Raw genomic sequence first — 143,870 nt, 5'->3', positions numbered from 1 at the left:
TACATCGAAGATCCTACGGTAGATGGCTAACTCGTCAGGGCTGTTGAAAGAAATCACAAACCGACGACAGTGCAGAATGGAAGAAATACTCGTTTGTCACCTACATTCGTTCGTCACTTGCCACATTACGTACGTAACCACCTTCCCTATACTTGGTGCACACCAGAAAGGAGAAACCTGACCATCCTCCGTCGCGCCACTTCCATGGTTGCATGCATACTACCAAACAACGCAAGCATGAAACTTTTATTCCATTCATGCCTCCATGACGTCCTCGCTTAATTATTGGAAGCAAAGTGCTGGTAGCGCCTCAACTCACCTAAACGGGCCGGGAGAGTCTGACTCAACGCAGCATTACCTTTCACCACCTGCTCGTCGTCAAGCACCAAACTTAGGATCGTTTAGGCTTGGCTAAACGCGAACTTTATCCCGGAAAACATGTACTCTGAACATAAAGGCCGGCGAACGCGCGGGTGGAATCCCTCATCAAAGCTTACGTCAATATCACTGGCGTTACCTTTGTTGACGCAGCTGAATATCAAGACAGACGCCACTTCGCAGCAGCTACCACTAAAAGCGGCTGGCTCGAACACACTACCAGCATCGTAACCCAAGCGTCGAGACAGTCGATAATGTGGTCATCGCCCTGGTCTTCCTGGACGAAGATTGCCGCACAATCTTGGGTGACTGCCACACGGCGATCAGCAGTTATATCACATATGACATTGCACAGCGAGCCTAACGTATCCCTTGCTCGCAGGATACGTAATGGGTACAAAGCACATACTCACCAGAAAACCAAATCACGCACGTTTGGATTCGAGCACAAGACGGCGACCTACACGCGATCGCACACTACACAGTACGAGGCCTAGTCAACAAGGATGGAGGCGACGCTAGTTTAACCACTGAACGTTCGCAAACGCCTCACGATCTAAAAGCATTTCATTTCCAAAAAAGTGCCTCGTACAATCTTCACCACTAGCTCAACACAGCACGGGTGACCACACTCCACCTGTTATAGACAAACATATGCCCGCCACTGTAATGTTACTACGCAATATAACCGGGAATTGATCCTAATCACACTTGTAAAAACATGTAAGACCCAGGTAGCTTCACTCCTGCATATACTAGGGAAATTAAACCCCAATACCCGTCCATAAAAACCAAAACCCTATATCACCTAGATGACACCACTCTGCGCGGCTTCCACCTGGAAGACCAATGTCGACCTTCCCAGCAAGCCCGGAGGTGGTGTAGAGTCATTACCACCTCGTGAACCCGTGGCAAGCCTAGGCTTGGCCCATTAAACTACTTACTTTATTAGAAGTTCATTCCTCGTTCTTAATCTGCGCGAGAGCTAGATACGAAGTGTACTATTTGAGTTTGTGTGAGGAAGCTGCTTTTTTCGTGCCGAGCAATGGCTGCAGAGAACATAACGCAGAGGTTCGACTAAGGACGTAAAAGAGGTGGGCTTCTGGCGATTGGGATGAAACTACTCTTGAAACTCTATAATGGCCACCTGTAACATCTTCTGAACGATGTCACGATATCTATTTTCCTTACTGATTGCTATGATCCGACTGGATGCTGTCTATAGCTGCATCACTTCACAGCGATGCCAGTAAGCGGTCGAAATTGAGATGGTGCTGTGCACCTCTTCTGCTAGTGTATCTGTTCACTTTGTTCCGATGATGACGACAAAGGACGCGCTTAAAAACGAAGAAGCATGGTGTTTCGTTCGTTCCAAGGGACCTGTCTCAAGGTGTGATAAAATTAACGCCTTCAGGAATGCCAAGCATTCCAGCCAAAACAGTGCCATTGTAAAGAGGGTTGTTGGGGGTGGGGCAATTAAAATCCCCCGCTCCTGCTTCTGAAAGTTTTGCCTTTGGATGTTGGAGAACACACCCTCCTGCCTGAAGAAAATTCAAGCAACTCCTGATCTAAAACACTAGAACATGTTCGAATACCGTCAACGCGTGAACGAGATGAACCAGTGTGTAGAAGCTTGAAGCATTGGGAGCGTTTAATTCTGTCTATTTTGATAATCATGTAAGTTATAAATGACCTGTTGCATGCATCATCTTTGTTTCCAGCATAGAAAACTTCAAATCAATAGTAGTAATATTACGCGCTAAGTGTGGGCAGTTTGGCTTACCTCCCTGCTTGCTTAGTGGCGTGAGTGAAGAAATCAGTGCACTCACAAGTGCCCACGAATACATGACCAGTTCCTTGATGAAAACTGGCGGCTGCCGGATGGCTGATGCATCTGCTGCGCATAAGGTAGTGTACTTCAGAACCTGAAATTGAGGTCATATATAGCGAGGAGCAGCCTGTCACGAACACCTCTACGGTATGGAAGCATTATGAGAGAGGCGTGCCTGAAAACAATGAAGGACGACTTGTGTGTCATTCATGATGTCGTGACAAATGTTAGGAGAATGGACGTTGAAACATCAGACACGTGTATCTGGGTATTTCATTTATGACAGTGCAGCGTATGAGCAGTAGACGGCTTTACAATATACAGGTGCAGACACGCATGTTTTTTTATTATTTTAATAATAACAGCGATGAATATTAGCAGCGATGATAACGGTAAAAACTTTGCTACAGACTTCGTTTAGATTTATCAACACAAAAAATTGTCCTCCCATCAAGGCAATATTTCTGGAGATTGAAAGGAACCTAATGACAACTTCAAATACTAGATAAGTTGAATCACTGTGGACTTGTATTAACGCGATAGCGCTAGAAAGCTCGTGTTGCAGAAATTCTGCCGTCCACGTCGGCACCATTGATTGTGAGCGAAAAATCGTCCATCGGTGAAAAGGCGAAAAAGATTAAAATAAAATAAATGATAAAATTTTCTGTCCCATATAGGATTGAACCAGGGCCATTGGCTTTGCAAGCAGGTGTCCTATCACAAAGCGACGATGTTACTTGCAGCTGCTCCAAGAAAGAAACACTACATAAATGCCATGTAGTGAAAAGAGTCTACTTAACGCATTTTGTTCAACAGGTGTCACGACGAAAACAAGCCCATCCGGTAATTTGTAGACGCATTTGGGAGGCCATCAAACTACGTCGAAAAAGGCCGAGAGAGTGCAGCCATCACCGCTAGAAACACAGAGGAACTTTCAAACAGCTCTAAATATGGACAACTATGTCCACTTAGTGGGAAACATATCATGCCTTTCCAGAGGCGTTGATAAAAAAAAGCATCAGCAAACGCTAGGTAATGTGCTGCCATCTGTAAGGCATTGTGAGACTCTTTGTGGCCTGCTAGATGGCGAGCGCGCGGCGTGTATGTGTGTGTGTGTGTGTGTGTGTGTGTGTGTGTGTGTGTGTGTGTGTGTGTGTGTGTGTGTGTGTGTGTGTGTGTGTGTGAAAACATATGAATAGGTATGCACTTAGTGGTTGAAGGGCGCACTAGAGGTGGGATTTCGCTAGTGCGTTCAACTCTTAAAGGTTAAAGGTGAAGCTTAAGGGTCCCCCAATTTTTTTCAACGAGTCCGCAGTCGGCACTGTTTCATATTTGTCGCACAATCTGGAAATGAAATTGTGAAATGTTGATAAGATGGAGAATTATGTGGCGTGTTGTTGGATCAAACATCACTTCAATGAAGCAGCGGGCACTTGGTACTACGACTTAGTTTCTCAAAACACCTACCCAATAAATAGGAGACGATAAGATCTAATCTCATCACCACCTCTGTTTTTTTCTCGCATCTTCAATGCTTGTCCTAGCAAGAATGTGTTAGTGACAAAGCACGCAGTTGGGATCCTTTAAAATTATTCCTGGAACATTTCCTGTTTTAATGCAGAGGAGCTTGGGGTAGTTATTTGTGACGATTGCTAGAAGGCAAAACTGGCCAGAGCATCAATGGCGTACTGTTTTGAGTGGCGATGCACTCAGTGTGTGCGGTATACAAGCACACCAACTGATAGAAATTCGCCAAAGTGGTTTTGATTCATAGTAGAAGGCTTTTGAGATATGTTTCGGACAGGCAAGCCAGCATATATGATGGAGTGGTTACGTAATATGCTGCCCGACTCAGGGACTCTTTTGAATGTCGGATCGAACATTGAGAGACAGTACAGACATATGGTCCGCTTAGAGAGCTTCTGACAAGTGAGCATTTCATTTCATTTCATTTATTTACTTTCAGGGCCCGAGGGCATTACAGAAAGGAGTGGGGTTTCACAACTAAAACGCGCAACAATACATTCAAAGCACTTCTTGGTGGGTGATGACCTTGAAGTTATTTACATCTATGATGGAGGCGATGGCGGCGGGAAGGTGGTTCCGGTCCCTGCTTGTTCGTGGAATGAAAGAGTCATAATAAAGATTAGTTCGACTAGATGGCACACCAACTTTTAAACCATGATCCAAACGGGATGAAATGTAGGAGGGGTTTGTGAAAAGCTGTTCTTTTAAAATGGGGTTGTGATGAAATATTTTGTGAAAAAGTGAAAGCCGAGAACATTTACGACGCAACGACAGATCAGGCAAGTTTAGCGACATCTTCATTGCAGTTACGCTAGAATGGCGGGAGTGGTTAGAAAATACAAAACGAGCTGCGCGGTTTTGAATCAATTCGAGGGCGAGGATTAGAGTATGTTTGGAAGGATCCCAGATGGCGCATGCGTATTCTAATTTTGGACGTACTAGCGTTTTGTAAAGAGTTAGTTTTAGTGATGAAGGTGCAGATGAAAATTACGACGTAAATATCCGAGCATGCGGTTAGAGTTGTTAGTTACATAGTCAACATGCATCTGCCAAGACAGATTATTTGTGATATGAAGACCGAGGTATTTATATGAATCGAAGTGCGACAAAGAAGCGGCATGAAGACTATACGTGCACGTGTTAGCAGTATTATCACGACGCGAAATTCGCATGTATTTGCATTTGGACACGTTAAGACGCATGAGCCATTTATTGCACCACTCGGATAGGTTGTTAAGATCGGTTTGAAGTTTCAAGGTGTCAGCTGGGGTAGAAATTTTCAGATACAATACACAATCATCAGCAAAGAGTTTAATGGTTGAAAAAGTGATGCAGGTGGGAAGATCGTTAATGTAAATAAGAAAGAGCAACGGCCCCAGTACTGATCCTTGAGGTACGCCAGACGTTACAGCACAAGAGGGGGATAAACAGTCATTAGCGGTTACGTACTGGGTTCGGTTAGAAAGAAAGTCTTTAATCCAAGAGAGAACATTAGGGTCAATGTTGAGTTTGGTAAGCTTCAGAATTAGTAAGTCGTGAGATACAGTGTCAAATGCTTTCGCAAAATCAAGAAAAATGCAGTCAGTATCGAAACCTTGATCAGCGTTAACAAACAGGTCGTTAGTAAAGGACAAAAGCTGGGTGTCGCATGACACCATCTTCCTGAAGCCGTGTTGACAGTTGTTGAAAAGGGAATTTTCTTCGAGAAAACTAACTAAATGTGAATATATTATGTGCTCTAACATTTTACATGGTATGCTTGTTAGTGAAATGGGACGGTAGTTCTCCGGTGAATTAGTGTTACCTGATTTGTGAACCGGAACCACCTTGCCCTTTTTCCAGTCGCCAGGTAGGGATGAACACTGCAAAGACTGATGAAAAATCTTCGAAAGAATTAGTGATGAGTACAACTCTGTACATTTCAATATTTTGGAATTTATGGCATCAGGACCCGCAGAAGAAGACATATTCAAGTTGTTGATCAGTTTTCTAACTCCTACCCAATCTATTACAATATAGTCCATAGGAAAAAAAATTATGGCTAGGGGCTGTTGGAACAGAAGACGAAAAACTGCGCAGAAAAACTGAACAAAATGCATCGTTTAAAAGCTTGCAACATTCATTATTTGGAACAGGTTCGCCACAGTGTGTTAATTGCACTATCTTGTTTTTGTTACCGTTCACAAGAGACCAAAATTTTCGTGGATTGTTTTGTAGATAAGAGGGAAGAGTAACGTTAAAGTAAGCATTTTTTGCATTAGCAACTTCATGGAGGTATTCGGCGTTAGCGTTTTGGTACTCGGACCAACGGCTGAGTCTGTCTACTCTCTTGGCAGAGCGAAACAGTCGCTTCTTTTTGTTGCGTAAGCGTCGAAGTGTAGCATTGAACCATGGCGAACGGGGATTAGTGCGGACATTTCTTTGTGGAACGTAACGGTCAGCTAAATATAAAAGTTTATTTCTAAAAATAGACCAGTTTTCTTCTATTGATCGTTCTTCAAAGTTCGCCATGAATTCATCGACAAATTGCTCCATTTCTTCTGTTATTGACCTGATGTCTGCTCTAGAGTAATCCCGGATGGTTTTAACACTTTTGTTAGAAGAAACACGTGCCTTTAGATTAAAGTGTAACATGGAATGATCACTTATTCATTGAAGGTAACTAAGGGAAGTAACTAAGTCTGGCTTGTTTGTTAGGATCAAGTCTAAGGTGTTGGAACAAGTAGCTGTAGTGCGTGTGGGTTTGTGTACGAGTTGGGTTAGATTGAAGTGAGAACATACGTTTATGAATTCAACACACTCAGACGAATTTTGAGTAAGGGTTACAATATCGCTTTGCCACTTTATGTTTGGTAGAATGAAGTCTCCCAAAAGAAATAAGGGCAAATTCTGGTAACTAATAACGACACTGTTTAAAACATCATGTAGTTCGTCAGAAAACGATGGCGAGGCGGTGGGCGACCGGTAACATGCACAGAGAATGAAATCTTGGCTTGGCAGACAGATTCGTACACAGATAAGTTCTAGGCCGGAAGATACATTAACCACATAAGATTTCAGAGCACTGCTGACACCAATCAATACACCTCCCCCAGAACGTACGTCACGGTCGTAACGATAAATGTTGTACGATTTTTCGCATTCAAATATTTCACTGTTCTTTATTTTGGCTGACAGCCAAGTCTCTGTACAAACAATAATATTTGCTGAACATAAATCAATTGTAGAAGATAACTGCACCCGCTTGTTCATCATGCTCCGTGTATTTGTGAAAAGTACAGACACGTGCTCGACATGTGGCTGCGATGAAGATAGCTATGGATGGGGACTGGCGCGGGGAGTATGCACTGACGCGGTACCGCTCGATGCATGCGACACTTGGTTAGGAGTGACGTCACAAACCTCATCGGTCGCAGCGCAGTATACGTACGTTTTCTTGTTCATTACAAGTTTGCTGTTATGCAGTGAAAAACGCTGACCGCTTGCATTGCCAAATTCAATTAGCTTCTTGCGCGACTGCCGAGTGGTTCGGCAAAAGTCCTCCCCCACTGACACGCCTGAGCTTTTAAGTTTGGCTTTTCGTGAAAGGATGCGGTCCCTCACTTTGGAAGAAGAAAACTTGATGATGATGGGTCGCATTTTTGTGGCTGAAAAAGCGCCCAACCTATGTGCTCTCGAGATACTACCAGAAAGTTCAGAACTTTGCATTTCAAGCTGAGAGGCTAGGTTACACACGTGTGCTTCAGATTGCTCCCATGTCTCCGTTTCATTGTCAGCTATTCCATAAAAGATAAGGTTGTCACTTCTGGACCGGTCTTCAAGCTCGTCCATCCTTGACTTCAATTCCGCATTTTCGCTTTGGACAGCGGCAGAAACAATGTTTGTTATGTCAGCGGCACATGGTCCGCGGTCAAGGGTATCGACAACTGACTCAAGAGCGTCCATCCTAGTTGCTAACTCGGAGACCGTTCGTGTCAAATTTTCTTGATTCTTTTTAAGGTCAGCAAATTGCTGCAAAACATCAGCGTGACGCGACTCCAGTTTGGCGGAAAGATTGGCGATAGCTGCTAGGACTTCCGAATTAGGCCCCGGATTCGTCTCCACATCGCCGCAAAGCAGCAACTGTTTTGATACAAGAACGCATTCACAAAACATCTCGCAAAGGACACTTGGGCACGGAAAGAGCAGCAGGCAAACGTTACTAGAACGTTTACAGTACAATGACGGAATTTCACTAACCTGCACAACAAAAAGCAGCGGCTTGGTCAGTGACGAACACATGCCTGCCGCTCCCTCGTGCTCACTAAAGGCTGGCGTACGATGCCCGTCCTTGAAGTAGTCGGTGTCTAGTGTTGACCATGTCGATGACGCTTGCTTGTCAAGAAAGGGCTTGAAGGTGGTCTCAAGATCCGGTTGGTGACGAAAGCATGGCTCGTCGATAATCGGCACCGGAGGCACCAGCTGAACTTGCAGGACTGGAACAGTCGATGCGTCATGCTGTGGTAGAAGCCATGCGCCAACCAGGAAAGACTGCACAACAAAAAGCAGCGGCTTGGTCAGTGACGAACACATGCCTGCCGCTCCCTCGTGCTCACTAAAGGCTGGCGTACGATGCCCGTCCTTTAAGTAGTCGGTGTCTAGTGTTGACCATGTCGATGACGCTTGCTTGTCAAGAAAGGGCTTGAAGGTGGTTTCAAGATCCGGTTGGTGACGAAAGCAGGGCTCGTCGATAATCGGCGCCGGAGGCACCAGCTGAACTTGCAGGACTGGAACAGTCGATGCGTCATGCTGTGGTAGAAGCCATGCGCCAACCAGGAAAGACTGCACAACAAAAAGCAGTGGCTTGGTCAGTGACGAACATATGCCTGCCGCTCCCTCGTGCTCACGAGGGAGCGGCAGGCATGTGTTAGCATACTGTTATCAGTTGGCACCAGAGCCCGTCGGTTGGTCTACCTGAAAGCAAGGAGAGCAAAATAGCTTGACGACGTCTTTGAATGAACTGATCCATTCTAGGAAACGCATAGGCGCAGGGATCAGTCAAGATTGAAAAAAAAGTGATCGCGGCCAGCAAAAAGTTCTGTGCTTACCGGAAAAATGCCTGGAAACCCAAGTAATGCATTACGGCCGACAGGAAGCAGCACTGGCACCGTGCGAATAGACTTGGTGCGAGACAGCGAGTTCACAGAGTGAAATGAACCTCGTTTATCTGATCTATCGCTTAATTTGGAGGCTGCGTGAAGCCAAGATTGATACTGAGGCTGCTTACAACAGCGGCAGAGCTATTGCTGTTTGCATGAAGAACCCTGTACGACCTGGTGAATTATCAACGGAGTACGAGGGTCAAGCGATCCAAAACTTTCAGGAGCAGACTTGAACGCTGAAAAACCTCAAAACCTCGAAGGAAAGCAAAAGTGGACGGGAACACCAGAGAATTTGTTGCCCCACCCCAAGCTGAAGCAGAAGCACGACCACTTCAGCCCGATGACAAGGATAACCAGGTGCGGTCTTTCAGTGGTTCAAGGGAACAAGTCAGAAAGGCGATGTTGGTTGTTCAATAATGGTCGTCCTACAGTCCCGGAAAAGGGGTTGTGCAGGTGATATTGCAACAAGTGGCGACAATCGCCCGCGACTCATACGATGGCAAAGTCGGTCACCCAGGCGTTACACTACGATGGTCATAAGCTGGCGAAGGGCCCGCAGTTTTATCGCTATTGCCACGATGCCTCATTGCTGTCAAAGGTGGGGCAATGGACAGTACCCGAGACGCCTCCTTCAACACTGTTGATTGGAATGGCAGGCAAAAAGAAAAGTGGAGGAATAAAAACAGCAGATTTCGCGGTATACGGGAGCAGACAACGCAAGTGGCGGCAAGTCACGGCATAACGCTTTGGTACTTCGCTCGAGGCGTTTCCATTCCCGTTTGCTTTCGCAAACAGCGAATCCTTAGCAGCCGTATTAAATTCTTGGCGAAAATGACAACGGAGGTGAAATGCACGTCGACCGAAACTGCATGCATGTGGCAGGTGCTGCTTCGCTCACTAGATGATGAAAGCTTAATTATGACCTTCGAGGAAACGCGACTGTCAACTCGGCGGCACCTTTGAGCAGACAACCACAGCAATCGATACTGTCACTGGCGCTGCAGAGTTGCCATCACTGAGTGATGCGTTAATTGTTATGCTATGCTATTATTGACCAATACTCCTAGATGGCTGATTACTCTGATGACGTGGACGTACCATAGCCAAGGTATGTGTGAACTGGTAGTGTGATTTCCATAGAAGCCCATAGATCCAGTAGTCGGCAGCTCGTTGCCACCATCGCCATCTACGCGAGGAGAGGACAACTAAGAGCAAACAAAACGTAAAAAAATAAAATAACACGTGACAACCCGAAGCGATAGCGACGTCGTAAGTATGCCGTGCATGTTGCGAAATTGAAAATTTTCTTAATTGCTGATCTTTTACGCGTCATTTTTATTGCGCCATTGTATTGCGCCTTGTGGCTCACTAATTGCAAGCGCCCCGCCGCGGTGGTCTAGTGGCTAAGGTACTCGGCTGCTGACCCACAGGTCGCGGGTTCGATTCCCGGCTGCGGCGGCTGCATTTCCGATGGAGGCGGAAATGTTGTAGGCCCGTGTACTCAGATTTGGGTGTACGTTAAAGAACCCCAGGTGGTCTAAATTTCCGGAGCCCTCCACTACGGCGTCTCTCATAATCAAATGGTGGTTTTGGGACGTTAAACCCCACAAATCAATCAAATCACTAATTGCAAGCGGCAGATAAAAAAAACACAAAAAATAAGATTGAGGAAGTTGAGTCGTTCTAGGGGCCAAATGACATACTTACATTATGCACAGAAAATCTTCGCAGATGCAATTGTGAGACAACTGTTCACGAGCACATAAGCATATTAGTTCGAAAAAATCAAGTTGCACAATTGTCAAAAACCACTGCAGCAAGCACACCAGATTTGAAAATATAGCTTTGGCAACCGAAGAGTACAGCGTCTTGATGCTTAGTGTGTTGCGTTCACCGTCACAAAAGGTGAGGACGAGGGCACGCCGGAGGTGCGTAAGCAAGAGCAGTCGGCAGTCACAGGAGCGGCTATCTTTCCATTCTGTGAGCTAGTTCAGCTGGTTCAGCTCTGAAGTGTCACACCAGTCACAGCGCACGAGAAAATAAGTAAACCACCTAATTAAGGTACGCATGAAACCGCCATGCAACAGTGAGCGATGCCTCGATGGCTCGGTAATGCGCGGAACCGAAAAACACGCCGGACAAAACGCGAGGTCTGATAGCAAATTGCCTGGATACGCCGCCCCAACCCTCCCCCTTTATAGCACTCGATAAAGCATTGAGGCCATGAATTGATTGATATCGATTGATATGTGGGGTTTAACGTCCCAAAACCACCACATGATAATGGGAGGCACCGTAGTGGAGGGCTCCGGAAATTCTGACCACCTGGGGTTCTTTAGCGTGTGCCCAAATCTGAGCACACGGGCCTACATCATTTCCGCCCCCATCGAAAATGCAGCCGCCGCCGCCGGGATCAGATCCAGTGACCTGCGGGTCACTTAAGACAATGAACCATTCACATGTAGAGTAAGTTTATAGTTAGCTTTGACTTGTATAAAATATTGATATTTGAAAAAAAATTTGAGTTTAGTTTTGGTTGCTTGTCCCTTCCTCACCCAGCCTCACTTCAATCGTCGGCAGGCGTTGATGCTTGCGTCAATAGGTGTCCCACACTTTTCGTTCCATGTTTCGCGACACACGTAATTTGACCATGCCATAGCCTTGGCCACTGGTCAAGCATGAAAAGCATGAAAAGCATTGGCGCCGGAAGAGGCGTGATTCCGCGGTTGGTCCCCTGTGCGAGCGGCAGGGCAGATTCGTCCAAATCAACTTTTCTTGCCACTAGACGCACCTCCACGAGTTTCGCGTTCAAGGAGCCTATAGAAGCCGCAGAAAGCAGGGTAATTGTCCAGCGCATTCAATGGTAATACATATATATCATGCGCTGAAGAAATGAACATGGGCCGGGCATGTAACGCGTCGGCAGGATAACCGCTGGTCATTAAGAATAACCACAACTGCATTCCCAGATAAGGCAAGCGGGTTCGGAGGAGACAGAAAGTCAAGTGGGCAGGTGAGATTTGGAAGTTTTCGAGTATAAAGTGGCCGCAGCAAACACGGGACTGAGTTGACTGGCGGAACATGGGGCAGGCCTTCGTTCTGTGGTGGACGTAGTCAGGCTGATGATGATGATCATATGCTGAAAATCCGCATGTTTGTATTGCAACTATAAGCTTGTAAACAGAATTTTACACATGATGTTCTTCTTGGAAAGGAATAACGGCAGGTGCTTCGACTATGTGCAAATTATCGGCGCGTGCTCAAATATATTCGCGTACACAAACTTATACCGTACATGTAAATGCTCTTCCTCAAATACACGTCAGCACAGACTCTCTCACACGACCAGTCATTCTCTCTCTCTCTCACTCACTCACTAACTCACTCACTTTCCCAGAACCCAAACGGACTCATTCACTTATTCACAATACAGCACTTGCCCGATACCCACTAGTAACACATAATGGCACCTATATTCAATAACGCCATTCTCAACCAGTCCAGATATGTGACATCCATTTTAATCTGTAAAGACGAAGGAAACTGGTCTTCAATTATCCCGTCCCAGATGCACCGCTTCTTTTTAGTCACGCAGCGTGTCGCAGAGGTGGCTGATGCATATCAATGCACCTTTTATGCGGTCTGTAAAACAGTGGCAGCGATTCGATACTGAATAAATGACTTTTTGAGAGCCACCCACATCATCGGCGCCGTGGCTTAGTTGGTTAAAGCGCCTGTCTAGTAAACAGGAGATCGTGAGTTCGAATCTCACCGGTGCCTCTGTCTGATTATTTTTTTATAGATGCGTAGGTTGTTAGAACTAACCATAGCTTTTGTTTTATGTATCTTGTATGTATGCGTGAGTGATGGTTGTGCCATGCCAATATTATTCACTTATGTTTATTGTCACGGCGAGTACAAATCAAGAAAAAAAAAACACGGGCACATTCCAGTTACTACCAAAATGAATGCTATGCCAAGCATGCATGTGGAGGACGTATGTTGAATAGTCACATATATTTAGTAGCCTTACGACGCCAACAGCGTATCGATATTACCAACATCAGAAGCGGTAAAGTGATATGGAGTACTTGTACTTGCAAGGATGGTAGCCTTGATAAGTGCTTAGTAGACCCATTTCAGCGGATGGCGTTTATAGGTATTTTATTGACATAAATCTGGCGTGACGCCTGTATTTTAGGAGTACATATGTAACGTTTACAAAACAAATTGTCAGCACCGCCACACCATTTGCCGTTTCACCAACATTACGCCTGAATTGGGCCTTTTTCCAAAGCAGTTGCGAGACCTCGCGTGGCTCTGTTGTAGAATACTTGATGGATACGCAGAATACTTGGATTTAATTCGTGCATGATGTTATCCGGATATTTATTGTTTTTATTTGTTCGGTCGACGCTGTCGGTTTACGTTTCTCAAAATTCATCGATATGTGGAATTGAACGTCCCGACACCACCATATGATTATGAGAGACGCCACGGTGGAAGGCTCCGGAAATTTCGACCACCTGGAGTTCTTTAGCGGGCACCCAAATCTGAGCACACAGGCCTACAGCATTTTCGCCTCCATCGGAAATGCAGCCGCTGCAGCCGGGATTCGATCCCGCGACCTGCGGGTCAGCAGTCGAGTACCATAGCCACTAGACCGTCGCGGTGGGGCGTTGTTCCTCATATGTGTAGTGCCCTTAGTCGTTTCATGTAACAAAAAAAAAAAAAACAAACTGACACCCGTACAAGTGGTCAAGTCGGATAATTTTTAATATAAAAAACAGATCACGCGTGAGTTCATTGAAGGTACTCATCTATTGCCCGTAAGGCTCGCTTCTGCAGTGTGACCAGATGATTTGCGTGTAGAGGTCCGCTATATGAGAACATGAAATCATATCACTTGTCGTGGCTGTTTAAGTCATAAAGAAACTCTTACGCGCTATTCACGCTCGTTTGAAACTTAGCAATTGTAATGTGAGCGGTGGTTTAATTGTGCGCTGAATGCGAAAGTGCGATCGATTGGGCTTAACATCGTGGTTGGCCAATGAAGCGAGTGCAATTGTTACCGAAAAAAAAAACAAGTATTCGCAAATAAAGGGCCATTTCCGGGACGAAGGTGATGGCAGGAAAGCTGGTGTATCTGCTGTTTACGCAGCGGCGTACTTCGGAATACGAAATTGACGTCGTTTATGCTGCATGCAGCAGCCAGTTACTAACACCTCCTTTCGATGCAAATTGCAGAGGGAAGTATTGCCGCAAAACAATGAGCGACGAGTTGTGTGCTTCGCATGAACTCTTGATTGATGTTAGGAGCAAAGACTTCAAACATCAGCCGTGTATTTTGAGGCATTTTTAAATGCAAACGTTGAATAAGAACAGTGAACATTTAGTAATGGCTTGTTGAGTGTTCGTCTTTACAACAACAACAACAACAACAACAACAACAACAACAACAACAACAACAACAACAACAACAACAACAACAACAACAACAACAACAACAACAACAACAACAACAACAACAACAACAACAACAACAACAACAACAACAACATAATAATAATAATAATAATAATAATAATAATAATAATAATAATAATAATAATAATAATAATAATAATAATAATAATAATAATAATAATAAGCCCTGCTGTGGTGGTCTAGTGGCTAAGGTACTCGGCTGCTGACCCGCAGGTCGCGGGATGGAATCCCAGCTGCGGCGGCGGCTGCATTTCCGATGGAGGCGGAAATGTTGTCGGCCCGTGTGCTCAGATTTGGGCGCACGTTAAAGAACACCAGATGGTCGAAATTTCCGGAGCCCTCTACGACGGCGTCTCTCATAATTATATGGTGGTTTTGGCACGTTAAACCCCACAAACCAATAATAATAATAATAATAATAATAATAATAATAATAATAATAATAATAATAATAATAATAATAATAATAATAATAATAATAATAATAATAATAATAATAATAATAATAATAATATTCATAACAAAGAAAAAGACTCCGCTGGAGATTTCGTTCAAATTAGAAACATTACCATTCAGCGGGGACATTATTTTCGAAGAACGGAGGGAATGGGATGGCAGCTTCAAGGAATAGTGTGATGAGTCCACAGTTTGCTCACGTGCGTGGGAACCGAAATTTTGCTACGATAACTGCAACGCAGCAATCAGGGCCAAGCTATGAGATGGAAAATTCATCGAAGAAGACCATGGGCAGTCGGCGCCGTGGCTTAGTTGGTTAAAGCGCCTGTCTAGTAAACAGGAGATCGTGAGTTCGAATCTCGCCTGTGCCTTCTTTTTTTTCGTTAGAGCTTTTTTGTTATTGCGCAGTGACTGAATTACGCCAAGGGTATATTGTTTTATTACACAGAATACCTCGACGGTATCAAGCACCACGTACTTATCCGGTTTCCCGGGCACTTTGTACAGCTCAAGGGCGCTCCGCTCACCCTACCTCAACGAGTTTGCCCTTGCAGGCGACTGCGCGCGCCAACCGGCCGCACCGGTTCCAGGCAACGGCTTGGTGGCGGAGAATAGGGATGCGCCTGGCACGTACAACAAAATTACGAAATATTATCACCTGGAACGAGGAGTGTACCGACTCCTTACTCTCAAGCTTGAAAAGCTTCAGGCTTTCCTGGCTATCTTTGACTATTGCAAATGGATACGTTCCCCAATCTGGTCTCCCTGCCCGCCATTTATCCCAATGTGTTCCCAATGACGCTTGCTCTGCATGCGGGGATGTACCCACCCTTCCACACATGCTCTGGGAGTGGGAGGCAGTGCAAAATAACCACTATTCTACTTCGGCCAGGGGGGAGGTGGCCCTCCGCAGCTCTCTCCTGTCAGACCAACTCTGATGGGCCGTCCAGCAGGCACGCATAGCTGCTGGCAGGCCTGGCCTGATGATCCCGACGTGGGAATATTCCACTGCACGATAACGTGCGTCTTTCCGGACCCAAATAACGTTTTGCACTTGTGGCTCAGACAAGGTACAGAAGTACATCGTGTGAATGCTCTGGACTGTTAAATATTGATAAAAACCGAAGTACTGCAAGAAATGCGGAACTTATGCAAGTGAGGCTTCAAAGTATTCATTTGATACTTAGTATAATGTTCTGCAAATTTAGGCTGAATAGCTTGAGGATAGGTACTTCATGATTACGTTTGGTGATTATTTGAATATTTTAACATATTCATAGCGAATGGAAGTAGGCATATTAAGGGAGTAATGGCGTCACCCAATAGAAGCGACATGGGCACCTGTGTTCGCAGGGCTGTTGCTCTCTCGCTCTACAATCAATAACCAGCTGACCCCCCCAAAAATTGATGATACCTACGTAACAGTTATAGCGTCGAAATAAAGGACATTTTGAGAAAAGTCGATAAAGCATACAGTAAACGAGATTCGTGTTACAGAAGAGGGTGAACGTACATTTTGAATTATAGTATACCTTCGGAACAGTGCATTGGGTGATCTAACTTCCTCTGGTTTGGTTGTGGTGGTTGTTAAGTGGTCACTTCACTGCAAAACCTGAGGTTGGGGTGAGCATCCCAGTTGCAACGTCAGAATTTCAAACTTCACAGAATGCAAAAAAAAAAGCATCCACGTAGTCTGGAGTAAAAATTTCTCGCACTTAGTAGACTATGATGCATTTCATAGTTAGATGGTGCTATAGCTAGATGGCGAATGTGAAAGGGCAGAATTTTCTGAACGTTTTTTTTTTTTCATGAGCACATTAGGTCATACCTCACACTATTAAAGTGGCATGAGACTGAAAAAACGAGGCTTGAGACTGAATGGTCGTGACAGATCAGAAATTAGTTGGGAAAGTTTGAGAGTGAGGGGGGAAATGCCTGTTAGTGCTACATTTGACACAGTTTGTCTAGGGCGTCCAGTGTTAAAACATATAAATGACGTGCTCGAAGTTCAATTGTTTCTACCGCAGCCAGAGGTGATAAACGCAAACTTACACGCACGCTACTTCTCGACAAACAAGAGTGGCAAGTACGTCCACATCGTCCGGATCATTCACGCACATCGAAATGTATTATCACTCTAAACCTACAGGGTACATGCAAGTGCTTTTACTAAAATGCACAGCAGCACACACTATGGCACACAATAAATCATTCGCTCGCTCGCTCCTTCCGTCTCTCCTCCTTTGAAAATTCACTCACTCGCTCATTCTCAAGCCAGCACGCAGTTAATCGACGCTAGCGACGCTAAGACCTATATTCTGTCACGCGATTCTGAACAGGCCCACACACGTGATAGCCATTTTTACCCATGCGTAATGACGCAAAAAACTGTTTTTCAATGAGTCCCGCAAGTACGAATCGTGCTCTGTGTTATTGGGCAAGTTGTGCTCTAAGATGGAACGGGTTGATGCATATTGATGCGTCTTGTAGGTGACCTGTATTCCAGTGGCATCGATTGAATACTGAATAAATGGAGTTTTCAGACCAGCGTGATATCGTCGGCGCCGTGGCTTAGTTGGTTAAAGCGCCTGTCTAGTAAACAGGAGATCGTGAGTTCGAATCTCACCGGTGCCTCTGTCCAATTTTTTTTAAACATCGTCAGTCCTAGCAGGTGAATTTTTTATGCATAGTTTGTTATGGCCTCTGTGTGATGGTTGTGCCAGTCAGGGTTAGGAGTTAATAGTCCTCTGTTCAATTTTTTAAACATTGTTAGTCCTAGCAGGTGAATTTTTTGTACATAGTTTGTTATGGCCTCTGTGTGATGGTTGTGCCAGTCAGGATTAGGAGTTAATAGAGAGTATCTTAGTAACCAGTGACTAGCTGGTGTCATTGCCGTGATAAGCAACTCAAGGGTCGATTTATAGCTCATGAGTCACTGAACTAGACACGGATGCCAAGAAAGCTGGCCTGAAAATTAATATGGAAAAAACTAGAGTAATATGCAACAGCCTTATAAGAAAACAGCGCTTCGCGATAGGTGGACAGACGCTGGCAGTTTTGTAAGAATATGTCTTATAGGCGGGTAGTAACTGAGGAGCCGTACCATGAGAGGGAAATAACTAGAAGAATAGGAATGGAATGAATTACATTCGGCAAGCATTCTCAAGTCATAAATGATAATCTGCCACTAACCCTCAAGAGGGAAGTATACAACAGCTACATCTTGCCAATACTTACCTACGGAGCTGAAACCTGGAGGCCTACGAAGAGGGTTCAGCATAAATTGAGAACGATGAAGAGACTGATAAAAACAATGCTCCTTTAGAAAAGGCACATGCAGGTACAGTACTCGCGAATTCAAAGAGGCCAATTCATGGCTAATTAACGCACATAATATTCTATCCAAGATTTTCAGTATTGGTCGTATCAGTGGAATTACCATCTTTACTAGAGGTCATGTCAGTGTAATATTGACTTCAGATCACAGGAAAAAATTTCTGCAAGAACCAGATTCTTTGTGAGATGACATAATCATCTCGAGCTATGGGGCATACAAGTTGTATTGAAAACAATTCATGACAAATTCGAATTTGTGAGTAGTATACTTTACTCATATCTCTTGAATAAAGTTTTTTCCAGCTAGTAAAACACGCCTACACAACATAAAAAACGTATGTTCCGAAAAACAGAAAAAAATAAATGTGGTGCTTGCTAATTATTATCTTGATTATTATGAATATTTGAATTGTTTTGCCAATAAACATCACCACAATAATTGTGACAGACTTAATGAGAAACCAAGTACACGGAATTATATATTAATTTTTCTTATTGGATTTGGTCGAAAAATTGATATGTTGCTTTCAAGAGACATGTGCAGCGTGAGCCACTGACAAGTTTGAGCATTGTTGTCTCAGCTGGTTTTCGATCAAAAAGCCGCCACTTCTGCGCTGAACATGTAGCACAATCACAATGTGAGTTGGAAGAGTGACGTTTCAATGTATTTCTAAAAACATTTTTGTGTAACCACTTCAACCACACATGCAGAGTACCCGCTATGCTATCAGTCATCGTAGTTTTGTGTAGCACAAAGTAATTACCTACGCCATCCTGCTTCATTTTTTGGGAAAGCGGGGTAACCGACACACACTTGCAAGGAATTTCGTTACATTCTTTTGATACTGTGGCAGGCGACAATTAAGAATTATGTCTGAAGCTTTAGTAATTGGTTGAAGCATTCTATGACCCTCTCGTTGCGGGATTCGTATAGTGTGACGCCTGGTTGTTATAAAACACTTTATTAGATAAATTAGCTCAATTCCTCTGTCGAAATCAAGCCTGCCTAGGTTCAGTCTGGAACCGAGTTTCAGGCACAGGCTTGGCTCGGTTGTAGAACTCTGAACTGGAATGCAGGCGACCCGGCATTGAATCACATCAGGTTCTTGGTGTTTTTAACACTTTTTTTTTATTTCGCGTGATAGTGCTTACGGACACCAGCGGCTGCGGCAGCGGCGATGGACAACTACGGCGCACGAGAAATTTGCTTTTATTCCATAACAGCTTTAGCTGTAAAAAGACATAAACTGCTGCTTACAATGCAACAAAACGCGGAAAGGTATTGCATAGGAAAATTCTTTATCTTAGTTCAGCTTCAAGTTACCATATGGCCTATTGATTATAATACCCGATCGCGCTCCACATTTATTTTTGTGGAAACAATTTGGGCAAGTTCAAGAGAAGCGCTTCCCCCAGAATAGAGAGGAATAATTTTTCTTGAATTCAGCTTTGTAATGATGAAATCAAACCTTTCAAAATGCTTCAAAACTTCAAACTTTCAAAACCTTTCAAACCTTTCAAAGACAGACCCACGAATCCATCTAATATTCACTTCTGTAGCTTTATTCCTGGAAGCATGCTTGATTACTTTCTAGGGCACTTATTCCAGGGATAGCAGATACCACTTTCCATGGCGTATCCCTCTATACAGATGCAGTTGCCTACGTTGCAGGATGGGACGCATTTCTTCCTGGGGCCTAGACGACAAAGACGCTCGCAGCCGGATTAACACAGCTGGAATGTCGAATTGGCAGGGCATATCGGAAGGCACTCGTTGATTCTTACACACGCACCACTGGCAAGCCTGCAAATGAAATCCGAGAATTACGATCTGTAAAATAACACAAAGGAACGGCATCATTCGCACGAACGTGCCAGCAACCCTTACAGACCATATTCATGGCGTGCTGAAAACTTACTTAAGCATCACGTCATCTTTATTTACCTAGTAAGGATCCCAGGAACGACGTATCCAATCACTATTACTATTTATGCCGTTTAATAATACTTTAAGATACTGTTTTTGAGCAAAAGCTTGCGTTACTTGCTAACTTTTTGCTAGAAAGTTTTTTTTTGCCTTGTATCATTGAATCTCATTACGCTGTCGCCTTTTCTACTTTGTCGTCAGTACACACATTCACAATATCAAACATTGACAGTTTGGCAATAGTACACAACTGGTAGTGCGCGCATGAATGGACGAATTCGCGCTGTAAATGCAGCAACCTGAGCTCTCTTTGGAATCACAGGTAAGCCATTTATAAGAGGTGAAACTCAAGTCAGCATGAGACAACGCATAACGCCTCTAGAAAGCATGCATGGAGGGAGGTGCATGAATGGCGCTGGCTACTGGCAGTCGCAACCAATGGAACTAACTACAACAAAAAAAAAAGGCGGGCAAGATAGGTTATCACTGTGGCATGCAGCCGTGCGGAAGTGAAACCGGTGACCGGTTTACATCGGCAGAAGAAACGACGGTGGTTTCTTTCTTGCCCACCAGATCGTGCAAATACAGTTGCTCCATGGAAATTCGATATTATATGGTCGCTGCCACTGGCACAACTTCCATTGCACAAAACTTTGCTTTTGGCCATTTGGTTCAGGTTTTGACTTATGAAGGGCAGCGCTGAATTTGGAGGATGCTCGAGCTTCCCCATCAAGAGTAGAGCGCGATAAAATAATTAGTACGTGTTCACATTACCTGGCTCGCATCACGTTATTCTCTTTTCGGTACACACCTCAACCGTGCTGCAAGGAAAGGAATGTTCATGCGGTATGTAAAGTCACCCTTTCAGGCTTTACCAGAATATGCCTGCTGCAAGCACGTTTCCATAGCGACCACTGCAACACAATTATCCCTTCTTAGAGTTGGCGATGTGCCCACAGGACGTCCGTAGAGGCACCACGCTCACCTGTGCACCTTCGAACGTTGTTAATACTGTTGTAGGTAACGTTATTTAGCTCCAAACGTGTGCTTGGCGATAGATGGGCACCTGCACACACCACTGTTAGCGCACTTTCCTTGATTAAGCAATATGATCGCATGCTTCTCCTCTGTGATATTGCACGGGATAATACCCATACTCGCACTGCAGAACGTTCGCATGGTGCTTTTTCGAAGCAAAATTGGGCATGGGCTTGGATCTGCAAGCTACCTTCTTACAACGCAGACGCGCGGGGTTCAATTCTTAGTCACATCGTCGGTTTGGAATTTCTTCGCTTGCATCTATATCAAAAATTCACTCAGGGAAAACTCCAAATCTTCACTTGCAACCGATGACAGCGACGCCACCAATAAAATTTATGCTAAAAACTCTCGAGCATTAACGCGGTACAAAACACAAAGTAGTCACAGGTACACTCCGCCTGCGCGTCCCACATCTATTCTTTTTGTCTGTGCCCCTTTATCCCTTCCCCAGTGCAGGGTAGCAAACCGGATGTGCGTCTGGTTAACCTCCCTGCCTTTCCTTGCATCTTTATCTCTCTCTCTCTCTCTCTTCTTGCGCCCACCTTCAAAGTGAGTTCTAACTGCTAAACATTTGCAATAAGCTTGAGGTATACAACTTTCGGCGCACACCTTGAAAACCCGGGAGGGCAGTCGCAGCCGGGTCGGCAATCCTTTCCGCACTTCGTGGCCGCCGGTCTGCTGCATTGGTAAGCGCAGACGCAGAAGTCGTTGTAGTCCTCAAACTGCTTTTTCTTGCACAATTTACACTCGTTCTCACGAATGCAGCGACCCCAAGCGTTTCGCACGTAACCGTCGGCACAGACGCACGTTCTCTTCTTCCGGAGATGTTGCGGATGCACCAGCTCGGGCTTGCAGAACACGGGCTCTAACTGTGCCTTCTGCACCGGTGTTTCTCTGTCGGAGCACACTCCCAGAACGTCTGCGATGCAGTTAAGTTATTTCGCTTGTTTTGGTTCGGTTTGAGAAGATATCGTGAAAATATTGCACTATGTACAGTGGCTCCAAAATTATAATGGAGCAAGTAAGTTGAGGCCAAACTGGGCAAAACTAAAATCCCTGGATGAAAAAGTCGTCATGACAACAGTCTCGGTTCCCCGCTCACCTCGCACTACTGGGATTGTATTGCGTCATTGTTTGATCCTTTCTAACGTAACTGATATTTACTATCGCACTAAACTAAACTTTCTATTGTGCATATCTTGAAAATAAGCATGATTAAAACCGAATCAGTATTAGAACGTTACGTGCATTGCTTCAAAGGCTAATGCACTACATGATTGACAGCGTATAACACAGTTCATACTTGTAAACAGTAACCTTATTGTCCTTGTAAAGATGCGTTTCATCGTTAAGTATTGCAGGAAAAGTTTGTGACTTGTAACATTTTTATCGTACTGCATTTGTTTGTTATACAAATCTCAGACACCTTTTTAATTCTACTGTATTGTATTACATCCTACTACAATCCCGTTATTTTGTTAAGGACGCTTGAGAAAGTGTTTTTGCAAACGAAGGTGTGTTTTCGTATACAGTGCACGTCTTGCGTAAAATAAACTTTCAAACTTTCAAACTTTTGAGACATGCGCATGTTTAAGCTTTGCAATAAACTTCGCATTTCGTGTCCTGCGTGTAATCTTAAAAGAAGCTCCAGCAACCACGAGGCTTCTCAAAGAATCCAGCATGGTCTACGTGGAGCAATGATAGCAGTTCCTGCGGGTGAAACACTTCTACATGAAAATCAGGCAATAAAAGAATGCGTCAATTTGCAATGTCTTGCGTCTTTTTAGAGGGGAAGTTAGGGGTATGAGTAGTATGCATGCAGTAGTGTGGCACACGAAATGCAATACGCTAGGTATACGCGCTAACGTAGGGCATTTGCAGTCTTGAAGAATGCAAGAACACATATCGAATTGCCAAAACATCTCCAGCAACTGTCCGGATTCACAATTTTTGCCCTAAATAATTGATAATTCTGTTCTCGTTATCGAGAAATAAGGCATTATCCGGTAGAAAGCTGCTGTTTTTAATTAGCATGTACTTCGTGAAAGAACCGAACAAGCATAATTGCAAAGGATAACTGTCTGCAAAATGCGTTTTTACAAGGATTGAAAAGGCTAGTTGAGTTTATGCTTTCGGTTCGACATACGGCAGCTGCATTGCTTTATCGAATGAATCGGGTAGTATCCTGCGTCAATTCATGAGGGAATATTAATTACCCAATACGGAGTCTTGGTCCACGTTTTCGTAGTAGTCAGGTGGCAATGCTGCAGAGACTGACACAGAAAACAACGAAATTGCGTACCGAAAAGGTGGAGACATCTTTTTTTAAAACTTTGTTAGAGCTACACACAAATGATTTTATAGGTCACTTTATATATGCTATATGGTTAGATTTCAATGAAAATGATCCATTCATTCATAGGCAGTGCATTGAATGGTATTCTTGCACTTGAATGCATACTTAAATATGCATCGTGAACATTCTTACAGCGCTACACCAGAAAAAATACAGGACAGGGAAGGAGTAGAACAGAAAGAAAAGACGGCGCTGTTCTACTCCTTCCCTGTCCTGTATTTTTTCTGGTGTTGCACTGTAAGAAAGTTCCCGATGGATCCTAACCAACTGGCCCGACTTACTGTCTTACTTAAATATGCATTCAAATGCAAGAATACCACTTCAGTGTGACATTTGATTGGTGCTGTATACAAACAGTGAAAACAACTGACTACGAAGTGAAGCACACACTGCAAACTCACAGATAATAAAACATAAGTAAATGAACCGCCGTACAGAGTGTGTGGTCTTAACCCTAAACTTCGTGTCATGGTGTTTTAGGAGTAAATGATGCATATATGTACTTCATTTCAAACTTGATGTGTCGAATCATCTGCAGCTAGTCAATAATGTTTCTTTATATTATTAGCACTACGCGCACGTGTATCGAAGAGTTCGATTGCTAGAGCGCCTAATTTTCGCATAGGATGACTATTTTGTGACGCTTGGTCACGAAATATAAACTAGATGATGATTTCACGCAGGAAGGCCACATATTGTTGATCTGCGCAAAACTGGCTGCTTTGTGATCTCTTTGACCGATTGCAAATGTTAGGCTGCCTCCATGCCCACTTTGAGAGTCCCTTATATTTCTATTTTGACTCTTTTATTCGCAGATACAATACCAATCAAGCATAAATACGTTAATTGTTCCTGCACATGCCAGTCGGGACGTGCGCGTACCGCACATGTTGTCTCCCAGGGAGATGACTGTTCAATAACTAAGCGTTGTATGTATGGCGCAGTGGCATGAAAGTCACACTATACGCAGGCAAGTGCTTGGCTTGCATGATTATGATGCTGCCTGTCGTGTATACTTAGGTTTAGCGCTAGCTCCCTTGTGTGAACATTGCAACAAAGGGCTTGCAATAGGATGGAGCAGGAATGACTATCTTCAGCCAACTGTCACCACTTGAAGCTCGATTAAGCTTAGAACTGTTGTAGTAATGGCGTTTCGTCAAATGACAAGAATTCTACGTCTACATTTACACTGCTGACTAAGCTGGCTAGAATTTTGCAAAGTTACTCTCACAAGAACGCTTCAAATTCAGGATAGGCAACAAATATCATGCTGAAGTTACAATAGTTTATTTATTTGAAACCTGATTTTTGCTTATAACAATCTTAGAAGAAAGTCGTTGTTTTTTTTACTTAAGCTTATTAGACTTGATATAGGTTATTGCATAATAAAAGGATGTATTAACAATATCGCTTCTGCGCTATTTATCTATAACCTTGCCACTAAGGCTAAATAACGAGGCTTTTTTGGCACTTTACCTTGTTTTGCAGTTCTTCTTACAGTCCACCCAGCGGCAACATTGGTCCAGCTAGAATCTATCCACTATGGCAAATACACGCAGTCAAGGACACCAGAAGAGAATGTTCCCGATAAAAAAAAAGTGAAATATGTACCTCAGAAATGCTAATGAACAGCACACTGGTAGTCACAAGTGAAACGATGAAACCGCGAATCGTGAACGTCATGCTCCTCATGCGTGGCTTCGAAAGCTGTGTATGCCGCACATTTGTTACTATATTGTAGTTGCTAATGTTAAAACAGTGGAAGATGAGCTATTCACTGGCTTTACACATCTTTCAATCCTTCATATATAGCTGTGTGTCTGGCTATAAATATCCACTTTTGCACAGTGCAAGCTTAAAGCGACTTCGCCCAGCTGAGCTATAAAAACCATATATTTTGAACATTCAGTATTTTCGCAATCTATAGAAAGTGTTTCTGATTGTGCTTTATTTGTATTCAAATAGTACATGTGTTTAAACAATACGCTTGATTTTGCTTTTGAGTATTGACGCAGCTGTAAGTAATGAAAGCTTCAGGTTGGGTTTTATATTGTCATAATAATATAACAGCCCTTTCATGCCAATTGATTCAAACAGTACGCTTGTCGAAACTCACTTTCTAGAAAAAATATGGGGAAAAACACGTGGAAGCGTTAATTGTAGAATTTTTCTCAAAATATTTTGAGCACCTAAACAGTTTATGCGCATATGAGGAACATTTGAAATTACCGAAATGGTGGCAGAGCAGTATGAAAAGAAAATTTCTTACAAATTGCTATTTCGGGCATTTTTGTACACCTGCCTTTTTGCGTTTTTCCAGCTTCCTTAATTTTTAAGAAAGAAATCGTTTTGATAGGTTTGTATATTTCAATACTTAGCGCCTAGTGAAAGTCGGTGAATTGTAATAATTTCTGGAATTTTACTACAAGATACAATGATTATAAAGTGCCAATATTAGTTTTCTGAATTTTCTTTACAAAACATACAATTTTCAAATATTTTCGTTTTGGTTGTGTGCAGTCCACAGGCTCTACAATAAAGTCTTCAACTTCGCAAACACGTTATTTTGGCCTAGGTTGATCCGTCAGTAGCACCTTGAGGTGGACCAAAAAAAAAATCAGCTGAAAAATGCATGCCATTGAGGATCATGAATAATTCTTTCATAGAAATTTTGATGAAAGTGGTTTTAGTTTAAGTGGAGAAATATGTTTAAGGGTTAGAGCCACCATCGCAATAATTTGCTATGGGTGCAATAAATACGAAATGACCTTGCTGCATAAAAAAGAGTGGTGTTGTAGTTGCATTACAGGGTTTTGTGTTCCTTTTTCTTAAAACTTTGTTTTGTATACGACGCATATATGGGATAATAAAAAGAGATGAACATATAACAACAAGATCGGCTTAGAAGCCTGTTCAACTACGTTCTCCAAAATTATTCGCGTTACTCATTGCATACGTATTTCTTGAGAGTAATCTACATAAGTGCGTCCGGTTTCAAACCTTAAAATTAATAGTTGCTGAAGTCTTGAAACCTGCGTTTGCAGGCATCAAAATATCCATTTTTTTACAAATTAGTCTTTATGCTAATATATTTTTCTTCATGTATTGGCGAATTGTGTGCAAGAATACCCAGTGAAATAATATTCGCGAACAAAGTGAGTTAAATTGAAATTTTATTCACGCTCTGATAGCAATGGCATTTGGAGCATTTGCAATGCCTGTCAGCAGCTCTACAAACGTCACCAGCAATCGAATCCGTATAGCCTCCCTCGATTGTCTTATGCATGTATGTGTAAAGTCCAAGAAAAAAAGGAGGAACCGTTCACTGTCATAGTACCGTATTATAATATTAGGTGCTCTCACTTAAACCAGCCAGCTCGTACTCTACGCTCCTAACTCTATGATAACCTCCCGACAGTAGCTGTCGCATTTTTGTGTTCTGTGAATTGACACGTCCTGAGCTTGTTGTGTCGTCGTATATACCCGAAGGGAGAGCACTACGCCTTGCAATATAAGCCCGTAGCAAGGCATTACGCCTAAGAGCACTTAGGTGAGCACTGTTATAATTCACGCTGAAATTTATGGGTGTAATGCGTGGAAGAAACTCGGGCCTGGCATTAGAGTGCCCTAAAGGATCCCGGATACGTGGAAGAACTAGGAAGGGCCGAAGACTTGTCCTTCCATATTCTGTCAAAGCAACCAAGTTTCTTTCCCCTCGGTTCAATGGGTGCTGTTCTGTGTAATAGTCACGACGTCCGGGCACTCGTTCAATTCTTGGAAGAAATTGAAATCCATCGCCTGCAGGGCTTGCGGTAGGACTTCGAGAATGATCTGTGACATATATTCGGGCACTGCCTACGCCATATCCCAGGGCTTCGTTTACCCTTGAGGAAATATCTGCATTGACCCTGGCCCCATGTCGACGATACGGCGTGCGAAATAATGGTTGCTTATCTGATAGACGCAATTCTAGGCCACCAGGGTGACCATTTTCTGTACCAGCTAGTGGTAAACCTGTATTCGAGTACTCCATGAACACGTTACTATCGCGAGCTCCTACACCAAGAGGTAGGGTAACATATCCTGCTCTTCGACCAAAACTATTCTCTTGAAATTCTTGGGCACCACGAGTGGTTGCTCTCGGAGAAGGAAATGTGAAAGGAGGTCGGCCGTATCGGAGCGTAACATCAAATGGTGTATGTTGCCTAGGCATTTCTACGCCGGCCCGGCCATATCCTAGCAAGTTATGTGAAGTTGTACTAAAGGAGCCTATACCAAAGTCGTCGTTTTTATACCCTTCGGTTTCATATAATAGACTTCCCTCTGGCTGTGGTCTTGCGCCAAGTGGTGAACTTGTACCTCTCACCAACCCTTCAATTTCCTTAGTACCGCTGCTGATTATACTTTCTCCTGGTTTTACCTTGTCGGGACCACTTATACTTTCTTCTGTTTGAATCCTAATCGGGACGTCAAGCCTCCCAGAAACACCCGACTCCAGGCCACCAGTGCCCGGCACGACGGCCGCCGTTCCTCTGCCCGGTGCTGGTATGACTGGTCGTAATTCTCCTACACCCGACCGGTCCCCTGCGGCGGCAAGGGGAGATGCACCCAAGCCTCCTACACTTACATCACGCTCTTCGAACGCTGCAGCAGCAGATGGCTCAGTATTTCTTGCATCTTCATCGTTATTCAGTTGGCTGCCTAATTCACGTGCACTAGCACTCGATGTCAGCATTGTGAAACCAGATTCGTCGAACTTTCCAGGAAGCGAAGGCATGGCTTTGTCTAATCTTCCGCTATTATTTTCCTCCATTTCTGTGTCACTGGGTGAAGATTGGCCAGACATGCCCGTATCTGTATCCCCACTATATTGGCTTGTTTGCAATGGTTGGTCATCGGGCCTCCTTGGAAATTCGCCTTCACTTTCTTGTGAATGCGGCTGCCTTCTTATGTCTTCAGAGAGGGCTGCGTCTGGGCGTGCACTAAGAGGTGGTTCTGTAACTTCCCCGCTTTGATCCAAACCAGAAATACCATGTTCTGAAGCATCACGTCGTTGACTTAATCCTGGCTGCCAATCAGGGCCTTCTTCTGGACTACCACGTTGGAAAGTGTCGAATCCGATGTTTGCCTCTGGACGCATTGCTGGCTCTCCCAGAAGTCGGTTAGGACTTAAAGATGACAATGTTTCCCTTTCGTTTTCAACGCCAAGCTCATCAGATAAATTAGAAACACGAAGTGGCTCACTTTCCACGTTTTCATCTGTGCTGGTACTGCCACTTATTGACACGTTCTGTGAGGACGGAACAAAAGGTTGCAGTACGACATCGGCCTCACCCCGTCTTTCAAAACCGTGTGGCTGGAGGTTACCTTCGGGTGATCGCGTGTGCGTGTTCTGGCCTGACTCATCAAGGGAAGCTGCATCACCGAAGTCCGTACTCAGGCGTGTGCCCGTACGAAAATTTCTTTCGATGGCTGATGGCTGCATGCGTTCCCGTAAGAAATTTAAGGCTTCACCAGCCAGCCCTCCGTTGAAAGGAGAGGGACCAGGTACTTCGTCTTCACTGAGAATAGCTTCGTTTGGCATCCAGCTCGGATCTTCATTTTCTAAGTTACCACCAAGGCGTTCAGCGCCGGGAAACGAAGCGTGGTCGCTGAGACCTCTTGAGCCACCGAGCGAAGGCGTGCCTTCTGGGTTTCTTCCCACACCACTAAATCGATTGATGTCGCCTGCACTACGATTGAACTGTTCGGTTTCTATCGACGTAAAAGAGAGTGGTGGAGGAGCGAACAAGCTACAGTGTGACTCTTGCACGCAAACCTTTTGGCGATTTCTAATGAAGTAGGCGTAGCCTTGGTCACAAACGCATCCTCCCGTGTCGCAACGGTGAACGCACTTTTTGGGATGCTTTTCGCTACATTTAGGCTCGCAGCTTGACACGCACGGCTTGAAGGTTGAATGAATTGGACACTTCGGCAGGCAACTGTCGGCTTTGACACACTTGTGGTGACGTTTTGGGTGTCTGCAGAGAACAAGAACAGCAGAAAAAGTTTTGGTTCTAACCTTGTACTTCATAAGAAAAACACATAACAATCGCGTAAGAGCAAATTCATTGAACTACATCAAATGGGGTTGAGTTCCTAGTGTCTCTGGCAGGGCTCATTACAGAGAAAGCTATTAAAATAAAAAAAATACAGATGGTAACTTGTGCACACCAGTTTGACACAAGCGTACCGACGCTTAAGTCGGGAAAATTCTGTAACGCCTTCTACAGAACAGGAGAAATCACAAGTATTTATGAATTGAAAGCAGTGCTTTTTCATAGACCAAATACTTGATTCAATTCGAGTGTCCTAGTATTTCAGAACACTAAGTAATTGATATTTCTATATTTCAAAATGCAAACTAAGCCTGAACCACGTCGATGTCGCAACAGGTGAGCCATTTTAACTAAAAGTGCTGGACCGAACTCACAGAAGACTTTGTTGGTAAATGCTTTATGTAGTTGACCAGACACTTTTAGTAATAATATAGCAGTAATGAGAATTAGCTTGATGTTTTTTTACACAGTAGAGTGCTGTGTTTAGGAAAGTACAGAGCCCTAGCATGTAATGAATTACGTTATTATTGCGTATAAATTGGCAGTTAAAGGATGACTAAAACCCTTCTTAGAATGCCACGTCTCTTTCAATGTGTGCTTGCAAACGTTTGGAAGATGCTGTTCAGTTGAATCAAATGTTTCTGCTCATGAGTGTTTAGTGGCGAAAAGACGAAAAATCACTGTGCAGCACGCACAAATGTTAGTGAGCTAATGTACAGCAGAAGCACAATAACATATACTTACACTGCAGGGCGTATCTAGCTTTGTTCTGGGTGATGTTTGACGTCATCAGGTAAAACAGAAATCTGATGTCAGGCAAGATGGATGTACTCGATACCGAAATAATTTTCTCGTTGAGATTCCGGAGATAGACGTCTGACTGCCATAATATGAACATTGGTAAGAATACGCCTGCTTAATTGATTGATTTATATGTGGGGTTTAACGTCCCAAAACCACCTTATGATTATGAGAGACGCCGTAGTGAAGGGCTCCGGAAATTTTGACCACCTGGGGTTCTTTAACGTGCACCCAAATCTGAGTACACGAGCTTACAACATTTCCACCTCCATCGGAAATTGAGCCGCCACAGCCGGGATTCGATCCCGCGACCTGCGGAGAATACGCCTGCTAACAAGGAAAATGTTTACACTATAATTCCGCAATATAGACGATCACAGAACAGTTTGTTATTTTGTAAGCCGCTACATAGATAATAGGACGCTTCTAAATTCACAGTATGTTCATTAATTACATTCACATATGGTAAAATGTTATCTTTGTTTTATAAACAAGTAACGCAAAAGCAAGACGTGTGGTCTTTATTTGATTGTAGTTGGAATACATCACAGTTCAGGAGCGGGCATTTTGTGACGTTGGAATAAGACGAGTGTTCGGCTGGGCGTTCTTTCACGGATATTATGGTATGCAGTGCATGTGACCTTGCTATTCGATCACCATTGACCAGAAAATATACACACGTGTCGGAGCCGTTGCCAATTAGGACTACCAAGTGCAGCAGAGCAACGTCTACAGAGCAAGGTCCGAAGGTGTGGTACGCTAGAAATTTGAGTGAGCATGTGAATTGACTCCGTAATAAGCTAAAAACGAAAAGGATCACAAACAGCAACGAATACCAGAACCCTTTCCGTTTCAAATCAAGTTCGGTGTGTACAACAGGTCCCGATTTTTTCCTTAGTCGAACTGAGCGTCAGTTTTGTAGAAAACACCATGCTTTCAGACATTTCTTACTGGTTGATATGAAATACCTATACCTCGTGATTTCAATACACAAATGCATTGGGTTGTGTCTCCGTGTCATGTGTGTGATGTAGCAGTAAGTCTAGCGTATCTATATAATGGGGGTGAGCTTTCATTGCTAAGAAAGCCACCTTTCAGTCAGCCCACCACGGTGGTCTAGTGGCTATGGTGCTCTACTGCGGACCCGAAGGCCGCAGGACCAAATACTGGCGGCGATGATGAATGCTTATTTATGAATGCGAAACGCTGGAGGCCGATGTACTTACATACAGGTGCACGTTAAAGAATAACAGGCGCCGAAAAATTCCTGGAGCCATTCACCACCACACGCCTCATAGTCATATCGTAGTTTTAAGGATTAAAATTTTATCATTTATTATTTTCCTTAGTGTACAACCATGGTGCCTCATCTGCGCTAAATACGTATTTTTTTCTCGTGGCTTGTATTGTTAAGCAATAGCCAGGTAGGAAAGAAAACTACTACAAGAAATGCCAAAGGAATAGTTTGAAATGGAGCTTACACCACATAGCCAGGGATGCATTCGCATCCCGATGAGCACTTCTTTTGGCAGTCTGTGAGCACCGGCTGACCGCACGTTGTCGGACAAGCCGAGGCACAACGGTGCCAGTCCTTGTGGAGGCGTAGCTTGCAGCGCCAACAGTCTTTCTTGGAAATGCACTCTCCCCAGGAGTTCCTCACGAAACCCCGCTTACAGACGCAGTTTCGTAGCTTGTCCTTCTCCCAGGACGGTGTGAAGCGAGCCTTGCAGAAGCGATCTTTCCGGGGTTTTCCGACAACTGGTTGTTCCAAGCTGCTGCATCCTTCAGGCCCACAGTCTGCACATGGTGGAATTTGGTAAAACACTGCAGTTTTCTTGAAAGGAAGGCGCGAAGACTGCGACTGAAACAGACTAAAATCTTATGCGCAGTAAGCGTGGTAGGTAACTACTGCAGCGTTCCATCTGGATAAAAAAAAAAGAGAACAGAACGGTGTATTGAAACACAACCGCGTCATCCAGCGAAGTACCTTTCGTGTTGTAACCAGTCTATTGCGAACTGAGTGTTGGATTAAGCACAAATGTTTGCGCAATGGTATCAATCCTTAGCTGTTGCCTGAAAAGAGAGCGTGCGTCCCACCACGCCCAGCTCAGCTAAGTGTGGAGCAACACCCACCACCTGATAAGCTTTTAGTGTCATCAACAACGGCCGGCACGTCTCCATCTCACTCAGTAAGGTTTTGTCGCTTGTGCTCACGTGCTTTCACCCGCAAATAAAAAGCACAGTCTCAAGGGAATAAGTGCCCCGCTGCGATAGTCTAGTGGCTAAAGTACTCGGCTGCTGACCCGCAGGTCGCTGGATCGAATCTCGGCGGCGGCGGCTTAGTCGTAGGCCCGTGTGCTCAGATTTGGGCGCACGTTAAAGAACCCCAGGTTGTTGAAATTTCCGGAGCCCGTCACTACGGCGTCTCTCATAATCAAATCATGGTTTTGGGACGCTAGACCCCATGTATCAATCAATCACAAAGAGAAAGTAACAACGCGTGCACAGCAATAATCGTAGATAAGCAACGAACAAGCGTCTCTTTGAAATGTGGGCTTCTGGACGAGCCAACAGCAAGATCGGCTGCTTTCCGCTAATCCACCGGCTACCCCGCCTTTGAAAAATGAAATGTGTTTGACTGTATCACTGTTGGTGTGCTCGTGAATAACAGGACCACCTGTTTCGATTTCGCCGCTCTAGCCAATGTTCACTTGTGCTAACCTTTTTAGATGCGAAGAGTCTTACGGCTTAGTTCAAACCGGTGTGCGGCGTGAACACCATTACTGCGCAAACGTGTCCCTCTTCCTCACTGCACTGTCCCTCACTGCACTGTCGAGTTCTTATGTAGTGTCTCTCGAAATAGGAACTTTAACTCTCGCTGCATCAACAGCACAAACCGAAGCTGACTAACTCCACGTGTAGTTTGGGAATAGCGGGGGTGTTTTGTCGCAAAAGGGTTTCAATGCCATTGTTTACTCTTCAAAAAAAGGAAAGAAATCATTTGACTCATTTCTCGTGTTAATGATTTGCCCTGCAGGTGATTCGCTTAAAATAGGTTCGTCAGCTCTGTTCAGTGGTCATTTTAGTCTTTTCGGAGAGTAAAAAAAAATTTAGCATGCCCCTTTAAAGGAAATCACACACACTGTAAGCAAAAGTTAGCTGAGATGGGAGTTTCTCCAGCGCATAAGCCCACAAAACTCCCCTGCCCCAATTATTTACTCCCTGGTAGGGTGTGAACTCGGCGGATGTCATCGTAAAACGCCCCCTCATTAATCACAGAGTTTATGAACGACATGACCTTGTTAAACTCCCCAGGGAGTTTCAGGTCACGTGTTACAAACTCCCTATAGGAGCTTTAAAAACCCTCTTTGGGCGTGACGTGTGTCTGTGTGCGTGTGTTTGTGTGTGTGTATGTGTGTGTACGGGCATATGTTTGCACGTCGGTGTGAAACACATGTGCTTTGTGTGGCTAACCGTGTAAGCATTTGTCAACAGGCAACGATATTATAAGTGCACCGAAGAATAGCAACGACTGGTTGGTATTTACTGGGAACATTTCAATATATTTCGCACCGTTAAACCACGCTGCACATCGGTCTGATTCCTCAACGAAACGTCGTGAATGCCACGCTTCAAAGGGCCGAGTAACAAAAAACTTCGAAGAACAAATTAATGGTAGCAAAAGTAAGCTGTTACGATCGTCAGCAGCTGCTCCTCGAGTTTCACCATCAGAAACTTCAAAGTGGTCTGAAGTAGGCTTCGCTCGACTACGGCAGGCTGGCCGGCAACCGGTCTGAGAGTTGCGCTGGCGACGCGCTCGCCCCGTCTCCGCCGATAGTAGCTTCTCGGAGTGTCACCGGTATTTCACCGGCTGCAACATCTAAGCGGTAGGAAGGCCTCGCTATGGCGTCGGTATCAAGCCGGCATCGTATCGAGCTCGCACTGCGCACCGGCCGCCGTGGCGAGCTCTGCGAGCTATACATGCAATGCGTGCGAGCAACGGGAACAGCGTCTGCGAACCGTCTCATTCGTTTAAGTCTATCGCTCCGTAGCTTAAACTGCGTGGATAGCGGATACCTATTTCTGTGCATGGGAAAAACGAGACGTAAACTGCACATCAGCAAGCATTTTGTGATCGCCAGCTCTCATTCATCGAATCACCGTGCCGTACTCGTGAGTGAGGCCTAGTCGTCGAACGCGGTAGCGGCGGTCTACCTCGGTTCATCGCTGGAGCTGCTAAATGTGCCTCGTTAATGTGTTCATTCAAGGCCGCGCGCACTTTGTGTATGATTCCGTGCATTTTACGGGTCCACAAACAGTACTGCTAATGCAAATTCAGCCCGTACGACAGAGCGTCAACTGATGAAACTTTTTTGCTATAGTAAAAAAAATAATAAATATTAGGCAGGCTTAGGATGAAAGGCATGTGTGTTGAAGTGCTTACATCAGACCACCGCAAGTTCATACTTACGCCGTGCGTATTGATTGCCTAATTAATAGCGAAAAAAGGCTTTCACCAGGGCTACATGGGAGGTAAAAATGTGGTGCATATATATACCCGGTGACTATATGGTAGGTATGTACTGCGTGTGGCAAGCTGTGGTGAGTGCGAGTGTTGTGATATAACGTGAACGTTGTGATAATGTTTGTGTTCTGTAATCATTGTTGTGCGCATTAAATGTTATGTAATTAAAGTTACGCTTGCGCATGGTACGGCTGCTGACGTAATTTTTTTTCTTTGTCGATGCAAAAAATTTACTCCCATACTGACCTGAAAAAGTTCCCCAATGGATGTAAATAAAAACTCCCCTGGCACCATGCAAAAACCCCCTACTGATGGGGAGTAAATTTTTTACTCCCTGCGGACGGTTTTTTAAAACTCCCATCTGGGCGTGCGCTAGAGGACAAGGTCATTTACTCCCATCTCGGCTTATTTCTGTTTACAGTGCACGTGGCAACTTAGAACTCCATCAAAGGAGTAACATATCCTAATTTTTGATAGTGTATAGCTCGCAATATAGCGCAAATAAAATCAAGCTATCACTTCTTGTTAACGTCTTGCTCAGAACATTTTCACTTATCCGTCTCGCGCGAAATCATCATCAGCAAGTATCAAATTCGGCCGCTTTCAGGCCTCATCGTTCTTCCCTTCGTTTGCAGGAAAACAAGTTTTAAGCACCCTTATGTTTACGTCAACAAAATCAACTTCCCTGAATTACCACGTCACATTGTAACGTTGAACAATATTTGGGGTATTGTAGCCAACACTTGAAGTACCGAAGTCTTTGAGAAGCTACCGGGAACGCCTCTGTTGAACACTAGGGCTGAATACTTTTCTGTTTATTGCAAGTCATTCTCATCCTTAATCCGGCTGCGTCGTTCTGGATATTGTGTAACACTGTCCATAGTAATTTTCTAGCTTTATTCAAGCGACAGGTCGTCATTCTTACTTCAGGCTGATGTATTACCATCCCCATTGTATGTTCTTCCATGCCCTTTTGATTTTGTACAGCCAAGACATTTAAAATGTATGGGATAAATGTTGCCTTGTTTTCTTTTTAATCTGCATGAACCACTCATTGTGATACTATAAAAAATATGTAGGTCTCCTGCAATTTTGTGGTATGTACTGGGCTTGTGAGGTAGGTATATGAATAAGTAAAATAAATAAATAAACATTCGCTAACTGTGACACCTCCTATTTCGAGTTATGAGGGCAGCTTCATGTTGGGGAAAGCCCAGTGGGTTTGAAGTTCCCGGCTTCCACAAGTTATCGAACACTCCTTCACTCTTAACTTCTGTGAAGTAGCACAACATTCTTTACGCCGTTAGTCGTCTTTCTGCGGACAATAGAAGTACCCGCTACATGCCTCTAAGGCGTCATGTGCACCTAGTTAGTGATACATGCGGCTGATGACTATAAAGTATCATGGCTGAGTGGATTGCAGTGGCTGGGGAACAATAATTCACACGCTCGTCGACCCGTTGTTTCATTAGCTTAGTGTGATGACGGGATATTTTACGCTTCTGCCACGAAATATTACAGAGGTTAACGAGATTCCTTGTTAGATGTGACGCCTGTACAGGGTCTTCTTGCTCGTGGGTTTCAAGCATTAGTATAGCTATGTGGTGGAGTACTCGGTTGCAACACAGCGAGCCCAGATGAAAAACACACATGATCTTTGGTATTTCTTTCTATATAGTTCTGTTTTGTCATGTCTTTCGGATAGGAACGAGTGCCAAAAGGCTGCGTTCTGAAAAGCGAAACCTTGTGACCGAAGTATAGCCTTTCAAAAACGACGTAGTTTAAGCGTTATTTATGGGAACCACAAGAAACTCTCATCCACAGTCAGTGCTTGTTCGGTTTCATACCCTATTGTTACGCCGCAATCCGCAGCTATCTAGTAACCCATTCAAGCAACTTCTTTACGTTCCCCCGCCGCGATGGTCTTGTGCCTAAGGTACTCGGCTGCTGACCCTCATGTCCTAGGATCGAATCCAGGCTGCAGCGGCTGCATTTCTGATGGAGGTGGAAATGCTGTAGGCCTGTGTGTTCAGATTTGGGCGCACGTAACCCCATGTGGTCAAAATTTCCGGAGCCCTCCACTACGGCGTCTCTCATAATCATGGTGGTGAGAAGTTAAACCCCACAAATCAATCAATCAATGAACTTCTTTACGTTAATAAGCAAGCAATGTCTAGCTTTGAAAAAAACAAACAAAAAGAAATATACTTGCTTGTGCAGTTGCGGCTTCCGTCTATCAAACCAAGGCAACTAGTGGCAAGCAATATGACGATGTAGTGCATCGCGTTTTACTACATACAGCAGAATAAAGTGCATGCTCACTTAGCTGTCACGGATGAGAAAAAGCGGCCACGTGTCAACAGCGCGCGTCAGTAAGCCCATTGTTTGAAGAACGATGGGTCAGTTGTGTCCTTGCCTTGCCCGCGGTGTCCGTATTTTGCATGGCTTTACGCAAACTAAGTGTAATAATAGGTAGGCGCTTTCTACGTTAAACTGGAGGACATCAAGGAAGTTGGATGCCTATTCTTCCAGCACTGTGTAGTTTTGTTATTGGCCACATTTGTGAAGGAAAGCGTATGGAAAATACAGTAAACGTCATATTCAACAGCTTCAGAGAGGTACAGTTGCACAGGATACAAGTGTGCCATGATGGATGTGGCCTTCAAACTTGTCTTTTTTTTTACCGGGGAATACTACAGGCAAGAAAACGCATGTGATGGTCTGGGAATCAAGAAAGATGCGTCGGCGCTTGTGATTCACCTTAGATATTACTTTAAGACAGCAACTATCTGGATGGCAGCCGGGACATTCTGCATGAAGAGGGGCACTCGAAACACGTAATAAGAACAAGCGTGATTTGCCATCTTCAATTTATTTCGAGTAATCAAAGCATGGCAACCTGAGGTACGTTCTCGTGAAAAGTGCATCCACGATACCCACAGGAACCAAAATGCAAGTGCGAGTTTAGAGTGACCTAAAAACCCAGTGCAGCAGGCAGCGCAGTGCTAAGCCACGTAAACCACGCCTACAAATTCTGCATATACACGCGTATGGTTGCGCGATCGTGGCGCTTGGGGTCGTATCATTACGAGACCTTCCGAAGAACTCGTGATTAAGTTGCCATTGTCCGATAATTGTTACAGCTTTGAAAGCTAATAATTTGGCAAATACTACGTTTATTCATAATTACTCTGGTGAAATCTACGAGTTAAATTATAGCGACAGGCTTGCCTTATGGTCAATGTGATTTTCTGCGCGTTGTTACGAAAGACGGTGACGCCAACACGGCCCCGAAGGCGCCACTGCTTCGAACTCCGCCGGGAAGGTCACCAGACGTTTGGTAGCGTAGGTTTCTCAGCTCGCGACTGCTTCTGCGCGGAGCTGATAGACGAGCGGACGAGACGATGGTGAGTTAAACTAGGTTGATGTACAGCATATATACAGAGGCGTTACAAATTCGGCACTGGGGCCGACAGCTTAAAGACCCGAAGAGCCGAGCTCTCCTCTCTAACACATAGGTCCATTGCTCGCGACGCGCCGCAGGGCTTGCAGCATGAAAGGGCTTGGAGCATGAAGCACGGTTTGGAGCATGAAAGAATTGCTGCAACAAGTGAAGCACCAAAGAAAGTTGTATTCGTGCGTCGTAGGCGTAACACTCGTATGTGCGTTTTTCTTGCGCAGGCCTACACTTTAAGGCAAAAGGGTGTTAAGAAGGGTCTGTGGTTCGTCTTCTTGGGGACTAATGGGGCTGCCACGACCAATAATCCCTTTAAGGACTAACGGCACTGTGTCTAACAGTTAGTCCCCACAGATGAGCTCTAGGGACTAACATTTAGACCTCACATTTACATCTTAGTGAGTAACGGTTATTCCCACAATTCATCCAAAGGACTAACATTTAGTGCTCACATTTTCATCTGGCAGAGCGAATAATAATGCCCAAATTTACACCTTACCGGGCTACCGTTAGTCTTCACAGTTGCACCTTGCCGGACGAATGGTTGATCCACTCAAATACTCCAATCAGATGAACTTTTTGTCCCCAGTTCAAACATTGTTTTTTGTTTATTTTATGCCAGGCCTAATACCCTTTTCGCCTGTTTTTCTGCGCAGTGAGCAACAAATTGCGCAGAAAAGAACACGCGAAAAAGTAGCTAGCCACCTATGTGTAACTGCTTTCGCAGTCACGGCAACAATGAACGACAAAAGTGAGACATCGAAATCTTTTATTTTTCTACATACACATAAAGTTTCTCCATTCTTTTAAGTCAATTCATTGTGAAGTGTACAAGTCCAGTCTCGTTGTCAAATCTTGTTCACTCCTTGGGGAGCTTCTCCGACGGAAGCGATAGATGACAGGCATTGCAGACGCCAGCGCACGCAGCCTTCTGCCGGTTGTGTTTCCAAGGCTGCACGTACAATAATATAGTAAAAATAGTTAAACACACGTGACAGAAGATGAAGATGTACGCGTATGACAAGTACATGCACGTTAATATAAAAGCAAGCGTTAAAATATGACACACAAATAACTTTACCTTCACATCTCGCACAGTCTATCTGAAGCTGCTCCGACGAGAGATGAATGACAGGCATCGCATACGCCAGCGCATACAGTCTTCAGCACGGTGTGTGCCCACGGCTGCACAAGAAGTATGTAAAATAGTGAGACAGGATAAATACAAATGCATATGAGAAATACGTGCTAGGTGAAATGAAAACATACGTGAGATATGACATGCTAATAATTTCACCGTGATTTCACACATCGTCAAGGACTCATTTCGATCCCTGTAGCACAACAGCTTAGGAGCGGCGCCACAACCACAACTCCGCGAGCCACCGTGCCGCTAACAAGTCGGTGAGTCCTAAGCGGCGTCGTTCAGCTCGAGCAAGTGAACGCGAGACTAAACACGGCGCTGCACGCGGAGTGTCTGCCGCCAGCGAACATCGAGCAGGAGAGTGCGTGTACGCTTGGCCACCGCCACGAGCAGCGCCGAGCTAGTTTGGAGCTAGCGCCAAAGAAATTGACAGTAATGCGGCCCTTGTCCACAAACTCGAGCGAGTGCAGCGCGCAAACGCGAGTCCACCGCCGCGGCCAGCGGACGGCGCCGAGCTACTTGCGACCGACTGACGGGAAAGACAACTGTAATGGCGATCAATTTTCAGTGAGTTTCGACGCTAGCGAAAGCCCCGCACGCAAGCCCGTGCTGGTGCACTTACAGCGTGCGACATACTACAACCAAGTTTTTTACGAGAACCCGCAACGTGTTTTCAACAACTCCCAACGCAGCGACGAGGTCTCAGCCCAATATCGTCAGCCCGGAGCTCATCGCGGCGGCGAAGACAGGCGAACACTGGATGAGCGAGCGTACGGGAAGCCGACGGCAATGGCGGCCGATTTCTAGGTGGTCGCATAGCACAGACGAAGTGCAGACGCCGAAGCTGACTTTTGCGATGCATTTCGTGCGTGCAATATACAACACGACCGAGCCCGTTGCCGGCAGGCGCGATCCGTATCGCACACTCGACATGTAGAGTAGATTAAAGAATGATAACCTACTTGCCTTAGAATCGAGCACTGTTTTCTGCACTGAGTCGGACTGAATCCGCTAGGCCTGTTGTCTTCTCGGCCGCCATATTGGTCTTCCCAACTGTTGCTGTCGTGTGTTGGTCGTGACTATCTTGAAGCCAGAGATATACAGTGCGGCGTGGTGACGTGTCGAGACTTGCTACCGACTTCATGGGTGCCAGGGCCACTTGCACGTCGATGTCCCGTGCTTTGTGATCTCGTGTTCGACATTGCTTCAATATCGCCGTCTTGGTGCTTTATTCGACCACCACTCGTGCACGCTCTTCTTTTGATGTTGCACACTTTTTAAAGGCACTCACTTCACTGGCGCACTGCGCTCACCACACTCTAGTATTATAGTAACTTCAGTACTTCTTAATATGGAACATCATCTGATCCCAATTAGCAATTTCTGTTATCACGCGCCACACTAGGTGAGTCCTAAATGCCACCCACATATGTACCCAAGATTAAAATATTGCATTTGATTATGGGAACACAGGTGAAACAGGCGAGAGCAATAGTCTATCTAATGACATTTATGTTTGTATTTGATGCCAGAAGTGTGTTTTGTCAATACTGCAAAAACAATATAGTTGTTTTAAGAGACGTACGGTGTATTTGAAACGTGGTATTCTGCAGGTGGTAAGTGTGTCCGAGATGAAAGCTCATTACCATCGTGGTAGATAAATGCGGTGCTGAAGTGAGTTACTGTAACCATTCTTCTGTGCACTTTTTTTTACAAGTTCGAGCAACAGCTTCGGGTATTGCCAGAGTCCACAATCTCTCGCAACACAATTCGCGTCTACGCAGCTCTGTGCGCAATGTTTTTTTTTTTGTTAACGAAACATTGCGAAGAGACTTCTCTTCGAACACAAAGAAGAAATTTTTTTTAGAAACCTGCAAAAGTCATTTTGGTTATCTGGCTTCACTCATGGGTAGCGAAAAGTCTACGGTTAGCTTTTTTTCATTGCTGATAATCACCAGTAATCCAAAACATTCCATACTGTCACAAGTGGTCAGCATTGTTGTTTCAGGTGTCATTGAAAAAAAAGCGAAAAACACAAGTTCAACAGCCCTGCCACTTTGCATTGATTGCTTCAGTATCTTGTCTTTCATTGAATGCATAAGGCAGTGGTAAAAGTAAAATTCACTTCCTTGCAGTTCACCTTTGATTCCCGGAAGAATTATCAATGTGTCAGTCTTTAATGAAAGTTCCTTGATTAGTAAGTGTTTGCCAGTTATGGGTGCACTCGGCTTTAAACCAGTTCTTGCACATTTATAAGCACAGTGCCAAACAACATACCAAGTGATGACCCGTATCTGCTCTAGGATACGCGTAGTAAAGTTACATAGGCAAACCTCAGATTGCCTATGTAACTGTGTGTATTCTTCGAATGTCCTATTAAAATTATGAGGGGTGACATTCAAGTGCGAAGCGTTTCTCAGTGAACATCCGTGACATTAAGCTTATCTATCTATCTATCTATCTATCTATCTATCTATCTATCTATCTATCTATCTATCTATCTATCTATCTATCTATCTATCTATCTATCTATCTATCTATCTATCTATCTATCTATCTATCTATCTATCTATCTATCTATCTATCTATCTATCTATCTATCTATCTATCTATCTATCTATCTATCTATCTATCTATCTATCTATCTATCTATCTATCTATCTATCTATCTATCTATCTATCTATCTATCTATCTATCTATCTATCTATCTATCTATCTATCTATCTATCTATCTATCTATCTATCTATCTATCTATCTATCTATCTATCTATCTATCTATCTATCTATCTATCTATCTATCTATCTATCTATCCGTCAACGACTTTTAGCCCTCCTGACTGTTTCGATAAAGGTATTAATATCGAAATTGGTGTGGCATAAGATGACTCTATTATGAACATAAGTGACTTGTCATAACATTAAAATCATGACTGTATGTCAGGACCGTCATGATTTACATTCATGGTTTTGCTGTTCACATGGCAAAGTGCGAAACTGGTTTGGTATGACATGACTGCATGGCGAACATGAGTGAGAGATCCTAACGTGCCAATCCCAATAAGTATGTAACGTTGCGCTGATTCTAAAGTGACATATCAATCTTTCTCATTCGTGCTTCGCATATCAACGATTCACACTGTACATGGGATCTGCCAATTTTTATTAGTGATTTTGCAATTCTAGAGCTCACGATTTCTAAGGTCTGTTTGGATAACAGAAAAAGTGATTTACTGCCTTATAAAAGAGAGATGTTTTCTTACAATGTCACACTCACCCAGTGTAACTTATTGGTTTGCATCGAAGGAGCAAATGGAGCCGTCGGACAAATAAAATGACATGCGGCAAGAAGAAATGGTGACAAATTTCTTAAGAAAGAGATTTTATTTGCTTTTCTTAAAATGGCGGTCATGAGACGTACTCGATTCACTTCTGTTGCGAGCTTTGTCAGTAGTTCTTCTTGTGAGTAGTTCTATGAACCACACTTAAGCATTGTACAGCGAAGCGCTCAATCCTGGACCACTGAATACATGTGAGCACACAAATGCAATAAATGCAGTAATGTTCCCATACTATCGTTACTATATCTCTTGAAACAGTCGGTCGGACTGCAAACATCAGTCGCTTTGCGAAACCTATGATACCACATCATTTGGTATCGTCTCTACGTCAACTTGCTGAGAAGACAAACGCGATACCCGTTTCGAAAATCCGTGAAATGGTAGTTTACCCAGTGGTAACAAAGAAAGGTGCTTCATAAATTACAGTAGCGAACGAGGGCACTCCATAAGGGTGAATTTCGCAACCAATCCAACCGTATTCGACTGTACCGCCACGTATTACCGGAAGGGTAATACATAAAACCTACTGCATCGCAACCTCTCAGTAAATCGAACTCTCTAGCTGGTGGGTACCTTTCGTAATCATTCTTACTATACGCTGCTCTGACCCTAGATGGAGTTGCCCATAGGTAAGCTCGAAAACCAGTCCAGCTACTTCCTGTGGGGTTCCCGAATGAAGCAGACGATGGATAATGCATTTTAACTCCGCCGCCATGTCGTATGTTACCTCGTGTAGGTGAGGTAATGAAAGTGGGTGGTGACGTCGGGTTATATCCTGTAGGAGCATCATTATATGTAACCGTGACACGAGGTGTTTCGTACAGGGGCGATAAACTCGGGGAGTTTGTTTCAAAGTATTCTCTGTAAGACGGGGGCTTATTTTCGCTGTTCGCAACAGCAACGCTATCGTCAGAGTATCTTCTAGCGCTGGACAACCTGGGACTTCTCTGTTTGTGCCAGCGCTTGCCTACTCCCAGGTGCACATCACTGACGAGTGACGTTTCTCCACTTTCGTGAAGCCTGTGCCGGGGCCGGAATACTTCGGCCAAGTCGAGGATCTGGGCGCACTTCTCCCGTCGCACACATCTCTTCACTCCACCTCGCATGTATTCGGCGTACCCCCTGTCGCAAACGCAAGATGGCGTGCCGCAGCTGGTGATGCACTTTAGAGGCGGAGAATGGCCGCACTTTGGTTCGCAGGTGGACACGCACTCCTGCATCGACGAGTGAGGTGGACACTTTGTGGGACACTTCTCAGCCCTAATGCACATCCTCACAAAGGTCGGATGCCTGCACAGAAAAAAAAACAACGAGTTTCACCAACACCGGTTAGACAAACGGAACCTTCTTGGATGACAAGAAGTGCCAGAAGATTCAGCAAAATGATACAAAGAAACTATTGTATTAATAATTGGAGGGTTTTGGAGACCAAAACAATGATATGATTGTGGGGGACGCTGCAGTAGAGGGTTTCGGAAATTTCAATAATCAGGTGTTCTTAACGCAAGCTCACGGGCGTCTAGCATTTCACTTATATTCAAAAGCAGCCATCGTGGCCGCGAATACATTCCATGAACTTTTAGTAAGCAATGCAGCTTCATGCCCACTGGACCACAATGTCGAGTAGTGCTCCACAGTGACTTATAATCTACCAATAAAACCGGAAGTGGCAAAAGGTTATGTGTATCTACAGCCAAAAAGTTTTCAAAGATTATCACAATTAACTTTGATAAAGCATGCATGTGGCTGTAATGCCTTTGTAATAATAAAAAAATGGGAGGTAATCAGGGACCATACAGGTACCCGGTTTTTTAACGATTTCTCTGTTTTTTTTATTTGACTGTGGAGCTATGAATACTAACCGGTGTACATATTTGAAATAATGAGGGACATGTTTCCCTTAAACATACCTAGGTTTTAGGACACAACACCCGCATATTAGTATTATTGAGCACACGTTTCTCACGGGTAATTATATTGCTACCAGTTTACTCATGCCATATGTTGAGCTGAGCCCTTTATATTGCTAGTTATACCGTTTCTCTAAGTATTTCTTCTGAGATGTTTTTATCACTAGTAAACTTTGGGATATGTAAGTAAGGAGACACATTAAAAAAGTTGTGCAATTTCCTCTTTATGGGTGTTGCAAAATTATTGCAATAGCTTGCGGTAGGTGCTATTTGGAACCAGTCAGGAAAGTAGGGTTGGCTTGATAATTTGTGCAATGCAAATAATTTGCGGTGTTTTGATTTGCGAAATACAGAATTTTTAGTGGTAGCTAATTAACAAACATTCAGTACACATTTCAAATAAAATCAATAAAAAGAGATCGAGCATCAAACAGTCTCACATCATTTCTCTTTTCATAATAAAGGGACGGGTTATAATCTCTATCGCATGAAAAAGTCATCCGAAGGCGTATCAAGAGTGCATTAGTCGTGATACCATTATGAAGACATGCTCATCAGTAGATTACTGGGCAGCGAAAGAAAAGCCAGACATTAAAGTGTCGGTAAATTTAGAAAAAAAACAATCAAATAAGGAAAAAAGTGCACAAATGAAAAATGCAGGCAATTTGACTTCAATCTGTTTTCCATTTGTAAAATTAGTTTACCCCCGTAAACAAACAAGCCTGCTAAATGAACTCCTCACCACCCTTTTATTGAATTTCAGCTGTTTTCTTGCTAATTGTATTCCCACCAAATTTTCGAGTTTTTGTCAACAATGAAGCGCCAATATGTATCGTAATCATTTGACAGGTCGCGAACAAATGGTATTTGTTGTCGAAAAAGCGCCTGTATGATTTCTCAACACAATGAGCCCTTCCTGCCGGATTCATTTGCTCTAAAGCAGTAGAAGATATTCGGTGATGACAGTAGCTGTCCCAGGAAAGCTACTTGTTGAAGTCGACAAGCTTGCAATTCATAACATTGCTTACTCTGCCCATGGTGTTTTATAATTCTAATTTTAATGCATTCTCTGTGTAAAGCTTCTCGCGCAGTTTTATTATTTGCAGTGGAGGCCAAATGCCGGAGACAAGTGTACTTACATTAAGGCTCACAAAAATGACACCACCACGACATCCCTCATAATCGTATCGTAGTTTGTGGACAAAACATCATTACAGTTGCTATCATTTTTCAACTTGCGTCACTGTCAGAGCCCCTATAGTGATTCAAGGGGGACATTCTCTTTATTTTACGGTCTTTCGGAGACTCTCTGACCATCACAAGAATACTGAGCAGTGGTAACCAATAAAGATGAACATTTGTGTTTAGTTCCGAACACACGATTACTGAGCTGTATAATAAAAGTAAAAAGTTAACAGTAACAAAAATGGCCACGTACGTATCTCTGTGATTCACTGCGAATGTCATCAAACGAGATAATCTTCTGCCGGCTGCACTACTAGCGTTGATCTCATTTACCCCCCCCCCCCGGGAGGCTGTTCTCGTACGATATCCATGATGGCATCATGAATGTCATGGAGGTTTGTTTGAACAGATTTCATTCTGCCACATTATCACTGCTGGCATACCATGTGTTCGTGCCTCCGCGACATGTCAGCCATAATTTGGTCACATGTTGTACTGTATAGCATGACAACTTGCAATGAACAACAATTTGTGAGAAACAAATGTATTTTATGTCGTGAAAGGGTCATTGGCTGTGCGCATGTAATAGCGCTGCACGAAAGTAGAAACTTGCCGAGGTAAATAGAACCCCATCGTCGGCAGAGGTTTTTTCAGTGCGGAGAGTCGAATTTTCAGCAGAGCCTAAGAAACACTAGGGTCTTAAAATTACGTATATAATGACTTTACAGTAAAGTAACACAGTAGCTAACAATTTAAGCATTGATGTTGCGCCTCAAATATCTGTGATATTCGTTTACGATCAACAGTCATCAGAAGGATCAACGCAGCCACAATTCCAAGATGGCTGGGCGTTCAGAAAGTGCTTAAACTTTGGTCGGGTGGCTCAATCATGAGACAGACCAACAGACAGACAAAAAATTCTGCGATAAAGGCCAACTCCGGCGATTTTTCGACCATGTCAAGGTTATGGTGTTTCTATGTTCCTGGGACACTCTTGTCACAAGCCCAACAGCTGAAATGCTAAGAAAAATTGAAAATATTATAATGGGCAAAAATGTGCAATACCGAAACCGAAACCCAACCGAGCACCCTGTATGCGTATTACGTACTATTTGGTAGAGCCAGAGGCCTTATACTGGTTCTGCCGGTGCGGACTATGAACACTGTGAAAACTACTTCAGCGAAGCACCAGCGAAACACTAAAGAGGAAGAAAGAAAGCATTCCCTTGCCATACCCGTGCCAAGCACCACCACCATCGCCTTGTGGAAAGCCCAATAAACGCTGTAGCGGCCAAAGTAGCGATGCCATCGGCTGTGTCACTTCCCTTAATATGCCAAACATGACGTCACACAGACAGTGTTGCCAATAATTCTGACAAGTAAGGTGAGCTTTTCGGGGCAATCTTTCAAATTCATTTGCAGACGATCAGTGCATCACTCAAACCTGTGATTTGGCATGAAAGACGAAAGTGTGCAAAGGGACATACCCATCGAATTTCGTTGAGGTTCATTGACCTCGAAAAATCACCGGAGTTGGCCTTTAAATTATCCCTAGAATGACTATCGTCTTTTCAAAAGCTTACAGTTTCCAGCCAGGAGGACACTCGCAACCAGGAGCACACGGAATCTGACAGACAATGTCGTCAGCCCTGTTGCACGACGACGGACAGCCAGACGCGCAGGTGCGGAAATCCTTCTGCCACTGGAACTTGCAACGCAGGCACATCTTCCTTGGCACGCATTCCTCCCAGGAGTTACGGACATAGCCCTTCCTGCAGACGCACGTTCGCAGTTCCTCTCTCACAGCAGGTGGCGTGAATAGCGGTCTGCAGAAGTGGTCTCGCCGAGGTCTCCCGGACACGGGAACTTCCAGTTCGCTGCATGTTGAAGACTCGCAGTCTGAGTCTGCGTTGGTGGTACAAGGGGCCGGTGAGCTACGTCGGTGTTAGGCACTGCTCTAATGTTTTGTTGTTCGTTTACAAAGTGGGATATGTGAAAACATATTGAAGAGGCGATTTTCTTCTGATAAGGCTAGCATTTTCTTTTTGTATCTGTAGGCCATAAAAGGATATATGGATATCAACTGAATACTGTACCATGGTGTTCTACGTAATTGAAACTCATAAAACAGGTCTCATAACCACGTTTGTCAAAGCAAATGATCACGGTGAAGTGGCCACTCACCAATATTTTAAACTTGATATCTTTTCACAACTCTGGAGTTACTGTAAATTCCCCACCATGAATCGATAGAGCGGAAAACAATATCAGCCGCATCGTCGGAAGAGAGAGGAGTATCAGAGAACGAATATATGTAGCCTATGGTCTAGTTCATAATAAGAGAGAAATAAGCGTAAGTGGACGACTTTGTAGCCTAATTGGTTGTTTCTACGTTGTTTTTAAGCCTTTGATATGTAACGCCGATCTTAGGTAGCTTATAGGTTGTTCCACGGCTTCAAATAGGACATGCTAGGTTGTTTACACATCGATTATCAACGCAGAAAGGTTCAATTGAAACCAAGAACAATCACTAGGTTCTCCGAAATCCAGAGACAAAAATTCCTACTTAGACCAAGAGCTTGCACCTCTCATATATATGCGCACGTGCCATCATCGTTGGTGCAGTTCCTGCATTCCTTCGGGGTCTTCTCGCAGCTGCCATAGCTTTTTCTGTTCTCAACTAATGTTTCTTATTACGTACTAGGTGTCTTGGGCTGTAGAATATCACTTCGCAGCCAATGTATTGACTTATTGCTTGTTTTCTTTCTTTTAGTGCACAAGGGGTGAGTATTTACTAAATGTTTGTAGCACATACTCATTTTCGATAATAACTTCCTGTCATAAACTACGATTGAGTGGTTTACAATACACCTAGGTTGTTACCTCATGCGCCTTGGTGGATGGTGTCCTAAGACGAACAAACAGCCATTAGGGAAACAGGGAAATAGAATGAACAAACATAATATGCCGCAGGGGACGACAAGATGTTAGTTAATACGGCAAAGGGCATAATTAACAGGCATGAAATAGAATCAATTCACCCAGGGAAGAGAGGTTTGAATGTATCGATAAAGGCATTGGTCCTGTAGTAGGCAAGAGGTAGGTTGAGAATAACAGTGAAGATCACCTTCACTGCTGTTCTTTTTAGCAGCACTAGTCTTAAATATTTGTTCAATTTAAAAAAGAACTGTAGATAATGATGGCCCTGGGTTAGGCTAAGTGTAGAATTAGAGTGAATATTAAGCATAAAAAGAAACCCTCTGTTGTAGAATAGAGGGAATGAAGCACTGTTTGGAGAGACCTTCATCGTACTACAAGCTTAAAATAGTCAAGGAATGTTGAATGAGCTAGGAGCACATTAATTCCACAGTTTTTTTTTTCAGTTTCTAAACCATTTTGCTCTGTGCTTGGAAAACCAGATTATCATTGAACATGAATATCTGCAAACGAAGGTACACAGACTTCAAAGCAGTCGCCCACTGAAAATGCACAGCTTTTTAGGGGGTGAATGTATAACCTAGGCAGCGCTGCGGCTGTTTCGATCGCTCATGTGAATTAATGTGCCTTTTCACCCACCAGGATGCTGCAGTACACTGTACAGTTACTTGGCTTAGAAGAAATTTTTCATATTCGCTGCCGTAATCTACGGGAGACTGAGCTGGGTGCTTCACACACTGATGTTCCGCAAGACGCAGTAAAGTTGTTTCCATTCCATTCCGTAATGAAGTAACTTTTACGTGTAGGCTCCAGTAGTGCTAGATGAATACATCTAATGGCTTAGTATACTGTGGAATCCTAAACGCAAGATTTAATGTAAGGTACGAATATGAACATGGTAGGGTGCATAACCAGTATTCTCAGAAAATTCATACAACCGGCACCTCTCAAGACAAGGTATACAACAGCTGCTTGTTAATGGTACTTTCCTGCAGTGCCGTATCGTGGATGCTTAAGAAGCGAAATAATTTTAAATTGAGGATGAAGGAGCGAGTTAATATAAGAGGAGATTACCGATACCACGTTAAATAAACATTCGGAGTCAGTCAGTGATTAGAAAAGTTCTTCAATATGTCTTGGTGGAAATCCGGAAGTCCAAATAGCTAGGAGATAATAGCGAGAAGCCATCGCAACTGTTAATCATAAAGAGAAATAGATTGCATGCCACGAAGAAGCCAGGGTACCTATGTGGGCAGGCTTTTATGGGAACAGGTCATATTCATACAATTTTCGGGTTAAAAATGTGTCAGCCAATACTGGCAATGGGAAATTGGAGAGACATGGGACATGTCTTCCTCCACTGGGCGTTGCCAGGCTGTTGAAGATGAAAACCTTTATGAAAGCTTTAAAAGTTGCGGCTGCCGACACAATGTTCACTTTTGCAGAAAAGAAGCATGTAAAACCAACAAGCGCATTGTTTACACACTTCACACGTAAAGAAATGCTTACAACAATCAGCTGTATCAGAATGTAAATAGACTCACGTGACATGACTAGCAACAGCTCTGTCACTTGTGTCACGAAGTAAGAATAAAGATATCACGAAACAACCCTCGTACCAGCAACAGTAACTTTGAGAAACACCAAGTGGTATGTGGTCAGAGACACAGCATTGTGACGAAATTAAGTTTTGAAGTTTCGCTAATGATCGGTATTACGCGATCATAAATTGGAATTATCTAAAGTGAGACATTGTAGAATTTTTTTTGTAGTACTCTTCTGAATCTGGAGTATTATTCCCAATAGCAGGAATCGTGATCACAGACGCCATGCTTGCCACAACCTGGTCGCAAGAAATCTCTACGCTGATGTTATAGAAGCAGTCAGTTATTCTGCAGCAGAGTTTTTGACAACGCTTCGTATTGAACACTAAAAAACTGAGTCAACGTGGCGATAGCTGCGCACAGTGAAGCAGCAATGTATTAGTGATTTCAGAACAGAATGCACGAAATACAATGGTTTACTTTTTTTATTCCACTATGACTCGAACAAAGAAATAAATATACACCACGTGATTACAGAAAGAAATGCCTACCTGTACAATTACGATATCCGCTTACCACCAGGCAGCAAACGGCGGCTATCGCCACCGTTATGTACTGCATGCCAGTGCCCACGATGGAGCCGAAGAAAACCTGCGTTCCCCTGCTACACAAATTTGCTGCGAAGGCCTCGCGAAACCGAGCATTGTGTTTCACGCTTAGAGCCCTCTAAGCTATTGTTGTAACAGCCAATTGTCACTTTGGTGTTTCACGTACAGAGGGCATTTTGCTTCTGACGAAGTTTGTATAAAGCTCGTTCTCGTAGCATTAAACAAGTGAGCAGAACCAATTTGTAGGCGTATTGTTAATTCTGACGCGTGCTCTTGTAAATATCTAATTGTGAAAAGCTTCATTAAAGAAATTAACACCAGAGACGCTTTACAAAGGAAGCGTTGAGCTATAGGTGTACAAATTGCCTCGTTCACATTAAATAATATGCTATGCAACGTTAATAATTGATACAGGCCCTCTGGGCCAACAAGCTTATGAAGCATGATGCGAAGATTTGCTTGTAGCTAGAAATAAACAGTACTGAAAAACAAAAGCAGGGAAGTGTAACGCCAGTATTATTCACTTGTAAAAATTGAAATATCGTAACTATGGCAAACACCACGGTGATTGTTAGTATCCGGTCCACACACCAAGAATGTGGGAACACAAAATAACAACGTTGGAAGCTATATACCTGAAAATGAAGTCTGCAGTGATCTGCATACAAATAAACTGAAGGTCTCTAACGTAACTGCCTTACTTGAGTCGATGGCGAGATTCATTGTCTCTTTTTTAGGTCGATGTATTGAGCACATGTGTACGTAAAAAAGTCACAGTTTCGCCCCAAGGGTGAAGCAACGAATGTCATAGCAACAACTTGATGCCATGCCGCGGAGATCTACTGGCTGAGGTACTGGGCTGCTGACCCACAGGTCACGGGATACAATCCCGGCTGCCACGGCTGCATTCTCGATGGAGGCGCAAATACTGTAGGCCCGTTGTAGGACCGCAGTTAAAATTGGTTGCGTGGCAGTTAGTTTGCTTTTATTTACTTTGTGCCTTAAGAATGGGGAGGCAAGTCAGTTGTTGGCAGGCAGCATCACTTGGATGACACTCGGTAAAAACGTGTCTGACTGTACGTGCCGTGACTGCACGGAAAGTACGGCACCCGCATGGTAGCCCGCGTAGTTCAGCAGCGCCAGAGACGGCCGAGCCTTTCGAGTTCCTGTTAACTCAAGAAAAAGAAACCGAGCCCCACGTGGGTGACAGAGACTAGAAACGTCATTGTGACGACGCCCTAACTGACTTTGGCACTGGCAGTCGGCGCATCAATGGGCCTCTTCCGAGATCCCGAGGAGCGAGGTGACTCCTCACTTTGATTCAGCTGAAGCCCAGCCACATGCAGTGTTCACGCACGCCGTTTTGAAGCAGCGCACGTCACGAAAACGCGGAGGTCACCGACACCCTTTTGTCCCGGTGCGGCTTAGCTCCGGTAGCTCTCGAAGCGGGTGGGCTGGCGACACGTGAGAGCGTAGTAATGTCGCGATGATCGGGCGCCCTGTCGGCGATTTGGTGCGTATTGTTGCATTGACACGTCTTCGACTGCTCCCATGTTCATTCTTACAAATGAGCTCTTAGGTGGAAACACGTGTGGTCCGCGAGTGCACAGGAGACAGGTGGATTGTTGCCCGGTCATCAAGAAGTTGACGTGTCACAGGGAAGTTGTCCTATGGCTGCATTGCGCCTCCATCAAGAATGCAGCCGTGGCTGCCGGGATTTTATCCCGTGACCTGTGGGTCAGCAGGTCACCTTAGCCACTAGACCTCCGCGGCATGGCATCAAGGGTTTGCTATGGCATTCGTTACTTCACGGCCCTTGCGGCGAAAGTGTGACTTTTTCACGTACACATGTGCTCAATACCCAGTACGTGTAGCTCTTCCTAGATAATTTTGCGCCGCGGAGCTTGCCCATGCCTCTATGACATTTTATAGTTTTGTGTAATTTACATTTTGGTAGTTGTGTTATTTGGAGAGAAGGCATGGGCCCCCACGTCCACGAAGATGACGTCCTTGTGACGGGGTTTTTGAACGACCAAGTGTGCTGTCTTATCAGTGGAGAAGCAGGCGACGATTCGCTGAGAGTTGTGTAAGGGCGGAGCAACGAGGAAATAAGAAGAGGCCCCGGTGCTCTGCCAAGCGTTATGATCCGGGCTTGAGGTGTTAGGCACCATCGGCTGTGCCGAATTCTGTAGGGTCGCCCAACAGAAGACGGTTCATTTCCAAAGTGTTTTTATTTTTTTTGTAACGTTGCTGTCCGTTCTTATGTAACTTTTGTACAGACTGTAAATACAAGTTTTTCTCAGCCTACTAGAACTTCTTCTGCTTTCCTGCTTAATCTTCAAGTGACCAGCAAGTGAATCGCCGCTATCGGAATAGTGGCAGCACGTTTCGTCTCCCACTTTGCTATACTACCTCGGGGGGTGCGTCTCGGATGCCGAGTGGTGCGAGTTGGTTTCTACAACATCGAAAACAACCAGAATTTTTCACCCGTGTGCTCAGATGTGGGTGCACGCTGAAGAACGCCAGATGATCGAAATTTCCGGAGCCCTCCACTACGGCGTTTCTCATAATCATGTGATGGTTTTGGGACGTTAAACCCCACATATAAATCAATCCTGGGACGACGTTTTCAATGTCACAGGCATGTTCCGGGAGACGGATTCATTTCTTTAAATTTTGGGGGGCAAATAAATTGTCTTAAGGCCCACTTGGTGCCGACTGCCGAATCTTTACCTAGTATCCGATGGTTCGGCGGTGTGTGCGTCAGCACCGGCAAAGTTTCAGATGGCTGAGGGCAGTGCCTCCCCTATTTTTTAAAGCCAGCGGACGTACCGAATTCAGCCAATCTCGCCTTTTTGTGCTTTCGACCCCCGCCTAGCTTTGGCGTTCACTTTGTGGTCATGGGAAAAAGAAAACATCATGCAGTGCCTAACGACGAAAAATATATGAGGTAAATTTTTGTTTGGTTATATGCAGATGCGTAGGGGGGCTTTTTGCATTCCTCGTGTTCACAATGTTCGGAGAAACACTGGTTGTGTAAAAGACTGGTTCTGCAAAAGGTGTTTTGAGATTGTGTGTCACCGTTCACGGCGCTATGCGGACAACCAATGGTGAAGCGTCACCGTGACGCTACTGCATGCACTGGCTTTAAAAGCGCCGTGAGGCGGCGGCGGCATCACTTCGTACTACAAGACAGCAGCCCGAAGGAACAAGCCTAACACGTTCACCACATTTTCACGGGAAAGCGCTGAGACGCCCGTGTGACACAAGCAGCCCTATCCAACGTGTAGAGTCGCAGCACGACCACTCCCTGAACTGGGGCAGAATAACGACTACCATTCAAAAGAGTGCTTTTGTGTTGCCGTTGAACGAATTAACTGGATGCGTTGGTGACGGTTAACGCACACCCACAAAGACCGCTGAGTCTGGCCCAACAGTAAGCTTGGTAAACAAACATGCTCTTTCGTTTACCTCGTGAATGTGGGCTTGTGTAACTTAAAATTCAATTTCCTCGATAACATACTGAAACATTCGTTTCCGCAGCATAAACTAGAATAAAAACCATGTGCGTCATCTCGTTTTTTGGTCGTCTAAAATGCGCTAACATGGCGCAACATCCTCACAAAGTAACCACCAAGCAGAAATTCATTTAATATACAATAATGAGAGTTTTTAGCGCTTAAAATGACCATGTGATTGGGACCGATTCTGTAGATGAGGGTCGAGTTTTTTTTGTGTTTTTTTGGCGGCACTCACCGCCCCTTGTTCAGAGACGACGGAGTGCTTTCCTCTTCACTTTCGCCATCCATCCTAAAGGCGATATCTTACTTCGTTACCTATTTCTTGAAATAACGTGTGCAGTTCCACCACTAAGTGTTGCGCCTATAAAGATTTCGCGCTTTTCGGCTGCACCCTGTTATCGCCCCTTGCACAGTCACTAACACACAAGATGAAGCGCAATCACTTGATCGTGCATGATAGTCACGCGTGACACGTAAGAAGGAAATAGCAGCTGCATGACAAAGAAGTGAAGGAGAAAATTCACACGCCATGACAATCAATGTTCGTGCGTGAGGAAGTTTGCCGCAAAGGCAAGAAACGTCTGGAGAACATGGCGCTCGTTTTTTGTATTTTCAGAGGCTGGTGAGGGGCCTGTAAGCGTGAACTGACGTAGCATTCCACATTTGCCTCAAGAACTTCAGCTACACTAAAATTCGATGGACGCGGCCACGATCAAACCTATGAATTTCGCGTCAGCAGCTGAGCACGGAAACTACTGATACACCGTGGAAGACCAGAGATAGATCCAGCTAAGCTTACGCCACCTAGAAGAACAATTGATGCCTGCTTTCTATTCCGGGCGCATCCCGTGACGTCACATAGTTTGTGCTCTGGTCTCCTGCTGAATGGGACGGGGCCAAGGATGCTCGCGCTCAAGCTTGCTGCCACCATTCGAAACAGCAGGATTGCTAAGCCTCACAAAGCCTGCTGTGGCGTGCTGTTGTTTCTTTTGGTGACGTAATGAAGATTACTATGTTTTTCTGCGTCTGTGAAGTGCTGCGTGGTGATGTGTCGTGCTTCGTTCACTGAATGTTCACGTAGTGTACACTTGCAAGCTCTCTTAATGGAGCAGTGCTGCAGGTCCAACTGTCGCCCCTGTTGACACACTACGTAACGTTCAAATGTTTTCATTCACTGAGGATGACCAACAGCGAACTAAGGGTGGGCTGTTCATCAAGGTGACATCGATGTTCTCTCTATGATTTGGAGGTATGTTTTCCATTTATTTAAAAACAAGCACCCCCTCTATTACGTTCGGGTGTTTCTGTAAAACGAAGAAATGTGTGCTTCTAACTTGTTAGAGTAAAGCTTGCAATTAGACACATTTAGCTGAACGTTGCTGACGCCCACACCTGCTAAAACGTAGCGTCCCGAGACAGTGGAATGAACTGCGTAGATTTCGAGTTTTTTCTGGCGCGCTTGCCGAGTTTTGTTGTGATTGTCTCCAAAGCGATGGTGAAAGGAAGTAGCCGCCTCTTCATTCCCTGTTGAACTGTCTTCACAAAAAGAGTGAGTGGTGCAGAGCGAGTGGTGTCAAGTACTGCCTAAAACACCTATTATTTTTTAGGGTCGACAAATATTTCGATATTTGTGCCTTCGCTAACATCCCCAATTACTTTTTTTGAAAACAAAAAAGGGAAGGAGAGAGCTGGTGCATACCGTCGTGCATGTGTTATGTAGTGCCTAGTATTTTTTACGGCGGCCCCAACCATTTCTTTAGGTATAAGCAATGGTTTTGACAGCACTTTCACCAACTTTATTTATCTGAAACATGTACTGCCGAAATTCTTGATGCAGAAATTTTGTGATAAATCACTTCCTATGTGACTTTAAAGTGCGCGTGCGCCATTTGAAGCCAGAATACTTACGGACGACCACCAAGTAAACCTATTCATAAACCGTCATGACAATTAAACAATCAAATAAATATTACCATAATTATTTCGTCACATTGTTGGGCAGCCATACTTGGCCCTTCTAAATCAGTCACACGTTCAATAGCCTACGATGGTTTATTTTTGCAGAAACAATAAGTTGTTTACAGACAAATCACCAAAATATTTGTAAGCGCAATACGTTTCCTAAACTACCGCCAATGCAAGAGGAGCTCGCTGCGGTGATCTAGTGGCTAAGGTACTCGGCTGCTGACCCGTAGGTCGCGGGATAGAATCCCGGCGTCGGCGGCTGCATTTCCAACGGAGGCGGAAATGTTGTAGGCCCGTGTGCTCAGATTTAGGTGCACGTTAAAGAAACCCACGTAGTCGAAATTTTCGGAGCCCTCCACTACGGAGTGTCTCATACACATATGGTGGTTTTGGGACGTCAAACCCCACATACCAACCAACCGAAGCAAGAGGCAATGCTAAGCTGTTGCACGTGTAAAACTCGCTGCGGGCGTTTTATTTTTCCACAGAAGACGTGGATAACAACGGCTTCACAGCCTGCCGTGCGCTGTCTAGATAGTTATAGCGCGAGAACAAAATGACGACACAGAGACAGGTGTCTTTCGTGTCCTTCTAGTCTCTGTGTCACCGTTTTGTTCTCGCGCTATAACTATCGTCATGCCATACCAACTAGCCCAAGCTGCCACACTTCTAAGTCTCGACGAAACCATGTTTCGCATGTGCCGCGCCATAACAACAAACATGTGCAGTTTGGTTTCTTCTCTCTTCCCACTAGCCTCTCTTCATCAGCGGGGCAGAGACATTTCAACACGTGCGTGACAATCGTCCGGAAATAACGCGAAATTCCGAGCAAGCAACCCCTCCGTTTTCCGTGAGTTTGAAATATGCTCGGATGACAGTACAAGCACTCGCCTCCTTCCCCTGCCACCCTTGCTGCCATTTTCAGCGTTTAGTTTTTTCTATTTTTATTCCTCTCAAGAGAATTATTAAAAACAGAAAAGGCATGCACATGCGATAACGCAAATCATACGAAGTACGGGCGTGGATACCTTTCTCTTAGCGGCTTTGCGCCCCAACCTTTAGCCCCGTCGTGGTGGTCTTGTGGCTAAGGTACTCGGCTGCTTACCCGCAGGTCTCAGGATCAAATCCCGGCTGCGGCGGCTGTATTTTCGGTGGAGCCGAAAATGCTGTAGGCTCGTGTGCTCAGATTTGGGTGCGCGTGAACCCCAGATGGTCACAATTTTCGGAGCTCTTCACAAGGGCATCTCTCATGATCATATGGTGGTTGTGGACGTTAAACCACACATATCAATCAATCAAACAGCCACACCCTAAATTTTCATTGGAGGGCCAAATTCTTCGAAAAAATTTCGAAGAAGACAGGCTTGAAGCCGCGAAACACCAGTGACGCACCAGTGAGGCGGGCACCCGAATGGTACCGTACATTGAAAGGTTGTACACCTTTTTTATTTTTTTTTATTTATTACATACTGCCGTCCGTAGACCAAGCAGGAGGGGCACAAAAAGGGAGCATAGCGAAAAAAAAAACGAACAAGTTATACAGCAAGTTAGAATACACAAGGATACTGAAAAAGCCTATAGTATGTGAGCCTATAGTAGGCGACATTCTAAACATGGTATACTTAAACAGCCAGGCAACCTGCATCCGTTTCTGCTGGGTCCCAAGTCATGTTGGGATACCCGGAAACAAAAAAAGCAGATAAGTATGCTTCCCAGGCAGCCCATAAAACAGTAACAAAAGTAAAAATTCCCCTTAAAGATATCCAGAGAACAATTCGCCTGGCCCTACTAGCAAAATGGCAAAAGCAATGGGACACCTGCACGAACAATAAGCTCCACCTGGTGAAACCTATACTTGGGGAATGGAAGACCTGCCGTCACCAGCAACGGTTTATTGAAGTTGTATTATGCCGACTTCGCATTGGACACACACACCTGACACACAACTTCTTACTCGCAAAGGAAGAACAACCAACGTGTGAAAAATGCCAAGAAGCGTTAACACTTATGCACATCCTAATCACATGTCCTACCATTGAAACACAGAGACAAAAACATTTCAGCAAGCTATACAAACAACACATACCTTTACACCCTGCTTTGTTCCTAGGAGATGACCCTCCAGTACCTCTGCCTGACTTGCTAAAGTTTCTGCAAGAATGTAACCTGTTAAATAAGCTTTAAAATCTCATCTTTTTAGTGTCCATTTCTGAAAGTCTTGTGTCTGGCGCAGCATAGCCTTAGCTGCTTTTGCGCCATAAAAAACCAAATTAACCTAACCTAAGCTACTGAAAAACAAGTCATACTAAATAGGATGCTTAGTTATACATATCTAGAAAAAAAGCGAACAAACTTCTAGAAACAGTTTCAAGCACAAAAAAGTAAAGCTACACAGTTGAAATAATAAGATGAGGTAATCTAGCATTGAAATATCAACAGCAACCTTACGAAGGTTGCTACCATACTCGGCGTGCCCACCGTGTTCTCCGCGCCTCAACAGCTTGGTGGGCTGTGCTCACGCCTGTGCCAAAATATAAAGAAAAACATGAATGACAAGATAAACATTCCAGCCCGTACGTAAAGTATGCTATCGGCGTTGTGTGTGCCATACCACTATCGTGTAAAAAAAATCCTACATCGGCAAAACTGCGACATGCATTAACGATCGTGTTCGGAACGTGAGCTGTCCTTCAAAAATAATTAAAAGTAATGGGCACTGCACGGTCCATTGCGTGACTTTCACATATGCCATCGGCTACACGAGATCACGATCCTTGGTAGAAGCACTGATACCTCGGAAAAAGGGTTACTGCAAAGCTATCACATCAAAAACAATGACGCACACCGTATTATAGACACTTCAATATATTGGGTCACCAGCGATGATAGCCTATTTGATACGATGCTTAATTAGCGATGGAGTGGCGGTCCGCATGCGCATAGGATGTCTACAGTCCGTGGCATTTTGCGAAGTAAAGTCGGTTGATGTTGAGCACTAACCCTGTAGTCTGCGTTCTCTTCTCTTCCTATTGTTTCTCTTAAACTTTTAAGCTAGAAATGTCGTCAGTGATACAGAACCAGCACAGACAGGAAGTTTTATAGAAGTTCTCGGTAGGGTTATCAGGCACGTCAATGTGGCTGACAATGGAGTAACTTCATTTGGCATAGGTTCTTCACGGGCATCTATGTGCTAGGGTGGAGGCCAGAAACACCGCAAATCGCCATTCGGGTAAGCAACCGATCACCGTAACAACGTCAATATTAGGTTGCCACAAGGCCACAAGTACACGTGCAAGCCTTCTGCGCCGTCTTGACGATAAAGGCAATTTTTCGCCAGCAGAAGCAGGTGTTCATACGCATTAAGAATTTCTCGGGGTTTCCCAATCGGCACCTACGTGTTTCCGCGTCACTGTTGATTTTATTCACCATACGGTGCGGCAAGGCTTAGACCCTAGCTGGGAACAATGGCAGTATAGCGACAATGAATTCGCATGGACGTCAGTGGTCTGGGTATGGCGTGGTGAACGGACCATGATTCCCCAGCTTTCGGGTGGAAAACAGTGTCGGAGAGTGCAGGTTGAACACGGCTCTTACGTGGGAACGTTGCGCATTAAACCTAACCCAGAAAACGCAATGGCGGTGCACAAATAAGAGAGCATGTGTGCCCAAAAAAGGCAGCTGCTGCACTGCGTCAACCATCTCGGACAAGAGGTCACAATGTACAAACACTTTTGAGAAGACGCAGCAACGCTGTGACCTTGAACTACGGCTGTTACAAATATGTTTTCGAGGTCGATGTGTTCAGAGGCCGTTGTGTTTTGCGTGGAACTCACTAGATGGCGCTGCGTTTCGTTGTGGTCAAAGATGTTGGTCTGTGACTCGGCCTGCATCGTGTCAATTTTCGAAATGAAGTATAAAAAAATGGAGGGACAAATGATTGCCCAAATATGAGAAAAAGATTTGCTTTTTGGGAGAAGAGAATGGGCTGAGAAAAACAATAAGAAGAAGTTATGGCGGTCACCATACACCTAAATTTTGAAGTATAGCTTTCACTTGAGAGAAACATGCCCACTATTTACTCTTCTTTCATTTTTTTACTCTACCAATCGTGACAGGCAAGATTTTCTTGTCAGAAGAAAATATGTGAATACGTCAATAAATAGTGTGAAGCGCATAGAGACCGTATTGGTAAGGTACTGTGTATAGGCTATTAACTTGTGACATATGACATAATTGCCCATCAACATTGATTGAAAAAAACCTTTGAATGCTTAAAGATAAAATTGTGAGCTCAGATATGCTTCATATATTATTGACTAGCAATCTATAAATGAACATTGAGAATTTGTAGAGCTTTCTTTGCAAGTTGGTATATCGAATCTGGTCTACTCATTATATAAAAACCGTATAATCAGTAATGGCAAAGTAGTGTACGCGTTCTCCATCAAAATATGTGAATGCAACAAATTACAAAAAAGAAACTTCTCAGTAGAAACGAAGTAGAAAACCCAGAATACTGTGTGGCTTTACATATAATTTCTAGTTTCTACTAAGAGAGCCATCTTCAGACAAAAAAGCCTTATTTACGAGTTTTGTAAATCTATAAAATAATACCATGTAAGTAAGATGAAGGTACGTGTACAATATGCATATCTTCTGAAACCGCTTGGATCACCACATGTTTTGCCACGCACATTTACACAGAGAAAAAAGGTGCTCGGCAGTCTGGCGAGAGACAAAGCGAACTTTTAAACAAAGCGGGCGTTCGGGTCTGTAGAGGAGCATGTATATATATTTTGCAAAATAACAAGGTGAACATGATATCCGCAAGATTAGAAAGACGGGCTCATTCGAATGCGTTAAAAGTTTTCAAAGAACGACTGACAACTTGACAGTGCCACTAATAGAGAATTGTACGATAATTGTATTTTGCTCGTTCTCGATGTGCCGAAAAAAAAAACAGTTTGATGGTTTTGTGGTAAATGTGGGCACTACTTTAATAACGCAGGATATACCTCAACCACTTCGATTTGGGAATCTGGTGCTTCCAGTGCCAGTTCTAATGAATACGCGACAAATGAAAATGCTGAAACTGTTGACAATGATAACAGAACGTTTTCTAAACACCGTGTGTTGGCAGAAACCTCAAAAATTTCAAACCCGGGAACGGTGTTAGAGATCCATATTTGCCCCGCCCCGTTATTGCGTCTTCGAGGCCGCCAAGCTAATTGTTCATGAAGGCGCTGTCGTTCGTATTGTATTGTAATGCAACCGTGGTATCTTGTGCACAACTGTCATTGGAAGCGATGTGAAATTAAAAGCAGGAGATAGAAGACTACGCAGAGTGTTGTTGTTTTGGTATGACATTTTCATCATCAAGAAATTAAGAAATTACATTTAAAATTCAGGCTGTTGCTTATCTTTATGTTGAATAAAGTCATGCTTGCCTTTTTATAACTGTAGTAGCTCCTGTAATGGGGTCGTGGAAAGGAAAATTTGCAACACATTTGCGAATGCACCGTTTATTTTATTTCTTCTCTTGTCCGTCGGGAAAACTAGAAATGAAGCCTTCGTTTTCACAGGGAGCTCGGTCTTCAAAGTTCATTTACCAAATGTCACACAAATGTGCGCCTAGGCCTGCTCATAGTTTCTGTGGGTCATAGTTTTTCGCCAATGAACAAAATACACATATTATTTTGCACAATGAAAGCACTATGGCTACATGCTGCCAACAAATTATGCGATAACACAATGCTTAGAACGTGCGCCGTGAATGTGCTGCGCTTTCTTTGCCAGTTATCTCCATCTTTTTGTACAGTGGCCACTGGTCAGGGCTTCTCGCGGTGTTATCTTGAAGACTACCATCACCCTCGCCGCTGCGACGTCATGTCACGTGACTAAGCGGTACGGAGGCGAACGCTCTCCCCGTGTACCATATCGCTACATGCTGAAGTAAGCCGTCCTCGGCGAATGGTTGGGGCAGGGGGGGGGGGGGTATGAAAAGCAGAGAGACGTTCCAGGCGTAATGTTAGATAAGCTGTCGAAATAGCTACATAAATCAAAAGAACTTAATGCGATGCAAAATAGCAGACACTAGTAAGCAGATGTCATTACAGCAATCGCCTGGCTGTGTTCCTATCCTCGCATTGAAAGAGCTGAAGTGAATGGTGAAATTATATCACTTGGTTGAAACTAGAAAACAGGCTACCCGTGTCCTGGCGAGCTGTGGAAGAACGGGCCACTGTTATCAAATCATTTATTCGCACTAAAGTGCCCAATGGTGGCTTAGGGATGAAATCCATGAATAGCTTCCTAAGAACCGCCAACCGTAACTAAGGCCACCTGGTAGATTGGTGCGCCAAGGATAGAGCCTGGGGCCTGTCACGTAACGCCGCGCTGCGAGAGGCGAAGGCGCAGCCCAGGGATTAATACAAAAGCCGGCGAGTCCATCATTTTCACAACCATAAAATGGCGGCATACTTGAGTAATAAAGAAAATTACTCGAACTACGTGGTGCCGTTCTCAATAAGTGAGCGTAAAAAGGAGTCAAAGAATATGACTGCGAAGCATGTGCAGTGATTGTGGCCACACCCAGATCTGTATGTCTGAAGAAATGTAAGCCAGAACGTGGAGCATACCGTACAGGTGTGGGTGAAGCTGTGGCTAGTGCAGCTGTTGACGTGGCACTTAGCATGTCTTCAGGTACCACAGCATAAGCACTCGATGGTCTGTTGAGCGCACTTGTTCTATTCATTGACACCAGAACGCTTCTGCCAGTTTTGATAACTGAAGATGTCAGTTTGCCGTACGTTCCTGAAATGCCAGGTACGGGTCTTTTACCTGCTGTAATTGTTAACCCTCTAGCTCCTAGAGTACCAAAAGTGCCACTCGACGGTCCGCTGTATGTACTTGTTGCATTGACGGACATCAGTTTGCTTCCTCCAGCTTCACTAGTGGGGGGTGTCAGGCTACCTTCCGTTTGTAAGATGCCAGGTTGAAGCGTACTTTCTGTACCTACATTGCCTGCTAACCCTCCAACTTCCGGAGTACCAGCAACGCCAGTTGACGGTCCACTGAGAGTACCTGTAGCACTGATGGACATCAGTTTGCTACCCCCAGCTTCCTCAACTCGGGATGCCATGTTGCTTCCCATACCTGAAGTAGTCGGCGGAAGCGTACGTCCTGTATGTAAGGTGACTGTCAAACCTCCAGCACTTGGAGTATCAGCAGTGCCACTTGACGGACCACTGCGCGTAGTTGTTGCATTGATGGACATCAGCTTGCTCCCTCTAGCTTCAGTAACTGAGAATGCAAGGGTACCACCCAATCCTGAGGTAGCAGGTAAATGCTCGCCTTCTGTACCTACAGTGACTGGTGGGTGTCCAGATCCTCTAGTAGCGCTTGGCTGTGCATCCTGAATACTCGATCCTATACTTGCCGATATGTTTTGCTGGAAAACAGGTGAAGATGCAGCAAATGACTGCTTCGAGACTTTTTCTGAGGTGTTAGGCATTTCAGTAGGCCTTTTTTCTTCTATCGTAGATATAGTTTGATTAAATGAAAGCAGGGGACACATTTTCGGAAGAACGCACGTCTTCTTGCCATTTCGCTCCAGCTCAGCGTATCCTTCATTACATACGCAGCTTCCCACACCATCGCATTTAATGCCACATGCTTTGGGAGGGACTTGGCCGCATTTAGGAAGACAACTTGACACGCACCACATGAAACTTGAGTTTGCTGGACATTGTGGACGGCAATTACTGATCGGTGTGCACATGCTGGGAAACTTTGGGCTCCTGCACAGAAAAAGAACTGATTTATGTTTTTGAATACACGTACGCATGTTATTTGTGATTATTAAACCGTATTCAAATTGTATGCAACGTATGATGCAGGGTCATAAGAAAAGGACGAAAACGCGCGCATGCAGTAGAAAACACTTAAGGTGTCTGAGCCCAACTCCAACTTCCATTCATAACGTCACGTGTATGCTCTATACAATAATCCATTTGAATGTTACAGAGAAAAAATAATGTGAGTACGTATAGAGAAAAGAAGCCAGGAAAATACCAATTCCAGGCTTTTGCAAAACTATAAAACACGAAGCAGAAACACATTAAAAACTAAGAAGCGTTCATGTCACTGCGGGTTTTGTTACCAATTAAGACGACAATGTTTTGAAAAGGGTACCACGACAAAAGCATTGCAGCAATGACAGGTTTGGAACTAGGAAATTGAACAATCACGTCTTATCAATAGACGGATTGTGATTATAAAAATTCAGAGGATCGTTATAGTAATAAAGGATGATAGGTAAATATTTGTGAGACGTACGACTTTTACTGATGTTTTGAAAGAGATTTACCAGTTTTATGAAAAGCATACAAAACTGTATCTTTAGCTTCGCTAGATGCTTACTTCTACTGAATCGAAGATAGGTGTACGAGGTAGTGTTGAGAATATTTAGGTGGAAGTGTAGCAGTTGCGGGACAAAAAATATAAGGAACGGAAAAACAATACACCACCCTCGGGGACTGCACCCGCTAACACACGTTGTGATTTTTGTCTTATCTAGCAGCATGGTGGATAATTATAAATTGTACCATTATTTGAACGCTCTGCAAACGGAATGCCTGATGTTGTGGCGTAATGTCTTGAAGCGCTTCACTCCAGGGAATATCGTTGGTGTGAACAAATTGCATGTTTATACTTGCCAATGTCAACTAATACTTACACAACATAACCAGGGGGACAATCACAGCCTGCTGTGCATGGCTTGTTACATGGCAAGCCGAAAGGCATGTCGCAGGTTTTCGGGCATCCAGGCATACATGTGTGATAGTCTCTCTGCCATCGGAACTTGCAAGGGAAGCATTTCATGCGTGGAATGCATTCGTCCCAAGAATTTCGAAGGTACCCACGCTTGCAAAGGCATCTGCGTAGTAGTTGACGCTGCCAGGTGGGTGTGAACAGAGGTCTGCAGAAGGAGTCCCGTTGGGGTTTACCCTTTACTGGAACTTCCAAAGGTCCACATGCGCCAGAGCCACACCCTCCAGATGCTGCAGTTGCAAATACGTTTACCGCATGCTTCAACACAAGTAAATAGTTTTGTGATGTATCACGGTGTGATGCAAACTGAAATTTGGGACTGCAGGTGTCCCCTTTAATGCTATACGCATCTTTCAGTGGCAGATCTTGGTAAGGAGCCCACGTGAGTGTTTTGAACATACAGTTTGAGATATCAAGCTGCGATGGCTTGTTGTACTAGCTGGCGCAATCACTTATCCGACCAGACATTCCCGTTCATTGTTACCTTTAAACTTTACCTAAATGGTGTGTATTGTATGGTTTTCTAACTCTTGCTTTCAGTTATATATTGATATTAGAGATGGTTTGTGTATTTTGAAAACTTTGTAAACCAACTGGTGTGTTTCATTAGGCATAACAACAGCACGTATATTCACAAAAGGTTTAGCCTTATCGCGACATGAGCGTTTCTTGTAAATAACATTACGGCCAGGTGTTCCTTTTTTCCTAAGTAAAAGGCTAACATCTATAAACTAGTGCAGCTCACTAAAGGACTCCGTTCGGCATGACGCTGTTTTAAGTACAGCGAATACTTCTAATACTACCTTTTTTTCAGAACATTAGGTTGTCGCAGTCATCAATTAGCAAAGAATTTGATATATCAATTTTGTTGTGCAGGAGTTATTGAATTTTCGATGCTCCAATCAGCATGAGACGGGCTCGGTTTCGGTTTATGTGTGTTGAATGATGTGACTGTCACTAAAGCTAGGTCACATAGATATAAGAAGCTGTGATGCAGGCGGTGTTGAAGCCTCTTCGATAACATACACGCGCCAGCAACCATCCGGATGCCTGTAACCATAAACCATGTTGAATGCCACCTTCGCATATGTTTGCAGCCGAAGCTCGTGCGGCTTGCGTGAAGCGGCCTTGCTGCTGGCTTATCGCACAATTCACGTCGCTCTATTTTAGTGTAACCTCACGAAATCACTTGTCACTATTAGAGCACATTGGCGTTGCTCCCACAGTCGATAGCGATGGGTCTCGAATCCGGGAATGAGTATTTGGGTGCTGCAAGTAAGCAATGGAACACACATATTCAGAGTTTGTTCTATTGGACGCTTCATGTTGTGTGCCTACGCAGAGAAAAAGCCTAGAGCAGGCCTCTTAAAATGTGAAAATTTTGTGCCTCCACGTTTTAGATGAAGTGCTTCAAACATTACCATTAGGCAAAACGGTGACAAAATAGTTGGACAAACATTGCAGCTTTCTTTCAGTAGTGAAGATTACGTAAAGTCGTTATTTTATAACTCCCTTTTATACCCATAGATAGCACGCATACACAGGCATTTGTTCTTGTATTTTATTCTTATATTTCGCTATTTTGTTAAAAACCTATTTTGAAGTCAGTTCTACGCACGTCTTCAGCTGTGGCGACGTCTCAAACGTAGCATAGATGTGTCCTATAACTTAAAAGTTAGTCAAGCCTGCAGTGCCTTATACACGTTGCTCCAATATGTGTCTCGCATTTACAAACATCTCGTACACTGAGCCCATTAATATACACCGAATAAATTCTAACAAACAGTATCGGTGGTCAATAGACGCTGCTACCATTGTACGTGTACAATGCCGACAAAGCCCATATTCGTTGTTTTGTTGCTCAAAGCACCTATTTTCGCACATCATTCATTCAGCTGAATCACTTCAGTTATACATGTTTTTTTTTCAGGCAAAAACTTTTATCACCAGTAATCATTTTTCTTTCACCATCATTGTGGTACTTATGATATTATTCAGCTGCCACTCCAGAGATTTCATTTGTACTAATGTGAAAACATTTCTTGCTTTTTATTCATTTTCTACAATTTTTGGTCACTATTTCTCGCCCTTTCCTGTCAAACCTAATACGAAATTGTCAATTCATGTATAGAGGCTTATTCACAAGTTATTATATACCTTTCCCAACTTTCATCACACACGAAACAATATACATTGAGTGTAACTCCTTCAAGGGACCCTAAAAAGACAATGACTTGGTTTACATTAGCAAACTGCTTTCTGAAAACCTCAATGGCGTTTATTTCATTATCCTAACTTCGTTATTATCGCAGAAAGTTAGTGTAAACGTTTCGTTGTTAAATTTTGTGCCGAAATATCCACGCTGGACATCATAAAATACAAACAGTATTTTTTCGAGCGAAGCTTTTTAAGCTCTCCCGATGTCCGTTGTCGCTGTAGTTCTAAGCTCCCTCAGTCCGAGACACAGGTATTAAATATATTGGGCATGGAGCATTCATTGTGTCCCTATGATTAAAAATTAGACCACACTCTCTTTGTCCGACCCTTCGTGCATGCGTTCATATGTGCGCCCGTCCATACTTTTGTCCGTTGGTCCCTTATATTAGTCTGTGACTTGAACGTTGACATTATAGACCCCAGGACGTAGGTACGGCCGCTCCAACATGAACATTCACTTTGTGGATTGGTGGCCGATTTCTTGCATTTTCACAACATTGCTTCAATGACATTTTCTGTAGCTTGGTATACTAGGTTCATGGTACCCACAGATGTAAATTCACTTTTTTTATTGATCAGAAGCTACATAAGACCCAGCAGGTGCCTTAAAAATTTATGACGTCATAGTGTTTCGTGTGGGAACCTGAAGGTGGCGTCTGCACGCCCACTTTCTTTTTGCGCATTTTTCCGCTTACCAAGCGGTGTCTCATGGTACGAGTGGTGTTTTAGGGATTGCTAAACTGTGCTTTACTAATACACGAAAAATGATTTTTCTATTTGGTGTCTCTTTAATGTTTTCTTAGAGCTCACATTTTATCATAACGGGACCACGTTCTCTCTCGCATAGAGGATCGTTTATTCTCACGGAAGATGATATAAATTACACTAACCAACAGCTGCCTCGTGGTTGATTTTACAATTGCACAGAGGATTAGTTTTTATAAAATATCATTTGGCTAAGAAAAAGGTCAGGCAGCTCCTCAAGAAACAATACCAGCAAATTGTGTTTATCCCAAAACCAGTGCATGCGAATTGCATAGTCAGGGCAAAACCATGAACATGACGGATAAAAAAAAGGCCCAAGCCTCCTTTATTTAGGGCTAAGCAGCACACCCTAATTGATCCACAGCATTTTAAATTGAGGTCATCCCTTGACTGAATGCCCTTGCAATATTGTCACGTGCTTGCTCAAGAAAGACGATGACAGTTGTGCATGTGTCATGAAGTACTATAAAATAGACGAAAAAGAAGAACTTGCTTGGGTGTTCTATTAAAAAAACCAGCCTGCTTCTGGTGTCTCAATCTCTGCGGGAAGATTTCTGTTTTGACATCGTGACTCGGGTGGAGGTGCCGGAGCCTACAACCTGAAGTAGGACAGTTTTGCTCGGACCCGTTCACCTAGTCCAGAGACTCAGCCCCTCGTCATGACTCCTGTGCACCGATTCAGTCGGCGCCTACTGGACCTAAGTCCGCAGCCCACACCTGTTGCGCCTCTTTCCAGCATGGCAGCTCCTACGACATCCACGGTTATCCTTTCATCGCACACTACTGTTCCCTCGCAGGTGACTCTTGAACATCCTTGCGTTCCTGAAGTTTTCCGGGGGGAGGAGTACGAGGGTGTCGAGGACCGGCTCGAACAGTTCAAACGGGTCGCTGTATTCAACCACTGGAGCGAACAGCACAAACTTGGCCGTGAATATTTCGCTCTGGAAGATAGCGCTCACACGTGGTACGAAAACCACGAGGATACTTTTCAATCTTGGGAAGGTTTCTGTCAAAAAGCTCCGCGCCACATTTTTGAACTCGCACCGACGAGATCGCGCACAGCAACTGATTGAGGCCCGCGTGCAAAAACCCAAAGAAACAGCTGTCATGTACGCAGAGGGTATGGTCTGTCTGTTTCGACGAGCTGACTCTGACATGCCCGAGGCGAAGAAGGTGCGTCACCTAATGCAGGGTGTTAAGGAACCAGTGTTTGCGAGCCTCGTATGAAATTCACCTACAACAGTATATGAATTCATAAGCGAGGCGACTGTCATCAAGCGCGCACTGCAACAACGATGCCTAAACTTTGACCGCCTGCTGAACCACACGGCAGTAAGTGCTGCAGCTAAGAACAGTGCCGTTTGCGAAAGTCCTCTGTGACAAATGATTAGGAAAATACCACCTGAGGAACTTCAGGCCCTCTGCATTCCCCCTACCCAACCACCCATCGCATCTGTTGCCGAAATTGTCCGCCAGGACTTGAGGCAAGCCGTTCCACCACCTGCGCCAAGTCCTGAGCCACATCCAGCGAGCTACACTGATGTGGTCCGTCATCCTCCAACGTCATTTGTGGCGACGCCCTTCCAGTCACGACCCGCTGCCGTACCTTGGAGGCAACGGAATTCTATGAGACGACCACCAGTTCGCCGAAGTGACTTATGGCGCATGGCCGACCGTCGACCTATTCGCTTCCGCTGCGGGGAACCAGGTGACATTGCCCGCTATTGCCGTCATGGTGATTCCGGGTTCGGAAACTTTTCTCGACCCACTTCTTTCCGCTCTGAACACCGTCGCGCCCTCGATGCCGATCAACTGTCGACTGGCCAAGCAACTTTGCCGCATTGCTGGTGATCTCCGTGACCTGCGCGTCACCGTGACTTCCTTCAGAGCGACGCGGACGTCACCAGAGGCCGTTCGCCTAGCCCGCGCCGGAGAAACTAACTGATGTGACCTCCGGGGGCATGACCGAGGTGAAGAAGGTGCAAAGAAGAAGGTTGGCAATTGACGGGACACTGAAAAGTTCATCGCAAGAAGATATGACGACAACGACAACGAATACTATGGCAAATACTGATGCCGAAGAAGTTGTACGTGCCGATCTTGGCGTTATCATTGACGGACATTACGTTACAGCACTGGTCGACACTGGCGCCGACTTCTCAATCGTGAGACAAGAGCTCGCCGACCACCTTAAAAAGGTCAAGACACCGTGGACAGGGTCACACATAAGGAATACTGGTGGTCAGCTGATGACTCCCACGGGTGAATGCACCACTCCTCTTCGCATCGGGGATAAAAGCTTCGTGGCCACTTTCGTTGCGGCACCATTTACATGACTTACACGTGAGGACGTCCCCTTGTTTTGAAGTGAACAAGAGCAAATGGCATCCAATGAACTACGACGACACCTGCAAACACCTCCAGTCATTGCGCACTTCGTCCAGGAAGCCCCTACAGCACTTCACACTGACGCCAGCAATGTAGGTCTGGATTCCGTTCTGGTGCAGTGGCAAAACGGCTGGGAAAGAGTATTAGCCTACGCCAGCAGAACTCTCTCTCGCGCGGAGGAGAACTACTCGACTACCGAGAAGGAGTGTCTCGCCGTGGTGTGGGTGGTCGTCAAATTTCGTCCATATTTGTACAGCGGCTCTTTCCAGGTTGTTAGCAACCATCATTCTTTGTGCTGGCTCACCAACCTTAGCGATCCATCTGGCCGTTTGGCGCGCTGGAGCCTAAGGCTTCAAAAGTTTGACATGACCTTAATCTATAAATCTGGGAAGAGGCACACCGACGCCGGCTGTCTGTCACGGTCACCAGTGGAGACTGTCGCTCGTGATGACGAAAACATCGACGTGGCATTCTTGGGAGTTGTCAACACGACCACTATTGCACGAGAGCAGCGCAATCACCCCGAGCTGTTACCACTCAATGAAAATTTAGAAAGATGACGTAAAGACGTGCCGCAAATATTTGCTTGAGGACTGCCATCTTTTTGCTCGCGAAGCGAAGTTCTATATAAGAAAAAAACTTCACACCAACCAGAAACCCACACTTGCTCGTCGTGCCTGCCTCTCTTCGAAAAGAAATTATGGAAGCGTGCCATGATGAAGCAACTTCTGGTCACCTAGACTACACTCGAACATTGTGCCGAGTACGATGCAAGTACTACTGGCCAAAGTTACCTGCTGCTGTTAACCATCACGTGCGAACTTGCCCCGTCTGCCAAAGACGCAAAGCGCCTCCCAGCAAGCGAGTCGGTCTTTTACATCCAGTCGAAGCACTAGCAAAGCCATTCACCCAGATTGGAATGAATTTCCTGGGTTGCTTTCCAACTTCCCCAACAGGGAACAGATGGATTATTGTGGCCACCGATTACCTCTCACGTTATGTGGAGACTAAAGCTATGCAGCGTGGCACAGCAGCAGAAGCCGCTCAGTTCTTCATCGAAAACATCATCCTTCGGCATGGCATTCCAACAGCAGTGATCACAGACAGAGCACCGGCCTTCACCGCAGAGCTTTTGCAGTTGGTTCTCAGACTCAGCGATACGGCTAACTGAAGAAAAACTGCTTAGTATTTACAAACAGACTAACACAGCGCCTCATTAGGGCCCTCACAGACATGATCAGCATGTACGTTGACACGGAACATACAAACTGGGATCAGATATTGCCGTATTTGACATTTGCCTATAATACCGCTCGACAAGAAACCGCTGGAATGACACCGTTCAGTCTGATATATGGTCGCGAAGTCACGACAATGTTGGACGCCATGTTGCCTCATGAGTGTAACGACATCCTTGTAGACGCCAAAAAATTCACTCAGCGCGCAAAGGAAGCCAGACAGCTCGCACGTGTCCGCATCTGTCATCAGCAGCATCAACATGCACAATGTTACGACCCCTGACACAGGTTCATTAGCTACACACCAGGTGACAAGGCATGGGTCTGGATTCCGATACGTCGACGTTGACTGTCTGAAAAACTGATAAGATGGTACTTTGGCCCATACAGCGTCACACGACACTTGAACGACGTGAACTACGAAGTTGTTCCCGACACTGAGTCTAGTTCTAAGTACCAAAAGCATTTACCCAAAGTCGTCCACGTCGTGCCTATGAAGCCGCGTTTATCGAGTTAATTAGTTCCCGGTTATCTGTTGGCGCGATAACTTCATACGCCTGGTGGAGCGCCTAAGTCGCGCATCGGGACGGTGCCTTGCCTCATTCGGAGGGAGGCAAATGTCACATGCTTGCTCAAAAAAGACGACGGCAGTTGTGCATGTGCCATAAATGAAATGAGAAAGAAGAACACGCTTGCGCGTTTTATTAAAAAAACCGACCTGCCTGTGGTGTCTATATCTCACCGCCAAGACCTCTGTTTTGACGTTGTGACAATATGATACATTAGAACATTTCGTATAGAATGATTGAATTTCTCACTATCCTATTCACCCTATAAATACTCGTTTTTAAACTTATTAGAACTGAAAATATTGCTGAAGTTGGAAAATTCATGCGAAGTCTTTTAAAAACTACGTTTTACAAGTAGTGTTTTCAAAACTAACTTTTTAGCTAATGAACACATCATATCGAACGAACTATGATGCAACGCTGTCGCAATAACCATTTCAAAACCTCTCGATCGGAACGCGGCGGAGTTCTCTCTGTAGTTCTGTTAGGTTTTTAAGGAGCAGAGTAACAATTCTCGCAACAGAGACTTCGTTTCTTAAAACGCAGTACTGTACAAATCACCACACTAAAGCATCGCGTTGCAAGTAACAGTCGAAAGCGCTAAAGAAAGACTCATCACACACGGCAGGTGGCTATACTCTTCAATTTTAATTATAGGGGTGATGACAAAAAGTTTTAGCGACCAGCCAAATTACCTCCTTCAAAAGACGAACAAGAGAACATTGTGCACCTGGCAGTGGTCGTGCTTCTCTGGTATAGTAAATATCACATTACAGAAAGCTTTGTTTATTGCATACCCAGCTTTCTTGTTTGTATAACTTTTGCTGTCTAAGCAGCAGCGATTATACATTTTGGCCAGAGTGTTGTCGCCTTTTGATGGTAGCCCACCGATGATATTTGGAACACCGTATAACGTGGCATCTATTACATTGAATTTGTACTGCCTCTCAAGATAATGGAAATGAGTGAGCACTTACTTGTACAATTGAGACGCCCACTTACGACGACAATGCCAAACATTGCCAGGGCCACCGCATAGCGGTGCATGTTTGTTAGAGAACGAAAGAGCGTGGGATATCGTTTTCGTTGGCCTCATTGGAAACCCTTCAGCTGCTACCATTGTATTTCGGGTGTGTGCTGAAAATGTATAACCATTATTGTTCTCACAGTGAAATATCGCTGGTTCCTATGGCTTCGAAGCTTTCTTGTGACATATTTTAATTTATTTTGCCCATTCTAGCACACGAAAATCTGAGCAAACCTTTTCCACAGCACACGAACATGCTTTGAGCTCTTATTGTTCTTGGCACAGACGCTGCTATCACAACCTTTGTTTAGGTGTGGAGGTAACGTATTCAGTTGTCTATTAATACCACATTAAAAAAAAGCGAAGTACTTGGTTATTTTGTGTGCACGTTTATAGGTTGATAGCATAGGACAGGCTAAAAAGGGCAGCAAGAACTTATCAATGTCTTTTCACTTTATAGTTTGATAGATTCTGCACAGTACTAGAAAGCAAGGCGGGAGCAGCTGTTTTCAGAATTTTGCATAATAAACAGTTTTCGGGATCTTGAAGTAACGTTGCAGCGACTGATTGTGTATGCCTTGGAAGTTATAGTGCCGTGATGCTAATGTCAGAGACTTCAACAATGCATTTAAAAGCGTTTATTTAGTCCGACACACGCATCAAGTGAAACAGCAGAGGGAACGAAAGATCGGCTTTCAGCGAGTTGGGCATGACTGCCCCAATACATTCTATTGAGCCGAAGGAAAGTGCGCTATGTCGCGTGAAACTAATCACCCGCCATGATTTTCGTGGAATGCATCACTCACTCGTTTCACGCTTTAAGACTTACTTGAATACTGTACTTAACGCTTGCTGCACAGTACAGCTGAGAGCAAAAGTGTGCACACCATGGGATCATAGGGAAAGATACTTACATAAAGAGCGCACACTCCCCCGTAGGGCCCCATGGCCAAGCTACTGTGCTGCTTTCAGCGCCACGAGTGGCTGGTCAGACTCGATAACGTCTTCAGCATAAACAAAATAACAAAATGTTTTATTTCCAACAAAGGGTTTGAACCCATACCCTCATATATATATACTGTGAAAGCGAGTGTGTTTACTACTAGGCTGCACACCATGTTTTCTCAAAGGGAACACATGTACAGTACACTTAAACCACATGAATGTGCCTCTTGTTGCAAAACAAATGCGGAAAGACAGCACTTTCTAGCCAGACTTTACCGATTTTTGCTGTAGGGCATGATACGTCCTCAGTGGGTCATGCTGTAGAGCGGATATGGAACAATGCATAAATAAATAAAATTTCTTCTTTGCAAAAACTTGATGACGAACTTGACTATTTATTGTCCTCCCGAGACGGGCATTACATATTGTAACAAAGGAGTAAAAGCGAGCATAGGCAGGCGATCTAGCGGTTGGTAGGACTCTTTTTTGCTAGGCTTTATTGGCAGTGCACCTACATGTGGAGCGGCAATATGGGGACGGCTTTCAGCTCTCCCGTAGTAGAGTACCGAGTACTCTAAATCGTTAACCACTTTTTCTAAACACAGGCTGCGAAAGGGCTCCAGTGGCCAATGTTCTTATAGTATATTTCTCTATGATGGGATCGCGTGGCAGAGTGCATCGATGCGCCATCTACCGACGTGGCGCGTGCTGCAGTGCGCATCCTCGTCTCGCCGTTATCAGGTGGCCTCTCATGTGACTCTGTATAACGGGGTTACGGCGCTCGTAGTCAAAACGATAACTGGTTGTTGCTTTCTTTGCACGACAAATTCTGCGCGGTTGTTTTCGAGTGGCTGCGGCGAGATCGGTTCAAGCGCCGGGCGCGCGACGTTTTTACGCTGGTTACTTAGCCTGACTAAACATAGCTAGCATCGTATTACTTAATGATTCCAAGCACAGTAAAGTTCTCTAAGTCCAGCTTGCCTTTGTCGCGTTAAGCTAAGTTATACTAAACCGAAATACCTGTAGTGGAGACTTATAAAACCTAGTTTACAAGGTATATTTGAATAAACCTATATATATTTGGTTCCAACTTTTATAAGGACTTCTCCAATCCGCTGTTTTCATGTTAAGCCAATATTGCCACGTTCCATTTCCCAAGTTTTCGTTATCGTCCCAAAACAGCACACGATGCTCAGCGCAAACCGCGCCTGCAGTTTTCGAAAAGGTTCCGGACTGTAGTAGATCATTTCGATAAGATCACGCCCACTGTGCGAACGGTACAGATTGTTCTGGAACCTACGCCACCGCCATCGATAACGCTAGAACATTCGATGGCAAGAGTATAAATGCCGACGCGCTTCGCCGCTTGTCAGTTGTTGAACAAAGGCCGACGCTCTGTTCGCCGCTACCAGTCCGAGACTGCTATCTGTGCAAGACTGCTGCTGTAATCGGACTTTCCGTTTACTGGGCACAGAATCGCCCAAATAAACAGTTAAATCCCAACACGAAGTCTTCTGTCTTCGGCCACGTCACGACCCCGTGACGTCTGGTGGAGGTGCTGCTTCGTTCATGTACCGGACTCCCTCGTCAAACTGTGAACCCAGCCCACGTCGCGGAGAAGACACCGACGCCAACCAAGACCAGCGAACAAGCCGCTGACAGCATGGTCTCCCACCGGAGTACGGGCTTCTACAAGACAAGACGCGGAAAGCCAAGGCCATGACCTCTACTGCAGCGACTATGACAACCGGACCGTCCCAGCCCGCGATCGTCATTCATAAACCCAGGGAACCACCAACGTTTCATGGGTCATCGTTTGAAGACCCGGAAACCTGGCTAGAAATATACGACCGTGTGGCCGCCCTCAAGCACTGGGACAACGAAGAAAAGCTCCGTCGTGTGTACTTCTACCTGGAAGACACCGCAAGGACCTGGCTAGAGAATCGGGAGTCCACGCTCCGAACGTGGGATGTCTTCTGCGGTGCATTTCTGCAAACGTTCGGGAGCGTCGCTCGCAAAGAGAGGGCCGCTGCTCTACTAGAGACCCGGGTTCAGCTACCAAATGAAAAGGTTGGAATATTTACAGAGGAGATGACCCGCCTATTTTGTCACGCTGACCCAGACATGCCTGAGGAGAAGAAAGTTCGTTTCCTCATGCGAGGGGTCAAACAGGAGCTCTTCGCGGGACTAATGAGGAATCCACCGAACACCGTCCAAGAATTTGTATCCGAGGCGACCACCATCGAAAAAACCCTTGACATGCGCACCAGACAGTATAATCGTCGCCTGACTCCAGAATGCGCTGCTGCTCAAGCCAGTGACTCCGACAACCTGCGTGAAACGATCTGAGCGATCGTCCGGGAAGAGCTGCACAAACTGTTGCCTTCGGCGCAACCTCAAGTGGATTTCATCGCCGACATTGTGCGAGAAGAAGTTCGGCAATCGCTTCGAATTCCCCAAACACCGCTGCCCGAGCCAGAAACTATGAGCTACGCCGCTGCAGTGCGCCACAACGCTCCTCCCCGTCCACGCCAAAACGCCGCCCCATCGCACTTCCGTCACCAGACACCACCGCCGCCACCACCCCCACCGACGACCTACCATTCGCCAGCGGGCCAGCGCAGTGCGCCGAGGAAAACCGACGTTTGGCGCACCCCTGACCACCGCCCACTGTGCTACTACTGCGGCGAGGCCGGGCACACTTACCGCCGTTGCCAGTACCGACAGATGGGACTGCGTGGCTTCACCGTCGATGCACCACGTCCGCAGCCAGGGGAACGGCCATGTGACATCGCCGACTACCTGACAGGAACTCAATGGACACCACGAAGTCCTTCCCGTTCGCAGTCGCCCAGCCGCCGCATGTCACCGCACCCCCGGCAGTACTCCAGCCCAACGCGGGGCCGGTCTCCTAGCCCGTATCCGGGAAACTAAGGGGAGCAACCGGTGGACGTGCGGTTGCTGTGCGACGAACTACCAAAAATCCTCCTACGACGACGACGCCGCGAGGGAGCTTTCCGAACACAACGCCAACCAGGCAAAGCCCTGACGGCGAAAGCTCACTTACCGAAGGTGGCCTGACGACGCAACCTGGAAGCAGCGGAACAAGCCGACGCAGCCATGACCCGACACCACGCCCTAACTGTAATGCGAGACGGTGAACTAGCGACCTCGACGTTCTTATCGACGGCCACAGTGTGACCGCTCTCGTCGATACTGGAGCTGACTATTCTGTCATCAGTGGGTCGTTCGCCGTGAAGGTAAAGAAAGTTAGGACAGCTTGGAAAGGCCCTGAAATCCGCACAGCTGGAGGTCATCTCGTAACGCCTGCAGGAATCTGCACAGCGAGAGTCACCATTAACGGCCGTATTTATCCTACGGACTTCGTAGTCCTACAGCGTTGCTCGAGAGATGTCATCCTTGGCATGGACTTCTTATGCCTCCATGGTGCTGTCATCAACCTAAAAACAAAGTCGATAACGTTATCCACAGAAGAAGCACTACCGCCGCGCACGCCGTCAGGACACCATGCCTTGAATGTGCTGGAAGAACAAGTCACCATTCCGCCTCGCTGAAGCGTCATTATTTCAGTCGGCGCTGCTAAATCACCTGACTTGGAAGGCGTCGTTGAAGGTAGTCAGCATCTGTTGGTCACCCGAAATATTTGCGTCGCAAGAGGAATTGCAGAGCTGCGGGGAGGCAAAGCAACGGTTATGCTCACGAATTTCAGCAATGAGTCCAAACATGTGAACAAAGGAACAACGGTCGCATACATCGAAGAAATTGTCGAAGCCACCAGTGGTTTCGCCCTCGCTGATTCTGCGGAACCTGCTCAGAGGAACCAAGCCCCTCCCATAGCTTTCGACGTCAATCCCAGACTTCCGAACGATAAGCAAAAACAGCTCAAGGCCCTGCTCCTGCAATACGAAGATTGCTTTTCGTCGTCATCGAAAATTCGGCAGACCCCAATCACGAAAAATCGCATCATAACCGAAGAAAATTTCAGACCACTCCGTCAAAGTCCGCACAGGGTTTCGGCGCAAGAACGTGAGGCCATGAAGAGAGAAGTAGATGAAATGCTGCGGGATGACATTATCCAGCCGTCCAAGAGCCCATGGGCATCCCCCGTGGTGTTAGTGAAGAAAAAGAATGGGACCCTAAGTTTCTGCGTCGATTATCGCCGCCTGAACAAAATCACAAGAAAGGACGTGTATCCTCTTCCACGAATAGACGACGCACTTGATCGGCTCCATAACGCCAAGTACTTTTCGACAATGGACCTCAAGACTGGCTATTGGCAAATCGAAGTCGACGAAAGAGACCGAGAGAAGACGGCGTTTATAACACCGGACGGCCTCTTCGAACTTAAGGTGATGCCATTCGGCCTTTGCTCAGCGCCTGCAACTTTTCAACGCGTTATGGACACAGTACTGGCAGGATTGAAGTGGCAGACTTGCCTTGTGTACTTGGATGACGTCGTCGTCTTTTCCTCGAGTTTCGACGAGCATCTTCGGCGCCTTGAAGCTGTACTTCAAGCCATCAAGACGTCCGGACTCACACTGAAGCCAGAAAAGTGCAGATTTGCGTATGAGGAGCTCTTGTTTCTGGGGCACGTTATCAGCAAGTATAGAGTCCGTTCCGATCCACGGAAAACAGCCGCCATCGCCGACTTCCCGCCACCCACTGACAAGAAGGCCGTGCGCCGATTTCCGGGCCTGTGCGCCTATGATAGGCGGTTCGTGAAAAACTTCGCCCGCATCGCCGATCCTCTCACTAACCTTACCAAGGCCGACGTGGAATTCAAGTGGGAAACGCCACAGGAACACGCTTTCCAGGAGCTTAAACATCGCCTCCAGACGCCTCCGTTACTTGCCCATTTTGACGAATACGCCGAGACAGAAATACATACTGACGCAAGCAGCGTAGGTCTCGGCGCCGTTCATGGGCAGAGGGCTGACGGACTTGAAAGGGTTTTTAGTTACGCCAGCTGATCGCTATCCAAAGCAGAAGCAAGTTATTCCACAACAGAAAAGGAGTGCCTCGCCATCATCTGGGCTACGTCGAAATTTTGCCCCTACCTCTACGATAGGCCCTTCAAAGTTGTGAGCGACCACCACGCCTTGTGTTGGCTAGCCACCTTGATGGACCCTTGAGGTCGCCTCGCACGATGGAGCCTGAGACTTCAAGAATATGACATTACTGTCATTTACAAGTCCGGCAAAAAACACTCCGACGCCGACTGTCTCTCTCGTGCGCCTGTCGACCAACCGCTACCCGACGACCCGGATGACGACTACTTCTTGGGAACGATAACTACAGACGACTTCGCTGAATGACAGCGGGCCGACCCGGAACTTAAGGCCCTAATAGAATACTTCGAAGGCAGGACTGCCGAAGTCCCGAAGGTATTCAAGCGCGCGCTTGCGTCGTTCTTCCTACGAAATGGTCTTCTACAAAAGAAAAACTTTTCACCGCTTCGAGCTAAGTACCTCTTTGTGGTGCCTTCAGCTCTGCAACCACACCACCTGCAGGCCCTGCATGACGATCCGACGGCAGGGCACCTCGGTGTTTCTCGCATGCTCGCGAGGATACAAGAGAGGTACTACTGGCCACGTCTCACCACCGATGTCCCTCGTTATGTGGGGACATGCCGGAACTGTCAGCGACGCAAGACACCGCCGACAAGGCCAGCGGGACTTCTGCAGCTAATTGATCCACCTTGCCGACCTTTTCAGCAGATTGGTATGGACCTACTAGGGCCGTTCCCGACGTTCGGAAACAAGTGGATCGTGGTAGCTACCGACTACCTCACCCGCTACGCCGAGACAAAAGCCCTGCCAAAAGGCAGTGCATCCGAGGTAGCCAAGCTCTTCGTCGAAAATATCGTCCTACGTCACGGTGCCCCGGAGGTCCTTATTACCGACAGAGGAATGGCATTCACTGCCGACTTAACTCAAGCGATCTTGGCATACAGCCAAACAAACCACCGCCGGACGACAGCGTACCACCCACAGACCAACGGCCTCACCGAGCGACTTAACAAGACGATCGCCGACATGCTGTCAATGTACGTCGATGTCGAACTTAAGACGTGGGACGCCATTCTTCCGTATGTGACCTTCGCATACAACACGGCGGTGCAGGAGACGACGCAGATATCTCCATACAAATTGGTCTACGGAAGGAGCCCGGCAACGACGTTCGATGCCATGTTACTCAACGTCACCGACGAAGAAAGCTTCGATGTGAGCGAGTACCTTCAACGTGCCGAAGAAGCCCGACAACTTGCGCATCTCCATATCAAGAATCAACAGACGACAGACAACCACCGTTACAACCTTCGACGACGCTTCGTGGAATACCAGCCCGGTGAACGTGTTTGGGTGTGGACGCCGATACGCCGACGTGGACTAAGTGAAAAGCTTCTGCGACGCTACTTCGGACCGTACAGGGTGGTTCGACGTCTCGGCCCACTTGATCACGAGGTTGTCCCCGACGGCATCACGAACTCTCAACGACGCCGATCGCGACCTGAAGTCGTGCATGTCGCGCGCATCAAGCCGTTTCATGCGCGTTAACAAACTGAAACAGTGTTTTTTATTATTGTTTCATCGTAATTTATTCATTGTACTTTCTTGCATTATTATTGTACCTTCATCTTTAGTTAAAGCATCGGGACGATGCCTTTTTTCAGAGGGGGGCAATGCCACGTTTCATTTCCCAAGTTTTGTTATCGTCCCAAAACACCACACGATTCTCAGCGCAAACCGCGCCTGCAGTTTTCGAGAAGGTTCCGGACTATAGTAGATCATTTCGATAAGATCACGCCCACTTTGCGAACGGTACAGATTGTTCTGGAACCTACGCCACCGCCAGCGATAACGCTAGAACATTCGATGGCAAGAGTATAAATGCCGACGCGCTTCGCCGCTTGACAGTTGTTGAACGAAGGCCGACGCTCCGTTCGCCGCTATCAGTCCGAGACTGCTATCTGTACAAGACTGCTGCTGTAATCGGACTTTCCGTTTACTGGGCACAGGTTCGCCCAAATAAACAGCTAAATCCGAACACGAAGTCTCCTGTCTTTGGCCACGTCACGACCGCGTGACAATATAACTTAGATGAGTCATGGTAAATATAGCCAAAAGTAGTTAGGCATAGTCGATCCAGACATCTTTAATTCAGCCGAGCACAATAGGACTAAATGAGGCGAACCTAGTCGTGGCCAAATAATTCAAGCCAAATTCAAGGCGTCGCAGGAGCTTTCGTAAAAATTTGAGTGACTGAAAAGGAAGATGTATCTCCTGAGTAGAAAGTCACAGCATATCAACGAAATAATGATGATGAGTAGGGCAAAGCGTCCATCAATCCGTCCATATTTCCGTACATCCGCACGTGCACCCGTTCATGCGTCCATTCGTGAGTCCGTACGTCCGTTTGTCCATGCGTCAGTCCATCCGTACGTGCGCCCGTTTGTGCGTCCGTCCGTGCGTCCGTCTGTGCATGCGTCCGTTCGTTCATCCGTCTGTTCATGTGTCTGTCCGTCTGCACGTCTGCTTGTCTCTCTCTCCGTCCTTGCGTCCATCCGTCCATCTAGTGAAAATTTCAAGTACCAACATCTCGCTTCTTTTTATCATGTATTCGTTATATACGAGTACCGCCATACAGCGGAAAATCAGAAAACTGAAAAATTATGTACCAAAATTCACCTGTCAGCGCTTCGTTAACACCATGAGCGTGATAACAATGCCATGCACCGTTTAAAGGGCGAAGCTCTTCACGGCGTGGCTTGTGTATTCCCCGTTGTCGTAGTGCGTAGCCTGTGGCACATACCCGCATACCAGTGGCACATAACCACCCTGAGGCACATATTCGCATGTCCACATGTTACGAAAAACCTAGTCTTTTACGTCTCGGTGTTATGAGTATTGGAGGATATGATGGTTTGACGAATTTCACTTACTGTTCATGGCATGAAGAATGTGAAAATACCGATGCATATGTCGTCAAATCATTTCCATACCCCTATACGCCTATACCACGGGCCAGTATATGCTACAGCGAATAGTTTACATCTACTGAAGAATGGCATGAACATTCATCGGTAATTCTAACACGAGAGCATTAAGAAACAAGCTGACATCAGCAGCATTTACCCTACAATTACAAAAAATAAATGTAGGGGCCCCAGCATAAATCTAACCCAAGTATTCTGCGCGGCGATCAAGCATTCCAGCACGCCAGATCTCGTACTGCTTTGGAAAAATACACTATTCAGACGTAATGTTGGTGAAACGTCCATGCGTTTGCAATGCTGGCTATCTAAATTTACACAAAAATACATATATACTCTTACGATACAGCTATTACGCCGCATTAACGTCAAAAGATGTTAAGCGCCATACACAGATATTGATTTATGTAGCAGTGTGCAGGGTTACCATTCTCGCGAGCATAAGCGCTACATGTCAGCTTACCGCTTCTAATACTGCTAACCCTCACGTCACTGTTGACATCACTATGAAGGTGTAAATTGATTGATTGATATGTGAGTTTTATTGTTCCAAAGCCACCATATAATTATGCGAGACGTCGTAGTGGAGGACTTCGGAAATTTGACCACCTGGGGTTCTTTAACGTGCACCCAAATCTGAGCACACAAGCCTAAAGCATTTCCGCCTCCATCAGGAATGCAGCCGCTGCCGCCGGGATTCGATCCCGTGACCTGCGGGTCAGCAGCCGAGTACCTTAGCCACTAGACCACCGTGACGGGGCAATGCAGGTGTAAACAACTGGTTATGTAATATGCACATGACGGCCCAAAATATGCCTGCGCGTAGAGAATTTGTACGTATATTTAGCGCTATTGCGTTACGTTTTGCTAATTGCAACATAGTCAGCTTCCTTCCGCATGTTTTGCATAACTTCTGCTCCCAAAATACGTGGTACCTGCGGTTTTTTAGGGGCGAAGCTCCTTAAGGCGTCACCCGTTCGTCCCTATGGTCGTTTGTAACCCCTGCTCGTTGAGTCTCTAAACCGGCCTTAGATGGCACTCCTTGTACCATATAACGATTGCATATACGCTGAGAAACGCAAACTCGTCCCACACTATGTGGCGTTTTGTGGCAAAAGATAATTATAAAAGGCGAGCTTTGTGAAAACAGGATTTACGACACACACTGGCGTCTCTCATAATCATATAGTGGTTTTGGGACGTTAAACCCCACATATTAATTAATTTACGACACACGTACAGAACGAGAGGAAGACGTTCGTGCCTCCTCGATCACGTGTTCTTCGGCGGTGCTGTGTTGGCGCGCATGCCAACACCGGCTCGTCGACGGTGGATAGACAAGGCTGCCGAGCGGCGTGCGTGCAGGGCGGTGGCGGCTCGCGCTCAAAGAAGCGATTCCACCGTTTGGGCGCGCGAGGCCGAAGCTAGCCGTGATTCTGCGCGGCGGCGCTGCGAGGACCCTGCAGTACGAGCGGAGGAGGCCGAAGCTGCGCGGCGGAGCCGCGACGACCCTGAAGTACGAGCTTCACCCACTCTCTATCGTTCACGACGTGGATATGCTGTAATTTTTAACTTGTATGTGTCTATTTCTGCGTCCACGCACGGTGAGAAAGACATGCACAATTGAACCTGGAGTATCGCCAGCCCCTCTCCTACGAAAAAACGAACAAAATCTTTGGCTGCTTCATTGGTTTCACTTTCTGTTGGTTCCACGGTATGACATTTCGTTTTTTTCTAAAGGAAGGTGTAGACATCCACCATCAAATTTGATGTTTAATAAAGTTTCACCTAATAAGGTGCAATCGTAGCAGCCTCTAGCAGCCGCAGTGTGACAAGAAAATCTAAGAAAATAGTTCATTAACGGACTCGCAAATCTACGCGAGGTCTTTAAGGAAGTCTAAAAAACACAAAATTGATGTAGACGAAGTGATTGGTGGTAACAATTTATTCAACAGCCCCTGCTTGAATATGCTTGTGATTACGTAATTCTAAAGAGATAAAATGTCAAAAGTTAATTCGCAAAACACAACTTTCTAGAATTATTGCATTGGAAAATATCAAGCACTCAGAAACGCACGGGGTGTGTTACATCGTTCGTCTTTCTGTACTCCGGCCTTTAAGTCAGGAGAATTGAGTTACGATGCAAGAACATGTTATCTGGTAAACAAAAAGCCTAAAAAGTATTTTGGAATGGATTGGGTGCAGAAAGTTATGTTTGATGAATTAAATCCCAATATTTACACTTAAATACGCTGGGCACATTGTAAAGTTGAATCTCTTTAAGAAGAGTGGAATCTAGCTGAACCATAATTAAAATAAAACTTTACTTCAAAAATAGTACGTTAGACCATCCATGTGATCTCGGTATCATGAAGGTGTAGATCAGGGAATAAACCTCAAATTACTGTTGATAATTTTGATCACTATAATAATGTGGAATTGATGAATAATACCCCAAATTAGCATCATTATGACGTGAATGTGTCAAAGACGAAGTGTAAAAAGAATATGGATTCAGTGAGGGCATACTTTGAGCGGTGTTTTTGTCTCTAAATATATCTGGGTACGGTATGAACGATGGGTGAGAATTCGAAGGATACTCTAGAGGTACGGGTGGAGGAAGTGTTGGTAGAGATGTTGGTGTTGCGCCCACAGCGGCTTCAGGAGTGGCAGCAGCGGTATTTGACGCTACACTAAGAGTACTTGTTCCAGCCCCACCTATAACGCCAGGAATGCCAGTAGCTCTACCAGAGGATACAGTGAGCATTCGTTTCCCAGTGACAGCAGTGGCTTCAGAAGTGCCAGCAACGCCACTTGGAGGTACATTGAGCATACTTGATCCAGCACCGGGAACGGGTGGAGTACTGCCACCTGCAACACTTGTCGGCGAAGTTACTGTGCTTGTTGAAGTACCGGCAACGGCTCCGTTACTGTGAGCAGTGCCATTTGATGGTTCATGGAACATGCTTGTTCCGGCACGGGAAAAAGATTCAAGACTGCCAGTAGCACCACTTGTCGAAGCAGTGAGTGTGCTTGTGTCACTACCACCAGAGATGTCATGGCTGCCAGTAGTACTACTCGATGGTTCACTGAGTTTACTTGTTTTAGCATCAGAAATGGAAACGGCTGTTGCAGTGCCAACAGCGCCACTTGTAGGAGCAGTGCTCGTGCTTGCTGGAGCACCGCCAGCGGCTCTATGACTGCCAGCAGAGCTACTTGTTGTTTCACTGATTGTACTTGTGCCAGCACCAAACACGGCTTCAAGAGTGCCAGCAGCGCCACTTGTTGAGGCAGTGAGCGTGCTTGTTGCAACACCAGACACAGCTTCAGTAGTTCCGACAGTGCCACTTGTAGAGGCGATGAGCGTACTTGGTGCAGCACTGACATTGGCTCCATAACTGCCAGCAGCGACCCTGGATGGTTGGCTTATTGTAGTTTTTCCAGCACCTGAAACGGTTCCAGTAATACTAACACCACCACTCACCGGGAAAGTGACAGTACTTGTTGTAGCATCGGTAACAGCTGCACGACTACCAGTAGCGCCACTTGATGCCTCACTGAACGTACTTGTTCCAGCACCAGAAACAGCTCCAGTAATACCAGCCGCACCACTCGTCAGGGCAGGGAGCGTACTTGCTGTAGCACCGGCAACAACTTCATCAGTGCCAGTAGTGCCCCTTGATGGCTCAGTGAGCCTACTTGTTCCAGCACGGGAACTGGCTCCAGTAATGCCAGCAGCACCATTCGTCGGGAGAGTGGTCGTACCTGCAGCGCTGACAATGACTTCACGACTGCCAGTAGCACCGGCAGCGGCTCCAGGAGCGCCAGCCGAGCCACTTTTCGGGGTAGTGAGCATACTCGTTAGAGCGCCGGAAACGGCTTCAGAAGTACCAGTACCATCACTTGCCGGTACAGTGATCACATTTGTTGTGGCACCGCCATCAACTTCATGACTCCCACCAGTGCTACTTTTCGTGGTAGTTAGCATACTCGTTAGAACGCCAGAAATGGCTCCAGAAGCACCAATGCCACCACTTGATGGGACACTGGTCGTATTAATTGCAGTACCGCCAACAACTCTATGACTGCCAGCCGAGCCACTTGTAGAGGTAGCGAGCGTACTCGTTAGAGTGCCGGAAACGGCTCCAGAAGTACCAGTACCACCACTTGCTGGGAGACTGAACGTATTCGTTGCGGCACCGCCATCAACTCCATTACTGCCAGCAGTGCCACTTGTCGAGGTAGTGAGGGTACTTGTTGCAACACCAGACACAGCTTCAGTAGTGCTGACAATGCCCCTTGTAGAGGCGATGAGCGTACTTGTCGAAGCACTAGCATTGGCTCCATAACTGCCAGCAGCGACCCTGGGTGGTTGGCTCATTGTACTTTTTTCAGCCCCTGAAACGGTTCTAGTAATACTAACGCCACCACTCGCCGGGGCAGTGAGCGTACTTGTAGCATCGGTAACAGGTGCATGACTGCCAGTAGCGCCACTTGATGCCTTACTGAACGTACTTGTTCCTGCACCAGAAACAGCTCCAGTAATACCAGCCACACCACTCACCGGGGCGGTGGGCGTACTTGCTGTAGCACCGGCGACGAATTCATCAGTGCCAGCAGTACCCCTTGATGGCTTAGTGAGCCTACTTGTTCCAACACCGGAATTTGCTGCAGTAATGGCAGCAGCGCTATTCGTCGGGAGAGTGATCGTACTTGCAGCGCTGGCAGTGACTTCACGACTGCCAGTAGCACCGTCAGCGGCCCCAGGAGCGCCAGCTGATCCACTTTTTTGGGTAGTAAGCGTACTGGTTAGAGTGCCGGAAATGGCTCCAGAAGTACCACTGCCACCAGTTGCCGGGACACTTATATTTGTTGCAGCACCACCACCAACTTCATGACTCCCGGCAGTGCCACTTTTCGAGGTAGTGAGCGTACTCGTTAGAGCACCGGCAATGGCTCCAGAAGCACCAGTACCACCACTTGCCGGGACACTGATCGTATTCATTGCAGTACCGCCATCGACTCCATGACTGCCAGCCGAGTCACTTGTCGGTGTAGTGAGCGTGCTCATTATAGCACCGGGACTGGCTCCAGAATTACCTGTACCACCACTTGCCGGGACAGTGATAGTAATCGTTGAGGCACCGTCACCAACTCCACGACTTCCAGCAGTGCCATTTGTCGAAGTAGTGAGCGTACTCTTTAGATCATCGGAAATGACTCCAGAAGTGCCAGAACCACCGCTTGGCAGGACACTGATCGCATTCTTTTCGGCACTGCCACCAACTTTATCACTGCCAGCCGAGCCACTTGTCGGTGTAGTGAGCGTACTCGTTAGAGCGCTGGAAATGGCTCCAGAAGTACCAGCAGCACCACTTGCCGAGACAGTGATCGTATTCGCTGAGGCACGGCCACCAACTCCATCACTGCTAGCAGTGCCGCTTGTCGAGGCAGTGAGCGCAGTTGGTGCAGCACCACCAATGGCGCCTAAACTGCCAGCACTGCTCCATGATGGTTCAGTGAGTGTACTTGTTTCACCACCGGAAACAGCTCCTGGCGTTGCAGATGTAAACGTTTTCTTCCAAGTTACGCCAACGGGTAACCCTCCAGTGCCTGAAATAACGCTTGAGGGTGAACCCTCGGAGTCACTTCCTCTAGCTGGCGTGACATCCTGTACGCCATTAGGCAAAGCTGTTCTCACAGGCTGTTCCAAGGAGTGAGCTGTATTATTAGAAGGTACTAGAAGAAGATTTTGTCCAGCACTATGATTAGTTTTTTTAGACGTAAGGCGGGAACATATTTCCTGTAGAATGCACGCTTTCTTTCCTCCTCGCTCAAGTTCAACGTACCCCACATCGCAGACGCAGGCACCTCTGCTATCACATTTAGTGTCACATGTCTTGGGAGGGCGTTGACCACATTTGGGAAGGCAATTTGAAACGCACGACTTGAAACTTGAGTTTTCTGGGCATTTTCGATGACAATTACTGATCTTCATGCACAACTTGGGGAACTTCGGGTTGCTGTAAAAGAAAAAGACAAACATTGATTGTTATTGGCATAAATGAAGGCCTTAGGTCTACCATAATTAATAATTCATCATCTCTCGACGTAATTAAGAGGTATAAAAAACTTCTTGGTCCTGCATCTCGTGTAGACGATTCAAAGCAAAGAAAATAGCTTTACGAATATTCAAACGAAACAGTTCAATCAAAATAGGTGCTGAATTCAGGTCCTCATACAAGAGCGAGAATGCAACAAGTTCTTGCTCAGTGACCGTTGGTCTGACTACTTTTGAAGCGGAACAACGATCTCTCTCCCATGTCGGTAAATACAGGAGCAGTTGGCTTGGCTATATATATATATATATATATATACATATATATACATATATATATATATATATATACATATATATATATATATATATATATATATATATATATATATATATATATATATATATATATATATATATATATATATATATATGACGCTATGATGAATGGGAGACGTGGCCTGGCTCATACGCCATGTTTATTCTATTCTGCACTTCTTTTTTCTCGACCTCTACTAACCATCACTTGATACGTCACACGATTCACCCTCCCCCCGAAAGAAGGCATGGATTGCGCACAACAAAAAGTAAACAAGTAGAGGTTGAGAAGTCACAAATGTCAAAATGCACAATTGGTTTCATGGCGCCGTGCTGTTCCGTAAACTCGCAAAACTTCAGAAAAGAGTGCAGCAGCCCGGTAAATGGAGGAGTTCGGGTGGGCGAGGTTGGCTGTGGCGTTCTGGAGAAGGTAGCCGCGTCTTGCAAAACTGCACTGACCATGACGTGACTCTAGCACCTGCGAGCAACGAACAAGGTTGGAAGTCCTTGGAGCATTTTAAGGTCGAATGTCGTAGGCGCAGAATCGTCTGTCGTACGCGCTGTATTCTGTGTCGCGGCTGAGACAGAATTAGTGCTTGCAGCCTGCGTGTACAAGAACAGAAGTCCAATGAATTATGTCTATGTTCGTGCATTGTACAAATTATAGCGTTCAGTCTCTTTTGTAGTTTTCTGTGGCCTTGGCTCCGTTGTCGTGAACTAATGGGATGGTGTCTGAATCTTTGCGTGGTAGAACTGGTGACTTCTTGTCTTGTTCGGTGTTTCCTGAGGTTTCGGAGATGTAATCTTAGGCGCAGTCTTGATATTTTGTGCCAAATGCGTTTCTGGCGCCCATCCTTTATGCAAATATGCCTGACGTCTTGAATTTGTTTTAAGAGGCTGACTTTGCGTCGTCGTCCTTGCCGGTGTATCCGTTGGAGTGTCTGCGATTCTTGGACTTGCTTTTGCTGGCGTTGCTGATGTTGCTGTGGAACGCATTGCGGTGAGATCCCTTCTTGAACATCGCGTTCGTTTTCTTCACAACTTGATGTGGGGCCCAGTCGGCAGCTGGGAGTTTGTGGGCTGTTGTCATGCACTTCGGGCAATGAAGATAATGCTTCAGAATTGGTAGAAAGTTCTTCAGAAGCTTCTTCTACCCTGTTCACTGTAAGAGGCTCTTGCGCATTGCAGCGTGCGACGTTTGATGCGTTGGAGTCTTCGGTGTTTCTTCCACTGTCGAGTGTGTATGGACTGGATGGCGATGCATGAACCCGTGTGGAAGGAGCATGGCTCGACAGGGTACTTTCCCGATTCGCCAGGTCATCTACCATAAATACGGCGTCCTTATAAGGCAAACGGTGAGCGTTAGGAGCGCTTGAAGAACCGCGTGATGAAAACCCAGGTGGTGGACCACGTATGCCAGACGAATAGTGAACGGCATCAGGTGGTTGGGAAACGTCTCGGGTCATATGCTGAAGCAATGACTTCGCAAATGCCGACTTTCGTGCAGAAGGGAGGTGCGCTCGATGGCTGTGTTTTTCTCAAAATATGCGTTGTCGTCTGCCACTGAACTCGTGTGTCACTTCGTCTTTTGTCAGAGGTCGAATCTTGTTGTGCGTTCGAATGGTTGAAGACTGCCTGTAAAATTGACGACTGAGTGCAGTTGTCTGTGGATGGTGGGTTACAAGCAAGTCTTCGTCGTAGTCGTCATCGTATTTTTTAAACCAAACGATCATTTCTTGTTTTATCTTTTGCCAAGACTCATCGTTGTCGAATATGTGGATGAGGTAAAATTTAAATGCCTCACCGGTGACGTAGTCGCTGAAGTTCGTAACCATTTCCCGTTCCGACCAAGATGCAGCAGTAGCGTGGAACTCGAACGGGTCGAACCAGTCCTGTACAGGTCCATCGTCCACTGCTCCGGTGTACTTGGGGATGGGAAGGTTGGTCGATGATTCTGTCATGGTGCTGGTCGCTGTGTGCGGCTAGGAGATGATTCCGTAGTCGATGTATGGTCAGGGTGTCTTGTGTAGAACTGCGTCGATGATGAGACACTGATGAAGTGGCTGGGAGGTCTTCATCCTGCCGACTCTCGTGTGACGCTATGATGAATGGGAGACGTGGCCTGGCTCATACGCCATGTTTATTCTATGCTACACTTCTTCCTTCTCGACCTCTACTAACCATCACTTGATACGTCATATATATATATATATATATATATATATATATATATATATATATATATATATATATATATATATATATATATATATATATATATATATATATATATATATATATATAGAGAGAGAGAGAGAGAGAGAGAGAGAGAGAGTGAAAATCGGACCCAAGTATTCTCTGTGGCAATTAAACCTTTAACCACAGAGCGACGCCAGGCATCGGAGGCGCTTTTTATTTAAACAGACCTTAATCTTTGTGAAACATCAGTTGTGCTTGCAGTGGTGGTATCTGATTTTATAAAATTATTTTGATATAACCATCACGCCGGGTCAACATCCATTGTAGTTAGGCGCCGTGCGCAGGAGTTGCGTTATGTAGCAGTGACGAGGGCTACCATTCTCGCGAGCACCAGCGCTTCATATCAGCTTATCGCTTCTCGTGTTGCTAATACTAATGTTCCTGTTGGCGTCGTTGCGCAAGTGCGAACAGCTTGTTGTATGAACATCTGCAACTCTTCAACATATGCCCATGCGTGCCACACTTATACATATTTTAACATCGTTTTTTGACGTGTCGCCCAATAAAGAAAGTAAAAACACGGTCACCTTCCCTCCGCATGCTTCACATAACGCAGATTACCAGGTTAATCGGGTCTGTTGATTTTTTTGTAATAGGTGTAATATTTCTCAATAACTTTGCATTCATAAACAGGCTGGTAAAAACTAAGGGCATTTGGTTTACGGCGTAATTTAAAAGTGAATATCTCATTGAAGGCGACATCAGGTTGAGATTCGGGTAGCACTGGTGCACTAGTGAGAAGTGGTGTAACAATTAGGCTCCTTGCTGTGCGGCGCTCCGAATTTTGTGTAGTTTTGCGTCATAATCAGCGGCACGTGTAATTGAACTATTTAGTCTTTTTTTTAACATGACATTGAAAGTCAGTGGTCTGTAGTAACTAATACATGGGTAGAAGACTCTGCTTCTTGCAACATGTGATGTCACACACTCCGTGGCAAAGTAGCGGTCGTCAGAGGCGAGCGGATCTTACAGCCAGTGACACCTAAATCTTGCACTACACCGAAACACTCACTCACTGTAACCTACTGTGTATGTATAGGCACAACAAACCTCTACTTATATCTGTCGCACTACACAATTAGTTGGCCGGCCATGTGAACGTTCGAGAGCAGGCAGAAAAGAATAACTTTATTTATGTGGGTTTGGGACTAGAGGACAAGAGCTTGATGGGTCGGACCTCAAGTCGAGGACTCCAGTGGCTACTGCCGCCTCCGGACATGATGCAGGAGCACAGGCTGCAGCACTGGGTCAGAGCTGGTGAGCTGTGCCTCCCATTGCTCGGGAATGCTGTATATCCCCTAATGACTTAAAACACATTTCAATTTCGATAAATTCCGGAGAAAATCAACGAGGAGGATGATGACACATCCAAAATGGCCCCTCATGAAATTATTGTGAAAAGACTATTGTGGAAGTGTATGTGACAGATGTCATGTACGTTACTCTTGTATTTTCACGAGGTAAAAAGAAAAACGAAGTTAGGAACTGCCCATCAACGCCCGAAAGTTTCCAAACATTCAAAAAGGTGCTGCAGAAAATTTCTGCTCTCCGGAAACTGTGGGGTGAGGAGACAATTTAGACCTACATTTCAAGGTCATAGTGTACTTACGTGACATAGCCGGGAGGGCAATCACAGCCTGCTGTACACGGCTTACTGCATGGGGAGCCGAAAGGAGTTTCGCATGTTTTCGGACATCCGGGCATGCATGTGCGATAGTCTCTTTGCCATTGGAACTTGCATGGTATGCACTTCATGCGTGGAACACATTCGTCCCAGGAGTTCCGAAGGTAACCCCGCTTGCAAAGGCAAGTACGCAGCTTCTGCCGCAGTGAAGTTGGTGCGAAGAGGGGCCTACAGAAATAGTCTTGCTGTGGTTTACCTTTTACGGGAACTTCCAGGGGACCACAGGTAAAAGGGCTACATCCTCCGGATTCTGTAATTGCAAACATTTCAGACGCTTCATATGCACTCCTAGAGAAATAAAAAAACAGGAAAAAATAGGCAACAGTGGTGGCCTCGCGATAAGGTGTTATGCAGTATCCAAAAATTTTACCCGCTACTTTGACTTCCTTCAAGAACCACCCGTCAATTAGGGCAAACTTTAATGAGAGATCTCGTCACGCCGCTTGATTTCTAAGCTGCAATGTCAGTTATCAATGGGTCACTAGTACATCTGAACAAATATTGTCTTACATGCTGGCCCACTTCCTGACACGCGTAAAACAACTACATATGCGTGAAGTACGTTAATAACCTTGAACTTTGATTGCATAAATAATAAAACAGATGGTTTATTACAGCATGCATGTGTGCAGAGAATTCTCAACTGTAAGATAATCAAGCCTAGTAACAATATTTATTGTGACAAAGCTTCTATAATACGTCAAACTACACCCATGAGTTATTCAACTCCAGAACGTCACCGGATAAATCATTAATTACCGATTAACATCTGTCAGCAGTCGTAGTGCCTCAGTGTCGACAAAGTACTGATGATTGTATACGTTGCAAACTATGCATATGTTAACAGAAAAAGTACTGATAGCCTGCTTCTTTGTTCTCTGCCACATGACCGATGTTCGCGAAATCATTCTAATGAACTCTGCGACGGACTGGTATGAAGTGTCACACAGTCACTCCCATATTTTTACTTTACATTTAAAAAATTCAGCAGTAGTCATCAAAGGATAATATTTGGCAAGTGGTGTGAGCACTATGCATTTTTAAGGGAAATCAGTGCTTGTAGCTTAAACTTTAGCTGTTATGATGTGTTCGCATTGTTTTCTACTTTCTGTTTTGATATTCAGAGGCTTGTTCACATCGCTAGAAGGGGGCTTTAAGCAAGTGTGAGACCGCTGCAATGCCTCGCTAAAGATGTCTATTTGCCCGCAGGGTACCTGATGCTTGTTTTAGTACAAATATTTTTGTTGTTACTCGACTTCGATTTCACTCTATAGTACTTGACTAAGTTGCCAGTTATGATGGTTCTCGACGCAAAGAATGAATTCATTTGTGGTGTTTTAAACACTCACTTACTTAATCACTAATTTTGCACCATGGACTGCTCTTCGCAAGATATCACGTGTCTTGCATAGCACCGTCATCTGCTCAAGCAACCATGCCAGTATTGTATTTTCGATGAGCCAACGTACTCCCCAATGTTTATTAGAGAAACATTACCAAGAATCTAAACGAACGGCCCAAAATAACATTCCATAGGAGTAAAAATAGAACAATGCGTAGTCGACAGCTTTCGTCCAGCCACTGAATGCTTCAAAATATTGGACTATAGGAATGTTGCCTTTAATATATGAGGCTTTAATAGGTACATATTTGCTTTATAAGGCTTAACCTAGAAGTTGCGACGCAGAGTTGCGTCATCTTTTGGTGTCATTCACCTCATATTGCATGCAGAGCCTCTCAAGGTACGTCCGAGGAAATGCTACTTACTTGTACAATTGAAGTCTCCACTCACGACCACAAGACAAATCGCTACCAGGACTGCCGCAAAGCAGTGCATATTGTTGACTAAAAGAACAAGCACGGAATAACTTACGGCGGGGCTTGCTGGGCATCGTGGAGCCGCTACCTTTGTAATAAAAGGTGTTTTCTAAAGTACTACCTATTGTTCAAACCGGCAAGTGTCACTAGATATCTTTAGAGCGAGTTTTACGAAGGTATATTTGGCACTGATACCCCATATTGCCTTAGAGCCAGGTCTATGCAAACATTTTATGTTAGGAAAAGGCGCATGCTTTATGTTCCTATTGTTCCTGACTGTGGCTTTGTTATAGGCGCGAGTGTGCCATCCTTGTTAGCCGAAAGCGGTTGAAAATAAAGGGTAGGTAAACTGCATTAAAAAAACTTGTATTGTTCATATAATGTCTGTGAAGGCCACAGGTCTGCTATACCCTAGTGAAACTCAATTAGTTTATATGTATCTTGGGTGATTACATATTTTAGACGGAGCAGAGATGATATGAGGGAACATCGTTTGTAACGCAAAAGATGTTCCTGCTCGCTGGAGTTCTGTGACACCACGTTGCTAACAAATTGTTGATAACAGACACCAGAGAGATAAGCAGCACCTTTGTCATCCTAGCTGAAAAGGAGGAATGAATAAGCGTGGCCCCGTTACATTTAATGTAGGCAGAAATTAAACTTCTAGAAAGCGGCTCCCGCTGATATCCAAAAAATCTGTCTGTGCTTACGATGGCATATGCCATAAGCGTGGGCTCTGCCGCGGTGGTCTAGTGGCTAAGGTACTCGGCTGCTGATTCTCAGGCCGCGGGATGGAATCCCGGCTGCGGTGGCTGCATTCCCGATGGAGGCGGAAATGTTCTAGGACCGTGTGCTCAGATTCGCGTGCACGTTAAAGAACCCCATATGGTCGAAAATTCCGGAGCCCTCCATTACTGCGTCTCTCATAACCATTTGATGGTTTTGGGACGTTAAACGCCTCAAATCAATCGATCAGCCGTATTCGTGCATCATCTTTGTTCACATTAGGTATATTGTGCTATGTCCTGTTCTTTCCCCGTACATAATGTCTGACTGTTAACCTACATTTAACACTTCACGGGATGTGAATAAATGAGTTCTGAAAACATGTTTGAGGCCTCCAAGGTCACAAACGTGGTGGAAGCAATTTTTTTTACATTGATGCAAATTATTTCAAAATAAAGACGTACACGACTTTTATATACAACATGAATGCCATTTTTTATGATGACACAAAGGTTAGAGCAGTTTAGCCTAATCGTCCAATTGCCCTTTTTTTCGCAAGTTTCGCAATATCTAGTATCCTAATACTTTCTTGCATGATGAGTGAATGGTCCGCTGCAAGAGCAACAAATTCCTGGGTCAGGCTTTTGTTTGGCATGGTAGAGAATGTCAAACTACTTTACGCCCTTACGGGGGTTTTAACTCCTCTCTCACTAATCCCGTCACATCTAAGGAAAAAGGTGTTTCCAGGAATCGAACACCAATATCAGAGGAGAGGAACGGCCCACCGCAAAAACAATCTTCTCACTCAAAAGGAATGTAAGATGTACCCTTACGTTCGGGCACCTCTAAACGATGACATCGGCACAATAAGTGCGCCTACGCGCCCAACCATGCACATAACCCGCGGCATATTATAAAATACACCACAGATGCACTGCTCACGCTACACATAATCAGCTTTACACTCCACAACAAACATGACATATCAGCAATACTTCAGAGGAGCCACGCGCAAAGGTTGAACGACGGCAAAATGCAGACTACCAATTGCAGCGTCGCAAGTGGCTTGCGCCTGTTCGGGCTTCACTTTTCGAATTTCGTTCTAACGACCCCCCTGTTCCAGTGCACTCTATCCTAAGGGTTCGGTTATAATCCATTTATTCCGACATGCACAGGATTGATAGTTATGTTTCTTCACGTCATGCCGGCGACGCTACGCCAGGTGTTAGCTGAGCTCCCCTACTGTCGAACTGGTTCCAACGCGAAAATGTTATGATTGCTTGAGGAGCGCAGGCGCAGCAACGTGCCATGCCGCCAGTTCTGAATCAACAATATAGCCCACGATATGTACTTCTACATGCGATTCCGGAGAGGCGACGTGTGCCCGGCGCGAAATTCATAAGAGCCATTCAGAGATAACGACATCCAATCGCGCCAGGAGCGTCCACCACGTCGACGGTCAGGCGCACCTGGATTACAGAGGGCTACGTTTTACAGACGTGACGTGCACGCACGTGTGAATTTGTTACACTGGAAGTATATCAGTAGGTAGATGCAATAAAGCATAATTCAGCTGAACCAGGTTACTAGCTGGGAACAACTTTCAATGCCTCGCAGAATATATAAAAACAACAAGCATCATCTCCAAATGATTAGCACAACTGAGCATCATCTGACTGAAATTAGAAAATTCAACTACAATACCAAAAAACTTAGCAACACTAACTTTGTGGACACCCTAACCGCCTAGATACCAATCAGCTCCACTGCATTTTTCCGCTGCCATATTGTGCGGGCAGCGCATGCCTTTTTATTCGAATTAATCATCCCCACGTCTTCCTTCTGGTGCTTGTTTGATCAAGTAAATTTCCTAATTTTCAAAATAATCGGGGACATTGATCTCCGTGTGGAACATTGCATTTCTATCAGAGTGACCTCGACGATAAATCAGAAACAAACACCTTTGGGATATGTCAGTGGCTTTCATTACGCTGTTTTATAAGTATGTTCGTGAATGAACATCTGTAATTCAGCGACAGTGGCACCCACTGGATTTTCAGCACTGAGGCACGTACGTTCGAGGTTGTGTTTTGGAACAATTGTTTTTGCTCACGCACACCGATCTGTGCACACCGTGTATTTATACATTACTAAAACACATGTCACGGAGTTCTTTATTTATGAAATTGGCCGCATTCTCCAAGTTTAAGTCCTCTTCAGACCTAATGATTATATGTGGGATTTAACATCCCAAAACCACCATATGATTATGAGAGACGCCGTAGCGGAGGGCTCCGGAAATTCTTTCCACCAGGGATTCTTTAACGTGCCGGCAAATCTGAACACATGGGCCTACAGCATTTTCGCCTCCATCGAAAATGCAGCCGCTGCAGGCGGGATTCGTTCCTGTGACCTGCAGGTCAGTAGCCAAGTACCTCAGCCACTAGACCACCGCGGCGGGGCCCTCTTCAGATCTACCTGAATGTTGTGCCACTAAGGGCATCATCACGTCGTGGTCGATACATTGTAGCCTTTGTCACTTTTCAAGAGGAATATTAGAGGTAATAATAGTGGTTTTTATTAAAACACAATTACTGTTTGATGTGATGCGTTTCTGATGAAGACCTAATAACATTTCTTTGTTCAGCTTTTGACAGCTGTCCTGGTGCTTATATGGCCGACATTGCACCGTGACCATAGACCATCACGCTGTTTGCTGGTTTGGAACACTCAAAGATTAAACAGGACGCCAAGCTCTTTGGGCTCTCCGTCTCCAGGAATTCACGTATGCTGCGTTGTACCAGTGCAGCTGTTTTCTCAAAGTACCGATTGCCCATCTTCGTACCCCGTGAACGCTCCAGATGTCGCAACGGACGACACGCCTGTGTAGTCACACCCTCACGCTCCACTTTCAGCAACGATGCTGATGAGAAACGGCGTGACGCCTCTCTTCGCGATCTAGTTAACCACCTGAAGGGCCACCTGAGGAACAGCTCGCACCAAGTTTTCGTCATATAGACGGCATTTTATACCGCCGGAAAATACTTCCCGTGAGACAGGAGCTACTTTTTGTAGTACTCGTTCTTTTGTGGCTGCCTTTGCTACAGCAACTGCTTGATGTACCGACGACCGGCGACCCTGGCGCTGCCAGGCCATACGACTGCGTTAGTTGGCGCTTTTTATGGTCCAGACGCTATCTTTCGATACATCTTCCCGTTTATTATTGGCAAACATGTCAATGCCGTGGAAAACCAACTTCACACCCTGCCGCACTCCTTCAACCTATTGACAAACCCGCCAAGCCTTTATTTGGTATCGGCCTCAACCTTGTCAGTCTCTCCCATCTTTCTAACAAAGAAAACAGGTGAATCGCTGTTACAACAGATTATTTACCCGATTTGCTATCATGGAACCTCTACCGAGCAGTTTATTTATTTATTTATTTATTTATTTATTTATTTATTTCATAATACCCCTGAAGGCCCCCGAAGAGGTATTACATAGGGGAACGGACACATGAAACATATCTTTGTACGCCTCCACAATGTAAAAACAAGATTATACAAAATAATGAAAGCGAGCTAAATACAAAAAACAACAACAACAACAAAAACCAGATACTTTGAAAAAAGCAAGAAAAATTCTGTAGAAAAAAGAAAAGTATCTGTAGTTGCGCTACAGATATAACTAAATTCTTCATGCAAGAGGTCATTGTGCCCCACGCCGTGCTTCGACAATTTGTCTGAGGCAGAGGGGGGTAGTTCTTATCTAATATCATCGATAAGAACAAAAAGACAAGCTCACCATGGCTCACTATTTCCAGACAAACAGCCTCACGGAGCGTTTGAACCGCATGATAACTGACATGCTCTACATGCTTGTTTTGACTAATATTTGCAACTTGGACACTGCGTTACCTTTTATCACTTCTGCACCCAACACCTTGCGCCACGACACTGCTGGATATTCTCATTTTTTTATCTTCTCAGTAGAGGATAACCGACCTTGCTATTTTGCAAGCTCGTGTCGAGCCATGCGAGCAATTCGAGAGCGTATGACTATTATGCTACCGCCACGGCTGAATAGGCATGTCAGATGGGCAATCGCCGCCTTGCCGACTCACGATTTTGCCCGTAATAGACGACTGGCATCACTGGAACTTTAACTTTTATTCGGGTTACTTTGTCCTCCTGTAGTCTCCTTCTCGACATGTCGGCCAGTTCGAAAAGTTTTTCTCTAAGTACTCTTGCCCCTTCCCTGTGCTACGCCATGTGACCGACTTTATGTGTGAAAAAGCGCCTCATGGCCCTGCTGCGTCTTCTGCATCTTCAAACTTCACTGTCGCTTACGGGAAGCCACGTATTTCATCGCACACCAAACACTGGGTCAGCGCATTGGCAGCCGCGAGTGGAGGGTGGGGGCGCGAGGGCTGGTAAACAACCCCCATATTCACTTTTAACCAATTTGTCACTGCGAAAATGTTACAAATATACTCGTATCAATATAATAAATGCTTCCTTCTCAAATGTTGTTATTGTCTGAAAAGTGTTTATTTTTCCGAGCAAATGCTCATTGGGCGCACTGGTGTCACTCTAGAAAAATGCGCCGCAGATGGGTGTGATTGCGTCTGGTATATGCCCGAAGTTATGTACATATCATTTATCTATGGCGCAATTTTATTCCACGCGAATAATACTATCAACGTAATGCGTGTTCAATAGTGTTCTTTAGCGCAAGTGTATTCAATAACCCTTGGCATCAACTGTTTGAACTCAATGATATCAGTAACTACACTACCCAATCCAAATTATTGTGCTAAGGACAATGTTGGGGGCTCCAACACCCTGTCCCCATGGCTATCTGATCCGATTTTTTCGTTGTTCCTATCTGTATGCTCTAAAAACGCTATGATGACCTACCATAATTACAAGAGACAGAGCTCCAGGGCTTGTCGCAGTTTCAATCAAGAAAGATTGTACGGGATATTAGAGCCCATGTTTCTGGTCTAAGTGTGATTGCAAGCTACCTTTTTCTTGCTGAGTCACTGAGAGCCCGTAATATAGTTTCGGCCCCTACAGGCATGGAGTCACTTGGCATAGCGTCATAACGATTAATCGCTTCTCTTGTATTAGTGAGTTCAGAGAAATACGGTGTAGTACTACTCGATTGGTGACCTAACAAAGCTAATATATTTTTGAGTTCTGTTCCCGAAGAAACAGTTGGTATTACATCTAGGTCTGTTGTACCACTGATAGATGCAGAGATGCCCCTGGGGGATCCTGTCGGGGTACCTGCTATGCTTTCTGTTAGAAGAGGGCTTGCGGTACCAGAGGTGGGTATAGTTGTTGGATTGCTTACTGCTGCAACTTCCCCTGTGCTTACCCTTACTCCAGTAAGGCTTCCTGATGTAGGTATTGCACCACTGGGCCCAGGAGCACTTGTCGTAATTGTCGAGCTGGAGTTTTCACTTCTCACAGCGCCTGGAGACAGCTCTTCCCGATTAGTGCTACTGCTTACAGGCACGACTCCTCTGGGTGCCATACTTCCTACGTGAATTCCTGATGCCGCGGATACCCTTGAAACTGAGGCAGCTCCTTCATTCATGGGCGGCAATATGTTTCCCGTAGGCGTTACTGGGAGGCCTTCTGACATCGCTCCTCTGCCACGAGAAAGATCCACAGTAGCAGAGGGGTTTGTGCCCATGAGGAGAAAAGTTCCTCTTAGATGCGTATTTGTACTTGAAGAAGTTTCACCTGCTGTGGACGTGGTAACTCTTGTTGGCGTATTTCTTGACAAATTTGTTGTGGCCACTGGGCTGTACAGATTTCTTGAGCCAGATTCGGGGACAATAGTGCCAAATTCTGCAGCGGTATTGCGGCTTGTACTTGAATCTGATGGTACACTAAGGCTAAGCCTGTTACGCTGTGCAGAAATGGGAGGCACCATAGTTGGTGAGCCAGTCAGTGTGATAGAGGTGGGACTTTCTCCTCTAACCACAGAAACAGTCACTGTAGGCATATTTACCGCAATGCCTGTTGATGTGGTCAGAGGTCGCAACGCATCATGTGTTGCCCCTGTTGCCACGGGCCTTCGTTGCGTCACACTACCACCTGGTAGTGCATTTGCTCTTACTGTACCATCAAAAGTAGAACGGGTTTCTCCAGAATTGATATTTCGTACTGAGTAGTGAGTGCTGCTGCCCAAATTAGGTCGACTTGGTGCCCCAGCAGCGTGAAGTATTGAACCTGAGGCAGCGGTACCAGCATTACCGGAAAAGATTCCACTACTATTGGAGTTTGCTTCTACATTAGCAGATGAAATGGTGGTACTTTCGGATGTATGCCCGCCAATAATCGGTCTAGGTACAACCATGCTGCGGCCTATATGTGCTAGACTGTCGCTCAGTGCACTATCTGAAGGTAATCCAACAGCAGCCGCGTGGAGCCGCGAGAACTCACTTCCACCAGTATTAACAGCAGTCCTTGGGCTACTCGCATGAATACTTTCTCGATTGCTTGTTGAGTGCGTAACTCCAATACTTCCTCCAACGTGGTCTGTCCCACCTGTGCTTCCTTCTCCTATTACAGAACCTGCACTTTCGGCCACGGGGACTATGATGTTACCTGCAGTATTAAGTGGACGAGGGACCTCGACACCTGTTCCGCCGACATTCGAGACATGTGTGTCGATTGGTTCACTCGAAGAACCTGGCTTTCGTATGACACCCTGTAGTTGGTTTACGAGTCTGGGGGATCCCGGACTTCTGCCTGTGGTAGAAATACTTGTAGTGCCAGATATGTGTGCTCTTACCTCTTCAGGCTGAAAGGTAAGACCTGTCATACTTCTGAAGCTCGGTGGCACTGTGCCAGTTGAGGTTGCCCGCAAGGTAGCCTCAGCAACTCTTGAGGGACCTGCTGTGCCTGGAACCATGCCATTCCTTAAGTTACTGCGAAAGATATTTCTTCCAGCAAGTTCGACAAAACTGCTGGCGGTACTGGCTAAGTCTTGGTGGATAGTGTTAGATGAAGTAGAAGCTGCCTCGGCAACTTCCGAGAAACCACCTGGGGCTGCCGACCCCGTGTTTCCTGGAATGATAAGATGGGTGTTTTCCCTTGCAGATTCGGTGTCAGTGGTGGGAATGGGAGGTATTCCTGTGGTGCCTGAGTTCAGCAGACCACCTGAGGGCACCCCGATGGTAGCTTTTCCAACTCCAGAGGAAGCAAGTGTCACTGTTGGCCTTGAATTCGGTAATCTACCAGCAATAACAGATGCCGTGACGCTCTCGACTACTCTTTCTGGGCTGCTGCGGGGTGCACTATTTGAGTGCGCCCCAGCTGTAGCCTCTTCAAACCCCGAGGAGCCACTTGCAACTGCAACCTCTGTGTTCCTTGATGTACCAATAAGGACATGTCTACCTGTACTTATTGGGTTCTCGAGTCGGGTATCGAGACCTGCGCTGCCTATTCGGCCTCCGCCTGATAACAGTGATTCGCTACCTCCACTCGAGGTAACCGCGCCATGACCTGAATTTTCACTTGAAGTGCCCAGTAGGTGTGTCGACGTAACATTAGTGGGGACCCTGGAAATAGTGAAACCATGGCCTGCGTGTTCTGGTTGTCCTGGAACACTTTCTGTGTCACTGATGAATGCCCCTGATGTTGCTGATCCCTCTATGGTGCCAGTGTGCTCAGTTGCGTTAGGACTAAACAGATGTGTAGTGCGATTATTCCAAGGACACAATGCCTGGAGCACGCAAGTCTTTTCCCCATTTTGCTCGTACTCAAGGTAGCCCTTTTTGCAAATACAGGCTCCTCTGTCGCAAATAACGTGGCACTTCGTGGGTGGCGTTTGACCGCACTTAGGCAGGCAAGTGGAAACACAGGCTTGGTAACTTGAATGAGGTGGACATCTCGGCAGACACTTGTGGGCTTTGACACACTTCCGGGGGTACTTTGGGTGCCTGCGTTGAAATAATGTCGATGTAATTCAAGTATGAGAGCTACCCATTCAACCCAGTCTATATAATCACACTATAGTTCAAAATTGATCTAACGGAGTGCTATGCCATCACAATTATTTCATTATTCTGAAAGTTTAGAGAATTGAAAGAGTGATCTACAGCTTTTCGAAATACAAAATCGCAACGTAGTGATAACAAAAAGCTACCGCGCTCCTGTTTTTGTCACAGTTTCTATGCTACGTCGTAGAAAAGCCCGTGAGGGCGGCCCTGACATGCAGCCCACATGTCACCCGTATAAAGGATTGAGGCATCATGACTGGACGATGAAAGTATGAAAGACGGCCACGTGAAGCAATTACGGGTGAACGATGTGATTAGATGTGCTGAAAGAATTAACAAATTCAGTGATCAGGCCAAAAGGGAAAGTTACAGGGAGACAATTAGTTTTATTCAATCACTAAATCAATCGCCACCACCTGTAGCTACGTTCGGTATGACCAGCCGTACCGAGTGCCATGTCCACGACTCCATGCATGGGCGCAGCGTGCCGCCTAGTCAACGTGAATCTATGAGCGTGATGAGGGTGGGTAGAGGTTTTATTGATATATTGTAAAATAAATGCATAAAACAGTCATCTAGGCAAAACTGGAAGTTACCATAGCCACCAATTTATACAAAGTTATTTCTGGAAAAACAAAGATAAATCACGTGAAATGTCTTAGCTCACTCATTTTTCTAAGGTGATTATAACGCTGACATATTGCGGCATTGTTGGGGAATCGAAATTTATTCATTGAGCCGAAAACGTTTGATCAAGTTTTGTCTGCGGTTTATTTGGAAGTTACAACTTAAAAAAAAAGATGCTTTTGTTTATTGCAGAAAAGGTTAGTCACGTCTAAAAATGCGTAAATTACTGACCACATGTGAACGCAGCTCGCTGAATTCGGTGATAGGGATGTTTGCGGTTTATGATATCATTTTAAGGCTGTGGCATATTGCCCTGACAGGGTTTTATCAAAAACAAAAGCGAATGCAGAAATAAAAAAAATGTCTGATATTACTGTGAACGGTCTTTGTCCACGACAAGTTATTTCATTTTATAAACTTCTCTTTTTTTTCCACAAGTCAACTAGCTTTGCTTTTAATACCATCCGCTTTACCTTCTTAAGCACTGTTGTCTGTCAAATCTCAATATTGTAGTGCCCAGCAGAAAAATCAGCCCTGCAAATTCGCACTTCTTTTTGAACAGTAACGGTGTGTTGATTTAAAACCCAGTAAAAAATGAGGCGTTTTTTTTTTCTAAAAGAGCCAAATGCACATAAAATGAAACTGAGAAAAACACACGTTATTTCTACTGACAATATGATTGGGCCTGCTCAAACAACTCTTTGCCAGTATGTTCTTCTCCTAAAAATACCACAAATCTATAATATCGCTAAACAATACTAAGCCGATTATTGACAGTATTGTGAAGTGAAGCTTGCATTTGGATTCTATAGATTGAAACATTTCATTTGGATATAAATTAGTTAATTGAATAAGTGTAAAACAATTAAAATTTACGGTATAGCAATATTTGTGATATAATTAACATAATACTTGTGCTTCCATCCGGGCTGAGCTTCGATACATGGGCGTAATGGTGATTACTATAGACTCGAAGAACGAGTAGAAGGGGCACTATTTTAGACTGTCTTCAGTGTTTTCTTGTTCCTGGTATCAATGAAATGCCTTGAAAAATGTTCCAGTTAGTTTTATGTCATGCCTTTGCTGACCACTTCTTCTTGTTTAGGGAATAGGCAGACACCCAATATCTTTATTTCATACCCATTTTATTTCAAATATACCATGTTAGAGTTAACGGAGGACAAGATACTGTTGAGCTAAAGTTGAGAACAATCACTAAGATGCAAGAAGTGAACAAGTGAGCCTCTTACTCTTCACAATCGAGTTTTGTCGCTAAACATAATGTCCTTCGATAAGTGATGATTCGCGCTAAAAAACCTAATTCTGGAACGTATACACGATAACAAAGCAACTGAGACACAAATGAAACATTTTGGGTGGAACCGCGTTGGTTATTTTGATCATATTTGTTAAGGCAGAGCTGGTTTAATGAATGTGGCTCACTTTGATTGAAACATTTGGAGTACTTGGCTCATTTGCCATTAGAAACTGCCTTTTCAAGCTCATATTGCATTAAATAATTGCCTAATTTTGATCACAACTGTTGTGTAAATTTAAGGTACTTTGGCATGGTTTACGTTCCACTAAAATTTAGCCTGGTCTCGGTTTTCGCATTTGGCTATTCTTGAAAAACAATGTCTCAAATATTTAAAAAATAACGCACTGTTGTTTAGGCGTTCTCACAATGCCCTATCGACCCATACTTTTCACGTGCGACAAAGCAATGCAGCAACCAGACGCGACTTGCTTTCAGAAACACTTGCGAAAGGCACGCCAACGAATTTCGCTATGCATTTCTTTCTTTTCTTAACTTTTATAGAATGAGCCAGGGTTTCCACTTTGATGCTTTCCTATACTCCAACTTACACTACTCCTTCTTAAGACGCAGTAAATGCTTTTTTTATTTAAAAAGGTACCCAAACATGTGATAGGTGTGACGTTTCCAGTTTCACGCATACAATCAGCGTTGAGGAAATAGCGTGAACTGCGCCATTTTGCGCACTATTGACCTTTTACATAAAAAAAACATATTATGAACATTTATCATGGTGTCAAGAAGAAATACACTGCTATATCAAAACAGTAGTTAAAATCTTCCCACCTTTTCCTTTAATACAGCACACAGGCGTATACCTAGACATGTATACGTTGAACACGAATGAAAATAAAAGAAGGAAGGTTCTGAGGTGTACGCGTGTCAATGTTGGTCTATCCCTGTGAATTGAATCATTCATGGTGATGAATGATGACACTTTAAGACCTCACAAAAGTGCGCGGCTAAAGTACTCCCGCCAAGCCTTCAGATGTTCATTACAACATTGAGTGGCGTGAATAGTGACGAAAGGTGCAAGCAGAAAAAAAATTAGTATCGGTTGCGTCTCTCATAATCAAATCGTGAATTTGGAACGTCAAACCTCACAAATCAATCAACCACGTTAGTATCGGTTCACTGAGGGCAGGTACTCACTCTCGTTTTTTTTATTCTCACACAAGTACACTGTTAATTCACATGCTCATCGTTTTGTCTATTTATCGACATTATACTTTCTTTCTGCCCTTGAAGTTATGATCTAATGGTCCTAAAGTGGCCACACGAAAGCGCAAGCATGGTAGAGAAATGGGGCGATGTTCATACATCCTTTAACGAAGATCGCTTTCTATAAGGATAAATTGGAATTTTACACTCACACAACCCAACCCGGAGGACAGACGCATCCGTCTGTACAGGGTACGTTGCAGGACGTCCTAAATGTCTCGTGGCAGGTTGCTGGACATCCCGGTGCGCATGTACGATAATCCCGCTGCCATTTGAACTTGCAAGGTATACACTTTAGCCGGGGGATGCACTCGCCCCACGAATTGCGTAAGTAGCGCCGCTTGCAGACGCAGCTGCGAAGTTTCCACAGCTCCCAAGGGGGTGTGAACAAGGGTCGGCAAAAGCGGTCGCGCCGAGGGCTCCCGTGAACGGGCCTTTCTAGGGGCCCACACTGTGTAGGTCCACAAACTTGTGCATCTGCGTTGTGAATTATTTTTATTTATTTAACAATATTGTAGGCCTTCTTCAGACCCATACAGGAAGCGGGCATACATCATCACAGGTAACCAAGTAGATACAAAGTCCAGAAAATACAATATTTTGAGGGACGATACGCACAACAGCGAAGCACTTACAATAGAGGGTACAACAATACTACGTTGGTGCTCTTCCCGTACACGAGACGAGAAAAAAACAGTAATAATAAAAAACCACTTACTACGCATGAAAAACAATATATATGTACAAAGATTACAAAGCACTACTGCAAAACACGTTTTTCGTTATCGCAAAAATAAGAACCGCAAAATGTAACTATACTGGCTCAGTTAACTGCTCCACAAAAGAACTAAGTTCATCAATATTTGTAATATTAACAGCTTCACCTGGTAGGGTGTTCCAAGCGGTGACAGCGCGAGGGGAAAAGGAAACTTTAAACACATTGCTGTGGGCACAGAAGGTACGTATACATTTATCATGGTGAGACTCAATAATAATCGAAATATACAATAAAGTGGCAAATATCTACACAACGATCTGTCGCAGTGCCCAACACGCCTTTAGCCTAGTGGCTAAGCACTCGGCTGCTGAGCCGTAGGTCACGGGATGGAATCCCCGCAGCGATCGCCGCATTTTCGATGATGGAGCAAATGATTGAGGTTTGTGTGCTTACATTTAGGTGCACAATAAAGAACCCCAGGTGAGTGAGTGAGTGAGTGAAACAACCTTATTTGGCGCACAATGAACGCCAGTTCACTCAGTGTAACCTGGCTAGGCCCACTCGGAGACGGTCAGCTTAAACCTAACCACCCTCCCACTGGACGGCCATGAGTTGAGTGGTGAGGACCTGGGCCTTAATCATCCTGTGGATTTGTTATTCTTGGAAAGGGGTTGTCCAAATTTCCGGAGCCCTCCACTACGGCATTTCTCCTAATGATGTGGTGGTTTTGGGATGTTTGATCCCAACAATTATTAAATGCGAAGCATTTCTTAGTGAGCTTCGGCGACTTTTAGCGTATCTGTCTGTCTGTCTGTCTGTCTGTCTGTCTGTCTGTCTGTCTATCTATCTATCTATCTATCTATCTATCTATCTATCTATCTATCTATCTATCTATCTATCTATCTATCTATCTATCTATCTATCTATCTATCTATCTATCTATCTATCTATCTATCTATCTATCTATCTATCTATCTATCTGTCTGTCTGTCTGTCTGTCTGTCTGTCTGTCTGTCTGTCTGTCTGTCTGTCTATCTATCTATCTATCTATCTATCTATCTATCTATCTATCTATCTATCTATCTATCTGTCTGTCTGTCTGTCTGTCTGTCTGTCTGTCTGTCTGTCTGTCTGTCTATCTATCTATCTATCTATCTATCTATCTATCTATCTATCTATCTATCTATCTATCTATCTATCTATCTATCTATCTATCTAGCTATCTAGCTATCTATCTATCTGTCTGTCTGTCTGTCTGTCTGTCTGTCTGTCTGTCTGTCTGTCTGTCTGTCTATCTGTCTATCTATCTATCTATCTATCTATCTATCTATCTATCTATCTATCTATCTATCTATCTATCTATCTATCTATCTATCTATCTATCTATCTATCTATCTATCTATCTATCTATCTATCTGTCTGTCTGTCTGTCTGTCTGTCTGTCTGTCTGTCTGTCTGTCTGTCTGTCTGTCTATCTATCTATCTATCTATCTATCTATCTATCTATCTATCTATCTATCTATCTATCTATCTATCTATCTATCTATCTATCTATCTATCTATCTATCTATCTATCTATTTATCTATTTATCTATCTATCTATCTATCTATCTATCTATCTATCTATCCATCTATCTATCTATCTATCTATCTATCTGTCTGTCTGTCTGTCTGTCTGTCTGTCTGTCTGTCTGTCTGTCTGTCTGTCTATCTATCTATCTATCTATCTATCTATCTATCTATCTATCTATCTATCTATCTATCTATCTATCTATCTATCTATCTATCTATCTATGTATCTATCTTTCTATCTATGTATCTATCTTTCTATCTATCTTTCTATCTATCTATCTATGTATCTATCTTTCTATCTATCTATCTATGTATCTATCTTTCTATCTATTTATCTATCTATTTATTCGTCTGTCTGTCTGTCTGTCTGTCCGCCTGCGACTGTTAGCTCTCCCCTCTCTCTCATCTTTATGCCCCCTTCCCATTCCCCCAGCATAGGGTAGCATACCGGGCATGTGTCTGGTTAACCTCCCTGCCTTCCCTCTTGTTGTTTATCTCCCCTACCTACCTAGGCGTTTCGTTATTGGTATCAATACCAAATTTGGTATAGCATAACATGATGGTATGACGAGCATAATTGATTAGTCATAACATGACTATCATGACTTGTCTTGTATGTGATGAATCTCATGATTTACATTCGATGGTCTTGGTGTTCTTGCGGTGGTTCCGTTCACATGTTATGTTGCAAAATTGGCATGATATGACATTACTGCATGGCAAACACAAGTGACAAACCCAAACGGAGAAATCATGACATGCATGTCATGTAAGTCATGAGTAATGACTACGTGCGGCGCTCATGGTACGCTCGCAGTCGTTTCGTTAGCTAGAATGATGATGAGTGGGCGAAGCTCCGGAGGCAAACCTGGTAAACCATGAATCCTCCGTACATTTTGCCCACTCGATTTTATTACAACGCTCCCCCTATCGAACGTCGCCGCACTAACTCGAACAATTGCCTTCCACCAATGACACGCGCCATATGGGACATCATTCCTTTTTTATGACATCTCACATCTTTCGTCATCAACTACAAGTACCACAGTGTAGTTTATAACATCTTGCATCTTTTCATTGGATGGATGGATGAATGGATGGATGGATAAATATGGCTGTACCCTTCAGATCAGGTGGTGGCTAGCGCCACGAAGCCGTATTACTTAATGAACCCAAAACTATTTTTTTCCTTAAAAAGTGAGTTTGAGGATTCGTACTTTGCAGTGAAGAGTTTAATTTTCACTCGTGCCTTGACTTTAGCCACCAATCAGATAACCTCCTTCTAGTTGAGTTTACTTGCTTAAAGTCTATTTTGCCCTCCCGGTCCCTAAACCCCAGTGCTTCGAAAAACTCTGCGCCATCATCCTAAACTACAGGGTGAAGCCCTTTGCAGAACATTGTCAAGTGTCCGGCAGTTTCTTCTTCCTCGCCACACGCACTGCATACTGTGTCTACCCCTTCGTATTTGGCCCGTTATGTCTTTGTTCGCAGTACTCCCGTCCTTGCCTCAAACAGTAGAGAACTACCCCGGGTATTATCATAGATCCTTTCCTTGGCAATTTCCTGCATAAAACTTCGATAGATCTCTAGTGCGGACTTCTTAATCATGCCCATTTTCCACATGTCAGTCTCCGTTTCCTTCACTCTCTTCTTAACCGATAGTTCTTTTTGGTTTGGCCACCTGCTGTTTTCTAAGTATTTACCAGTCAACTTCCTGGTTCGCTTCCTCCATTTTGCATCGACATTCTTCATGTACAAGTAGCTGAAAACCTTCCTAGCCCAACGCTCTTCCTTCATTTCTCTCCATCGCTTCTCAATTTTTATCTTGCTGCTAGCTTCCCTGCCCTCAAATGATGTCCATCCGATATCACCTTGTACTCCCTGATTTGGTGTATTTCCGTGAGCTCCTAAAGCAAACCTACCTATTGCACGTTGCTTAATTTCTAATCTTGCTTGAACTTCTGATCTCATGCACAAGACCGCATTGCTGAACGTCAGCCCAGGAACCATTACCCCTTTCTATATTCCTCTCACAACATCATACCTATTGTAATTCCACAGTGCCCTATTTTTCATCACTGCTGCATTCCTGTTACCTTTAGTCGTCACGTATATTTCGTGTTCCCTCAGGTACTCAGCCCCATTGCTTATCCATACGCCCAGATATTTGTATTTATCTGTTATCTCTAGCGTGACCTCCTGTATCTTAAGCTCACTACCTTCGTTGTCATTGAAAATCATGACGGCTGATTTTTCCTTACTGAATCTAAAATCTAACCTATCTCCCTCATTACCGCAGATGTCCATCAATCTCTGCAAATCTTCCTTGTTGTTGGCCATTAGCACTATATCATCTGCGTACATTAATGCTGGTAGTGCCTGATCAATAAGTTTTCCTTGTTTGACTAAAGAGAGGTTGAAGCCCAGCCCACTTCCGGCTAATTTTTCCTCTAATCCTTGTAGATACATCATGAATAATATGGGTGACAGGGGGCACCCCTGTATAAGCTCCCGTTTTACCTTTGCAGGCTTGGATACCTGTTTTCCCTACTTTATAACTATCTTGTTACCTTTATAGATACCCTTTAAAAGATTAGTGACTACATGTTCCACGCCTAGTGTGTCCAGTATTCTCCACAATTCCTCTTGAACCACGCTATCGTACGCTCCCTTGATATCCAAGAATGCTAGCCACAGGGGCCTGTGTTCCTTTTCTGCTATTTCGATGCACTGCGTCAGTGAGAACAGATTGTCTTCTAACCTCCTGTGTTTCCGAAACCCATTCTGCAGTTCCCCCAGCACCCCCTCATCTTCTATCCATGCCTGCAGTCTTTCCTTCATAATCTGCATTGCCAGCCTGTGGACCACTGATGTCATTGTTATAGGGCGGTAGTTGTTTATGTCAGCTTTGTCCTCCTTTCCTTTATAGATCATGCTCATGCTGCTAAGTTTCCATCCGTCGGGAACTTCACCATCGATTATTATTTTGCTCACTGCCTCTCTCAAAGCCTGCTTAGACTTCGGACCTAATGTCTTTATCAGCCTAATTGGAATGTCATCTGGGCCTGTTGATGTACTACTAGGAACCCTTTTTTATCAGCTATAAGTACTTAGGTCATAAGTCATAAGTACTATAAGTCATTATCAGCTATAAGTACTGCCATCTAGTGACACTGCAAGAACTAAATGAGAGGTGGCTACGTACAGGGGACGCACAGCCCACGCCTTAAGGAACTTCGCCTCTAACAGAACAACCACCACTTATTTGGTTCTCGTGGGCAATGTACCATGATACTTTGAGCTGTTTCTCTTTGTAAAAACGCCCAGCCATATAAAGCAACAAAATGTTGAATCAGACTAGTTGGGGAAAATTTCGTGGATATTATTTCAGTTTTTCTGGGAGCTATTTGAAAGAAGGTGAAATATTCACTGTTCCTTGAGCATGTTAAAACGATATGGAACTATGGATCACGTATGAGAAGACGGAGCCGACCTTAACAATAAACCAATATCTTGGCTGTTCTCTGCTAGATTCCTAATTGAGTGCGATGGTGTATTTCAGGAGGATGATTCAAATGCCACAGGCGCCTCTACAAACACTTTAATTTTCGCCTAGCATGTTTATAATCAACCTACGGGGGCACTTAAAAGGGATGTGCTTTGCCTGGCAAGAATACCAGCACTATTTTACTCAATATTTGTACATGCGTTCTCCACAGAGGAAATCTATAGGTTCGTGCAAATTACTGCTTTAACGTCGAGCATACATTGCATCGGGGCAGAAAAGAGAAACAGTGCTGCTGTTCTCTTCTTTTTTGATAGAGGGTGATGGAGGCAGCAACGAATAGAACAAAAACTGTAGAATTATCGCATGTAGCGCTATGTTTTACGTGACAGGGGTAAATGTATCGATATGAAACATGTGCGTTTTAACAAAAAAGCTTGAAGAGCGGAGGAAAAGGCAAAAAAAGAGTTCAGTGATAACGGTACTTTCAAATCAGAGGAAGAGTTGAAGCGCTATATAAGCGGTGCACAGTGATTGCTGGGGGCCATTTAGAAATATTTACCTAATAGTAGTAGAAGCTGGAACTCTCATTTTATTACAAAATGGTTACACCCTGCGTCCTAATGCTTGTCAGAACTAAGAAGCATTTGTTGTTCTGCAGTGACTAGACTTTCACATCAGCAACAGACATAATAAAGTTTTTAAAATGACCACATTAGCTCAATAACCATGACGCTGGTATCGCGAATATACACATTAACATTCAAAGGACCATTTTTATTCATTGTGAGCAAAAGAAGCTCAGCAGAGTAGCCCTTGTTTCACGATAAATGCTTTTGAAGCGCGTGTGAATGACACTTGCCCCTGAGTTCCGATACAACGTTAGGGGCGTGATGATGCGATGGTGCTTCTTGCGTGTTAACGCTATTGAGTATTCTATAGCCCTCAGCGGTGCGGCTCTTACGAGGAGCCGGTATACGAATACAGAAAAATGTGTACAAAAAATGAATGGTGTATTTGTAGCATTCAGTATTCTTCGAAAAACTCTGCTGAGTAATATTTTGTCAAATAACCAAGCAAACCCATGTGGCGCCGGTGATAGCTAAACTCCAGTTTCATGACAGAAAAATGACAGATGGCATGTCGGGTTGATTTATTCTGAATGAGACGCTGGTGACCGTGAATAAAAGGCTGGTCTGATATAGATGAATGTAGTCCTCGTGTTGTTGTGTGCTTGTAAAACAACAACGACGTCTTTCCTTCATTGCACGGCTAAAACAGAAGCTTGTAGTTTGTACACAAGCATTGTAGTAACCTACAGGCTAAGGCTACCATCATTACATGCTCTCATCACTTAACGAGGCGTCTCCAACAGATATGTCTCCATCAAATAAACTTGTATCAAAGTGCACGTATAATATTTCACATTGCATCTCTACCCTTCTGACATCTCCAGCTGTTTTTGTGTCTTTGGGCAGTAACACAATCAATAAAGCAGTTACTAGAGTTAGTTTATGCTGCAAGACACAATACAGGGTACAAAACAAGTTAGATGTATTACGCAGACAATGACAGAAGACTGATAGGGAAGCAGCATCAGATGCAGCATTGGAAACCGAAACGAGTGTTTGATGTGGCAGATCGTTGAATCGCAAATAGACCATGATGTTTTCATCTTCCAATGCCAGATTGACTGGCTAAACTTTTTAAAAGAGATAACAATCTACCTCTTCGTTATTTGGACCAGTACGAGCGCGTAATGCGGTGTATTTTCTAGGGAATTTGACTGATAATTCCATACGGGCAAATAAACATCAGCTTCACAGTATTCTTACAGACAGCCTCATTGTTTATTATCCCTTGCTCTGTGTCCTTCAGAAACAACACTTAATAAAATTGTACTTACTCCCACACCTGCGGCCTCCGTTTACGACCACGATGCAAATCATGACCACAGTCCCCACAATGTGCTGCATGCTCTTCTTTGCAGTGAACAAAATAGTGCGAAGCCAGCTATCGCCTCAATTTTCAGAAGACCTCACAGCCGTTAGCATCGCCTTTGCAGGTGCATTCGCAGGCTCTATCTATTGTTCCAATAGTGAGGTGTCGCTTGCATGCAACGCATTGAGTGCCTTGTCTGGGTAGCTTAGGAAATGTATTTACATCCGAATATTGCAGTGGATTTGCTGTAAGCATGGTTGCATAGCTGAAGTATAACCGAACAACTGACATCTGTTCTTAATAACTGGGCAGAGTAACACAGAGCTTATGTGAACATCTATTCAACGTAATGATTTTAGGCCGTGTTGGTGGTGCCACCTTACAAGTAAAGCCTTTACTTTCACGGTAATTTAGGAACGTACTCCATGCTTCTGGCAAGTGTAACGGGTATCGAACTTATGTTAAATTTCAGGTAGCGTGTGGTCTCACGTTACTCGCTAGTGTTTATTTGAAATATCCCGAAATACTTGGACAGACCTCTTTCATCTCGTGGCTGCTACATTCCCGGGTTTATCCTATTGCCACAGCTTCAGGGCGCTATCAGCCCGCCAGGGGCTAACAATGAGCGTATCAGCTAATAAATCCGCGAACAACCTGTCTAATGTGGATGTAATAACTTAGAAGCAAGCAAAACGTACAACATAAACTTCAAAATAGAGCTGTTCCTTAAATACTTCAGGCTGTAGTGGTCGGCAGTTTGACCAGACAGTGCATTAGCACAGTTTGTCAATTTATTTTTAGAACGCCAAGTTATCTTCTTGCTACATTTACATTGTGTATACTTCTGTCATGGTTAAATTCTTGAGCTTTGGAAGTTGGCCCTAAGTGCTCTCGCATAAGCACTCGCAATGTTCAATGAAGTTGTATAGGTTGAAAGGCAACAAAGATTTATGCTGCAAATATTTTTCTGGGATAGGCCATTTAAGGATTCTGTTTTTCTACAAGATCTTCGCAAATGTTTTGAATGCCAGTACAAATGCCAGTACAAATCAGTAATGTTTATTTTCCGGAGAGCATTGATGGTGAAATCTCCCTATCAATTTATTGTAACTTTGAGAAATAACCTTACTGAACGCCAGAACTAATCAGTCACCACATGTAACTGTATACTAACTATCAGCCCACTATTGTATTTGTAAAGTCGTGACACTTGTCTCTGATTTTTTACCTAAATAGAAAATTAAGGTAAAATTGTAGTTTTGACTAGGGGCTATTAGTAACACCTACAATGATGTTTATTAAGTTACTAGTTCCGTTTCCGCAGCGACCGTGCACTGAATAAAATTTGGGACCACAGCCTTAAGAAGAAAGTAACGTGCGTTACTTTTATCTGGTACGGCAACAGTAACACGTTATTTTTGTGTACCTATTAACGTAGGGCAATAAACCGTTTCTTTTTTGTTGGCGTAACGAGTAACGTACTTAGTTACTTTATTCAGTAACACAAAGAACACTGGTTCTAAGCCACAATCTACGCGTTAAATTGAGGTGAGCTTAGTGCTCACAAGCAAATTTAGTGAATATAATACAGTTACGTGAAATGAGACGAGGCGTCACCTTTGGCAAGCGTATTTATACCGAGCGAAGAAGATTGAGAATAGCGCGCACAGTGGCCAGACAAGCCCTGTTTATCGTCTTTTGTACGGTGAATATCTAGTCATTTATGTGCTAGCTATTTACGATCACCCCCAGCTGAAAATGTGCCGTCTTGGTGCCCTCTAAACATGATATACAGAAAGAGGGTAGTATGTTTTGAACCTACCAACGTGCACTACGTCACTGGGCGTGTTTTTAGACGAGCTAGTCTCAAAGACGAAAAACCTCGTATGTAACTTTCGTTACCGGGTGGATGAAACAGTAAGGACCTATGTACGAGATAACTTCTCTGGCAAGTCAATACGACAAACTGCGGCCCCGCACAAGAACTAAGGAACCAGGTAAGAAGCTAACGTCGAGATGTGTGCTATTTTAGAGAGCCTCTTTGATTGCTTCTGAAGCCAACGTCCTCGAGCTGGCTAACTGACGTGCGAAGTCCGCAGAGTGACAACCTCACGCACGTATTCGCCAGGCGTAGGTGCAATAGTCAGAATTATGGTACCCAGGGTAACGTCGGATGACAGTCATAAAGCAAAGAAAAAGTTGAGCAAGTGGCGGTGTCATGACGAGATGAATTGTAGGCGAGTTTCACGTGAGGAACACCAAATGCAAGTCATGAGTTTTATAGGAGATTTCCAGTGTGGGAATCTCTGGGGATGTGTTTTTTAGGTGGTCAGTGAGGTCATTTTTTGGGCATGGTAGGAAATCATCTACTATGACTGCATTGAAAAAGAGCGAGAAAGATCGTCGATTGCTCATGACATAAATGAGTGATCATGATGGGCGAGCAGTTGGTGAGAACGCCATGGTGTAGGCTGATATTGTAGAGCGAGATTTTGGTGAAGTCTGTAGTAGTGCAGGTGAGATGCACTGTAATCATGGTATACGTTGCCGCGTCCTATATCGAAATGGTTATTTCCAGAGTTTGTTATGAAAAATAACTGACAAGTTCTACACTTACATGGAAGAAAGGTTGGGTAGCAATGAAGATCAGGTGAAGGAGTCCAGCAGCGAAGGTCGATTCTGACGTTGGCTGTCATCGCAGGAGACTGTGTAACATTGAACACAACTGGTGAGGTGATGCCACGCAAAATAAGTGGTGCACGACGCCGTCATACGTGCGACATGCATTTAGATGAGTGGTAGTTTGTATGTCGTGAAGCACATGCAGAACCACTGACAGCATAGCTTCAGGTATAAATACCCCAGTCCCATGTGCTCAGATTTGGGTACACGTTAAAGACCCCAAGGTGGTCGGTCGAAACTTCTGGAGTTCTTTATTACTTCGTTTCTCATAATCATATGATGGTTTTTGGACGTTAAGCCTGACATATCAATCAATCAGACCTTCAGGCACAACGAGAAGTCAGACATGGTGATCTGGCTTGAGGCTACGATGGTACAGCGTGAAATTCAATGGGGATGAACATGTGGAACGATGAGTCGTTAAAGGCAGATTCGAGACGGTCAATAAGTGATCGCAAAGAAGTACGTGACACTGTTTGTCACCAATCTGATGAAACTCAGACATGGACGTGACGCTTTGGCTAATCTTGATGACCGATATGTCTCGTTGACCAGCAGAGTAGCGGGACAAGCAATAGGCCTGCAGATGGAGGTGTCGACAGTTTTACCGAACTGAGTGGGAGTATTTTTCAAGACACCAAATCGTCCAGAAGCATCCTTTAGTGACAAAAGCCACCAATTAAGTGATCATATGTGATGCCATGGAAGGGGCTGTCATACAATTAGGACGAAATTTGGAAACAACCTTTAAACAGGAAAATCAATTTTCGAGCCATATTTGCAAGGTGTTTCAGCGCGCGAACAAAGGAAAAAAGGACAGGGTAGACAGAAAGAGCGCTGACTTCCAACTAACTTTATTTCGCAGAGTGGCAAGAATTTATACGTCTAAAAAAGAAGATGAGGACCCAATCTGTCACACGTGCTGTTACTGGTGGTAGAGGACTTGTCACACGTGCTGTTACTGGTGTGTAGATCGGGCTTGTTTTTTACCTTCATGCTCTGCAATCTTCTTTTTTAGACGTATAAATTCTTGCCACTCTGCGAAATAAAGTTAGTCGGAAGTCAGCGCTCTTTCCGTCTACCCTGTCCTTTTTTTCTTTGTTCACGCGCTGAAACACCTTGCAGATATGACTACGCACCAACTAGCCCAAGCTTCCACTCTTGTGAATTTTCGAGCGTTACAGAGCAGCTGTGCTCAGACTTTGAGAGGAGACAACTTACCACGATCAATGCCCCGCTGAGTTTCACCAAAACTGCGCTGATGACGTGACTGCTAGCCTCTGTGCGCATTTCTGTGATAGCACCTGGATTAAAGCTTGCATTTATTCGGGAGCTCTTAAAGGAGAAAGGACCTGAAAGAATGCGTCAGCTTGGAAAGGACCTCAGCTAAAGAAGACTTCTCGTTGTGAAAGGTGACTGTGTCAGCGTGTGAGTGCCGCGAAAGCCTCTGAATAGAAGCACCGCCACACGAAACTTCAAACATCATGGACAGAACGCATGACTGCAAACTTCGTTACAGAGCGTAAGTTTGGCAGGTATGGTCGAACACTAGAAACGTCGACAAGTGTGGCAAAACCAGCAATTTTCAAGGAGCGAAGTGGCACTCAGAAATTTAGTTCGAGGCCAGTCCGTCGAAATACTGATAGAATGGTCGTAAGTTGCTTAATGTGTGTGACGAAGGTAGACGAAAATATTTTAACGTCCTCAAAGTGTCACAAGCACGTCGACCATTTTAATCCTTGATGAAGCGTATCTATCATTCTTTGAAAGAATGCTGGAGCGTTGCCGATACCTAAGCTTATGAGCTTAAAGTGATAAAGACCGTTGATAGTAACAAATATGGCATTTTTGCCAGCTGTGATCTATAATCAATTTAAAGTAGCGAGATTGCAAGTCTAACTGGTGACATAGAGGCAGTCGAGGGCACCTTAAATGTCCAGAAGAAGGCACACGTCTTTCATGGTAAGCTCGTTGAAGTGTCAATAATGAGATTTTTGCGCTAAGACCATAGGGAACTATACCATGGTTGAATAAGACAATGGCGCCCAGCCCAAATGCTAGAAGATGGTCCGAGGATGTTTTTCGCTAGCATTTGGTCACTATTTGAATCACTTTTCACTCTGATGTGGACGTGGGATGAGATTGGTGGTGGGTGGGCGCCGAGAAACCAGTGTTGTTTCGGTGAGTGATCAAGTTGGTATGGCCAAAGAGATCACCATAGATGTTGAAAATATCACTATAGCAGGCCAAGACCTGTCAGAGAACGTTGGCTTTATCAGGGAAAAGGTCTGATTCAATGATAAAACGAAAAGGGTGCGATGATAACTGCCTAAAGATAACATTTTCTCTTTGCCCGAAGAGGTTACGGTGACAACATTGATTTGATTGTCTCTTATGGCAATGAATTGGGCAAGCAACATCTGATAGAGCAACACTTGGGGAATGAGGCCAATTTGTGGGAGCATAAGCAAGACACAGTTCTTCAGTATGGGGGGGGGGGGGCGGATGGTTTGCAGCAGAGTAACATTGGGCGTTAGTAGGTCGTCTGCTGTTGATGTAACGATGTAGTATCCATAGGGTACTGAGTGGCTCGATCACAAACAGGCATACGCTACTGTTCGAGGCTGCAAGTGAACAAACGTGAGTGGGCTTAACCAGTTGGCGGGCTGGGCGTACCTTAGAAACAGTCAAATAAGGCCGGGTGAGCCGAAAGGAAATAAAAGCCATGCATGAGGTCATACGAGCTAGAATGCAAGAAAGGGCTGTGATGTGACGACTGCTAATGCTGACACTAGCCTGGCACATTTCGATTGCTTCTACATTGCCGCCTGTGGAAGCACGTATTGCCTGTGTCGTATATAAAGTAATACTGTTCTGTAGAGGTGCCATAAAGAACCGCTCATATTAGACACGTGGCAGGTGGGCGCCAGTGCCATCGAGGGCACTCTGAGGAACATTGTCAGCGTTTACTTTAAGCAGGCTGAGATTTGTGGGGAGCGTCAGTAGAGGGTTGATGGGCATCGATGACATTGCAGCTTCATTTTCATAAGCTGCAATATCTAGTAATCTTACTACGAGCCTCCAAAGGAAGCTTTAGAGCTGCGAAAAGCGGGATGGGTGGTACTACAGCTACGAAAAGTCACAGTAGCGGAGAATGGCCAAAGTGTAAATAAGCTATGATAGCGCATTCATAGCGTACGTAGCGTAGCAATATGAATAAAAGCCGTCATATGAGCCCTTACCGGCTGAATATGTGACCTAGATTGAAATGAACTGCAGCGCACACATTACAAGGTAGAAAGATGGGACAAATACTTCTGCGTCACTTCAACTAGCCGTGTACGAAAGCATGTACAATGTCAAAAAGTCCACAATTGTGTGCAGTGGTGCACAGCCACTCAAGAATTCTGAGGAATCTGGTTTGAGTTCTTTATTCTGTATATTCATTGCAAGTAGTGTAGTCAATATTGCACTGTAAGTACCCTAACACAGCACTGAGATTATTAACGGCAAGGAATATTTCCGGCTAATTTTATTTTGCACTAATTCAGAATTACTTGTCTCTATTGAGCCAGGCTGTGTAATGCACTCGGGATGATCGGCATATCTGAGCTCTTTTGTCATTACCTTGTAGATGTTTCAGCGTGGTTATCATGGACACCGTTCAGAAGATATGATTAGTGCTTGCTGGTAGAGTTACAAGCTATTCAAAAACTATACTAGATCGCTTCCCTAAGCACTTGTTTGTTATGTTATATGGCTGCATATTTATTCTTTCCAGGGTATTGGCATAAATTTAAGGATGCACTGTTGCGCTGACTTTGGAAAATCACTGTATGGTAAAAGAAATACACACTGGGAGTGCAGGTATGACTAACACAATAGTTGAATCCTACGCTACCTAAGCATCTAGTGAAGAACTAATGCACAGGTAGATTTATTCTCATACAGAACTGGCAACACTGGTGACTAGTTGACAGTTGTTTTCAAAGCAATTTGACTGTGGCCTGTATACCACAATAGAAAATAAAAAAAAGGTATAGAATAAAAATACGCCAATTAGCATACATCGAGGAAGAACAATATAATATGTTTATTACTGTAACATACAGGTAAGTTATTACAAGTTTTAAAATGACTACAAAAGCAGCAGGTCTCACAAAAAAAACCGCTTGGTTATCGCTATTTCAGTCCTGCATATTTAGGGGTGGAGGGAAACAATTTTTGCCCTTACCTCATATGTCTTGAGCTCATAAACCAGCAAATGCAATGAGCTACAGGAGTAATTGCATCAAAAGAATTTTATGAAAGAGCAGCAGCTATGGTGGAACTCGTAACAAGAGCGTACAAGAGAAATAAAATAAAAGATATGTGGATGGGAACCACTCCACTCTTCATGAAAGCCCGTGATGTGACCCCTTCTAACTACAGCGAATATGTTTAAATTGTAATAATTAATTAGGTTCCTATTTCTCTTTTTGCAATGCAATAAATTTAGCACTGAGCAGTTGTTTTGCGCAGTTTGCTATTCGTGATAATGCGGGAATTATTCAGCGCAAAAATGTTGGAGCCCCATGTTGCAGCGTTGTCTTCAGAGAGGAACTTGTTTCGTCGGATTGAAAGGAGCTAGGTTGCGACTGTAACCTTGCGCGCTTACATTGTTCTCTCAGTTTCACCAGTATCTATTAGCAGTGTGTTTTCCGTTTGGGCTGCGCTGCCAACAGAAAGGAATCGTTCGTGAACTATCAGCCCCACGTCTGATATGCGGCTACCGAAATTATTCATTTCAACGATGGTAGATCCGTCTTGCTCTGTGCCCATTAGAACCGCACCTTCTCGTGGTCTAAAACATTCTGCTGTAATGCTTGGTATTTTAGAGGGTAAGTTGATTGTGGTCAAAGATGGCACACTCCCGACACTTCCAGGGGAAGGTCCAGCTGGTGCGCCAGTTACGGTGGCAGCTCCTCCTACCACTGTTCCAGTTGGTGACGTTGCACCTGGTGCTGGTGTATCAATATTTTCATCCCCGACTACAGCTGAGAGAACATTTGTAGGTGAACTGCACATTCCTGTTTGGCTACCGTTGAAAATTATCCCTCCCCGGAGCGAAGTGGGCCCGCTTTAGGAGCCTACTCTCATATTAGCACCTCCACCGGTTGTACCTGATAAGTCATTCAAGGAGCCTCCACCGTCAACACCTGCACTGCTTCCTCCACTCATACCTGATTCTCCATGTATTGTGCCCTAGCTTTGAGTTCTTCCGATGCTTTCTCCAGGCATAGCTGACACCCCACTTGCAGTGCCTCCACCTCGAATACCAACGCTGCTTGCTTCGGTTACGCCTGATACGCCATTTAGAGTGTCTCCTCCTTGAGTACTTGCACTGACACCTATTGTTGTACCTGAAACTCCACTCACAGCGCTTCCACCCTGAGTGCCTGCGCTCACAACGCCAGCAGGATGACTTGCATCACTAATGGAGGGCGTTTCCACCGGGTTTGCTTGAGAGCCACTCGAAGATATTGTGGCCGCAGTCATAGTCGCATTTAGTGCCTGCCCAACAATTTTAGAAAGCGTACTTGTGGGGGTGAGGGTTCCTCCTGGGGTACCGGAGTGTGGAATGTCACTGGGCTTGAGTGAAGGCTTACTGCGTGTAATCCAGGAGCACACTACTTCACGCACACACGTTAACTTTCCTTCCTCCTCGAGTCCAATATATCCTTTCTTACAAACGCACGCTCCCCTGTTGCAATTCACTTCGCATTTCTCGGGTGTAACTCGGCCACACTTAGGCAGACAACTCGATACGCAAGACTGAAATTCGGAGTGGGCTGGACATTTGGGAAGACATCCATTGGTCTTGATGCACTTCCATGGTTTCCTCGGGTGCCTGCATGAAAAACAGGGACTTCAATGCCATCGCTCTGATGTGTGATATTCGGAATGAGTTTTAATATGATAATCTCTGCTGTCTTACATGCCAGTACTAGCCTATGATTATGAGACACGCCATAGTGGCGAATATCACAAAAACTCTGATGCCTTGGTGCTCTATAACACGTATGTGAAACGAAGTGCATGCATGTGCATGCTTGATCTGCTATGAAATTATGACGGACGTGCCTGCAGGGTGAATTTAAACCGCACACTAAGGCTGGTTGGGGAGACAACTCACACACTAAACTACCATGCTGTGTCTATTGAAATCCAAGTGGACCTTGAAACACTGCAGGGGCCAAAAAACAGGTAAAGAATTGGCGTGGTAGTCATTTCCAGATCGGTATTTATTTTATATTTCGATCATGGTGTCAGCCTTAGAGGGGTAAAAGACAGACATATCATACGAGTGACACGCGAAAAGGCAACAATAATGTGAACATGAAGAGGCAGAAAATTTAAAGATCACATTAGTAAGGTAAATATAAAAAGTGATGGAAGTGTACACAGAGACACTGCTAATGAGGATAGTTGCTAAATTAATCAAGGTATGTACCTTGCCTGGAACATTGGCTCCAGCAAAACTGCTGCCTCATGCTTTCTGATTCTTGGGCGTTTAATTAGGCCTTGCTTGGAGGAAACAACATGTCGCATTAATTTAAATGATCCTTGTGCGGAGCTGTCTCATACTGATATTTTTGAATAAAGTTAACAGCGCAAACTCAGAGCACACCCCACACAGAAAAGAAACAACACACACACACACACACACGAGCGCTGAATATTTAATTGTAAAATGATTTATTCCTCCGTTTGTCAATGAATATTTATGTCTAAGTCAGCGTTACTACGCTTGAGTACACGTCAAAAGTTGTTAGAGAAGTGAAACAGTTATGAAAAATAATTTATATGTAGTATTTAACGGGCCAAAACTACCATATATTTATGAGAGACACCGTAGTGGAGGACTCTTGAAATTTCGACCACCTGGGGTTCTTTAACGTGCTCCAAATCTAAGCACACGGGCCTGAAACATTTCTGCCTTTATCGTAAATGCGGCTGCCGCAGCCTGAATTCAATCCCGCGACTTGCGGGTCTGCAGCCGAGTACATTAGCCACTAGACCACCGCAGCGGCGCAACAGTTATGAAAAAGGTGAATCAATTACGCGAAGACCAAAAAAGTTTTTCAGATGAATGCAGGGACAAGAAACTATCGCTGGTACATACACAATCTTTTTTCATAATTTAAAAGCTTCCAAGGTCAGCCATGCATGCTGATTTTGGCTTCTGCCTAAGATAAACATCTGTTCTAACCGCGCATACAACTGGTGCAAGATTTTATATGGGCTCCTTTATCGGCATTCTTTTTACTTTTGTGCGCGTGTTCCTTGAGTCGCTCGTTGACGAACCTCCCCGTTTCATAGACGTATGTTTAGCACATGCGAGCGGGATGGCATAAACCACACTGACTGCACAGTGTGCACAGAAGACACCATGATGAGTTTCATGTCCTCCTCTGATCACGCCATATATGCGAGAGCAAAGTCACATCCCACAGCTTTGACGGCTTGCTTGGAGAAGACAATGCCACTGGAACACCATGTATGCCGGCAACCTTTTTCACCTGATGGTCATCCTATGTAAATAAAGCTATTAGAAGGAGATGCCAAAGCTATGCTCCCGCACCTGTAGTGTCAGCAAAAGAGGATGCGAAAATTGACATGGTGTCTCCTACATGCCGGGCGCCGCCAGCGTGGTTTATGCCGTCCCGCTCTCATGTGGTAAGACCTACATTGGTCAAACAGGGAGATGCGTGAACAAATGACTTAGGGAACACTCACAAAATGCCGATGAAATAGCTCATCTTGTGGCCCATAATAACTTTTGCAGCAGCTCTGAATCGCGATCAGAACAGCGTGTATCTTAGGCAGAAGCCACAATTAGCATGCGTGGCTGGCCTTGGAAGCTTTTCATGTTATCAAAAAAGATCATTTATATATCAGCGATAGTTTCTTGTCCCTGCATTCGTCTTAATACCAATTTTTGTCTTCGTGTACCTAATTCACCTTTGCCATCACTGTTTCACTTGTCTAATGTTTTTATTGTGTACGCATGTACGATAAGGCTGACTTGGACATAGCTATGCATTCACAAATGAATGAATGAAGCAGTTGATAGTCAGCGTTCGTGTGCGTCGTTTCTTTTCTTTTTGGGGGCATGTTTTGTGTTTGCACTGTTAATTTTGATTGAGGGATATGTACGAACTAGGCTGAAATTAAGTTTGCTTGTGATTCATACTGAGGTCATTGTTCAGAGTGTAAAACAGTAGAATAATAGAGTTATGTATGAATCCAGAGGCCACATATTGGCATAGAAGAAGAGCTGATGTGATGAAGTTCTTTATTTTGTTTATCTGGCAGCCCGACGCCTAAGAACTAGAAGTTTTTAAACGCCAACTACAGAATTCATCTATGCGTAGTTCATATTGACATACGAACTCGCGTTTAGAATCCCCCTCAGCCCTGCTCTTGTAACCAGAGCCTGTTGACTTCTTTTTTATTCAATCCCGATGCTTCACAATTTGAGAGTGTCACGCAGCGTTGCTTTTTTAGATTGCATCATAGAATATGTTTGTTTGAAGCTCTGAACCCTAGTATGCGTGGCTCAAACTGTTAGATAACTAAGATTAGATAACTGTTAAACAGATAAGTAAGCTCGTAGGAGTGTAACTTGAAGATGTACTTACACTACCCAGCCAGGTGGGCATCCACATCCGGGAGCACATGGTTTGTCGCATGACTTCCTGAAGGGAAAGTTGCAGGTCGCAGGGCACCCATCTACACACTCGCGATAATCTTTCTGCCATCGAAACTGGCAAGGGATGCACTTCAAGCGCGGGATGCACTCGCCCCAGGAGTTCCGTAGGTAGCGTCGCTTGCAAACGCATCTCCGCAGTTTGCGCAGCTCCCAAGGAGGCGTGAACAGAGGCCTGCAGAAATGGTCGTAACGAGGTTTCCCAGATACGGGAACTTCCAGTGGACCGCACGCCAATTCTTTACAATTGCCGGTTTCTGTAAAGTAAGGAGAGGCAGAAAATTCAGCACATAGGGTCACTTCTGTTCTTCTTAGCTTGACGAAATACTATCTGTTCAGGTAAACACAATGCTAATGAGCAGTTGATTAAGAATGTTGAAATAAGGTAAAATGACTTTCCTCGATCCGTGCGATTTGTTGTTTAAAACAGAACGATGACAGGACATTTTCTCCAAATAGCGCTCAATGCAGGATGCAATTAATTATCGAGAATACACGTAGTGCTTGGCCGTTGAAGAGTAGGTCGCGCTATCGAATATCGGCTACACTTAAGTGGGGGGGGGAATAGTAGGATCAATGCACTGAGATTAAGCTGGATGGTAAAAGACACGGGATGTTAATTATTTTTGAAACTTCCACCATAGAGTCACTCATAAATGATAGTTTTATGGAGTAATATTTTACCAAATATAATTGTTGTTATGAAAAACACACGTGGTTAAATCTTCCAGAATACTTATTGATTGTGCTATTGCTGTTTCAAATTTGAGTGATTCAAGGGTGAATTTCGTTGATATATTCGCTGGGGCCAAAATGGGCGCCTTGTGCCACCATATCTCGAGACTCGTCTTCAGGGCACGTTCTGCCACTGCGTTTGACACTCGTGTGGTTTCTGCAGACATCGCTTTTGTGCAGGTCGAGACGCCTGAGGACGCTTCAACTACCACCTACATATACGTGCCCTGCAAACGCATGGGAACGACACTGTTTGTTCTACTGAACAGTCTCGCAGTAGGTCATTAACGGATGAGGCTGTGTTGGGCTCTTAGCTTGACACCAACAGTGAAACTGTAGTCATAAGAGCGGTAACACATTTATAAAAGCAACTGGACTATATGCTATGCTATAACACTTTTTCAATTCGAAAGGGATATATATATACTCTCCTGTCTATCTCACCATGGTCGTCTATTACTCTTTTTCTTTCCTTTTCTCTTTTCCTGAGATATAGTAGCAGGCTAGAGCATGCTATCACTCTGGCCGACCTCTCTGTAACTAAACCCATCTCTCTCTCACTACATACACCATTTCTTAATCGGCGCTCAGAAATTTCGACTATGTCTGGAAAACATTGCCGATAAAAAAACAAATCTGTGGTGTAACATCCCGAAACCATGGTACGATAATGAGAGACGATGCAGTGGAGGGCTCCGAGAGTTTGGGATATCTGGTGTTTTTCAATGTGCGTTAACAGCGAACAGCACATGGGGCTTCACCATTTCGCATACACCGAAATGCGAACGCTATGACTGGAATGAAATCAGAGCCAGATCAGCAGCCAGATTAAAGGTCAGTAGCACAACACCTTAACCAACGCTCCACCACGGTGGACAAACTTTGCCGAGAGAGAAGGTCCTTGACATTTAGGTAGTGAACACGGAGTTTGTTTACTGTTACACACGCCATAGGTACACGAATTTTTTTGAGAGCTCAAGCTAGGCGTTCGCTCATGTTTTCAACTTACGGGTATGCAGTGCGCTTCCTAGCTGACGCTGAAGTATCTATGTAATGACCATCTGTCACTTATTAGGGAACTTGGTACCTGTCCTGATAAAGTTCTTGGGCATCTATGCTTCTTAATGTCTTCTGGCATCGTACGCAGCTGCTCCTGCTTGCTGCCCGCATCAGAGCAGGTTCAAATGCCCCATTTCATAAAGAACGACTAAATGTGATGAGCTGACTCGCAATCGAAGCGAAGCATTTCTCTACATTTAAAAGAACCCTTGTGGCAATCCTAATCATTTTAGAAGATTTCTCAGGTAACAAAGGTATCTGCTGTAAAGTGACGCTCCACGTTACGTACTACAATTCAGAAAAGCAATAAAGGAATATTTTTGCCATAAATCAGCCTTCTGGGTATTCACTTGAACAGCTGCAGTTGGCAAGGTCATACAAAAGAGTAAATGAAGTCTTATATTGGAAGGTATCGTGAGCATTCACATCATTGCCAAGAAGCCCCAAAACGCAAGGTGAAAACTGACTTCGAATGCATGAGCTTACGATAGGTGGTCACATGTCTTGAACGCCGGACAAGCGGCCGCAAGCCAGCGGAAGGCACCAGTAAGAAAAAAATCCGCCACTTTCACAAAGTGAATGATGATGAAGGAGCTTGCTTGGAACTAATTGGCAGATCCCGTGAATCCTCCGTAGATGTCCTCTACCATCATATAATGACTTGACACGTTGTTATAGGGGAGATTGTATATACACGTTATATATAAAGATGATGTTATCCTCTACATACCGGTGCAATTATATACAATGACTACAGTACTGGTTACGAGGCTGTAGAACGCATTTTTCGAAGATTACAGTTCTGTGGTCAGTGAATTATGTGGCACGGGGATCTTGAAATAAAGGTAGCAGTTGAACGTTGTTGAAGACAATGTCGATACAGGTCCCGAGTCGTGGTACTCTGTCCACCGCTTGCGTTCCGCCTCTGCTTCGCGGGCTCTCATTTCGGAGTCCACCCATCGATTAGCCTTATTCGCAGCACAAATGGCACATAGCGAGTTATAGATGTATAGTGGATACCTCGTTCATTAGCAGAACCATGAGTGAAATGGGGGCATTGTGGCTGCTTTTATACTTCATGAGAGTTATGGTGACTTTGCAGGGTGTACATTGCACAGCTGCAGCTCCTGCGTACAACCGAAGGGACATATCCCGAGTCTAAGTAGCTTGGTGAGCAAGCCCCTCAATACAGCGCCAGATTGCCGGTACCCCCCATAGGTACCACGGACACAGTAGGGCTTGAACCAGGGTCACTGCGCGCCTGCGCAGTATTTTATGACTGAGCCATGCCAGTGCTTGAAACTCTTTTGCAATCTTGCTTAAGGCAGGCTTGATGTCGGAACAGTAATCGCGTTAATATTTATAATAAAGCGTTTTAGAACAGCAAATAACAACCAGGCGTCACACAATGAGATAGGGTAACAAGTGGGTCGTCCAATGTTCCAACCCATTACAAAATCTTGTTCTTATTCACCTATTAACTGTGGCGCATACCCACTTCAGGCATAATTCTTCAACGTCGTCAGCCACTGCATGAACAATTGGCACAAAATTCCTTCCAAGTGTTTAGCAGATGCCACGCTTCTCAGAAGAATTACGAAAAATAGCATAGCGAATGCTAGTCTATACTACCCAGAAACTAATATTAATGCCATAGTGGGTTTCCAGCAAGTGTGCTCGCAGCAGTATCTCAGTGAGTGTTTAGAAAAGGCTCTGAAAGGCAGCTCTCCCAGCTTTCGGTGTGACTGTGCTGTGCCTTCTGCGCAAGCCTGGCATTTTTTGAGGATACCGCGTGCATTCACTTTTCCCTGGAGTTCTTTCCGGCTTGGCTAATAGCCACCTGTGTGGTGTTCTGAATCAGTCTGTGAGCCTCTGTACAGTTCTTAAGGATATAAACGCTGAAACGACGTGCTAACAAAGGAATTTTGTTACAGCAGTCAACCACGCACGTTTTCACTTGACCACTTGAATGAAAGCAAATATTACTATTAGGGGTGTTTTTCAGCAATATAAAGCAGTTATCGCGACGACTTGCTCATCAAAGTCGTTTTCCTGAAACAGTCATGTGGCGTTAAATTTGTGAAAAACTACACATTTCCGCGATGCTTACGCGAACTATTTACCTAATATGTTGGCATAAAAATGTTGTCATGGCGAAAGTCATCAAGGTCATGCTTTTCTACTGAAGAAAGTTAGTGCTACATTTGGTGTTTAATCGGCTAAATTGTGTTAAAAAACGGATGTTAGAGCTCAGCCAAATTAGAATGGGGAACAATCCGCAAGAAATATTTGTGACTGAAAGAACTCTTCAGTGAACGTGACGTTCGTTACTATGAGCTAGGCACAAGCACTTGAGCAATATATTTTAGTGAAACTAAAACAAAGAACAAATTGGTAGTCATGAGATAAGTTTTCTACTGATCACGACTGCGCTAAAAATTAATAAATGATATGCTATTACGGCTCTCTATTTTGTATCAACCAATCTACTGAACTCAAGTATTGACTTTATTGCTTGTTTAGCTTTTGAAACGCCACGTTTTTTACATTCTTATAACCCACAGTCGCATAGCTCAACCATGAATTTAGTATACCTAGCATGCTTTACAGCCTGGAGGTTAGTAATATGAAAACTTACTGCTACAACTGCTGTCGCCGCTTACGGGTACAATGACAATCGTGGCCAAGACGACAGCAATGCACTGCATGCTGTTTCTCGCAATGCAGCCGGCAAAAACTCCAGCACACGTAGCGTTCGACTTGCCGGAAACCTTGAAGCCACTCGCATTGTTTAGGCCGGAGTGCCGAAAAGAGTCTTCGATTGTTTCAACAGTGAAGCGCCACTGTAGTATAGGGCTGTGAAAATGTGATTTTATACCTTTGCATTGCATCTCTTTCGTTTATTTTACTTGCATGACGCAACGACTGCCAACGACATCAGCGTAGTTAATCAAAAACACTACCTACATCTATTTTGCGCAATTCTTAAGATTTTGTGTTTCTAGGACCACATGAGGTGTAATTTTCTTCATAAAGTCTAACAATAAACCTGACGCACATACACAATCAGGAGTCGTACAACGGTGCACTAGAGCACACTATTCAAGTGGGTGTGCCTCCTAGTTTAAAACATAATAATATATGAATGGCAGTAAGTGAACGCACGCAGCAGTTGTTTAAATAACATTTCTCATATGTAAAATGCCAAAAACGTCTTTACATGCCTCTGGCTGCAATAGCCATGCAGTCTATAGGCTCAAGAAAGCCTAGCGCAACATTCTGTATTGAAAAAAATTACAAGAATGACTTTCTATCTTTTTTACGTCATTACTGAAACGCAGATATAAAATGTTGTTATACTGCCTTGTATCGGCGACTTCCATATTGGGCATTTATTTGCGAAGAGAAATAAATTATCATTACTTTGATAATGCGTACGAAAACCGCGATATGAGTATGAGAGGCCACAGTGAAGGGCTCCTGAAATTTCGACTACCTGGGCTTCTTTAACGTGCCCCACACCTGAACACACGGGCCACAAACATTTTCGCCTCCATCAAAAATGCAGCTGCTCCAACCGAGATTTGAACCCGCGAACTTTCCGGTTAGCAGTCGACCACCACAATCACTTTAGCGGCGGGACAACAAAAAAATAATACTGTCACATGGGCATCATCTACCGTTTGCTAATGCGTTGTACTTCTTTCCGCACTCTTTTAAACTGGAACTTCGCGGATGTGAGATTTTCTACGATTATTTCCACATTGCATGCATTAAGTTGAATGAGCAGGTTCAATTAGAGTAAGGTGTATGCTAAATGTTACCATGGACCACTTATTTTGAAGAGATACTCGCCACCGTTTCAAAACACATCGACGAAAGCCAACTGTTACGATTTATTCGTTCACTTCGTACACAGTAGCACTTTTCCACCCAAAAGGGTGTAAATGAGCTTGTCCCGTAGACAACACCCTAAAGGTGTTAACTCAGCACCTTCGAAAAAGGGTGATTTGACGTGCACTCCAAGGGTGTACATGTAAAAAAACTGTAGGGTGTTATAGAAACAGCCTTAAAAGAGGCTGCCTTCAAAGTATTTAATTTTTTACACCCATTGGGGAGGGTGCCAGAAGGGTACACATGGGTGTTGAATGCACATGGGTGTTTACGGCACTGTGAATAAAACTCGGTGCCTCCCGCATTGAAAGTGGACGCTCTAACCATGTAGCCACGGCTGCGTTTAGATGGAGGTGAAATGATTGGATCTCGTGTACTGTGCGATATAAACGCACGTTGAAGCACACCAGATAGTGAAAATTTGTGGAGCCCTGCAGTACTGGATCCCCCATAATCATACCGTGGTTTCGGGACATAAAGTCCCAGATATTGTTATTGTGTGCTCGTCTTTTGTTGCGTATTTCATGTGAATTCATCGTCACCTACGCCCTTCTTAGGCACAAAAGTGCCCTTAGAGACAATTATAGGGTGCTATTGAGGCAAGCACCCAAACAAAGGGGCGCTTTTTTGAAATTGACAATTTATGGGTGTTAAAGTGTGTGACAAAGGGTGTTATAGTAAAAGAAATCTTCTTGCGCCCTTTTGGGTATAAAATTTTTCACTGTGATAGTATGACCTCGCGAAAAGGAAGCTTGATAAACTTGAGATGTTACCTGGGCTTTTGCTATTTGCAGACAACCTCGGTGTATCGCAATAGTTTATCACCATGCTTAAAATAAATTGGCCAGTTGCATTTTCAAAGCTAAGGACACAAGGTCCACAAATATCGCGAGCTCTGTTTATTCCTACGATAAATAAGGGCCCCACTAGTCGGAGGCGTCTTTCCGCAATTTCTTACGATGATGTAGTTTCAAAACAAAGCGATGTACGCATCGTGGTAGTATACAGTTCATTTTGACGCGAAATTGATATGGAATCGATACGGAACCTATTCATACGGAACCTATCGATATGGGACCAATTGATACAGAACTTCATGATATACAACTCATTTATACGGAACTTATTGATACGGAACTTACTGATACGAAACCACTTAATATGGAGCTAATGATACAGACACTATTTATACGGAACCTATTTATACGGAACTTATTTATATGGAGCTCGTTTATTCGGAGCCTATTTATACGGAACTTATCGATACGGAACTGCATTGATACCGAACCTAATGGTCGCACTTGTGCTGACGAATTGAAAAATTACTAGCAAAATATGTTCTACAGTTATAACGGTGATTGCAGTCGTAAGCCGTCAATAATCTTTTTTGTCAGTGGAGCATCTGTTCTTCTATATATTAACGGTCGAAACTTCCATCTTTTTTGGTGGCAGTCGCCATGCGATGCGGTCACACAATGGGGAATGAACCTATTTGTATGCCTTTTTGGAATTTTTCGGATGGCGCGGAGAATAGTTGGGTGGTTTTAGGGTCTTTTTTGTGCGTAAGAGACGAGTAATTTACTTGTTTTACTCCTGTATGATTAGCTAAAATAGAGACTATCGGGGTGACATACTCGAGAGTTATATTCTCAAAGAGATCAGATAACTAAGCTTCTCATTGACTGAAATTGAAACCCTCATAATTCACATGCCACTAACATGCGGTGAAGATGAAAGAATATTGCCATTGGTCATACTATGCAGAATGTGATGGAAGACAAAAGAATATACATGACACATGCTTGAGATAGCTTTGTTTATTTTTGTCATGCTTCGTGATTTTCCTCTCCATCCGCTCCCATTTGTTTGTTGCGTAGAGGATATTTTACACTTTACAATATAGGTCGGTTCTTTCTATTAGGGCGAAAGCCTTACATTTCTCATAAAACACAAGAGGTGACCTCCTGTGCAGACGTCAGTGGTGCAAAATATCATCGTGATACAGCGATGCTATCTTATTACACCATCGTAACATCGCAGATAGCAAGAAACTCAGATGTCATCACAGAGTCACAGCGATGTCATTGTGATGTCAAAGTTAACAATGATGGCGGAGAGAAAGAGGTTCAAGTGTCAGAAAGCGTCGCTGATTGAAGGTGGAACTAGGGATAAGGTCGCCTCCTGGCGCTGTCTCAAAGAATAATTGAAGATTACGGCACGACCTAATTAAAGGGACACTAAAGTCAAATGAAAATGTATGTAAGAGTCAAAGGTTAATGTATGGCAACAGCCAGAACGACAATATTATCAAGAAAAGTGCCCTACTTAGCGAGAAGGCAAATGCACAAAAACACGGGCGCCGCAGTAGGACATTTCAAGATGATCCCCATAACATCAGACGAACTGCCTACAAGTAATCACTAGTAATCGATCTAACTGCACTAAATAAAGAACTTTCCATGCATCAAGAGACGGAATAAAATGCTGATTATTTGTTTCTGTTTGAGTCATAGAAAAAAGAACCGCTGGACGCTGGGGAATGGCGCGAGTGGTTCAAAAATTTGATTTTCGCATGGTTTCACCGAACAGGTGGCGACATCTAGTGGGGTGCAGTTTAAACAAAAGCGTCTGTGATCTTGGAACCAGTGGAGGGAAATTGATCAGTAGCCGTTTTCGCTGCTGTGGCTCCCACTGTTTTCGGTATGCCGCTACTAGCGCAGTAAAACCGGGCAACGTTGTGCACGGCAACAGTGACGTGAGACGGACTGGTCGATCTTCTTCTTGAGGCCGGGAATTTGAAGCGCGCTAACCCCCAATGCGGACCACTAAAACGTGATTTTATTTCAAAATATGTTCTTCCTTTGCACAAAAGTAACACTACGAGGTTTCTGGACCGCCATTTCAAGAATCAACGTCGAAATAATGCTTGACTCTAGCCTCCCTTTAAGGGTAACTCAGCACGTGTGTTGTCTGCCTTGATGTCCAGTCGCGATTTTTTTGGGGAGGGCGTAAGCGGGTAAAACAATGTTAAGCCGGGGGCAGAAACGTGCTAAGATTTCCACCGGGCAATGTGTTGACGCTCGTAAAAACGGGACTTCACCTATTAAAAACGTGCTGAATTAGACGGAAGCTTAGGAACGATGTGTTGCAAGAGCTCATCGCGTAGTTCATGGCGATGACGCATTACTACATGTTACCGCTCCTACACTCTCAGTCCGGTACTGTATAATGAACTGCATAGACGCTGCGTGCCCCTACGTACTGAATCAAATCCCACTCGTAGAGAGTCCAGAAAAAAAAAGATATCCGTGATGCGTATCAAAATGTCGCGATAAGCGGTATAAGCCAAGTAGGGCTGCGCCGATTGCCACTAAATCTTCACGATGCATGCGGTGTGACGGTAAAAAAATACAGAGAAGAAACAGGAGGTAAGCAGAGCGCAGGCCTGCAGAGGTTTTTGACACACAGCGGCCATTATGTGACTTGGATTTGATGCAAAAATAAATAACATGTCGCTTCGACTCTCAAAACACAAAAGTTTATCTTTTACTTTTATCAATATATTTCATCTATGTCATTGCTAGGAGCCTGTAAAGCAAATTTCTTTTAATTTACGTAGGACAGTTTTTTTCCTGCATGCTCGCGGATAAAATAGATAGAATATACGACCCCTTTTCCGCCCTCTGCCAAAAACTCGCCGGGGTCCTTAAAAATTCTTCTTCAAAATACCCAGAAGCTACTAGGGATTTCTCCAGACTCCTACGTAAACTAGGCCAACTGCCGCACTTGTCTTGTTTACACACTATTGGCAGCAACGAGCGCTCTTCATTGGACAAATTCGAAAAACGTAGGAGCTTCCCGCATGGGCGGCACCTCAAGCATGACGTAACAGGGAAAACGAAATACGGAATGGATGTACGTTATATGGCTGCTGGCCTGTCATGTGCCAGCTTGGGCCTGGCGTTACTGGTGGCGCGGCTGACGTGGCACCAGCAGTGATGCCAACTTTAGGAATGTATCCCTCAATTTAGGCATTTTTATTCTTCTTTAGCGATTTGGTACCATTTACGTTGAAATTAGGGATTTTCGTAAGGCTCTGCGAATGTGAAATTACGCCTCTTGATTGAAGGTATTACAAAGGAACCACGCTCTTTCATCTGGAAAGTCTGTAAAAATAATAATTTAGGCTATGCAATGTTTTCTTTTATATGAAGTTAATCTTGGTTTTTCGACGACCGGTGTGGGAGAAGCAGTTTTGTAACGTGAGAATAATATAGTCTGAATACTGGGAAAAACTCTGCAGTCATAAGAGTTGGGCACGCGCATATCTTGAGCTCCATGAGTGACTGCTGCAATGTGCAACAAAGATAAATTTTGCGATGTAGTGAGCATGAACACGTATCAAGATGAAGCTCACTGTGCGCCTTTATTGCGCTATGCTTCCGTGGGAAATAACCAGGCATATTATAGAAGAACAGAGCTAAAGTAGGACTTAAGGTTTGGTGAGATGGTATACGGGTTCAGTATTGCGAAAACGGTGTGAATAAAAGAGACAAAATGGCTGTGCGGGTGTTTCCGTCTTTTCGTCGTGCCCTTACTTCAGAGCGAAAAATTGAAGTATTGATTTCGCAATACGGAGAGCTGGTCAAAAGTGCAGAAGAAATGCATAGCTATCAGCCAGTAATAGAGCAACCACTTGCATCAACCGGAAATATTGTAAGAGTGATTGTAAATGTGGAAAATTAAAACTTGACCAGCAGCTGTCAAAGTGCTACTACAAGACTGGTGATACAGTATTGTGATTACTCTAAAGATGTTGAAAATTAGCATAAAAGTTGGTTAATGGTGATTTCAACCTCTATCAAGATTTAGAAGAACTTGGGCTCAGAGCACAAAGACATAGTACTTTATTAGGAATGTATTAGCCTGAATGAGGACATAAAAATATGCTCCAGGCATTTTTCGCCCCGCCGCGGAAGTAACACTATCAAGACGACCATGAGCCCTTTGAAAAATAGGGTTCCATTTATACTACGCGTTTGGGCACTTCAGAGTGTGTGGCGGTGGCGCAGTGAATGGCGTGCCCGGCAGCTGTTTTTATGGGCCGTTAAACGATGGGATAGACTCCTGTTGACAGAACTCGCGATACTTTTATACCGAAATATTGCCCAGCCCTGCTACGTACCCATAAGCGAAAGCATGCCTAACCCCCCCTTTCTGCAATGTCTTTTTGCACGACAACAAAAAAATTCAAATATTTCAACACAACTTTATTAACTTTCGTCGCGCAGTGCTCCTCGCCTGCGTAAAACTTCTACCTGACTTTTGAGTTCCGGCTGGATATCCCCTAGATCAACTCCTTCGGGATACAGTCTTTGGAATTCTGCGAACTTTTTTAAAACAGAATGGCCAGAAACAATTGAACCGATTGTCTGTGTACTCCGCAGATGACTTCTAAACAACAGCTTGTTATATCCCGCAGTACCAGGAAAATGTGGAACTGCTGAATTAACTCCGGAAATGCCGAAATTTGCAGCACCATGCACTGGCTTTCTTCCAGCAGACAATCCTGGGGCTGTGCTACCTTGTACTGAGAGGTGTGCAGTCAATGGACCCGTACTGAGGTTGATAGGACCGGGAACGTTTCCCATAGAACTTGATGTAATAGCAACACCACCGCCTTGCTGAGCTACATTGCCAGAGGGGCTTGATGAGACAACTGTTCGATATCCATTAGACACTGCTATGACTGTTGTGCCACCTGTAGGCACGCCTGCTGACTGGGCTGCAAAGCCATTTATACCAGATCGTTCGACATTATTCGAGTTTGTACCACTACCTACATTCGTCAATGTATTCCTTATGGTGTCGGCTGAAGGTATCACAGATAGTGTCATCGTACCGCTATTCGGCTTTACTCCTGGGGTAATAACGACAGGTTCCCCCAGACTATTTGGTGTAATTAGGTCAGAGGAGTGCGTTCCACCAGCAGGAAGGCTATTACCTTCTTTGTTCGTCATACCACGTGTAAGATCGCCTTGAGGCGTGGCGTGTGCACTTATGGAACTTGCGGTGGTACTGGCTCCGCCGAAGTGGGAAGCATTGTGCGGCGCTGCACTACCCCCTAAACTTTGTAAGACCAAAGATGGCTGCGCACCGATTGTATTAATTTCGACATTAGAAGAAGTTGTGGCACTCAACGTTGATGAAATGCCTGAGTTTGGTTTAAAATTGTTGCCAGTCCCGTGTACGATTACAGTTACACCGTGAGTAGTCGGGACTGTGTTCACGGAGTTTGTGGTTACGCTGGTTCCAGGATGTCGCACACCGCTAAAAGATACGTCGTTTGGTCTATTATAAGGTTGGGTGAATGTTGATGGCATGCCTAGTGTGCTTGCTGTGGCAGGGGAATGAACTACACCACTTAATGCGGTTGAGGTGCTTCTGACTGAGTGAATATTGCTGTTAAGACTGCCATCCAAAGCTTCAGAACCACTAGAACGTGCATTGGTAGGGGTCCCCGCTAATCTCGAAGAATGCATTGGGAGCGTGCTGAGTAAGATTTCCCTAATATCGGAGGCATTTACAACAGGCACAGAGAGCGGTGCATTATCGGTACCTACGATGAGTTTACGATATGCGTCTGGAAAAGATGTCATTCCTGGAATGCCTCCTCCGACATGGGAAGTTCCTGGTGAAACTGTGGTTGCAGTGGTCAGTGTACCTGCGCCACTACTAACTGCAATATTTACGGTGCTTGCTGGTTGGAGTTTGTCTCTCAAGTTTAAACCAAACCCCACATTACCTGTAGAAGAAAGGGGAAAGCTGCCGGCTGTGCTAACTGCCGAACCACTTATAGCTGAAGTAGCTGCGGGACGGTTTGTGATTACTGTGCTTAAGGTTCCTCCGTTTTCTATAGAAACTGAAGGGTGTAGACCCGGTGTACCCTGAGTTAAAACGTTACCGCTTCCGGTAACGACACCAACACCAGGTGCTATAGTCAACATTGTACCTACCCCAGTAGTTCCATTGATTTTTATCAAGTTGCCCAAGGAACCCTGCAAAAGCGTACCGCCAGGAACCACAGTAATGGCACTTGGGTGTACCGTAGTGCCTTGCGCTTGATTTGCAACACCACCTAGACTTGCCCCACTATTAGTATTAGCATTCTTTACGAGTGTAACAGGAAATTGTGTACGAATGTACCAGGCACATTGTTCCTGGAGCACGCATATTTTCCTTCCGTACTGCACAAATTCTGCAAACCCCTTATCGCAGACACATTCGCCCCTGTAGCAAGTGGTCTTGCACTCTTTAGACGGAGTTATGCCACATTTTGGTGCGCAGCTGCGTACGCAGGGCTCGAACTGGGAGTGCGTAGGACACACTGGTGAACAGCTCTTCACCTTGATGCACCTTTTCCAATTGTCCTGGTCCCTTGAAAAATTCGGAAAAAGTTAAAAAAAAATTAGGGCCATGAAATTAGAAGCAGAATATGATTTCGTAATATTTGCTATATTTTAAATTGTTAAATAAAACAAGAAGCACTCACGGGCGCACGCAAGAAACTTGATACCAGTGTCCATGTGTCATTTTTGTGCCTATTTGAATTGCGTTTATATAACGTAACTCGGCTTACCTTACTACAGCTATTAGATATTTTCAACTTGTTTTCAAATAAACAAATCGTTAAAATTTTGAGAGAAGATAGCATGTGCTTCAGAAAAAGAAATATCTCGTAGAAAATAGCGATTTTATGGGCGGTATGCTCCGCTCATTGAACATTTCACAGAACTGTGCCTCTGGGACGTTTAGACAGTAATCCACAAACATAGGACATTTCTCTAGTAGCACAGAATGTTGCCATACTGTTGGCGCAAGTTGTCAGTATTGCGGCAATGTCTTGTCAACATTTCGTGCTGCTAGGCTAGTCGCTCGACCTGTTTTGTGGCAAGAAAAGACTTTCTAACATTCTCTTTATACAGCGATAACTTCCTGTAGATGACGCGTTAATTGTTTGCTGTTTTTCCTGGACAATTTTAACGAGTAGTTACATAGCGAACACACATGTGCATAGCTATAGATCATACTGGGACGTATATGCAATCTACGCTGAAATTTGCGTGGGCCGTAAATCGTAGCACAACAAGCAGTGGTACCTGAGGCAGCCACCATGCTTACTTTCACCGAGCTGTTGGCTAGTGACACGAAAAGCTCTTCTCAATACGAAACGTGGTGTAATATGTTTTGCTCGAAGTTGGGCAATACAAACCAACGACAAAAAGCCTATGCACTGATAGCACTCCCGAATATTTACGGCAGCCCGATGAGATTCTTGTAAACTTCCACGTAAAATACGTAACAACATTGACCCAGCTTTTGTTGGAAATAGCTTGAAATGAACTTCAGTAGTTATTTTGGATTCCAAGCGCAACCATTTTCATTTTAGACCAATATCTGTAACCCTACTTGACAAACGTTATGAATCAATATTCTTATGTCTTGATCTAAAAACTCTTTGCATGTTTCTAATTAGGAATCAACCATTTCTTTCGACATGCAGAATCACTGATAATACAAAAGCATCTAGAGAAGCAATCTGACTGTTCTCCAGTCAAGTGCCAACCTCAATGACAGGACTGCTAAGGCTCAAAAAAGAACACTTATTCTAGAGGTTCATACTTTGGAGGATTGAAATGGTGATATTAGTTATGAAGAATTTTTCAGCGTTAGCAACGCAGTCATATACAATTATCCATCCGGTTATGTTTGCCTACAAAAAGACTTCCTGAAGTGCACCGCGCCTCAGTCACAACAGAGCAACAGTTTTATTATTTAGTTCATTTTGCGAAAGCATACAGTTTCACTACAATACTACCTTTGAGTGAACAATCGCACAAAAGTGAAGACGGTGACCAACTTTATTCAGGCTCAAAAGTTATTCGTTTTTTTTTTACACAGATTGTCTTGGATACCAGGCTTTACAATGAGCCAACCGCTCACTACTTTCCTATCATCTCGGTAAGTGGTTCACGTCCAAAACGTAGCCCAGTGGCCCATCTATTTTGGCCTCCACCATGCCCTCAAACAGAATTTTGAAAGCCTGCGACCTTATATAGACGACAGAAGTGGTCAGAAATTGATTTCAGCCTCTCTACTTGCATGCTATCCCCATCCCCGCCCAGCACCCCTTGTGCACAGCTCACAGGTTGACCATCAAGAATGTGATCTGTGTCACGCATATGAAAATGCCGTGTGCTTCTTTCACATATAATTTTGATAAATAACTTGTGTTGCACCAGCTCCGTGCTTTGTAATATTTATTACTTAAGAATGTTGCTGTTCATTTACACTGCTCTTCTAATTTTTGTGTAAGCTAATTTTTATGCCCCCCCCCCCCTAACAAGCCTTTTCAGTCATTTACACTGACACGATTGAGCATTCACGGGATTGCGCTGTGGCCACAAACAATACATTAAGAAGTCAGGGAATAAGAAGGGATCGGAAACTCACAATGCCCAACCTGGCGGGCAGTCGCAACCAGGAACGCATGTCTTGCTGCATGACGTGCGTACCGGCATGTCGCATGCCACGGGGCAGGCTGTCGCACACAAGTTCCAGTCCTTCTGTGGTCGACCTTTGCACCGTCTACACATTGTCAGTGGTATGCAGTCTCCCCACGAGTTGCGGACGTAGCCACGCTTGCAGACGCAGTGGCGGAGTCTTCTCATTTCCCAGGTTGGCGTGAACAATGGTCTGCAGAATCTGTCACGTCGAGGTCTCTGTGCCACGGCCACTTCGAATTCATTGCATCTTTTAGAGCCGCAGTCTGGAAGAAATATATGGTAAGGATGACGACAACTAAAAGGAAAAAAAATCGTGGATTGTTTTGCTTGTTTGTAATAGCTGACATCAATGACGGTAAGCTGCGCAAACGCGGACGCAGGAGACTCAGTAATAAGAGATACACTGCTTAAGCTAAAGATGTCACCAAGGGACCCTGATACATAGGGCGTCACTCAAGCAGCTATTGCGAGCGTTCCTAATGGTGACGTACTTGTGTGCACTGACAGCCACTTTGTCTCCACAGAGATCGGTAGACGGCTCGCGTAAGTGCTTCGCTCTGACAGCTCATTCCGCTTTCAGATGCCATAGAAAATATAAACCGAAATATGTCAATGCTCGAGGAACTATTATAACGGGGCGAATGCTTTTCTGTGTACCCTTTGAGCATAATCAATAAATTTAGGGTCAAGTCCTCACGCACAAACTACGGTGCCCCAATGTGAGGAATTCCTTTAGTCTTTGTTTTGAATGTTTCAGCACGAAATGGTATGTGGATATTGATGTATGTTGTAGGTCTGAGCTTCAAGAGTTTTTTCTGTTGAAGCTTGTATCTGAGATTTCAGTGGTCATACGAGCAATACTATTTTGTTAAAACTCTTGAAAATTGGGAGAAGAATTTATGGGGTCCCTTTTGATCACCTCACATAATAAATTCCTGCCTTTCTGCACCACAAAGATGATTATGAAGCACAAACAATTGACAATGTTACAATAAACATGCAACGCACACTTTATTGTAAAAAAGAAGCGATAGATGGCGTGATGTTTCGTGGCATTGTAAACCTCAAGAGGTTTCACATTGTCTTGGCGTCTTGCTAGAAACAATGCTGCCTTTTTCGGCTCATTCATATTTGTACACACCGAGGAGAACTTTCCTACGGATTTTATATTCAGTATTCTGTACTGTGACATGTTTTGTATAGAATACAATACTTCAGTGTCTGTTCACATTGGCTCGAAAAGATGATGGAAAAGCTCTCTGTGTTTTTTAGCAAGCCCTGGTGATAAAACGTATTTCAGCAAAGGAGGCTTACGAATACAAACCGAAAGAGGGCACCACAGCACTGAGCAATAAAATTTGTCAAAGTCCAGTATTCAGTAGTATCTACGGCATATTCTAATGTTTATTTTTTTGTTGTGGCCTATATATTTCACATCTTGCTGTGGGCGTTCTGTACGTGCATATAGACTCTTAGATATCTCTTGATTTTTCTCAAAGCTGTCTATTCGTTGATGTCAGCAAATTGACGCACAAAGAAGACGGAGGAAAAAGTTTCAGAACTTAAAATGTTAAATGGGGACCGCAATACTTTTCAAGCACCCGTGGAATAGATTTCCTAAAGGCGCTTATTTTCTTAGAAATTCAGTGCCACGAAATTTTGGGAGTCTCTATAGTACGAGCGGAGTTCGAAATATTTTTCGCATGCTCGAACTGTATTCCTTTTTTCGTCCTGTCGAAAGCCCTGACAGTTACGCAGTGAGGCTTGATACGGAGAAAAAATACGTCATGCGCGCCTCGTGACCTTGAGCGCTTTCTCTCTCTCTTACTTTTTTTTCTTCGAATGCATGGCTTTAAGGTGCGATTGTGAGTGGGCGTGTGGACAACTAGCGACCTTCCACGGCAGCCTTAGTAACGACTGAATGAGCCATGCTCAAATCAGCCAACGGCGGATACCTAGCCCGAGGCGCGGTGATTTGTGGCTGATTTGAGGCCTGTAACACCATTTGTCGAGAGAAGAAAAAATAATTTTTAACTGATTTTGAAAACTTCTGGCAAATTCTAGGCCATGCGCTGCGCTGTCGTACATAGCACGAAGATACTCGGGAGTCCCGATTATCAATTGACAGCAATTCCTCGTCATCCTCACAAAGTGTTGCAGGGCCATTTTAAACCATTTATCATTGATTCTAAAACCACCTCCTGTCTCTCATGTCATCATTATTTATGTCCACAAAACAATGGTATCACAAAAGTGATTATAAGATGCAAATGCTGCTCGAAACCGCCACAAGTACGTACTTGTGCGGAGGGTTTTACCGCCGGTTATTTGCAAAAATACTGTATTTAGCGGTTTTCTTTCTAAATGCCTGAGAACGCAAGCATCTTCAAAAGCTATAACAGCTTTAGAAGCAGCTAACGTGGTTGCTTGGGCGAGTTGGTACGACGTGATTCACATAAAAAATAGCCCCAATAACGAGGGACAAGAGAAAGAAGGAGACAGACAGTGGCACTGACTTTCAGCTTTTTTACCGCCATTAGGCGTCATCGGGACCAGAGGATACATTAAATTTATGAGGCTCCAGAGATATAAAGGCTGGGAAGTGCATGTGTCAGCAGGCCTTCGATTGCACTATCACAAAAAGAAATAGACTTTCTTCGGAACGTTAGCACACGTGTTGTTCATTTTGCGTTGTGGCGATGATTACGTAGTTTTTAGATGAATTCTGTTTTCTTTGTTTTGTATTTTTCCTTTTTTTTCAGATACTGCCCAAGTATATATTTTGCGATACTGGCAAATAAATCTTGTTGTAAGATAGTGCCGCTGTCTGTCTCCTTCTTTCTCTTGTCCCTCGTTATTGGCGCTGTTTTTTATGTGAAGCTTTAGAAGG

The 143,870-nt window shown here is 44.5% G+C and overlaps 7 protein-coding genes and 4 non-coding genes across 12 annotated transcripts in view; 3 read left to right on the top strand and 8 right to left on the bottom strand.

The window, feature by feature from the left end:
* The window catches only part of LOC119165737 (uncharacterized), a 6,124-nt gene extending 3,754 nt beyond the window's left edge, over positions 1-2,370 (bottom strand). The window contains exon 1 of the mRNA XM_037417818.2: positions 2,162-2,370. Coding sequence (XP_037273715.1) covers positions 2,162-2,319 — 158 coding nt within the window. The 5' untranslated portion in view covers positions 2,320-2,370. The remainder of the gene's footprint in view (positions 1-2,161) is intronic.
* A 10,213-nt stretch (positions 2,371-12,583) lies between these two features.
* On the top strand, positions 12,584-12,657 carry TRNAT-AGU (transfer RNA threonine (anticodon AGU)). The gene has a single exon. It is a non-coding gene; the product is annotated as a tRNA-Thr (tRNA).
* A 2,460-nt stretch (positions 12,658-15,117) lies between these two features.
* On the top strand, positions 15,118-15,191 carry TRNAT-AGU (transfer RNA threonine (anticodon AGU)). Its single transcript has one exon. It is a non-coding gene; the product is annotated as a tRNA-Thr (tRNA).
* Positions 15,192-17,380: 2,189 nt separating this feature from the next.
* On the top strand, positions 17,381-17,454 carry TRNAT-AGU (transfer RNA threonine (anticodon AGU)). Its single transcript has one exon. It is a non-coding gene; the product is annotated as a tRNA-Thr (tRNA).
* A 9,182-nt stretch (positions 17,455-26,636) lies between these two features.
* On the bottom strand, positions 26,637-37,267 carry LOC119164251 (uncharacterized). Its single transcript, XM_037416400.2, has 3 exons — positions 37,117-37,267; positions 31,861-32,176; positions 26,637-29,500 (listed from the first exon to the last, which is right to left on the bottom strand). The coding sequence occupies exons 1-3, from the start codon at positions 37,184-37,186 to the stop codon at positions 26,830-26,832; spliced, it is 3,057 nt and encodes a 1,018-aa protein (XP_037272297.2). The 5' UTR covers positions 37,187-37,267; the 3' UTR covers positions 26,637-26,829.
* A 5,602-nt stretch (positions 37,268-42,869) lies between these two features.
* On the bottom strand, positions 42,870-51,125 carry LOC119164250 (uncharacterized). 2 transcript variants are annotated; one of them, XM_037416399.2, is made up of 3 exons: positions 50,973-51,125; positions 47,524-47,845; positions 42,870-44,135 (listed from the first exon to the last, which is right to left on the bottom strand). In XM_037416399.2, exons 1-3 carry the CDS (start codon positions 51,040-51,042, stop codon positions 43,259-43,261), a joined length of 1,269 nt encoding a protein of 422 aa, XP_037272296.1. In that variant the 5' UTR covers positions 51,043-51,125; the 3' UTR covers positions 42,870-43,258. The 2 variants fall into 2 exon arrangements, with proteins under 2 accessions (XP_037272296.1, XP_075726504.1); XM_075870389.1 differs by having other exon boundaries at positions 47,524-47,817; positions 50,973-51,124.
* A 10,896-nt stretch (positions 51,126-62,021) lies between these two features.
* On the bottom strand, positions 62,022-73,573 carry LOC119164249 (uncharacterized). Its single transcript, XM_037416398.2, has 3 exons — positions 73,502-73,573; positions 65,253-65,577; positions 62,022-64,314 (listed from the first exon to the last, which is right to left on the bottom strand). The coding sequence occupies exons 1-3, from the start codon at positions 73,569-73,571 to the stop codon at positions 62,781-62,783; spliced, it is 1,929 nt and encodes a 642-aa protein (XP_037272295.2). The 5' UTR covers positions 73,572-73,573; the 3' UTR covers positions 62,022-62,780.
* Positions 73,574-84,437: 10,864 nt separating this feature from the next.
* LOC119164248 (uncharacterized) lies at positions 84,438-94,722 on the bottom strand. Its single transcript, XM_037416397.2, has 3 exons — positions 94,597-94,722; positions 92,755-93,079; positions 84,438-88,533 (listed from the first exon to the last, which is right to left on the bottom strand). The coding sequence occupies exons 1-3, from the start codon at positions 94,664-94,666 to the stop codon at positions 84,912-84,914; spliced, it is 4,017 nt and encodes a 1,338-aa protein (XP_037272294.1). The 5' UTR covers positions 94,667-94,722; the 3' UTR covers positions 84,438-84,911.
* A 3,849-nt stretch (positions 94,723-98,571) lies between these two features.
* Positions 98,572-114,396, bottom strand: LOC119165254 (uncharacterized). Its single transcript, XM_075871272.1, has 3 exons — positions 114,258-114,396; positions 106,709-107,033; positions 98,572-103,333 (listed from the first exon to the last, which is right to left on the bottom strand). The coding sequence occupies exons 1-3, from the start codon at positions 114,325-114,327 to the stop codon at positions 100,396-100,398; spliced, it is 3,333 nt and encodes a 1,110-aa protein (XP_075727387.1). The 5' UTR covers positions 114,328-114,396; the 3' UTR covers positions 98,572-100,395.
* A 6,647-nt stretch (positions 114,397-121,043) lies between these two features.
* LOC119164247 (uncharacterized) lies at positions 121,044-130,345 on the bottom strand. The gene is made up of 3 exons (XM_037416396.2): positions 130,159-130,345; positions 125,659-125,983; positions 121,044-122,864 (listed from the first exon to the last, which is right to left on the bottom strand). Exons 1-3 carry the CDS (start codon positions 130,226-130,228, stop codon positions 122,219-122,221), a joined length of 1,041 nt encoding a protein of 346 aa, XP_037272293.2. The 5' UTR covers positions 130,229-130,345; the 3' UTR covers positions 121,044-122,218.
* Positions 130,346-136,663: 6,318 nt separating this feature from the next.
* Positions 136,664-143,870, bottom strand: part of LOC119164246 (uncharacterized) — a 9,184-nt gene continuing 1,977 nt past the window's right edge. The window contains exons 2-3 of the transcript XR_012885504.1: positions 140,928-141,243; positions 136,664-138,851 (exon numbers count right to left, since the gene is read on the bottom strand). This is a non-coding gene — a transcript (uncharacterized LOC119164246). The remainder of the gene's footprint in view (positions 138,852-140,927; positions 141,244-143,870) is intronic.

The sequence above is a fragment of the Rhipicephalus microplus genome, chromosome 8 (assembly GCF_043290135.1).
Source record: "Rhipicephalus microplus isolate Deutch F79 chromosome 8, USDA_Rmic, whole genome shotgun sequence".
NCBI classification, from domain to species: domain Eukaryota; kingdom Metazoa; phylum Arthropoda; class Arachnida; order Ixodida; family Ixodidae; genus Rhipicephalus; species Rhipicephalus microplus.
The sequence above is the reverse complement of the archived record's forward strand: the minus strand, read 5'-3'. Positions and strand labels throughout refer to the sequence as shown.

What these genes read in the sequence shown, in the direction of transcription:
- LOC119165254 (XM_075871272.1), bottom strand. Translation starts at nt 114,327, where the DNA reads ATGCAGCACATTGTGGGGACTGTGGTCATGATTTGCATCGTGGTCGTA. An exon ending in CGGAGGCCGCAGGTGTGGGA is followed by an intron (nt 107,034 to 114,257) that starts GTAAGTACAATT and finishes TTCACAACGCAG; the next exon opens with ATGCACAAGTTTGTGGACCT. An exon ending in TGTCCTCCGGGTTGGGTTGT is followed by an intron (nt 103,334 to 106,708) that starts GTGAGTGTAAAA and finishes ATTTCAACGCAG; the next exon opens with GCACCCAAAGTACCCCCGGA.
- LOC119164249 (XM_037416398.2), bottom strand. Translation starts at nt 73,571, where the DNA reads ATGCACCGCTATGCGGTGGCCCTGGCAATGTTTGGCATTGTCGTCGTA. An exon ending in TGGGCGTCTCAATTGTACAA is followed by an intron (nt 65,578 to 73,501) that starts GTAAGTGCTCAC and finishes TTGCAACTGCAG; the next exon opens with CATCTGGAGGGTGTGGCTCT. An exon ending in TGTCCCCCTGGTTATGTTGT is followed by an intron (nt 64,315 to 65,252) that starts GTAAGTATTAGT and finishes TTTTCTGTGCAG; the next exon opens with GAGCCCAAAGTTTCCCAGCA.
- LOC119164248 (XM_037416397.2), bottom strand. Translation starts at nt 94,666, where the DNA reads ATGCACTGCTTTGCGGCAGTCCTGGTAGCGATTTGTCTTGTGGTCGTG. An exon ending in TGGAGACTTCAATTGTACAA is followed by an intron (nt 93,080 to 94,596) that starts GTAAGTAGCATT and finishes TTGCAATTACAG; the next exon opens with AATCCGGAGGATGTAGCCCT. An exon ending in TGCCCTCCCGGCTATGTCAC is followed by an intron (nt 88,534 to 92,754) that starts GTAAGTACACTA and finishes TTTCTTTTACAG; the next exon opens with CAACCCGAAGTTCCCCAAGT.
- LOC119164250 (XM_037416399.2), bottom strand. Translation starts at nt 51,042, where the DNA reads ATGCAGTACATAACGGTGGCGATAGCCGCCGTTTGCTGCCTGGTGGTA. An exon ending in CGGATATCGTAATTGTACAG is followed by an intron (nt 47,846 to 50,972) that starts GTAGGCATTTCT and finishes CCACCAACGCAG; the next exon opens with ACTCAGACTGCGAGTCTTCA. An exon ending in TGTCCTCCTGGCTGGAAACT is followed by an intron (nt 44,136 to 47,523) that starts GTAAGCTTTTGA and finishes TTTTCTGTGCAG; the next exon opens with GCATCCGACCTTTGTGAGGA.
- LOC119164251 (XM_037416400.2), bottom strand. Translation starts at nt 37,186, where the DNA reads ATGCACTACATCGTCATATTGCTTGCCACTAGTTGCCTTGGTTTGATA. An exon ending in CGGAAGCCGCAACTGCACAA is followed by an intron (nt 32,177 to 37,116) that starts GCAAGTATATTT and finishes CACCATGTGCAG; the next exon opens with ACTGTGGGCCTGAAGGATGC. An exon ending in TGCATCCCTGGCTATGTGGT is followed by an intron (nt 29,501 to 31,860) that starts GTAAGCTCCATT and finishes TGTTCTCTGCAG; the next exon opens with ACACCCAAAACGTCACCACA.
- LOC119164247 (XM_037416396.2), bottom strand. Translation starts at nt 130,228, where the DNA reads ATGCAGTGCATTGCTGTCGTCTTGGCCACGATTGTCATTGTACCCGTA. An exon ending in CGGCGACAGCAGTTGTAGCA is followed by an intron (nt 125,984 to 130,158) that starts GTAAGTTTTCAT and finishes CTTACTTTACAG; the next exon opens with AAACCGGCAATTGTAAAGAA. An exon ending in TGCCCACCTGGCTGGGTAGT is followed by an intron (nt 122,865 to 125,658) that starts GTAAGTACATCT and finishes TTTTTCATGCAG; the next exon opens with GCACCCGAGGAAACCATGGA.